The sequence below is a fragment of the Papio anubis genome, chromosome 9 (genome assembly GCF_008728515.1).
Source record: "Papio anubis isolate 15944 chromosome 9, Panubis1.0, whole genome shotgun sequence".
In the NCBI taxonomy this organism is placed as follows: Eukaryota; Metazoa; Chordata; class Mammalia; order Primates; family Cercopithecidae; genus Papio; species Papio anubis.
In genome coordinates this window covers 117,952,873-118,080,687 of record NC_044984.1, presented here as the reverse complement: position 1 = coordinate 118,080,687, position 127,815 = coordinate 117,952,873, and the positions used below count along the sequence as shown (strand labels likewise).

General features: G+C 45.5%; 4 protein-coding genes, 1 long non-coding RNA gene and 1 other non-coding gene across 16 annotated transcripts; 2 read left to right on the top strand and 4 right to left on the bottom strand.

Moving 5' to 3' along the window:
- Positions 1-9,081: 9,081 nt before the first annotated feature.
- On the bottom strand, positions 9,082-37,467 carry GTF2H3 (general transcription factor IIH subunit 3). Of its 7 annotated transcripts, none has more exons than XM_003907343.5 (13): positions 37,339-37,467; positions 31,068-31,147; positions 26,352-26,458; positions 23,839-24,002; positions 21,237-21,299; positions 19,718-19,747; positions 19,544-19,572; positions 16,177-16,251; positions 15,059-15,112; positions 10,828-10,896; positions 10,477-10,612; positions 10,324-10,360; positions 9,082-10,240 (listed from the first exon to the last, which is right to left on the bottom strand). In XM_003907343.5, the coding sequence occupies exons 1-13, from the start codon at positions 37,349-37,351 to the stop codon at positions 10,171-10,173; spliced, it is 927 nt and encodes a 308-aa protein (XP_003907392.1). In that variant the 5' UTR covers positions 37,352-37,467; the 3' UTR covers positions 9,082-10,170. The 7 variants fall into 7 exon arrangements, with proteins under 7 accessions (XP_003907392.1, XP_009180242.1, XP_003907393.1 ...); XM_009181978.2 differs by having other exon boundaries at positions 19,718-19,755; positions 37,339-37,389; XM_009181976.4 differs by having other exon boundaries at positions 10,091-10,240; positions 10,328-10,360.
- On the top strand, positions 37,442-49,353 carry EIF2B1 (eukaryotic translation initiation factor 2B subunit alpha). 2 transcript variants are annotated; one of them, XM_003907342.4, is made up of 9 exons: positions 37,442-37,678; positions 38,520-38,621; positions 40,126-40,262; positions 40,374-40,490; positions 43,188-43,300; positions 43,862-43,930; positions 45,793-45,868; positions 47,620-47,745; positions 48,455-49,353. In XM_003907342.4, exons 1-9 carry the CDS (start codon positions 37,498-37,500, stop codon positions 48,617-48,619), a joined length of 1,086 nt encoding a protein of 361 aa, XP_003907391.1. In that variant the 5' UTR covers positions 37,442-37,497; the 3' UTR covers positions 48,620-49,353. The 2 variants fall into 2 exon arrangements, with proteins under 2 accessions (XP_003907391.1, XP_009180243.1); XM_009181979.3 differs by lacking the exon at positions 43,862-43,930 and having other exon boundaries at positions 48,455-49,352.
- Positions 49,354-49,751: 398 nt separating this feature from the next.
- Positions 49,752-69,525, bottom strand: DDX55 (DEAD-box helicase 55). Of its 3 annotated transcripts, none has more exons than XM_021923123.2 (14): positions 68,513-69,525; positions 64,440-64,490; positions 64,262-64,348; positions 62,870-62,961; positions 62,732-62,794; positions 61,555-61,704; positions 60,250-60,439; positions 57,102-57,184; positions 55,055-55,186; positions 53,783-53,875; positions 52,190-52,304; positions 51,211-51,379; positions 50,624-50,916; positions 49,752-50,383 (listed from the first exon to the last, which is right to left on the bottom strand). In XM_021923123.2, exons 1-14 carry the CDS (start codon positions 68,618-68,620, stop codon positions 50,207-50,209), a joined length of 1,803 nt encoding a protein of 600 aa, XP_021778815.1. In that variant the 5' UTR covers positions 68,621-69,525; the 3' UTR covers positions 49,752-50,206. The 3 variants fall into 3 exon arrangements, 2 of the variants coding, with proteins under 2 accessions (XP_021778815.1, XP_021778816.1); XR_002515907.2 differs by having other exon boundaries at positions 50,316-50,383; positions 50,624-50,900; positions 68,513-69,522; XM_021923124.2 differs by lacking the exons at positions 64,262-64,348; positions 64,440-64,490; positions 68,513-69,525 and adding an exon at positions 64,076-64,255 and having other exon boundaries at positions 49,854-50,383.
- On the bottom strand, positions 53,229-53,361 carry LOC116269055. Its single transcript, XR_004176375.1, has one exon. It is a non-coding gene; the product is annotated as a small nucleolar RNA SNORA9 (small nucleolar RNA).
- A 2,949-nt stretch (positions 69,526-72,474) lies between the features above and the next one.
- Positions 72,475-86,515, bottom strand: TMED2 (transmembrane p24 trafficking protein 2). Of its 2 annotated transcripts, XM_009181974.3 has the most exons (5): positions 86,220-86,500; positions 84,027-84,219; positions 83,333-83,353; positions 80,555-80,662; positions 72,475-74,006 (listed from the first exon to the last, which is right to left on the bottom strand). In XM_009181974.3, the coding sequence occupies exons 1-5, from the start codon at positions 86,397-86,399 to the stop codon at positions 73,882-73,884; spliced, it is 627 nt and encodes a 208-aa protein (XP_009180238.1). In that variant the 5' UTR covers positions 86,400-86,500; the 3' UTR covers positions 72,475-73,881. The 2 variants fall into 2 exon arrangements, with proteins under 2 accessions (XP_009180238.1, XP_003907394.1); XM_003907345.5 differs by lacking the exon at positions 83,333-83,353 and having other exon boundaries at positions 86,220-86,515.
- A 6,744-nt stretch (positions 86,516-93,259) lies between these two features.
- On the top strand, positions 93,260-95,303 carry LOC110740778. Its single transcript, XR_002515905.2, has 2 exons — positions 93,260-93,439; positions 94,965-95,303. It is a non-coding gene; the product is annotated as an uncharacterized LOC110740778 (long non-coding RNA).
- The last annotated feature ends 32,512 nt before the right edge of the window (positions 95,304-127,815 follow it).

Here is a 127,815-nt window from a genome sequence, read left to right as displayed (position 1 = left end):
CTGGCATGGGATTCCACCTTCCCTCCACAGATATTCTCAGCTGTTAAGTGACTTTGGGCAAGTCAACCTCTCCAAGCTTCAGCTTCCTCATCTATAAAAAAGGGATGATGATAATCCTTCCCTGGGGATTGTGTGAGGATGAAATGAAGTAACATGTCTAATGAGGTTAAGCCAATGTCTGGCATATAGTAAGCACTCAGTTAATGATCACGTACTTGTTCAGTATCAGAGGGGTGGTGTGTACTTTAGCTGGGACAGTCATGGTGTTCAGCACTGTGACTGACTGATGGTAAATGCCAAATCAATGTTTGCCATTATTACTTTTTATTTATTTATTTTTATTTGATTTTTTTGAGACAGGGTCTCACTCTGTCTGTCACCCAGGCTGGAATGGTACAGTGGCATAATCATAGCTCACTGCATCCTCAAACTTCTGGGCTCGGCTGATCCTCCCACCTCAGCCTCCCAAGTAGCTGGGAATACACCACGACACCCGGATAATTTTTGTATTTTTTGTAGAGATGGGGTTTCACCATGTTGCCCAGGCTGGTCTCAAACTCCTGGGCTCAAGTGATTCTCCTGCCTTGGCCTCCAAAAGTGCTGGGATTACAGGTGTGGGCCACCGCACTTAGCCCCATTATTACTCTTTTTTTTTTTTTTTTTTTTTTTTGAGACGGCGTCTTGCTCTGTCGCCCAGACTGGAGTGCAGTGGCATGATCTCAGCTCACTGCAAGCTCTGCCTCATGGGTTCATGCCATTCTCCTCCTCAGCCTCCCAGGTAGTTGGGACTACAGGCACTCACTACAGTGAGCCACCGCCCATTATTACTCTTAATGTTCGGTTACATATTCATTAATCAGCAAATCTAACATGGTGAAAGGATTCTGAAAGTTGAGGCTTTAGAAGGGCCTCACACTGGGAGTTACCTTTTTCTTACACTCCTTGAAAAATTGTGGGTGGCTACAGTTGTAACATGAGCATGAAACTTTCCCCTGTACCTCAGCTCCTCTCTGGAAGACGCAAAATGCGTACCTCTCTTGACATCTTGGAATAAAGCCTAGGAGAACGTTACTAGGAGGAAGCTGTCAAACACTTAAATATTTCTGTTATTCCCCATCTGTCTTTGGGAGGAATTAATCTGCAAATTAAGTTGGCATGGCCAAGTGGTAAAAATTATGAGATAAATCCTCCCAAAAGAAAACATTTCTGGGCCAGGCTTGGTGGCTCACACCTGTAATCCCTGCACTTTGGGTGGTGAAGGCAGATGGATCACTTGGGGCCAGGAGTTCAAGACCAGCCTGGGCAACACAGAGAAACCCATCTCTACCAAAAAATACAAAAATTCGCTGGGCGTGGTGCCATGCACCTTTACTCCCAGCTACTCGGGAGGCGGAGGCAGGAGAATCGCTTGAACCCAGGGGGCAGATGTTGCAGTGAGCCGAGATCACACTAATACACTCCAGCCTGGGCAACAGAGTGAGACTCCATCCATCTCAAAAAAAGATAGAAAACACCTGAAGCTGGTCATCAGCAGCTTCCCGATAAGATCTCAGGAGTTGGGCAAACAGGCACATGCACACATAGTAAGAGGCAAGATGGCAGAGTTTAACTGGTATATAACCTTCCTCTGGGAACATTGGACTGATAAAGGAAAATGCCTCAAATGAGCATGCGTACAACTTCAGTGAACACATTGCACATGCGGCCCCTCCCAAGTGCTGGCAGGCCACTGACATGCAGACAGCCCACCTCAACGAAAAACCAAGGGAGGGCACAAACCTCAGAACCATGCTAATGTATAGAAACCCCAAGTGAAGGGTCAGACCAGGCACTTGAATCTCTCGAGTCGCCCGCTTGGCCCTCTTCCAAGTGTATTTTACTTCCTTTCGTTCCTGCTCTAAAACATTTTAATAAACGTTTACCCCTGCTCTAAACTTTGCCTTGGTCTCTCACTCTGCCTTATGCTGCTTGGCCAAATTCTTTCCTCTGAGGAGGCAAGAATCGATTGCTGCAGACCTGTACAGACTCGCACTGCTAACGGTGATCCAAGGAATTCTCCAAGATCTCACCCAAGATCACCAAGATGGTACCTCTACAAATATGTAAACTATTCATATCTTGAGTAGTAGACTAAAAGGCAAACCTATCAAAAATAATAGCTACAGCTTTTTAAGACATAGTATAATAAGATACAAATATTGTAGAAACAATACAAAGTTAAAAATCAGAGGGATGAAGTTAAAGTATAAAGTATTAGTTTTCTCTGCTTGTTTTTGCAATCAGAGTTATCATCAGTTTAAAATAATGGGTTATAAGATGGTATTCGCAAGCCTCATGCTAAACTCATATCAAAAAGCCTACAACAGATACAAAAAAATATAAAGCAAGAAATTAAAACATACCATCAGAGAAAATCACTTTCATAAAAAGGAAGATGGAAAGAAGGGAGGAAGGGGAGATCAGAAGACAAATAACAAAATGGCAGTAGTAAGTCCTTACTTATCAATAACATTGAATGTAAATGGACTAAACTCTCCAATCAAAAGACATAGAGTGGCTGAATGGATACACACACAAAAAAAGACCTAATGATTAGCTGCCTATAAGAAACTCTTCACCTATAAAGACACACATAGACTAAAAATAAAGGGATGGAAAAAGATATTCTAATGGAAACCAAAAAAGAGCAAAAGTAGCTATATACTTTTATCAGATAAAATAGATTTTAAGATTGGGTGTGGTGGCTCACACCTGTAATCCCAGCATTTTGGGAGGATGAGGTGGGCAGATCACGAGGTCAGGAGTTCGAGACCAGCTGGGCCAATATGGTGAAACCCCGTCTCTACTAAAAATACAAAAAAAAAATTTAGCTGGGTGTGGTGGTGCATACCTGTAGTCCCAGCTACTAGGGAAGCTGAGGCAGCAGAATGGCATGAACCCAGGAGGCAGAACTTGCAGTGAGCTGAGATCGCGCCACTGCACTCCAGCCTGGGTGACAGAGTGAGACTCCGTCTCAAAAAAAAAAAAAAAAAATTAGCCAGGTATGGTAGCACATGCCTGTAATCCCAGCTACTCGGGAGACTGAGGCGGGAGAATCACTAGAACCTGGGAGGTGGAGGTTGCAATGAGCCGAGATCATGCCACTGCACACCAGCCTAGGTGACAGAGTGAGACTCTGTCTCAAAAAAAAAAAAAAAAAAAGTGGTAACGAAGGTCATTATATAATGATAAAGGGCTCAGCAAGAGAATATAACTAGTGTAAACATATATGCACCCAATACTGAAGCACTCAGATATATAAAGCAAATATTATTAGGGCTAAAGAAAGAGAGAGACCCCAGTACGATAACAGTTGCAGACTTCAGCCTCTCACTTTCAGCATTGGACAGATTATCCAGACAGAAAATCAACAAGGAAATGTGAGACCTAATTTGCACTATAGACCAAATGGACCTAATAGATATTTATGGCACATTTCATCTAATGGCTATAGAATACACATTCTTCTAAGCACATGAATCATTGTCAAGAATAGATCGTATATCAGGTCACAAAACAAGTCTTTACAAAAAAAAAAAAAATCAGACCAAGCATCGTTTTGTTTTTTTTTTCCTTGAGATGGAGTCTCACTCTTGTCCCCCAAGCTGGCGTCCAATGGCGTGATCTTAGCTCACTGCAACCTCTGCCTCCCGGGTTCAAGTGATTCTCCTGCCTCAGCCTCCTGAGTAGCTAGGATTACAGGTGTGCACCACCACACCCAGCTAATTTTTATATTTTTTAGTAGAGACAGGGTTTCACCATGTTAGGCACGCTGGTCTTGAACTCCTAACCTTAGGTGATCCACCCACGTCGGTTTTCCAAAGTGCAGGGATCACAGGCATGAGCCACCACACCCAGCCCCAGATCAAGCATCTTTTCTGATCACAATGGAATAAAACCAGAAATCAATAACAAGAGGAACTTTGGAAAGTATACAAACACAAGGAAATTAAACAGTATGTTGCTGAATGATCAGTGGATCAATGAAGAAATTAAGAGGGTTTTTTTTTTTTTTTCTTGAGACAGAGTCTTGCTCTGTCACCGGGCTGGATTGCAGTGGAGCAATCTCAGCTCACTGCAACCTCCGCCTCCCAGGTTCAAACAATTCTCCTGCCTCAGCCTCCCAAGTAGCTGGGCCTACAGGCACATGCCACCACGCCCAGCTATTTTTTTGTATTTCTACTAGAGACAGTGTTTCACCATGTTGGCCAGGATGGTCTCGTTCTTTTGACCTCGTGATCCGCCCACCTCGACCTCCCAAAGTGTTGGGATTACAGGTGTGAGCCACTGGGCCCGGCCATTAAGAGGGAAAATTTAAAAACTCCTTGAAACATACAAAAATGGAAAAACAACATACCAAAACCGATGGAATACAGGAAAAGCAGTACTAAGAGGAGACCTTAGAGCAATAAGTACCTTTATCAAAAAAGTAGAAAAACTTCAAATAAACAACCAAATGATGCTTTTTGAAGAACTAGAAAAGAGCAAACCAAACCCAAAGTTAATATTAGAAAAGAAATAATAAGGTGGCTCACGCCTATAATCCTAGCACTTTGGGAGGCTGAGGCAGGTGGATCACCTGAGGTCAGGAGTTCATAACCAACCTGACCAACATGGTGAAACCCCATCTCTAATAAAAATACAAAAATTAGCCAGGCATGGTGGCGCATGCCTTTAGTTCCAGCTACTTGGGAGGCTGAGGCAGGAGAATCGCTTGAACCCGGGAGGCGGAGGTTGCAGTGAGCTGGGATTGTGCCACTGCACTCCAGCCTGGGCAATAGAGCAAGACTCCGTCTCAAAAAGAAAAGAAATAATAAAGAGCAAGAGCAGAAATAAATGAAATTGCAATTTAAAAAATTCAGAAGATCAACAAAATGAAAAGCTGGTTTTTTGAAAAGAACAAAATTGACAAACCTTTAGCCACACTAAGAAAAAAAAGACCCAAATAAGTAAAATCAGAGATGAAAAAGACCTTACAACTGATATCACAGAAATTCAAAGGATCATTAGAGACTACTATGAGCAACTATATGCCAATAAACTGGAAAACCAGCTGGGTGCAGTGGCTCATGCCTGTAATCCTGACACTTTGGGAGGTTGAGGCAGTGGACGCTTGAGGTCAGGAGTTCAGGACCAGCCTAGCCAACATGGTGAAACCCTCTCTACTAAAAATACAGAAATTAGCCGGGCATAGTGGCACATGCTTGTACTCCCAGCTACTTGGGAGGCTGAGGCGGGAGGACCACTTTGAACCCGGGAAGCAGAGGTTATAGTGAGCAGAGATCGTACCACTGTACTCCAGCCTGGGTAACAGAGTAAGACTCCATCTCAAAAAAAAAAAACCCAAAAAAACAAAACAAAAACAAAACTACAGGCTAATGTCTCCAATGAACATTGATGCAAAATCCTCAACAAAATACCAGCAAACAAAATTCAACAACACATTAAAAATATCATTCAGTCAGGGCATGGTGGCTCACACCTGTAACCCGAGCACTTTGGGAGGCTGAGGTGGGTGGATCACTTGAGGTCAGGAGTTCGAGACCATCCTGGCCAACATGGTGAAACCCCATCTCTACTAATAATACAAAAAAATTAGCCGGGCATGGTGGCGCACACCTGTAATCCCAGATACGCAGGAGGTTGAGGCAGGAGAATCGCTTTAATCCAGGTGGCAGAGGCTGCAGTGAACCGAGATCAGGCCACTGCACTCCAGCTTGAGTGACAGAGCGAGATTCTGTCTCAGTACAAAAAAAAAAAAAAAAATAGGTACTTCAGCCAGGTGTAGTGACTCACACCTGTAATCCCAGCACTTGTGGAGGCCAAGGCGGGTGGATCATCTGAAGTCAGGAGTTCAAGACCAGCCTGGCCAGCATGGTGAAACCCAGTCTCTATTAAAAATCCAAAAAAATTAGCTGGGCATGGTGGCAGGCCCCTGTAATCCCAGCTACTTGGGAGGCTTAGGCAGGAAAATCGCTTGAACCCGGGAGGCAGAGGTTGCAGTGAGCTGTTATCACACCATTGCACTCCAGCCTGGGCAACAAGAGCAAAACTCTGTCCCAAAAAAAAAAAAAAAAAAAAAAATTCATTCATCATGACCCAGTAGGATTCATTCCAGGGATGCAAGGATGGTTCAACAGGATGGTTCAACATAGGCAAATCAATCAATGTGATACATCATGTCAACCAAAGGAAGAACAAAAGTCATCGGATCATTTCAATGGATGCTCAAAAAGCATTTGATAAAATTCAACATCCTTTCATGATAAAAAAAAAAAAAACCCTCAAAAAAATGGGTATAGAAGGAACATACTTCAACACACACACAAAAAAGCCACATATAACAGACCCACAGCTAGTATCATACTGAACAGGGAAAAAACGGAAAACCTTTCCTCTGAATTCTGGAACATGATAAAGATGCCCACTTTCACCACTGGTATTCAACATAGTGCTGAAAGTCCTAGCTAGAGCAATCAGTCATGAGAAAGAGATAAAAGGTATTCAAATTAAAAAGGAAAAAGTAAAATTATCCTTGTTTGCAGACGATACAATCTTTTTTTTTTTTTTTTTTTTTTTGAGATGGAGTCTCGCTCTGTCGCCCAGGCTGGAGTGTAGTGGCTGGATCTCAGCTCACTGCAAGCTCCGCCTCCCGGATTCACGCCATTCTCCTGCCTCAGCCTCCCGAGTAGCTGGGACTACAGGCGCCTGCCACCTCACCCGGCTAGTTTTTTTGTATTTTTTAGTAGAGGCGGGGTTTCACCGTGTTAGCCAGGATGGTCTCGATCTCCTGACCTCGTGATCCACCCGTCTCGGCCTCCCAAAGTGCTGGGATTACAGGCTTGAGCCACCGCGCCCGGCCCGATACAATCTTATATCTGAAAAAACCTAGACGCCACCAAAAAACTATTAGAACTGATAAAATTAGTAAAGTAGCAGGATACAAAATCAACATACAAAAATCATTTGCATTTATTTATTTAGAGACAGGGTCTCACTCTGTCATCCAGGCTGGAGTTCAGTAGCATGATCATGGCTCATTGTAACCTGCGCCTCTTGGACTCAAGTGATCCTCCCACCTTAGCCACCAGAGTAGCTGGGACTACCGGCATGCACCACCACACCTGGCTAATTTTTATATTTTTTGTAGAGACGGGGTTTTGCCATGCTGCCCAGGCTGGTCTTGAACTCCTAGGCTTAAGTGATCCTCCCGCCTCAGCCTCCTAAAGTGTTGGGATTACAGGCGTGAGCCACTGCACGCAGACTAAGATTTGAAATTAAAGTTCTTCAGAGTTGAATAAAAAATTGTCTGGCATTTGACCAAATGCAGTTTAAAAGCACACATTTGAAGAAGAGTTGAATGAGCATGAGATAAATAATGAATGAAAGGAAATAATTCAACCAAATATGAAAATCAAATTATTTTATTGTAAAAATTTATATAAAATAACTCATAAGGGCAACAGTTAAAAACAAGTTAAACAGAACTAACCGAACGTATAAGACATTTCAAATAAAAAATAAAAGTCTTGCTAGCTTGCTTGAAAGTATATCTCTTTTAGATATATAATACTTTATATCCTAGACTTAAAATTGTGATTTCCATTACAGTTAATTAGTATATGAAATATTAAGTACTATTTTTAAAAGACAGGTTCTCAAACTCAAGGATTAACAAACATTTGCAAAGTGAGCACCAAAGTCTTTGTATATTTGTTAACAAAAACACAAATCCAGAATACAAAATCTATCTGAAATTAAGCAAATATCAAATTATTTAAATATGACTCCGCCTGTATAAAGAGAAAATTAAAATCTTAGTTACACACAAAGTTTTGCACACAATGGGTTTTGTCAGTACACATTTTTTTTTTTTTGAGACAGAGTTTCGTTCTTGTCGCCCAGGATAGAGTGCAATGGCGTGATCTTGATCTTGGTTCACTGCAACCTCTGCCTCCTGGGTTCAAGGGATTCTCCTGCCTCAGCCTCCCGAGTAGCTGGGATTACAGGCACCTGCCACCACACCCAGCTAATTTTTGTATTTTTAGTAGAGACAGGGTTTCACCATGTTGGGCAGGATGGTCTCAAACTCCTGACTTCAGGTGATCCGCCCGCCTTGGCCTCTCAAAGTGCTGGGATTACAGGCGTGAGCCAAGGCGCCTGGCTGTAAGTACACTTTTTTGTTTGTTTCTTTTGAGATGGAGTCTCCCTCTGTCGCCCAGGCTGGAGTGCAGTAGCTCGATCTCGGCTCACTGCAACCTCTGCCTCCAAGGTTCAAGCGATTCTCCTGCCTCAGTCTCCTGAGTAGCTGGGATTTGTACAGGCACGTGTCACCACGCCCGGCTAATTTTTGTATTTTTAGTAGAGAAGGGGTTTCATCATGTTAGTCAGGCGGGTTTTTTTTTTTTTTTTTTTGGTTGAGACGGAGTCTCCCTCTGTCGCCCAGGCTGGAGTGCAGTGGCGCAATCTCAGATCTCTGCAAGCTCCACCTCCCGGGTTCACGCCATTCTCCTGCCTCAGTCTCCAAGTAGCTGGGACTACAGGCGCCCACCACCACGCCCAGCTGATTTTTTTTTGTATTTTTAGTAGAGATGGGGTTTCACCGTGTTAGCCAGGATGGTCTCAATCTCCTGACCTCCTGATCCGCCCACCTCGGCCTCCCAGCTGGGATTACAGGTGTGAGCCACGGTGCCCAGCCTTTCTTTTTTGATACAAAGTCTCGCTCTGTCACCCAGGCTGGAGTGCAGAGGCACTATCTTGGCTCACTGCAACCTCTGCCTCCCGGGTTCAAGCAATTCTCCTGCCTCAGCCTCCCGAGTAGCTGGAACTACAGGTGGCTGCTACCTTGCCTGGCTAATTTTTGTATTTTTAGTAGAGACAGAGGTTCACCATACTGGCCAGGCTGGTCTCAAACACCTGACCTTGTGATCTGCCCGCCTTGGCCTCCCAAAGTGCTAGGATTACAGGGGTGAGCTACCATGCCCGGCCTTGTCAGTAAACATTTAAAAAAAAACAAAATAACTCAGCCACCATTCCTTAAAGTCTTTGTACAAATATGTGCTAGAAACTAAAAGGACTTTTAATAATTTCAAGATTACATAGAAAAATACATTTTTTGTTGTTGAAATTACAAATAGTTTTGCTTTTGAACTTATAAACATTTTCGGGATTCAGTCCAAAGTTTCTAGAGAACAGTTTCTATAAATATACTTAAACTTTTCATAGAGATGGGGTCTTCTCACTTTGTTGCCCAGGCTGCTCTCAAACTCCTGGGCTCAAGCAATCCTCTGGCCTCAGCCTCCCAAAGTGCTGGGATTACAGGTGCAGTTTCAATATTAATGTGGATTTTTCCCCCATTGAAAAAGGAAAGAATTCTATCTGAAAACCATACTTAACAGAGTCCATTTTCCCTAGTAAGTTCTCCCTCAAAACCAGTCATAAGCTTTCACATATAAGCTCTTCCCACAACTATTCTGAGGAAAATTTGCTACTTCACATGTTCTCCTTACTCATTTAAAATGAGATTTTGTAGTTATTTGGTGACAAACTATTGTTTAGACGACTTTGTCCAAATATGTACTGATATCAGACAAAAAGTAAATATCTGCAAATATCTGAGGCTATCTCAACTTAAACAACAAGAATTTTATTTACATGATGATCACAGGTAACTGTTGATTCAAATAAGACGTTCTGTGTTGATTAATGCCATTACTCTACAAATAGTCCTTTTACAAAGCTACGTTCAAATTTCCCATGCCATGCATTTCACAACGAGGACCTGGATTCAGGTAGTAGGTTAGAAAGCCTATGATCAATCATGACAAGCTGACTTTGACTAACAGTCATCCCGTTAAAAAAATGAAAGCCACAAACATGTGCTTTCTTGCCCCTTTCTGGACAGCAACCAGTCACAGAATATTTTAGGATATATTGCATAGAATGGCTCCCTCAAACAAATCAGTCCTCCGGAAGCACAGGATAAAAAGAATGTTTGGGAAATATTTTCTGTAAGGTCACTACATTAAAAATTATCCTATATCTATCTTTATTTTTTTTAGTCTTCCCAACAAAGAATCTGCTATGTAATTTCTATTAATAGCTCTAAAAGATGGGGAAAGTATTTTATCCTCAGGCAGACACTTTCAGTTTCTTTTTCTTGGCTTTCAGTACTGGAGGCAGAGAAATCTTAAAGGCTGTCCTGAAATTACAGAGAGGAAAACATGTTTCAATATTCTAGAGCTGTGAAGTATTAGCCACCCACACAATCTCAAAGATACTTACTCACACGTAGTGCAAATGGGGCTGAAATTGCAGAATACTGTAAATTAAAAAAAAAAAGAAACAATGGGGTGGCTGAAAAAACAACACAGTTGAGAAACTGTTTTCCTGCCCCCAAACATAGAAAAAAAAGAAAAACTAGGTACATGAACTTACTTGACAAACACACAGAACAGACATAACCAATTTCAATGAGATTTCGATGACAGAAGCAAGCAGCCCTGTAGTCAACATGAACTGGGGGTGGGAGGATTAACTGAGATCTCTGATCTTGATCGGGAAGAAACACCCACTGTAAAACAAACAAACAAACAAAAGAAACTTTTATTTAAAAAATGGGAAAAAAATAACGTGAAGCCCCACCCTTCTAGGCCTTGGAACTCCAACGCCTGCATTTATTGCTTTCTCCCGAGTACTAGCACCAGCCATCCTGCTTCCATTCCTTTCCCAGGACACAGAGGTCATCCTTCCCTACAGGCATCAGGGTCACCACTGCTGTCTCCTTACCAGCAAATACTGCAGAAGGGAGGGCATCTGAGGCACCTTCAGGTACAGTCCTCCCGTGATGTCACAAGCCTGCAAGACACAGAGGGCTTGCTGCCAAACTCACACTTACCTAGGGTTTCCAGAGGAATGGGATTCTCACCAGCAATGCCTCAGGTCTACAAAATCAGAGGAGGATATGACACCGCAAATTATTATTATTATTATTTATTTTTATTATTTTGACAGAGTCTTGCTCTGTTGCCCAGGCTGGAGTGCAGTGGCACAATCTCGGCTAACTCCAACCTCTGCTTCCGGGTTCAAGCGATTCTCCTGCCTTAGCCTCCCGAGTAGCTGGAATTACAGGCATGCACCACCACGCCCGGCTAATTTTTGTATTTTTAGTAGAGACGGGGTTTCGTCAGTCACATGGTAATTCTATGTTTAACTTTTCCAGGAAGTTGTGAACTGTTTCCTGAAGCGGCTATACCATTTTACATTTCCAGCAGCACTGTAGGAGGGATCCAACTTCTCTATATCCTCACTAACATTTATTATTAGCTGACTTTTGGATAACAGCTGTCCTAGTGGAGTGAAGTAATAGCTCACTGCGGTTTTGACTTACACTTCCCTGGTCAGTAACGATATTAAGCATCTTTTCATGTGCTGCTTGGCCATTTGCAGATCTTTGGAGAAATATCTGTTCAAATCCTTGACCTACTTTGAAGTGAGTTATTTGTCTTATTTTTGAATTTTAAGAGTTCTTTATATAATCAGAATACTAGTCCCTTTATCAGATACATCATTTGCAAATCTCTCTCCCAGTTGTCTTTTTACCTTGGAAGCACAAAAATTTTTATTTTTCGGCCGGGTGCGGTGGCTCAAGCCTGTAATCCCAGCACTTTGGGAGGCCGAGACGGGCAGATCACAAGGTCAGGAGATCGAGACCATCCTGGCTAACACGGTGAAACCCCGTCTCTACTAAAAAATACAAAAATCTAGCCGGGCGAGGTGGCGGGCGCCTGTAGTCCCAGCTACTCGGGAGGCTGAGGCAGGAGAATGGCATAACCCTGGGAGGCGGAGCTTGCAGTGAGCTGAGATCCGGCCACTGCACTCCAGCCTGGGCGACACAGTGAGACTCCGCCTCAAAAAAAAAAAAAAAAATTTTAATTTTCATGAGATTTGTTTTCATTGTATTTTGTTAATTGTATTATGTAAAAAGAAACTGTGAGATGGCTTTATTCTGTTCTCTTTAAGAAATAACACTTTTTGTCTAGGTGCAGCGGCTCATGCCTGTAACCCTATCACTTTGGGAGGCCAAGGCTTCAGGACTGTTTGAGCCCAGGAATTCAAGACCAGCCTGAGCAACATAATGAAACCCTGTCTCTACAACAAATTTAAAAAATTAGGCCGGGCGCGGTGGCTCATCCCTGTAATCTTAGCACTTTGGGAGGTCAAGGCAGCAGATCACTTGAGGTCAGCAGTTCAATACCAGCCTAGCCAACAGGGTAAAACCCCGTCTCTACTAAAAATATAAAAATTAGCTGGGCGTAGTGGCGGGCACCTGTAATCCCAGCTGTTTGGGAGGCTAAGGCAGGAGAATCGCTGGAACCCAGGAGTTGGGGTTTCAGTGAGCCAAGATCACACCACTGCACTCCAGCCTGGGCGACAAGAGCGAGGCTGAAAAACTACAAAATTAGCCAGGCAGTGTAGTGCATGCCAGTGATCCCAGCTACTCAGGAGACTGAGTGGGAGGATCACTTGAGCTGGGGAGGATGAGGCTGCAGTGAGCCATGATCACGCCACTGCATTCCAGCCGGAGCAAGGGCAAGACCCTGTCTCAAAATAAAATAAAATAAAAATAACACTCTTTTGAATTTGGTCCTCTTTTTCTAAGCTTTTGCTATCTTCAGAGTTTTCTAAAGACACAAAACACTCGTGCTCTCCTGGTTGCTGACACTAAGGTTTCCTGTCCATGTTCATGGTTTTTCTCAACAATCACTCATCTATTCATTTGATAAACACAGCTTTCTCGCTTTGACACGGCAGTGCTTCCGTTTACACTGAAAACCCTAGCTCTGATCCTAGGACCTTGAGGCTCCTCTGAAAGTACCATCCTGGTTCAGTTGGTCTGTTAGATTCATTTACACATTTAACAACTGTTTTAGAGCACCGTGCAGGGTTACAGCAATAAACATCACAGAGTCCATCCTCGTGAAGTTAACATTCTAGTGGAGAAGGCAGAGAGTAAATCAGGTAAGTAAATGCACAAATGATGTTACAGGTTATGATCATTTCTATGAAGAAAAATAAAGTAGGCTAAGGGGAGTGGGAGTAACACTAACAATGGTGGTCAGGGAAGGCTTCTCTGAGGAGGTGACACAGAAGTAGAGACCTGAAGGCAGGCAGGGAGTAGGCCATGCAAATACCTGCGGGAAGAGCTTGCAAGCAGAGAGAACAGCAAGTGCATCGCCTCTCTGGCCGAAGCAGGCCTGTTTCAGACAACAGCAACGGGGCAGGGCGGTGGGGCCAGACTGAACAGGGAGAGTGTGGAAGACACCAGGCAAAAGCTTCCCAGGAGCCTCAGCAAGCAGCATCTGGAAGGCCCTGGCAGGCCTTGACTCTGGGTTTTAGTTGACGTGTGATAATAGGCCATGGGGGGTTTTAAGCAAGTGAGCAACAGGTTCTAATTTATATTAGGTTGGTGCAAAAGTAATTGCGGTGTTTACTGCTTAAAAAAAAAAAGGCAAAAACCGCAATTACTTTTGCACCAACCTTGTATTTTGAAAGCTTCATTCTGACAGCTGTTCTGAGAACCAACTTTCAACATTTATTTTTTTTTTTTTAAAAAGGGAGACAGGGTTTCCCTGGAGTGCAGTGGCATGATCATAGCTGACTGCAGCTTCGAACTCCTGAGCTCAGCCAGGAGATATATATATACATATATATATATATATATATTTTTTTTTTTTTTTTTTTGAGATAGAGTCTTGCTCTGTCACCCAAGCTGGAGTGCAGTGGCGCAATCTCAGCTCATGTAAGCTCCGCCTCCTGGGTTTATGTCATTCTCCTGCCTCAGCCTCCTGAGTAGCTGGGACTACAGGCGCCTGCCACCACGCCCGGCTAATTTTTTGTATTGTTAGTAGAGACGGGGTTTCACCATGTTAGCCAGGATGGTCTCGATCTCCTGACCTCGTGATCCGCCTGCCTCGGCCTCCCAAAGTGCTGGGATTACAGGTGTGAGCCACCGTGCCGGGCCTCAGCCAGGATATATTTTAAAGGCGGAATCAACAGGATTTGCTCATGGTTATGAAAGGAGGGAAGAGAAGAGACAAGGAAGAGTTAGGTTTTTGCCCGAGCTGCTGAGTGAACTGCACTGCCACTTAGGGAGATGGGGCAGGAAGAGGCTGAGAGGACAAACCAAGAGCTCTCTGGTTTGGACACATGACGCTGAAGATGCCTGCCAGACGTCCAAGAGGAGGTGCTACATACACGGCCGATTCTGCAAGTCTGGAACTCAGGACAGTCTGGGACTGGACTAGAGAAATGAATGTGAGGGCCGAGGAGGTAGAGCTGGTATGTGAATTCATGGCAGAGACAAGATCGTCTTGGGGTTAACAGACAACGTGTAGACTGAAATGTGTTGCTAAGAAATGAATTCAAACTTTTTGAATTTTTACTACTGAAATACAATACGTACAAGAGTCTACATACACAATGTGTAAGTATGGTTTAAATAATCAAATGAACATCATATACCTATGATCAAGCTGAAGAAACAGTAGAGTCTCAGAACCTTTGAAGCCTGTTAATTTTCCCATTGGACCTCGCTCTCCCCATCCTTCATCCCCAGCAGTAACCTAAATTCAGGGTTTGTCACAGTTTTGTGCTTGTAACTGATCCTTTAGGAAACAACATTTGTGGCCAAAAAACATCTAACAATAACTCAGTAATTTCTTCAGACTTACTCTAGGGTTTTGTTTCCTTTGGGTTAAAGTAAAATTCGGTTTTTATCTTTTTCATTAAAAAGCAACGTCTGACAGTGCTGCCCAGTGGAAACAGAATGCAGGCAATATGTAATTTAAAATGTTCCAGCAGCTCCACACGCAAGGGGGAAATAAATAGATAAAATCAGGTTCAATAACATACTGTATTTAACCCAATATACCCAAAGCACTTTCATTTTAAATTGTAATCACTATAAAAATCACTAATTGTCATAATCACCCACACAAAGCATGGTTTTAAAACATACCTGTTGGAGGAGCCCTGAGTCGGAATCTAAAACACAGGCATCAATCAAAATATTCTGAAAGAAATGTTTTGAAAATATTACAGAAATAATAACAGTAATGATTACCCTATACTGAGAACCTACTACATGCCATACTCTATGCTTAAAATAGCTCCCTCAATACACAACATGACTCTGCACGGCAGATATTTGCATTTGGCAGCTGAAGCACCCAGGACATGGCTGGGCTGTGGTCACAGAGCCAGCGGGTGGGAAAGCTCTCACCCCACTCGGCCTGTCTCCAAAGTTCAGGCTCTTTTCACTACATCATGCTGTCACTCCACAACAGAGAACATTATGCATGGCTATAGCAGCATTTTATGTTAAGACTGAAGTTTTGCTTTGTTTTTTTGAGGCAGAGTCTAGCTCTGTTGCCCAGGCTGGAGGGCTATGGCGCGATCTCCACTCACTGCAAGCTCCGCCTCCCGGGTTCACATCATTCTCCTGCCTCAGCCTCCCGAGTAGCTGGGACTACAGGCGCCCACCACCACACCCAGCTACTTTTTGTATTTTTAGGAGAGACGGGGTTTCACCATGTTAGCCAGGGTGGTCTCGATCTCCTGACCTTGTGATCTGCCCGCCTCGGCCTCCCAAAGTGCTGGGATTAGAGGCATGAGCCACCTCGCCCGGCTAACACTGAATTTTTAAGAAGGTTTTCTTTCTTTATAAATACATCAAAGAAGAAAATGTATTATACTTCATCTGAACATTTCAACTCTTTGCAAAGTAAAAACATTGAATCTTTATAGATCTCACCACAGCAAAAAGAAAAAGAAATTGAGGCAAGGTTTATACAGCAAACTGTCAAACCAGAGTTTCTTGGCATAGGGTCCATGGATGGGCTAAAGGTTACCTGAATGCCATGAAACTCTATGCAAAACTGTGGTTGAGTGCACATTGTTCTGGGAATGCATCAGCTTCTCAAGTGGTCCAGGACCCAAAATAGAAAAAAGACCAGAACATTCCTTGCCCATTCATAAGGTTACGTAGTCAGAATACCTCAGAGCACAGTATTCAAAAAATGAAACTGACTCCTTCATTATGAAACAAATACTTTAAATGGCAGGCTCTCAGTTCACCTGTTTCTGTGCTGCAAAGATGACATTCATGAAGTTCATATACTGCAACGCACTGTCTTCTGCAGCCTTAATCACCTAAAAATCACAGTCATGTTAATTCTGCCCAGGCACATCCCAGTCCTCTCACACCAATGTCACATAATATATTGCGAACCACAACCAACATTACTCCAGTTTGTCTTCCCATTTATCATTGTTAAATGATACCTAAAGTATAAAGATGACAGTAACATTTCCCCCAAAATCCTACCACCCAAGGACAGTTCACGTAAGGGTTTGATGAACTCCTTCTGGGGAGCACCTACGTGGGCAGGTATATACATGCACACCCAAAACATGAACACAAACATACACAAAATACATATATACACACACACCCAAAACACACACACACCCAAAATACACACACACCCCCAAAATATACACATGCACACCCAAAATACACACACACTCCCAAATTACACACACCTACCCACCCAAAATATACACATGCACACCAAAATACACGCACACCCAAAATACACACAACTATCCACCCAAAATATACATATGCACACCCCAAATATACACATGAACCCCAGTCTGCACTTCAAGTACGCGATCACAAAGATGCCGCACTTCAGAACACGCACGCCGGATGCGCAGATGCGTACGCATGCGCCCAAGTTCGCGGATGGTAGCAAAGTCCAAGATCTTATGCCGCCAAGATGCCTGGATCTTTGCGCCGAATGCGTACGCATCCGGTCACGCTGAGGTGCCGCGCCCATCAGAGATGCCGCACGCCAGACGCATGACCGATGGAGCGCTTGCTATATCAAAAGCCCATACCCCCAAAATACACACCCCTCAAAATACACACACCCCAAATACACACATAAAATATACACAAACCCCAAAAAACACCCAAAACACACAAACATACCCCAAATACATACACACACCCAAAACACACACACATCCAAAATATACACACATACATACACCCAGAATACACACACATCCAAAATACACACACTCACATGTGTCAGGATGATTACTTGGCATTCTGCAACCTGCTTTTTGAGTCCACAATATATGTGGGAAAAAATATTCTTTTTTGTTTTTTGGTTTTTTTTTGAGACGGAGTCTCGCTCTGTCGCCCAGGCTGGAGTGCAGTGGCTGGATCTCAGCTCACTGCAAGCTCCGCCTCCCGGGTTTACACCATTCTCCTGCCTCAACCTCCCGAATAGCTGGGACTACAGGCACCCACCACCTCGCCAGGCTAGTTTTTTGTATTTTTTAGTAGAGATGGGGTTTCACCGTGTTAGCCAGGATGGTCTCAATCTCCTGACCTCGTGATCCACCTGTCTCGGCCTCCCAAAGTGCTGGGATTACAGGCTTGAGCCACCGCGCCCGGCGGGAAAAAATATTCTAATGTCCATGAATTAGAATATATACTTCTAGAATATATGCTTCTTGCAGACTTCATAAATTTCCACTATTTAAACAGTTTCCAATTCTCAGTTTTAAACAATGTTCTGATGACACCCTCATATACTCTCTACACAGCTCTCTAATTACCTCCGGAAAATAAGCAGTGATTACTGAAGTGTATGCACATTTAATTTTGATACAGATTACCAAAATGCACCCCAGAAAAATTTTTACCAATTTATCCTCCTATCAGCAATGCATGAGAATAACCAATCCCCAACATCACCATCAACCCCGGGAACTGCCAGCTTTTTCATTTGTGCTAAACAACCGTGATCCACCTGCCTCGGCCTCCCCAAGTGTTGGGATTACAGGCGTGAGCCACCACGCCCGGCCAATTACTTGACATTTCTTTGCTTACTAGTAAGACTGAACATATTTTCAAATGCTAAAACTGACCTTTTGCTTTTGCAGACTGCTCGTTTTCTACTTGTTTTTCTAAAGCTTGACTTTTAACAATGAATTTATGGCCGGGTGCGGTGGCGTGAGCTACTGCACCCAGCCTTCTTATAGTACTATTATGACTTGAACTTTTACACTGAAATGTTTGATCTTTACTGGAATATATTTAAGTGTAAGTGGTGAGACAAGGAACAAGCTCTGTTTTTCCCCAAATGGCCAATCAGTTGGGCCAGCGCCTTTTACTGAGCAACTCATTTTCTCCCCACTAATTTGAAGTGCTTCCTCTGTGACAAGTCCAGCTCTCCCATGTACATGGTTTGATTACTGGACTCTAGTCTTTCCTATTTTGTTTGTGTGCTCTGTGCTACTACCACACAGCGACTTGCTCTACATCGTGTTATAAGGACTAATGCAGCAAGCTCCTACTTACTACTCCTTTTCAGAAAGTTCCTGACTATTCTTTTAAATTTATTCTTCCAGATAAACTGTTGAATTTCTCTTTTTTTTTTTTGAGATGGAGTCTTGCTCTGTAGCCCAGGCAGGACTGCAGTGGTGCAATCTCGGCTCACTGCAACCTCCACCTCCCAGGTTCAAGCGATTTTCATGCCTCAGCCTCTTGAGTAGCTGGGACTACAGGTGCCCACCACCACACCCAGCTAATTTTTTGTATTTGTACTAGAGATGGCGTTTCACCATATTGGCCAGGATAGTCTCAAACTCCTGACCTCTTGATCTGTCCGCCTTGGCCTCCCAAAGTGGTGGGATTATAGGCGTGAGCCACTACACTCGCCTTGAATTTCTTTTTTAAATCTCCCCACCCTGCCAGGAAAAAAAAAACCTCCCTGATATTCTGACTGAGATTGTAAATTGAGTTTACAGTATGATTTTGGGAAAACTGACAACCAAGAACAAAATATGGCTCTCCATTTATTCTTCTATCTCTCTCAGAATTTTAGTTTTCCTTATCATCACTTTTACACACTGCTTGTTAAATGAATCCTGGATAGTTAATATTTTTTGCTCCTACTATAAATGGGTTTATTTCCCATCATGTTTTCTTTTTTTTTTTTTTTTTTTTTTTTGAGACTGAGTCTGGCTCTGTCCCCCAGGCTGGAGTGCAGTGGCCGGATCTCAGCTCACTGCAAGCTCCGCGAGTCTCACTCTGTCACCCAGGCTAGAGTGCAGTGGCACGATCTCAGCTCACTGCAACCTCCGCCTCCCAGGTTCAAGCGATTCTCCTGCCTCGGGCTCCTGAGCAGCTGGGACTATAGGCATGCACCACCACGTCCAGCTAATTTTTGTATTTTGAGTAGAGACGGGGTTTCACCATGTTGGCCAAGCTGGTCTCGAACTCCTGACCTCAAGTGATCTGCCTGCCACGGCCTCCCAAAGTGCTGGGATTACAGGTGTGAGCCACCACACCCGGCCTCCCATTATGTTTTCTAATTATCTATAGTTGTCATACAAAAAAGTAGTGATTTTTTAATCTTACCAATATCCTTGACTTCATTTCCTGATTATCTATAAAGAGAAAAAAGCAGAAAAAAATTTAACTAGATCTTATTAATCATATATGGTTTCCTAACCAATTTTTAAACAGTCCAGCAAAGAAATACTAGTAAAATAAGTAGGATTATAGTTCTCATAGGAAAATGCAGGCTCTTACCTTTAATTTCCTTGTTCATTCTGTGAATGTCTTAATTTCTTAACATTAAGGAATACAAAAATATTATTTTACTTCATAAATATTTATAGTAAAAAGAAATATAACCTCCAATTTTAAATAAACCCAGCATCTACCTAGCTAAGAAGGGAAATGCTCCACTTACCAAGATAAATACACGAGAGTGATTGGGGGTTTTCAGTTACTAACTCTGCAGTCAACTGGGCTTTGTAATCTAACCAAAATATAATCTCTGTCCCAGAAAATTAAAATTCCCAACACTTGACTGTCCTATTGTTATCTACCGTGTCCTAAATTTGAATCCTGGGACAAGAAGTATTGATTTACAAAGATGTTCAGGCAACTCACATCAAACTCTAGAACAAAATAATCACTCAATACTGCCCCTCCCCCAAAAATTAATGCCGTAAGACTGAGAAAACATCACACAGATAAAATGGAAAGGTATTGCCCTAAGCTACATGCAAAACCATCTGTTCACCTATGGAGAAGTGGCCACTCATTTATTAAGCTTCAGGGCTCCTAAACGGCTTTTAAAAATCAAACACTGTTCCCAAGTCAAGAAGAAAATGAAAACGTTTAAGAAGTCTGAATTTATCAAAATAAGAAACAAGAAAGCACCCTGAAGCAGTGCTTCTTGCAGGCAGAAAGACATAATGGAGAAGCTAGAGTTTTCTCAGTCTTCCCCATTTCCAGTTTTTACAGCTTGTCTTAAAAAACATTTCAAAGCCAGCCACGCACAGTGGCCTGTAATCCCAGCACTTTGGGAGGCCGAGGTTGGTGGATCACTTGAGGTCAGGAGTTCAAGACCAGCCTGGCTAACTTGGTGAAACTACATCTCTACTAAAAATACAAAAAAATTTAGCCGGGTGTGATGGCAGGCACCTGTCCCAACTACTTGGAAGGCTGAAGCAAGATAATTGCTTGAATCCAGGAGGCGAAGGTTGCAGTGAGCCAAGATTGTGTTACCGCACTCCAACTTGGGTTGACAGAGTAAGACTCTGTCTCAAAAAAAGAAAAATTCAAAACCAATATAAACTATTTTTAAAAAATTACCCTTCAGTTGAGAGTACTCACACCTCCCATTAATGGGCACCCAAGGTTCTAAGAAATATCACAAGTTAAGATATGTTTATTACAGAAGACACCTTTTTTTTTTTTTTCTTTTTTTTTTTTTGAGACGGAGTCTTGCGCTGTGTCACCCAGGCTGGAGTGCAGTGGCGCGATCTCGGCTCACTGCAAGCTCCGCCTCCCAGGTTCAGGCCATTCTCCTGCCTCAGCCTCCGAGTAGCTGGGACTACAGGCGCCCGCCACCACGCCCGGCTAGTTTTTTTTTGTATTTTTAGTAGAGACGGGGTTTCACCATGTTAGCCAGGATGGTCTCGATCTCCTGACCTCGTGATCCGCCCGCCTCGGCCTCCCAAAGTGCTGGGATTACAGGCTTGAGCCACCGCGCCCGGCCCAGAAGACACCTTTTAAATGACTCAGACACCAAGGATACAGCAAAGTGCTTTGGCCAGGGATCCTGCCAGCAAAGTTTCTGTATGTTGACCCTTTATGTCACCTGCAAATAACAGAAAATATTTAAAAGGGAATTTTTAAGTACTTTCTTGAACTAAAATAATTGGGTGCTTTCCTGAACTAAGTATGCTTTCAAACCAAAACACTCTTCATGAATGAAATCAAACAAGACATTTTCAAACTAGGTTTAAAAACATAGCAATGTGTTCTTGGTAATGGTTAACTAAGCAACTTTTTAACCTTTTCTCAATGTAAAACATCCTGGTGTTTGTTCAGGGGCTAGCGGGAGGGCAAGGGGGAACAGGGAGTTACTGTTCAACAGGTACGGAATTTCAGTTTGTAAAGATGAAAAAGTTCTGGCGATAGACGGCGGTGATGATTGCAAAACAAGGCGAATATACTCAACATTACTGAACTGTACACTTAAATATTGTCAAAATGGTAAATTTTATGGTAAGTTTTACATTAGAAATTCTAAAAATTGGTAAAATGGCAAATTTTGTTATTTGTACTTTACCATACACACACACAAGATCCTGTTTTTACTTGGAAAGGTTCCAGTTTATTCATAATCTATGTGGTACAAAATGTCACGCATAAGTCTAGCAGCCTGGACAGAGTACAAGGCTCTGAGGCCCCCTGCCCTCCCTCTCCCACCATCCCCTCCTTCCCTCTGCGCTCAGCCAGTGCAGGGAAGACTGGAGAAACTCTTTCCTCTAGCCATGAGAAGCAGGGAGGAGTTTTCCACTTGTTTGGTGCCCTGGGTGAAAAAAGTCACTCAAGATATCAAAATCCTAAAACTACAGTTCAAGAGGGCAAGGAGCCCAGATTGACACTCTGTGCAAGCCAGCTTAGAGCTGGTCCAGGAGAACTGACGCCCCATGGGTGAGGTCAGACCAGAAAAGGTCTTGAACACTATACTGTGAAGCTGAGCTGAGACTTAATCCTGGAGGCCAGTGACTCTCAAAGTGAGATTCTGGAACCAGCTATAGGGGCACCACCTGGGACTGTAATAGAAATATAAAGTCTCCGGACCTCCCTAGATCCAGTGAATCGGAAACTGAGTGGGGCCTGACACTGTTTTAACAAGACTTCCAGCTGATTTTTTAACAGGTTTATAATTTACAAACCATAAATTCTGGTCTAAAAGTACTTTTAGGGATGCAATTTAATTATTTTTAGTAAATTTACAATTATGCAATCATCATCACAATCCAATTTTAGAACAGTCTCCTATTACCCCAAAAGATCACTTGGGCCCATTTGCAATCACTCCCGAGTCTCCGCCCAGCCCTGGGCAACCACTAACCAACTTTCTGTCTCTATAGAATTGTCTTTTCCCTCAGGTGACTCCGATTCAGGCTAAGGTTTGGAAACCACCACCTGCAGGCAGAAGGGAGCCAGGAAAGGCCTATGGGCCCAGGAATAGCAGCTTTGATTTTTAAGATGATAACTCTGGAGGCTGAGTGCAAAGACTTGACTGGGAAGACAGGAGTCAGAAAACCAGTTAGAAGCTATAACAATCATCTAGAGCAGTGGCTCTAAACGTGGGGTGAATGTGCCCTACAGGGGGCATCTGCAATGTCTGAAGACATATCTGGTTGTCACAACTAGGGGATATTATGGTGTCTAATGGTCCAAGGCCAGAAATGCTGCTAAACATCCTACAACGCATAGGACAGCTGCCACAACAAAGAATTATCCAGCCCAAAATGTCAATAGTGCTGAGGTTGATCAAGATGACAATAAGGGATGAGGCCTGGGTGTGGTGGCTCACACCTGTAATCCCAGCACTTTGGGAGGCAGAGGCAGGAGGATAGCTTGAGCCCAGGAGTTCCAGACCAGCCTGGGCAACGTAGCAAGACCCCATCTCTATAAAAATTTTTAAAAATAAAAAATAAAAAGATGACAATAAGGAGTGGGATTCTGGAGACACTTCTGAGGCTAAACAACTAGGATTTTGTAGCTGATTAGATGTTGGATGTGAGGAGGAGTTAAAAATGAAAGCTTTAAGTTTAGAAAACTAGGTGGATGGGGGCTGACAGAAACAGAATGGAAATGGTGGTGTGATTGAGAGCAAAGATAATGAGACTAGCCGGGGCCATGACAAGAGACTGTGGGACGCTGAAATGGAGGCATTTGAGCGTGAAAGAAAGTCTGGGTTAGAGACAAAGTTGGAAAGTGTCCATATATAAAAGATAATTAAAGGCAAAAGTGGATAAGAACATACAGAGGGAGAAAAGATGAAAATCATGTGTCGAATTAAAAACGTATTTTAAGAGACAAGATGAAGGAAAAGCCAGAAATAGAGACTATGAAGTAATGTTTCAAGAAAAGAGGAAAAACAGGTCACAGGGCATTCTTAAAAGCCAAAAGACATGTTTCAAGAAGTAAAGGCTGGTCAGCAGTGTCAAATGCCGTAGAGGCTAGGCAAATAACGAACCGACTTTGATGAAAACGATTTTTAAAAAGAGAGAACGTGCAGGCATACAATATAAAGAACCCACATCTTTTAACTTAAAGCCTAAAGGACCTCCAAAATCAACCCTATTTGCAAAATAACAATTTTTAAAAGCTGTTACTTTTGGTCATTAGATCTTTAATCTCTTCAACAATAACTTCATTCGCTGAGGTTAAAAGTTCGTATTTTCCATCTTTACTCCCAGAGGGATTAAATTCAGGAGGGTTGCCAGGGTCTCCGAAGAAGTCTCCAAGTCTGCCATTCTTTCCAGGATATAAGAATCGGCTGAAACAGCAGGGAAAAAAAACCTGGTTACACCAGGCCTCACTGCCCATGCTCACTCATGATCAGAATGAAATTCAGCAGACAACAAACAAAATCACAATGTGGGATTCACAAAATTCTACAGTCAATTTCATTTTTTTAAAAATGTGTAAGATAAAATTTTTTTTTAAATGTGTAAGAAAAAGGGTATAAAAACAAAGTAAAAATGTATAAAATAGGCAAACTGGCCACAGAATGTTTTACTGGTTCCAGTGTTTTCTGAAAAGTGTGGGGAAATACAGAGGGTGTTGGGTTATCATCTCCAAAATGCTGCAGAGGGGTGCCTGTGCCTTCCTTTCTCAAATGACAACCACAACAGGTTCATACCAAATTCCAACTCACTACTAGTTCATTATTTGAGGTACACATCCATCCCAGTAATACAAATCTGGTCCAAAGGTCCCTGAAAGATTCTCCCAGTGATTCATGACTCTTTTTTTGTTTGAGACACAGTCCCGCTCTGTCACCCAGACTGGAGTGTAGTGGTGCAGTCTCAGCTCACTGCAACCTCCACCTCCCGGGCTCAAGTGATTCTCGTGCCTCAGCCTCCCAAGTAGCTGGAATTACAGGTGTGTACCACCAGGCCCCAGCTAATTTTTTGTATTTTTAGTAGAGATGGGGTTTCACTATATTGGCCGCTATGTATGGCTGGTCTCAAACTCCTGACCTCAAGTAATCTGTCCACCTCAGCCTCCAGAAGTGTTGGGATTACAGGCGTGAGCCACCGTGCCCAGCCTCATGACCTTTTTTTTTTTTGAGATTAAGTCTTTCTCTGTCACCCAGGCTGGAGTGCAGTGGCGTGATCTTAGCTCACTGCAAGCTCCGCCTCCCAGGTTCACGCCATTCTCCTGCCTCAGCCTCCCGAGTAGCTGGGACTACAGGTGCCCACCACCATGCCCGGCTAATTTTTTTTTTGTATTTTTAGTAAAGACGGGGTTTCACTGTGTTAGCCAGGATGGTCTTGATCTCCTGACCTCGTGGTCCGCCCGCCTTGGCCTCCCGAAGTGCTGCAATTACAAGCATGAGCCACCGCACTCGGCCATGGCCTCGTGACTTAAAAAAAAAAAAAAAAAAAACTTTGACAGGTATAGTTTTTACTGGTATTGTAACCAAACTAGCATCATATTTTCATCCAATTCTGAGAAAAAAACATGTAGTGAGGATGGGAGTAAGAATATGTGTTTGGTGGCCCATGGGCTCTTTCACCCACCAGAGGAAGCAGGCAGCCCTAAGAACCAAGAAAATCTGAGAGCTACCATAGAAATATGTTGGTAAGCAAGAGTCTTCTATTGTAATGTGGTGATTAAGACATAGAAGAGCCAGGCGTGGTGGCTGATCCCTGCAATCCCAGCACTTTGGGAGGCTGGGGTGAAAGGATTGCTTAAGCCTAGGAGAGCAAGACCAGCCTGGGCAACACAGTGAGAGCCTATCTCTATAAAAAATTCAAAAATTAGCAGAGTGTGGTTGTGAACACCTGCAGTCCCAGCTACTTGGGAGGCTGAGGCAGGAGGATCACTTATGCCCAGAAGTTCAGAGGCTACAGTGGCCCATGATAGTGCCACCATACTCCAGCCTGGGTGACAGAACAAGACCCTGTCTCAAAAAACAAAAAAAACAGATATCGAAGAGCTGTGTCTTACATGGGAATTCAACTCTTCTGTCAGTGCATAATGTGAGAAGTAAATATGGCCCAAATTATTCACAAAAACTTTGCTGTATCCACGGTCACATTTACACATCAGCTGCAGGCTATGCACCATCTTGCAGTGAGTCTAACACAGCCAGTTTCACACCAGTGTGAGAAACGACCACTGTTTCTTCTGCCAAGCACCAGATGGAGTAGTTGGCTTGGGTTTAGAAGCCAGTGTTATAAGAAAAATCCTTATTTCTAAGCACCAGGTTCACTCACAGAGCAGGGAAACAGGCCATGAGAACTATGCAGAGCCAAAAGTAAACAGAATCACATCTCCCATCTCACTTGCACTCTGGGGCAGACACAAAATGGGAAGACAGGTGAGGGAAAGTAGCTGCCCGACTGGATAGCTCTCTTCCCCTTTCTGCCTAAATAATATAGTTCAATCTGTGCAAATTACACGGGCCATTATGTAACTCTACTACCGACTAACGATGAGGTTTGCAAAATTCGTGGATATCACAATGAACACGTACTGGCTCTTGGTGCTGTGGCTGTTCACTGGCACAGAAAACATTTTCTTTTGCAATATGGAATAGGAACAAAACATGCCAACTGGCACAAAAAAATCATGAATGTTAAGCACTGAATAGGAAAAGCAATCACAACGGTCATACCTTTCTTGAATGTGACTCGCTATTACAGCAAGTTTGTTGGAACGATTCATGAATAAATGCGAATTTCCCAGCACCATCACAGCATCTATGCATTTGGATAAGGTAAACTGTTGAAAAAAAAGAAAGACATTAGAAAAACAAATTAGCTATCCAAATAACCATGTCAGGTCTTGACATAATTAAGATTTCGTTTAGATCGGGTGCAATGGCTCAAGCCTGTAATTCCAGCAGCCTGAGAGGCCAAGGTGGGAGGACTGCTTGAGTTCAGGAGTTTGAGACCAGCCTAGGCAACATAATGAAACCTTAGCTCTATAAATAAGAAACAAAACTAGCCAGCCATGGTGGTGTGCACCCATAGTCCTAGCTGCTCTGGAGGCTGAGGTGGCAGGATCGCTTCAGCCCTGGAGAGCCAGGCTGCAGTAAGCCAAGATTGTACCACTGTACTGCAGCCTGGACAACAGAGCTAGACCCTGTAACAAACAAACAAAAGACTTCATTTAAATTTTAGATAATTATTCACTGTTAAAAATTTGCTCAGGAGCTCCCCTCCTCCAAAGCCATAAACAAAAACACTTAAAAACTATAGTTTTCTAATTTTACTTATATGAGATCATTTCTACATTAGTACAATATTCCACAAATATTTGCAGCGTAAAATTTAAGGAATAACAAACATGTTCTGTGATAAAATTTCCAGCAAACTATTACTATATGTGGAGTAGATAATGAATACATACTGAAAACACTGGAGACCTGTAAAAATGTTTAATATATTTGTTCACTAAGTATACTGAGCCACTACTGTATGTCTGGTATATACTTAGTGAACAATATAGTGGTTGCTCAGTATACTTAGTGGGCAAATGAATTAAAAACTTTTTTTTTTTGAGATGGAGTCTCACGCTGTCGCCAGGCTGGAGTGCAGTGGCCCAATCTCGGCTTACTGCAACCTCCACCTCCCAGGTTCAAGCAGTTCTCCTGCCTCAGTCTCCCCAGTAGCTGGGACTAGAGGCCCATGCTACCACGCCCAGCTACTTTTTTGATTTTTAGTAGAGATGGGGTTTCACCATGTTGGCAAAGATGGTCTCGATCTCTTTACCTCATGATCCGCCCGCCTCAGCCTCCCAAATTGCTGGGATTACAGGCGTGAGCCACCATGCCCAGCCTAAAAACTTTTAAACTTTGAAAAAACAAATACAGAATATCACCTTCCCATAAGAACTAATATTATTAAGATACATAAGTCAGTATTTTTTTTTTTTGGTATTCAAAATGTTCAGAGAAATTTCTCTAGTAACAAACTAAACAAGTGATCCTTGAAGTTTTAGTCTTCATAAGTAGATATTTTCATAATCCTAGAATAAGGTCTGTTTCTCTTAAATAAATACTTCAGGTAGAAAACAGAACACTGGTGGCCAGGAGTGGTGGCTCACATCTCAGCACTTTGGGAGGCCGAGGCAGGCAGATCACCTGTGGTCAGGAGTTTAAGACCAGCCTGGCTTACATGGCAAAACCCCGTCTCTACTTAAAATACAAAAATTAGCTGGGTGTGTTGGCACATGCCTGTAGTCACAGCTTCTCGGGATGCTGAGGTGGGAGGACTGCTTGAGCACCGGAGGTGGTGGCTGCAGTGAGCTGAGATCGTGCTACTGCACTCCGGCCTGGGTGACAGAGTAAGACTCCATCTCAAAAAAAAGACCAAAACACGGTAAATTTCACCCTACTGGAAAAAAGAACCCTTAAATCTATTAAAATTTCTATTTTGCAAAAAGTGACAATATAAATAAAAGTGAAAGAAAACAAGTTACAAACTGGAAAAAAATAGTTGCAACGTATGACAAGTAATGGGTTAATCTTTTAATATAAAGAGTGTCCATAAATGATTAATTTTTAAAAAACCACATGCCATGAATATCTAAAGAAAGAAGTGGGTGATGTCCCAAGAGAGAAATACAAATGGCCACGAATACACTAAAAGCAAATTGAGATTACATTGTTTTTTGCTCCTCATATTGACAAAAGATGAAACAAGGAGAATGAACATCTTGTGTTGGTACAAGAAAAAAGGAACTCTCACACAGCACTGATGAGTGCAAACGCAGCCTTTTTGGAGTAACAGGGCAGCATGCAGTGATGTGCTGGCAGATGTTTAACCATTCACTCTCCAAAAACGAGGTACACATGTACACAAGTACACACAGATATTACTGACACAGTAGTCTGTAGCACACAATTTACAAATAACAGTGAAATGCACAATACTCTTTATGGTAAATTGCATACAGTCAATGGATTCTCACAGAATGCCTATGTTGATTTTTGCTGAATTCTTGTATCCATAGCCAATTGAAAAATGAGTATGGTTTGGCCGGGCACGGTGGCTCACACCTGTAATCCCAGCACTTTGGGAGGTTGAGGCAGGTGGTTTGCCTGAGTTCAGCAGTTTGCAACCAGCCTGGGCAACACAGTGAAACCCCAACTCTACTAAAATACACACACAAAAAATTAGCTGAGCGTGGCGGCATGTGCCTGTAGTCCCAGCTACTCAGGAGGCTGAGGCAGGAGAATTGCTTGAACCCGGGAGGCGGAGACTGCAGTGAGCCGAGATCGCACCACTGCACTCCAGCCTGGGCGACAGAGCAAGACTCCAACTCAAAAAAAGAAAAAAGTATGGTTTCAAGTGAAGAATGAGTATAGTTCTAACATGAATATTGTGTGATATTTTTATTTTTTGTTAACAAGCAAAAAGATGCTTATACTTGGTATGAGCAACTGTGTAAGTAACAATTGTAACACTGCATTGTCAGGTTTGTAACACGCAGGGGTGATGTGTATGACAGTAAGAACGCGACGAAGGGGTGGAAATGGATCTATACTGGAGCAAAGCCTCTATATTTTACTGGAATTAAATGAGTATTAACCTAAAGTAGACAATGGTAAGACACATACAGTAATCCCTAGAGCAACTGTTGTGGGTCAAATTATGTCCCCGCAAAAGACATGTTCAAGTCCTAACTTCTGGTACATGTGTATGGGATCTTTTTTGGAAATAGAATCACAAGTAAGAAGAGATCAACCAGGCGCAATGGCTCACGGCTGTAATCCCAACACTTTGGGAGGCTGAGGTGGGCAGATCACGAGGTCAAGCGATCGAGACCAGCCTGGCCAACATGTTGAAACCCCGTCTCTACCAAAAATACAAAAATTAGCTGGGTGTGGTGGTGCATGCCTGTAGTCCCAGCTACTCGGGAGGCTGAGGCAGGAAAATCACTTTAACCCAGGAGGCAGAGGTTTCAGTGAGCCAAGATCACACCATTGCACTCCAGCCTGGGCAACAAGAGCAAAACTCCATCTCAATTGCTTGAATTCGGGAGGCAGAGGCTGCAGTGAACCGAGATCATGCCATAGGACTCTAGCTCTGGGTGACAGAGTAAGACTCCATCTCAGGAAAAATAAATAAATAAATAAATTAATTAATTCAATGTTTGATAGCACAGTAGGGTGACTATACTTAAAAATTATGTAATGGGCTGGCATGGTGGCTCACACCTGTAATCCCTGCACTGTGGAAGGCCGAAGTGGTGGGATTATAGAACTAGTTGGGAGAACTGCTTGAAGCCAAGAGCTCAAGACCAGCCTGGGCAACATGGTGAGAACCTGTTTCAACAAAAAATACAAACATTAGCCAGACATGGTGGTGTGCACCTGTAGTACCAGCTACTCTGGAGGCTGAGGCCAGAGGACTGCTTTAGCCCAGGAATGTGAGGCTGCAATGGGCTATGGTGGCACCACTGCACTCCAGCCTGGGCAACAGAGTGAGACACTTGTCTCAAAAAAAAAAAGGAAAAATTACTGATACAGGCAGCAGCTTGGATGGATCTCAAGGGCATTATGTTGGGTAAACAAAAGCCAACCTCAAAGATTACCAACTGTATGATCTATATACAAAATAAAATTATAGAAATGGAGATCTGATTAGCATATTCGTGTTTACTAGCGGTTAGGGATGGGGACTAGGAAGGTTCTGTAACTACTACAGAAGGGGCTCCTTTGTAATAAAGCAACAGTTCCATATCCTGAGGGTGGAGCTGATGAACACACCCATCGATGAATGTGGTAAAACTGCACAGAACCACACACACACACACACGCACGCACGCACGCACGCATACACACAAATGAGCGCATGTAAAACTTGCAATCTGATTAGGTCTGTAGATTGCACTGACAGTTTCAAAACTGTACTATGGTTATATAAGATGTTACCACTGAAAGAACTTCAGTGATGGGCACACAGGATCTCTCTGTACCTTTTCTGGTTTCCTATGTCTATATTATTTAAAAATAAAATATTTCAAAATAGAAAGTATTTTTTAAGACCACATATTATATGGAATCAATACATGAAATGTCCAGAAAAGGGAATTTAGAGATAGAGGGCAGATCAGTGGTTGCTTGCAGCTTGGAGATAGAAGCAGGGATTGACTGCAAACAGGCACGACGGAACGTTATGCAGTAAAAGAAATGTTCTAAAGCAGAAGTGTGGGGCTGGTTACCCAACTTCGCAAATTTCCTTAAAAAAAAAAATCACTGAATTGTACAGTGGCTGAATATTACAATATGTAAATTATACTTTCATAAAGCCATTTTTTTAAAAAGCAATATAAACACTCAGTTAAATGAGAATTCTCCAAAGGCCTCCTCAAGCAGTCTTACCTGAGATTCCTTTAATGCTTGCTTTCCCCACCAAATTGGGTTGGCATCAACTACAATAACCAGAAGATTCAATTCATCTTCTGAAAATATTAACAAGAAATAAAATTTAAAACATCAGCTTCATAAAAATGAATCAAAGCTAACATTTTGAATTCATAAATTAAATCCAGAGCACCACTATAAGCCTTTAAATATTTATCACCTTCTAATTATGAGATTAACAGAAGACCCAGTTAAAGCTTTAAAGCTGGGCCAGGCACGGTGGCTCACACCTGTAATCCCAGCACTTTGGGAGGCCGAGGCAGTCAGATCACAAGGTCAGAAGATCGAGACCATCCTGGCTAACACGGTGAAACCCCATCTCTACTAAAAATACAAAAAATTAGCCAGGCGTGGTGGTGGGCGCCTGTAGTCCCAGCTACTCGGCAGGCTGAGGCAGGAGAATGGCGTGAACCCAGGAGGTGGAGCTTGCAGTGAGCCGAGGTCGTGCCACTGCACTCCAGCCTGGGCTGGGTGACAAAGCGAGACTCCATCTCAAAAAAAAAAAAAAAATGTTTTAAAGCACAGTGAGCCCTTAGCAAGCTCTTGTCTACGTCCTGAACCACTATATCTCTAACGCACTAAATGTAAACTCCATGAGGGTGGGAATTTTTGTCTTTTTGTTCACTGCTTATCCTCATTCCTACCACACTGCCTAGCACACTGCAGCTGCTCAATAAATACCTACTGAACGAGGGCCAGGTGTAGTGGCACAGGCCTGTAGTCCCAGCACTTTGAGAGGCCAAAACAGGCAGATGGCTTGAGCTCAGAAGTTCGAGACCAGCCTGGGCAACATGGCAAAACCCTTTCTCTACTAAAAATACAAAAATTAGAGCCGGGCACGGTGGCTCATGCCTGTAATCCCAGTACTTTGGGAGGCCGAGGTGGGCGGATCACTTGAGGTCATGAGTTCAAGACCAGCCTGGCCAACATGGTAAGAAACCCCATCTTTACTAAAAATACACACACACACAAAAAATTAGCTGGGCTTGGTGGCAAGCGCCTGTAACTCCAACTACTCGGGAGGCTGAGGCAGGAGAATCACTTGAACCTGGGAGGCGGAGGCTGCAGTGAGCCAAGATTGCACCACTGCACTCCAGCCTGGGTGACAGAGCAAGACTTCATCTTGGGGAGAAAAAAAAATAGCCAGGCGTGGTGGCACATGCCTGTAGTCCCAGCTACTCAGGAGGCTGAGGTGGGAGGATCGCTTGAGACCAGGAAGTCGAGGCTACAGTGAGCCATGTTCCTGCCAATGCACTCCAGCCTGGGAGACAGAATGAGACTCCGTCTGAAAAACAAAAAACAACAACAACAAAAAAACACCTGCTGCATTCTGAATGCCTGGTCAAGGACAGAAGGCACTGATTAACCAGTAGTAGGAATCCCAGTGGTAGAATTTCAGGAGCAAAAAATTAAAGGGAGGCTTAGATGTCAATTTGGCCCATACCCATCAAAGCATGTAGCAGCAAGGCCAATTGTAATTAAGAGTCACTTTTTAGGCCGGGCGCAGTGGCTCATGCCTGTAATCCCAGCACTTTGGAAGGCCAAGGTGGGCGGAACACAAGGTCAGGAGATCGAGACCATCCTGGTGAACACGGTGAAACCCCGTCTTTACTAAAAATACAAAAAAATTAGCCGGGCGTGGTGCTGGGCGCCTGTAGTCCCAGCTTCTCGGGAGGCTGAGGCAGGAGAATGGTGTGAACCCTGGAGGTGGCAGAGCTTGCAGTGAGCCGAGATCGCGCCACTGCACTCCAGCCTGGGGGACAGAGCGAGACTCCGTACAAAAAAAAAAAAAAAAAAGTCACTTTTTAAAAGGTAAAAAAAACCAGGCTGGGTGCAGTAGCTTAAGCCTGTAATCCCAGCACTTTGGGAGGCTGAGGTGGGCAGATCACCTGAGGTCAGGAGTTCAAGACCAGCCTGGCCAACATTGTGAAACCCCGTCTCTACTAAAAATACAAGTATTAGCCAGGCATGGTGGCACATGCCTATAATTCCTGCTACTCGGGAGGCTGAGGCAGGAGAATCGCTTGAACCTGGGAGGCAGAGGTTGCTGTGAGCCAAGAGTGCGCCACTGCACTTCAGCCTGGGCGACAGAGCGGGACTCTGTCTCAAAAAAAAAAAGTAAAACAACAGAGGGAAAAGCAATTCCTGCATCAAAATTTTACCGTTAAGAGGAATTCTATTCTCTAAACTAAACAGCCTACAACACATTCATCATTTGTTTGGATTTTTTCTTTTTTTTTTTTTTTGAGACAGTCTCACTCTGTCACCCAGGCTGGAGTACAGTGGCGTGATCTTGGCTCACTGCAAGCTCCGCCTCCCAGGTTCACACCATCCTCCCTGCCTCAGCTTCCCAAGTAGCTGGGACTCCAGGTTTAGCCCACCACCACACCTGGCTAATTTTTTGTATATTTTTTCTAGTAGAGAAGGGGTTTCACCATGTTAGCCAGGATGGTCTCGATCTTCTGACCTTGTGATCCGCCCGCCTCGGCCTCCCAAAGTGCTGGGATTACAGGCGTGAGCCACCGTGCCTGGCGTTTTTGAGTGTTTTTTTAAGAGATGGGGGTCTCGATAAACTGCCCAGGCTGGTTTTGAAATCCTGGGCTTGCGATCCTCCGGCGTCCGCCTCCCCAGTAGAGTAAGGACTACATGCATGCACCACCCCAAACACATTAGTCCTTCAACAACAGTGTTAAGATGTTGAGGATACTGGGTCCAATCCCTCAAAGAGACTATACTCTAATTGAGGTGACAGATAGACATACAAACCTGTGAGCACACACTGTTATGAAAGGCCCAGGACGCTCATTTATTTATTTATGTATTTTTAAACAAATTTTTGAGACAAGGTCTCAAGGTTGGAGTACAGTATCACAAATATAGCTCACTGCAGCCTTGACGTCCTGGGCTCAAGTGATCTTCCTGTCTCAGTCTCCCACATAACTGGGACAACAGGCGTGCACTACCACATCCAGCTAAATTTTTTTTTTCTTTCGAGGTGGAATTTTGCTCTTGTTGATCAGGATGGAGTGCAATGGCGCGATCTCGGCTCACCACAACCTCCGCCTCCTGAGTAGCCGGGATTACAGGCATGCGCCACCAAGCCTAGCTAATTTTGTATTTTTAGTAGAGATGGGGTTTCTCCATGTTGGTCAGGCTGGTCTCGAACTCTTTTTTTTTTTGAGACGGAGTCTCGGCTCACTGCTAGCTCCAGGCTCCTGGGTTCACGCCATTCTCCGGCCTCAACCTCCCGAGTAGCTGGGACTACAGGCGCCCGCCACCTCGCCCGGCTAGTTTTTTGTATTTCTTAGTAGAGACGAGGTTTCACCGTGTTATGGTCTCGATCTCCTGACCTCGTGATCCACCCGTCTCGGCCTCCCAAAGTGCTGGGATTACAGGCTTGAGCCACCGCGCCCGGCCTCGAACTCTTGACCTCAAGTGATCTGCCTGCCTTGGCCTCCCAAAGTGCTGGGATTACAGGTATGAGCTACCGCGCCCAGCCACCCAGCTAATTTTTAAATTTTTGTAGAGATGGGGTCTCATTTTGTTGGCTAGGCTGGTCTCGAACTCCTGGGCTCAAGTGATCCTCCTACCTCGGCCTCCTAAAGTGTTGGGATTACAGGCGTGAGCCGCCGTGCCTGGCTCCAGGATGCTCATTTAATAGCAAAGAGCAGTAATGCCTTTCCTCCCTCCATACTTTCCTTCCTGCAGTCCTGTCTTCTACATTAGGATAATCTCCACCCTATATTTGATTTCTGCTTATTCAAATCCCAATTACTCCTCAAGGCCCCAAACCAAAGCAAACTCTTTCTTCTTCGTGACTCCCCTACCTCAGAGCAGAAGGAATACCAGCCTCCTCTGCACTAAGCACCGGAATCTGCAATCCCAAAATCCCATTCCATCCTGACAACCACCCAGCAAAGGACATTTTCCTGCCATTTTTCATCAATTATAAGACCACCCCCACCCCATGATTTTTACAACGAATAGTTGTTGACATCTGGATGGTATCCTTATCATTAAGATTAGTGGCATTTTTTCTTTCTTAGTGGTATATTAAATAATGGTACATCTCATAATCAATATTAGATTAGCTGAAATATGAAATATGGTATTCCTATTCTGCAAATGAAAGTAACGTGTCCTAAGTCACATATGGCCTGCTAACAAGTGGCAAGGCCAAAGCCCTGTTCTAAAGACAGATCTGCTTGACTATAAAGACTGTGGCTCTTCACTGCCCCACTGCCCACCTCTGACAACCCACAGCTCTCTCTTCTAATGGCACTTAGCACTTACTACTTCATTTTACAGTTAGTTGTGCTTCTGATCTCTCTTCCCAGTCCTGCCCACTTAAGACTGTGGACTTCTTAAAAAAAGATGGAATTTGCTAATCCTAGGATAAAATAATGTGTGTAAAACAGGACTGGTGTAGTGGCTCACGCTTGTAATCCCAACACTTTGGGAGGTCGAGGAAGAAAGATCACTTCAGCCCAGGAGTTTGAGACTAGCCTGGGCAAAATAGTGAGATCTTGTCTCTTTTTTTTTTTTTTTTTTTGCGACGGAGTCTTGCTCTGTCGCCCAAGCTAGAGTGCAGTGACACGATCTCAGCTCACTGCAACCCCCGCCTCTTGAGTTCAAGCACTTTTCCTGCCTCAGCCTCCCAAGTAGCTGGGATTATAGGCGTGCACCACCTCGTCCAGCTAATTTTTTTGTATTTTTAGCAGAGACAGGGTTTCGCCATGTTGGCCAGGCTGGTCTCAAACTCCTGACCTCAAGTGATCCACCCACCTTGGCCTCCCAAAGTGCTGGGATTACAGGCGTGAGCCACTGTGCCCAGCCACCTTTTTTTTTTTTTAAATAGAAAAACCAAACAAAAAAATGTGTAAATCACACAACGAAGCACCTAGGACAGAAGCACTTAATACAACTGTGTCTGCCAGACAGAAAAAGTGTTGCCTGTAAAGAAAAGTGTGCATCTATACACCCACAATGTCCCTGTGAATTTCCTTCTTTAGTTCGCTACCTCATTTGTAGACAGAAGCAATGCCAGGCCTGCCTCCCTCACAGGGTTGTGGTACGGTTTCACATCAATTAAGAGAGGATGGACAATTATTACAGTTCCTGAAAGGGATCCCCTATCTCTATTCTTGCTCCCCACAGTCCATTTTCCACACAACAGCCACAGTGATCTTTTAAAATTGCAAACCAGATCATAACACTTCCTGGCTTAAAACTCTACAATGTCTTTGTCTTGCACCTAAAAATAAAGCCTAACTTCTCTATCACGGCCAATAAGGCCCTGCATGACCTGAAACTGGCTGGTTCTCTGATCTCATCCCTCTAGCCTCCTTTTTCTTCAAGACATCTGACTGTGTATGTGGCAGCTAATGTATGAATGGGTCTCCCCACCATCCTCTACCCGCAAGCTCTCCATTCCTCCCTTCTCGGTGTAACTTGTAACTCTGCCACAGGGCCCTTGCACTTAAAGTGCACTTTCCCAGAACTTCACACAATCATTTGAGTCGGTTTCAATATCCTGCATTTTTCCTTGGCCCCGATTAAAACAGCGCCTCCTCAAAGTCACAATGTACTATTGTAACTAGGACCGTATTATTACATGATCTTCATAGCTCTTTTCATCCTTTGAAAAATAATTTATTTTTTAATTTTTTATTGACGAGATCATGCCCTGTCACCCATGCTGGGAGCAGTGCTCCGATCATAGCTCACTGAAGCCTCGAACTCCTGGGCTCAAGTGATTCTCCCGCCTCACCCTCCCGAGTAGCTGGGACCACAGACATGCGCCCGGCTAATTATTTTATTTTTCTGTAGAGATGGGGTCTGGCTGTGTTGCCCAGGCAGGTCTCGAACTCCCGGCTTCAAGCGATTCTCCCGCCTCGGCCTCCCAAAGTGCTGGGATTACAGGCTTAATCCACCCGGGTGTGACCCGGCCGAAATTATTTTTATTTATTGTCGTCTGTTTCACCCAGTAGACTGTAACCTCCACTAAGGCCCCTGTCTGTCACGATCCCTGCTACAATCCAATAAATAATGCCTGCACACAGGAGGCGATCCAAAAATATTTACTGAATGAATGACTGAATGCCTTGGCTACTCCTCTAAAGACCAAACGGGTTCTATCCAGCCCAAAGGACACACTCCATCTGGCCGGTCATAGCCGGATCGAGCCCGCCGAGCCCCGGAGTCGAACTCCGCCCTGCAGGGTCCTCACCGTCTGAAACCATGGCTGTCCCAGCACCTCAGCGAAGAACAAGCGGTGGTCAGGCGAGCGTCTCAAACGCTGCGCAGCCCAACATCCGGCGCCGCCGAGTGACGCACAAAGTGCTTTGACTCATGCCAGCCCCCTAAGCTGCGGAAGTGGAGTGCGGAGATGCGCCGGTTGTGGGGTACGGAAGTGCGCCACGGCAGTGCGCCGGAAGTGTGGTGCGGAGGTGTGCGGTACGCTGTCAGACTGGCTGGGAGGCGGCGCGGCCGGCGGACCCGTTCAAGACAGCGCGGGCGGCTCGGGTGCCCTGGGGCTCCGCCGCAGGAGGACGCCATGGACGACAAGGGTAAATCAGGACAGGCCAGGGCTGCTAGGCTACAGCAGAGCCGTTCAGGGGTCCCCCCAACCTCTCACATCCAGGCTGAGCTCCCGAAGAGATGTCTTTTGAACTTCAGGCTGCTTCACTGGATGTGTTTCCTCGAGTCAGAACTAAATCCCCCGCGCTGCTCTTGTTTTCAGGGATGCGCCCTGACGGTATTTGCAGGCACCCCTCCCACACATACGCTCCTTCCCGGTGCCTGTCTCCAGAAGGGCCTTCGCAGTTTCGATTTCCTTATATGTGAAATAGGAGTAAGACTCCCTGCCTTGTTGGATCTGTCATTAAAATTAGAATGAATAAGGCATATTTGATGTGCTCATCTAGTATGCTTATTAAGTGAAACACAAGGGCAAACTAATATACTTTTCATGTAAAGAAATAAAGGGGAGTGGGTGGAACTCCATATGTATTTGTAACATATATGTGTATGTGAATAGACTTGTATTAGCATAGACTGTCTGGAGGGGTGCAGGAGAAATTGGCAAGGTGGTTGACTTTGGGATCCTCTCAGATCTTAGGGCCAAGAATGCTGAAGAGAGAATGACTTTTCATCATCATTTACTCGGACTTAATTTTTAGGCCTTGCACACCAGTAGCTTTTTCAAAATAATAAAGAGCTCTTGCAAACAGCAAAGTGGTGTTTTCTCTATTCCTATCAACGTTTATTGCATCCCTGAAACTAAATACCCTAAAAAGAAAGTATTTTTTAAATTATTTGCTTCTTAAAAAGTCAGCAGTCATTAACAAGCTCTCTTGCCTTACATGCTGCTAAATGAATTAGATGAATCGCTTTTTTCACTTTTTCCAGAGTTAATTGAATACTTTAAGTCTCAGATGAAAGAAGATCCTGACATGGCCTCAGCAGTGGCTGCCATCCGGACGTTGCTGGAGTTCTTGAAGCGAGATAAAGGTATAGAGAGTCATCTGTTAACATTCTGGGATTTAGGAAAGTCTTTTTTTTAAAAAACGAGACGGAGTCTCGCTCTGTCGCCCAGGCTGGAGTACACTGGTGCAATCTTGGCTTACTGCAACCTCCGCCTCCTGGGTTCAAGCAATTCTCCTGCCTCAGCCTCCTCAGTAGCTGGGACTACAGGCGCACGCTGCCATGCCTGGCTAATTTTTTTGTATTTTAGAGACAGGGTTTCACCATGTTACCCAGGCTGATCTCGAACTCCTGAGCTTAGGCAATCTGCCTGCCTTGGCCTCCCAAAGTGTTAGGATTACAGGCGTGAGCCACTGTGCTCGGCCCCTTTTTTTTTTTTTTTTTTTTTTTTTTGAGACAGGTTTGCTCTTGTCTCCCAGGCTGGAGTGCAGTGGCACGATCTTGGCTCACTGCAACTTCTGCCTCTCAAGTTCAAGTGATTCTCTTGCCTCAGCCTTCCGAGTAGCTGGGATTACAGGCATGCACTATCACACCTGGCAAATTTTTTTATTTTATTTTTAGTGGAGACGGGGTTTCACCATGTTGGCCACACTGGTCTTAAATCCTGACCTCAGGTGATCTGTCCGCCTCGCCCTCCCAAACTGCTGGGATTACAGGCATGAGCCTGTGTTCGGCCAGGAAATTCTTCTCATGACTTTTGGAAATGTAGAAAGTGAGAGATGCATGTTTGCCTGCATAAAGTAGTACAGCTCCAAGCTCAGTTTCTGCCTTCATTTCAGACTTTTCAATCTGGAGAGAGCCCTTACATTGTCATCAAAAGGATCCCTATCATAAGTGAAATATACTTTGAATCAAGAGTGACTATTTTATATTGTGTTAACCATGATGCTTAAATTACAGTAGCAATTCAGCTTTATAAGTGTTTATTAGGCCTCCACCTTGTGCCAGATTCTGTACAGATGTTACAGGGAATGTTCCAGAATAAATTCTGGTATTAGTATTATTTATTGTGATCCCCTAATTCAGCACCCTAAACGTTAGCATCTAGGTATAGCATGAAATCTTGTATAGGCAAAATAATAATAAGGCCTTTAATCTGAAGGGCAGGCCTAGAGACGCTTGTCTCTAAGGCAACCTCCAGTGTCTTCCCATTGTTCTTAAAATAACATCCAAACAACCTTAGCCTCACCCATACCACCTTGCAGAACTCATCTGCCGCTGCTACTCAATGTGTTTCCATGCCTCAGCCTCCCAAAGTGCTGGGATTACAGGCGTGAGCCACCATGCCTGGCCACCCGGCTTTATTTCCATGTGTGCTTGTTTACTATCCGCTTCCTCTATTAGAATCAAAACTCCATCAGATCATAACCCTAGGGGCCTGTCTTGTTCACTGATACATTCCTCTTATCTAGAACAGTGCCTGGTATAGAGTATGTACCTAATAAATGTTCATTGAATGAATGAATGAATTGAAGACACAGGTCGGGGCTGTGGTCCTAATGTGAACATCACATTCCTTGGATCATTTCAGGGGAGACAATCCAGGGCCTGAGGGCGAATCTCACCAGTGCCATAGAAACTCTGTGTGGTGTGGACTCCTCCGTGGCAGTGTCCTCTGGCGGGGAGCTCTTCCTCCGCTTCATCAGCCTTACCTCCCTGGAATACTCCGTAAGCACCTGCTCTCCCTGGGGTTACCTTTCTACTTCTCCATTCAGTGACAGACATTCTCAGCATTACCTGGATCTTCCCTGTCCCCTCATTTTGCTCTTTTCTTCCTAGGATTACTCCAAATGTAAAAAGATCATGATTGAGCGGGGAGAACTTTTTCTCAGAAGAATATCACTGTCAAGAAACAAAATTGCAGATCTGTGCCATACTTTCATCAAAGATGGAGCGGTGAGTGGATAACCATCATGCGTGCTAAGGAGGAGCAAGGGCTTCGAGTCTGACTGCCTGGGGTAAAATCCAGGCTTTGGCATTCATTTGCTGTGGAGCCTTGGACAGGTTACTTAACCTCTCTGCAAAGCTTTCTCATCTGTTCAATAAGGGTGAGAATAGTACCTACCTCCTAGGGTTGTTGTGAGGATTAAATGAGGCAGGACGTGTAAGGGGCAAAGGGTGTGAGGGCTTGGTATTGTGTCTGGCACTTAGTAAGTGCCACGTGAATGTAGATCTTGTTATTAGAGACGGTTGTCATTGTAAACAGAGAGGGACAGTGGGACAGCATGTGTGATTCTTGATTTAATACAGTGTTTTACTAAAGAAGTATTTTTATGATTGTGTATGTAGTAAATCTGAATTAACACAGAACAGCTCTTGTCACTGGTTAACACTGAGGACTTTCTTAGTGAAGGTTAGCAATAAAGGGAGATTGAGGGAAATTTTCTTTTTAACTTCATTTTAGATGCTATTACAGAGATGTAAAGCTGCTCAGTGTTTATAAGTGAGGAAAGACAGGAGGTGCAAGTTGAGCCATCTCCCAGCACAGGTGTAATGAAACTTTCATAATGCCCCTCCCACCAGCATACGTCCTTTTGCTACCTCGGCCTCCCCTGACCATAAAATTACTTACTTGCATTTTGACTCTTAAATCTTGTCCTCCATTTTATTAGCCCCTTCCCAACCTTTGACATTTGTTATTAAATAAATGGCATGATAGATGTGAGTGAAACTTGTTCAAAAGCCAGTTGCAAACAAAGCCTTTTTTGGGCAAGTGGAGGCAAGGTTGTGACTTCCTTTCACTAGGGCCTTCTCCTTCCACAGACCTGCTGTGCCATCAGTATTGTGCAGGTTTTGTTTGCTCTAGTGTAGTGTGATACATGTGTACTTCACCTGCAGTCACCTACTGAGGACTGATTTAGACAAAATTCATAGCAGAGCTGCTCAGATTTGAAAGTGCAGAGGAGTCAGGTGGGGTCTTATTAAATGCAGATTGGGATTCTGTGGGTTTGGGCTAGGGCCCAGGAAGCTGCCTTTCTAACAGGTTCTCAGGTGAGACCCAGAAAGGAGCTAGAGAGCTGGTTCTGCCCTCTTGTCTTACTCTGTCTTCTGCACTCTTCCACAGAAAAGAGGTTATGGAGGCTGGGCATGGTGGCTTATGCCTGTAATCCCAGCACTTTGGAAAGCCAAGACGGGCAGATTGCTTGAGTCCAGGAGTCCAAGACCAGCCCGGGCAACATGGCAAAACCTCATCTCTACTAAAAATACAAAAACTTAGCCAGGCGTGGTGGCACAATCCTGTGGTCCCAGCTACTCGGGGGCCTGAGGTGGGAGAATCACCTGAACCCAGGAAGTTGCGGCTGCAGTGAGCTATCATACCACTGCATTCCAGCCTGGGCAACAGGAGTGAGATCCTGTCTCACCAAGAAAAAAAAAAAAAAAAGAAAGAAAGAAAAGAGGTTATGGGCCCACTGCAGTGGCTTATGTGTGTAATCTTAGCCAGAGGTTCGCTTGAGGCCAGGAATTCAACACTAGCCTGAGCAATATAGGGAGAGAGGCCCTATTTCTACAAAAAATAAAATAAATTAGCTAGTCATAGTGCTGCACATCTGTAGTCCCAGCTACTGGGGTGGCTGAGGTGGGAGGATCACTTGAGCCCAGGATGTCAAGGCTACAGTGAGCCATGAACACTCCACTGCACTCCAGCCTAGGCATCAGAGCAAGACTTTGGCTCAAGAAAGAAAAGAAATTATGCATAAGTGTCTACACGTTGCATCCATGCCACAGATAGGTTGTGATTACCCCAAACAGTTTATAAATTCAAAAAAATTAGCCATCATTTCAAAATTGGATTTTTGGCCCCTGTAAGCAAAACTGTCACCTCGTCTGGCAATCATGGGGCCACATGACGACAGCTAGGGCTGAGGAGTCCTGGCCCTCCTTAGCCTTTTCTTTTTGAGACAGGGTCTCAATCTGTTGCCCAGACTAGAGTACACTGGCATGATTACGGCTCATTGCAGCCTCAACCTCCCAGGCTCGAGTGATCCCCCCACCTTAGCCTCCCAAGTAGCTGGGACTATAGGCACATGCCGCTGCATCCAGCTAATTTTTTTTGTTGTTATTTTTTGTAGAGATGGGGTATTGCCAAGTTGCCCATACTGGTTTTGAACTCCTGGGCTCAAGCAGTCCCCCAACCTTGGCCTCCCAAAATGCTGGGAGTACAGGTGTGAGCCAGCACACCCAGCCTTCCGTAGCCTTTTCGCTTTGCTGCTGACCCCACCCAACCTGCTGCAGTGACTTCTGCTACCTACCTGGTTCCCGTAGGCCTGAGTGTGCAAACCATGTCTTAGAAATAGGGAAACCAACCTAAGGGAACCTCATGGAGACTTCAGCTATCCAGGCTTTTGTATCCTTTGGGTAACACTGTGTGGGAGTTCCATTTCTGCACCTGCTATGGGATGTGAGACCTGGCAGAAACTTTTTCAGCTTGCAAATGGGATGGAAACTGTACCATCAGGTCTCCTTTCGGTTGTGGTTGATTTGTGAGAAAGTGTACAGAGACGCTTAGGGTGTCGGGAACACGCGCCGCAGTGCAGAGGGTGTGAGTGAGCAGCAAGGAGCCTGGCCCTTTGATGAAGCTTTCTTGGTCCACAGACAATATTGACTCACGCCTACTCCAGAGTGGTCCTGAGAGTCCTGGAAGCAGCCGTGGCGGCCAAGAAGCGATTTAGTGTATACGTCACAGAGTCACAGCCTGATTTGTCAGGGCAAGTACCTTTCTGTTCAGTTATGTGCCCAGCCATCATCGTACACAGCAAACTGCAGATTAGAGTCCAACAGAATCAGAACCAGAATGTGCCCCCAACTTGCCAGCAGTCAGCATTGCCTTTCATTGTACCTTTTCCTGCCTTTGGAATAAAAATCACTGAATTTGCAGCAGGTCACAGTATAGGATCTAGGGGTTTCACTTAAGTAGTTAACGCTGTGGTAGAGCAGAGATTTATTGATGAAAGATTTTTGTCAAGGAATAGGTAACTCACATCTCCCTCTCTCTAGACGATAATAAAAGCAAAACTTCCTCCTTTTTTCCTGAATTTACATCTCTTACCCAGAGTCTCTAAGAGTATAGTTTTCCAAAAATACTTCTTTCTAAAAAACCCAAATTCTTGTTTCCTTACTCCAAAGTCTTGGGATCTGCCCCTTAACCCATTAGTATTAATGTGAGTTTCAAGCAAACATCCACTGTCCACATTAAGTGATTCATCATACATCACTGTGGGACTGTCTTGTACTTCCTCTAACATTCTAAAAATGTATGTCATCTTCAGTAAGAAAATGGCTAAAGCCCTCTGCCACCTCAACGTCCCTGTCACTGTGGTGCTAGATGCTGCTGTCGGGTGAGTGCCCATCTTCCCCAGCCATAATCACCTCCCCCACCCCACACTGGCTCACAGCAGGGTTTTCAGATTGAAAGTTTGAGTCCCATTCATAAAACCACAGCAGGCAGCGTCCTGCTTCTTAATTAATAGCTGCCCTGAACCAGTAAGCTTGTTATGAGGCTGTGATAGCATACAAAGACGACAGAGCTGTAGGATGTTGGGGAGAGTGGGAGTTGTGTCTATAGCTTTATGGCTGTAAGTGTGAGTGCGTTTTTTTGTGTATTTGTTTTTGTTTTGTTTTTGGGGTTTTTTTTTTTTTTTTTTTTTTTGAGACGGAGTCTTGCTCTGTCACCCAGGCTGGAGTGCAGTGGCCGGATCTCAGCTCACTGCAAGCTCCGCCTCCCGGGTTTATGCCATTCTCCTGCCTCAGCCTCCCGAGTAGCTGGGATTACAGGCACCCACCACCATGTCCAGCTAATTTTTTAGTAGAGACGGGGTTTCGCCGTGTTAGCCAGGATGGTCTCGATCTCCTGACCTTGTGATCCGCCCGCCTTGGCCTCCCAAAGTGCTGGAATTACAGGCATGAGCCACCATGCCCGGCCTGTTTGTTTGTTGAGACAGAGTCTTGCCCTGTCGCCCAGGCTGGAGTGCAGTGGTGCGATCTTGGTTCACTGCAATCTCCGCCTCCCAGGTTCAAGTGATTCTCCTGTCTCAGCCTCCCAAGTAACTGGGATTACTGGTGCATGCCACCATGCCAGGTTAATTCTTTTGTATTTTTAGTAGAGGTGGGGTTTCACCACGTTGGCCAGGCTGGTCTCGAACTCCTTACCTCAGGTGATCTGCCCGCCTCAGCCTCCCAAAGTGCTGGGATTACAGGCATGAGCCACCACGCCCGGCCAGTGTGAATGCATTTATTTAAGAGCAAAGTACAAAGGTCAGTTGGGATCAGCAGAGGGTAATCAGGGCCTCTGTTTCTGTGAAGACCTGGCTGTCCTCAGTGGCATGCTGGGATGCTTTGTCTCACCTAGAAGATGCAGCTTCCGTGGCAAAGCCAAGGTCACATGTTCCTGGGATTGTCAGTGTATTTCACAAGAGAAAACAAGAGTAATGATCTCTTGGAATGAAAACAAAATAGATGATTAAGGAAATTAGGAATGTGTTCAAAAGTAAGCATTTTGAGGAATTCTTCTAATTGCTCATTTTAGAAACTAAATTGGCCTTCATCCTACCAGAAAGATTCTTAAGTTTGGGCACAGTGGCTCATACCTGAGGCAGGCGGATCGCTAGAGTGCAGGAGTTGGACACCAGCCTGGGCAATACCCATCTCTACAAAAAAAATACAGAAATTAGCTGGGCATGGTAGCGTATGCTGTGGTCCCAGCTACCTGGGAGGCTGAAATGGGAGGATCACTTGAGCCTAAGAGGTAGAAGTTTGGTCTGAGATCATGCCACTGCACTCTAGCGTGGGCAACAGAGTGAGACCTTGTCTCAAAAAAAAAAAAAAGAAAGATTTTTAAATTGCATCACATCAGATTTTAAAATTTTGTTTGGTTTGAACTGAAGTAGAACAGAAAGTAGAGGATACCACACTTGGAAAGATGACTGCTGTGTCAGGACATTCTTGCTTCAGTTACACACATATGTACGTGTGCATGCCCCGGGCGGCAGTGTGAAGTGTATGTCTCATTGTAGTGTCATGAACAAAAAACGCCCCTGGTAACAATGCCAGGGGTCTATCGTGTGTTAAGCGCTCTTTAAAAAAAAAAAGTAGTTATGGGAGGAACTTACCTTGATAGAAATGGAATATTGATCTTTGCAGATGATGATGCTACTCGTTAGAGACAAGAAAATAAAGCATGAAAAGCTTTTTTTCCCCTTAGCTACATCATGGAGAAGGCAGATCTTGTCATAGTTGGTGCCGAAGGAGTTGTTGAAAATGGAGGAATTATTAACAAGGTAAGAGCGTCAGTTCTCCCCAGTTCCCTGCTCAAGACTTGGAGGTGTCTTGCTGACCTAGGACACCACAGCAGTGTTGTTGATTACAGTTCCTTCTAACCCTCCTTCACTTCAGGACTTCATCATGGTGTATTGAGTTGTTGCCCAGTTCCCATAACTCATAGCAATGGTCAGTCCAGTTTTGGTCAAATCTTTCTTCTTTTTAGGTTGGTCTGCATAAATGAAGACAATGTAATTTGGTCAGGTGTGATGGCTGATACCTATAATCCTAGCAATTCAAGAGGCCAGGGTGGGAGGATCACTTGAGGCCTTGAGTTTAAGACCAGCCTGGGCAACATAGTGAAACCCTGTCTCTACAAAAAATTAGAAAAATTAGCTGGGCGTGGTGGTGCTTACCTGTAGTTCCACCTGCCGAGGAAGCTGAGGCAGGGGTATCACTGGAGTCCAGGAATTTGAGATTGCAGTAAGTTATGATTACACCACTGCATTCCAGCCTGGGCGATGGTGAGATCCTGTCTCAGAAAAAAAAAAAAAAAAGTGTAATTTATATTTAATTTATAGAAAATTGGCTTGAATTGGAATTGGGGTTTGGTTTTTATTTTTTAATTCTTTATGTGTACATTTTATTCTTTATCATATATATACACATAATAAAAACATACAAATATTTATTTTTAAAATACTATTTGTATATTTACATATAAAGTATGTATGTATAAAATATGTGTATTTATATGTAAATATTTTATATATTTTTAAATAGAGACACGTTCACTCTGTTGGCCAGGCTGTAGTGTAGTTCAGTGGTCATAACTTACTGCAGTCTTGAACTCCTAGCCTGAAGCAACCCTTCCACTTCTCAAAGTGCTAGGATTACAGGCGTGAGCCACTGTGGCCAGCCTGTCGTTTGTTTTCATTTTAATTGAGCACATTTGACCTCCATTTTTACAATTTCTCTCTCCATTATTTAATTTAGAAAGGCTTCATGAAAGCTTTTTTTAGTTAAAATATATATAACATAAGGCCGGGCGTGGTGGCTCACACCCATAATCCCAACACTTTGGGAGGCTGAGGCAGGCGGACCACCTGAGGTCAGGAATTTGACACCAGCCTAGCCAACATGGTGAAACCCCATGTCTACTAAAAATACAAAAAATTAGCTGGGCATGGTGGCGGGCACCTGTAATCCCAGCTACTTGGGAGGTTGAGGCAGGAGAATCGCTTGAACCTGGGAGGTGGAGGTCTGCAGTGTTGAGTCACATAACTGTATATTTGAGAAACTAATGATTTTCCACAGCAGCTGCACTACTTTACATTCCCACTAGCAAAGCAAAGGTTCCAGTTTCTCTACATCCTTGCCAACACTTGTTTTTTTAAATTTTTTTGTTTTGAGATGGAGTTTCACTCTTGTTGCTCAGGCTGGAGTGCAATGGCACAACCTTGGCTCACTGTAACCTCCGGCCCCCCGGGTTCAAGCGAGTCTCCTGCCTCAGCCTCCCTAGTAGCTGGGATTACAGGCGCCGCGCCCCCCACCCCACCACGCCCAGCTAATTTTTCATATTTTTAGTAGAGATGGGGTTTCCCTATGTTGGCCAGCTGGGTCTCAAACTCCTGACCTCAGGTGATCCACCTGCTTCGGCCTCCCAAAATGCTGGGATACAGGTGTGCGCCACTGAGCCCAGCCTGCTTTTCTGTGGCTTCTCCTTCGGATGCACTCTAGAGCTCATCCATTCCATTTCCTGCCTTCCCAGATTGGAACCAACCAGATGGCTGTGTGTGCCAAAGCACAGAATAAACCTTTCTATGCGGTTGCAGAAAGTTTCAAGTTTGTCCGACTCTTTCCACTAAACCAGCAAGACGTCCCAGATAAGTTTAAGGCAAGAGTTTTACATATTTGAAGGGGTACGAACATCTAAATGGAAACTTTTGGAAATTGTAGTCCTAAGAATGTTCCAGTAGTTTTTTCACTTCCTATTGCTACTTTCCGCAACACTTGGAATACAAAGATAAATTGGTGGCTGGACTCACACATTTGTCCCTAGCATTTCAGTCTTTCAGTCTCTTTAAGTAGCACCATAGATGGGTGGAGAGGAAGCCAGAAGCTGGTGGGTAAGTCCCAGCTTTGGACTCAACTGAGGTCAGCTCCCATCACCACAACTTACAAACTGTGCGAGTTGAGGCAAGTCCCTTCAACCTCTGAACCTGTTTCCTTGTCTGTCAAATGGCACAGCAGTATCTGACAGGGTCATGAGGATTCTAAGATAGTCTTAGCACAGTCCCTGGCACGCTGCAAGCTGTCTGTTGTGACTCTCAATCATACTTCGAGGGGTCTGGAGAAGTTAATCCAGCATGAGAATGAGGGGACATGTGATTTAAGTTTGTTACACTACAGCTCTTGGCCAGCACGCCGCCATGATCTGGCTTATGGCCACAACTCTGCCCTCCTCTCCAGTGTCCTGCATAGCTAGCTTCTCCCATTTTCAGAGAGCAGTCTCAGGAAGTAGCACACTGATCACTCACGCCAAGGCCCTACCAGTATGGAGCCCTAAACATTCAGTGCCGACTAATGTGTACTTCTCTCCTCAGTATAAGGCAGATACTCTCAAGGTCGCACAGACTGGACAAGACCTCAAAGAGGAGCATCCGTGGGTCGACTACACTGCCCCTTCCTTAATCACTCTGCTGTTTACAGACCTGGGCGTGCTGACACCCTCAGCAGTCAGCGATGAGCTCATCAAGCTCTATTTGTAACCTGTGGGCCCTTTCCTGCCAAGGTGCAGCTTCTGTAGTTGAGGCTGAGGCAGGGTGAGTAGCTGCTTGACACCCCAGTGAGCCAGGCCAAACCTGAGATGCATTTTAATGAAGATTTATGGAGTAAGGACTTAAAATCATACATCTTGGAGAACCTTTCGTATTCATTTCAGTCCCATCTAAAAATGTGTCAGTTATTCTAAATCCCAACCTAAATTGTTCTTATGGTTTCTAGAAACTTTCCTTTTTAGTTTCCAGAAATACAAGTTAGATAATTGACTACTTAACTGATGAAAGATGAGCCCAAGTCCATCTCTCCTCATCCTCCCCTGCACTCGACTGATCTGCCAAAAGCATGCGAGATGCAGGGGAAAAGCAGCCACACCCCTCTGCCACAAACGACCAACAGCTGGTCAGGACGTTACACGCCGTGCCTTGTAAGAGGCAAGAAACACTTGCCGAATCTGCGTCTGGCTTCCAGTGGTAAGCACATTCCTCAGCAGGATCAAGCCAAACAGGAAAAACTGTACCAAGAGAACATGAGGCGGGCAGAAACATTTAGCAACAGTATTCTGCATGGCTCACTGCTTAAGAAAATGCCTTCTGGAATATTTGTAAACTAAAGTTCTGTATGTGTAAGAGATGTTTAAATATGTTTGGGTCCTAAACAGCTTTTTAAAATTATACTTGGGAACAACTTCAGCATCTTTTCAAATAAACTCTATGATAAAGACTTTGATGTGTTGTGTCAATACTGCAAGCTGACCCAGGCCGTCTAGGGGAAAACACTGTCCAGCTACATTTACACACTTAAGACCCAGGCAATCAGGACACCATTCATTCAACAGAAGGCATAAAAACTGTAATTCTCTTTCCCGGAATATGACTTAATGCCTCTGTTTTTCAGCTGTTCACCAAAAAAAAAAAAAAAAATACTGGGACTATTCTTAACACAGAAAAACCCCCAGCACATTAGCCACCTCTGCAGGGCATCAAAGGATAACTGAAGCCCAGGGCCAGGGACATTCAGGAGGTCAGATGCCTAAAGATACTAAGGAATGGTTTTGAAAATCAGAAGTCAAGAATACTTCAGTACCTTTATGATTAAAAATAACTAAAATAGCCTCAGAAAAAAGAGCTCATATATATATAATATGTACATAGGTCTATATATGGGACCCATGACAAATAAATACATCTATTATTTACACTCAAATAATTGTACATTTTCTTCTGTTAGACTACTTCAAGACTGGAATTGTTTTGTTGTTTTTAATGAGAGGGTCTGGCTGTGTTGCCCAGGCTGGTCTTGAACTCCTGGGCTCAAGTGATCCTCCTGCCTCAGCCTCCCAAAGTACTGGGATTACAGGCAGGAGCCACTGCACCCGGCCAAGACTGGAATGTTTTTAGTAAAATATTCCCAAGTGTGAAATCCTGCATTTCTCCCTCGTCTGAAAGGACAGCTTTCAGAGACATGATTCTTCTCAGATGTCTCCTGAAGTTTTGATTTCCATTAAAAGCAAACTGGAGCCATCCACCAAGTTAGGGAACAGCTATGCCCTTGTGGGTTCATCTGTGGCAATGGAATCAGCAGTCATCTTCCAAATCTGAGATCCCTAAATCCACTGTCTTGATTGTTCTTTTGCCAGTTGTCAACAAGCCCTTCTCAAATTCTTCTTCAGTTATTTTGCCTTTCTTAAGTTTTTTCAAGAGTCTTGTGTCATTGAGAAGTTCTTCCATGTCCTCATCTTCAATATCAGAACCCTAAGTACAGAAAAAACCAATAAACTACTAAATTTTTCAGCAATAGTGTTCTAGTGAAACCAGCAGTTTTAACTCAGGAACTATAAGCTCTCAGATTGGCTTCCGTAAATACAGCAAATTCCCCGCCCTAGTCACCAAGGTAACAGAAATCTGAGAGCCCCACACAATTCCTATTTAAAGAACGACTACAATAATATTTGTTCAAGATTCTAAGTTAATGTAAGTAAAACTAAACTTTACCTCTTCCCTTTTCCTTTTCTCATTCATTTTTTTCTTCTTTTCTTTTTTGGCCTTCTGCTTCGACCAAGCTTTATTTTTTATGAATTTTCTTCTCCCTTCATTTTCTGTTTTCTCTCTTCTTTGTTGCTCCAGGAGTTTCTGCCTCTGCTTTTCTCTAATTTTATCTTTAAATGGAATCGTGTCTGTATTAACGTCCACAGGCACAAAATCTGGAAACTGCTTTCCTCTCAATTCTGGCATCTTGGGCATCCTCAGCAGGGCAAAACCTTGAGCAAGGCTGGCAAAATCAAGATCTAATTCAATCAGAAGATCAGAGTTAGCACACTCAACAGGATTAGAACAGTCAGTAATGTCTTACAATATAATTTTTTTCTAACCAAAGGGTTTAATGAATTCATTTAAATTAGAATGAAAATTACTACATTTTTACAAAGATAAAAGGAATACTCAGCAGCCAGAGGCCAGTTTATTCTGTGTCTACTCAAAGCCTGGGAACACTTCCTTTTATGAGACAAAGCAATCTCATACTTGTAAGATCACCACATGGTTAAGATGGAGACATTATCACATGAAGAAGTCCAACTTACCCTTTAATCTGAAAATCAGGTTGCATTCATGCTTTGCATAAGCCTGGACATACGACACAAAAGCTTTCATGCCCTTTTCAAACACAGCTCTGTCGGCCAGGGCCATGGACTTGAGTTTTGGTAGAAGGTCCACTGTGTTTCTCTGGAGCTTCATCTCCTGCAGGGGGCACTACACACACACCACATTCTCACCTTCCCTGGTTGGCATCACATCCCCAGGGCTCCCCCATCACAGCCAAGAAAACCAAAAGCAAAACAATTCCTTTTCACCTTTTGAGGTCTGAAGCCCAATTCCAACCCAAATATTTCACATGCTCTAAAAAAGTATGTTAAATTTTTAAAAGAAAATTTAAAAATCAGATTTCACATGACAATCCTAATCTAGTAGCAAAGTATAGCAACACTGGGTCTCTATTCACAAGTCTCTATTCACCCTTGCCTGGATCCCAGCAGGGCCTGCTACCACACAGGAGGCTTGGTCACTCCATGACCGAGGTGCCTCCACAGCCTTAAAGCCTACCAGGGTGGCCGGGCACAGTGGCTCACGCCTGTAATCCCAGCACTTTGGGAGGCCAAGGTGGGCAGATCACCAGAGGTCGGGAGTTTAAGACCAGCCTGACCAACATGGAGAAACCCCGTCTCTACTAAAAATACAAAATTATCTGGGGTGGTGGCGCACGCCTGTAATCCCAGCTACTTGGGAGGCTGAGGCAGGAGAATCCATTGAACCTGGGAGGCAGAGGTTGCAGTGAGCCGAGATAGCGCCATTGCACTCCAGCCTGGGCAACAAGAGCGAAACTCCGTCTCAAAAAAATAAAGAAAAAAAAAGCCCACTACCACAGGGCCCCGCAGTGCCACCACCAGCCCAGCCCCAGTGAGTTTGCAATTTGTAATTTCATTTGCTGACCACATGCTGGAGAAGAACTTTTCCAGCTATCCCGTCACTAGGCATTCTATCTGAAAAAGGATGGCAGCTTACTTTTTGGTTAATTGCAAGGAAATTGATGTATGACTCTTCCATGGGCAGGAGGAACACCAGAGCACTGCCCCCGTGGCCAATGCGAGCTGTGCGACCGCAGCGATGCACGAAGGCACTGTGAGAACACAGGATGGAAATGGGTACCCAGGTGAGGACAGCTGAACAGAGTTCAGGCTCCAGCCACATGGCTGATGCAGCTAAAATGCTATGGGGAGCCTCTAGCCTCCACAGCTCAGTGTGGACTTGGCCACTTACTAGTGTGAGAAACAGAAGAACTGGCAATTAAACCAGCACTGCAGACAGATATGATTCTGTAATAAACATTTAATGTGAACTCTAAGTAAAACTTGTATCTTTCTCTCTGATCAGACAGGTGGGACATGGTCCCCAGTGGAAAATCTGGGAGACAATGAAAAATACAAAGAATAAAATGAAAATGACCAATAATCTCAGGAGTAATCATCAACACTTCGGGGTTTACAGGCCTCTTCCTATGCGTGGATGCATGTCTTAGAAATATATGCTGACTTTGGAGAAAGTAGTTGTAATTTTCACATGTGGTGTTATGTACTGCTTTTTTCCATTTAGACATTCTATTGTGTGTTTCTGCAAGAACTGAAAATAATTGAAAATACTTTTAATTGCTGCCAATACAATATCACTATTTCACCACAAATGGGTTATTCATCCATTTGCCTATTTTTGCCTCTTAAAACAATGGGTTTTTGTTTTGAGACAGAGTCTCACACTGTTGCCCAGGCTGGAGTGCAGTGGCACAATCCATTGCCACCTCTGCCTCCTGCACTCAAGCCATTCTCCTGCCTCAGCCTCTCAAGGAGCTGGGACTAAAGGCACATACGCCTAGTTAATCTGTATATATATTTTTTGTAGAGATGGGGTTTTGCCATGTTGCCCAGGCTAGTGAATTCCTGGGCTCAAGCGATTCACCCGCCTAGGCCTCCCAAAGTGCTGGAATTACAGGCGTGAGTCACCGCGCCCGGCCTCAAATAATATTTTGTTGTTGCTTTATGTTTTCTCTCATTGTCTGAAATTTCTATAACCTTGCTCTACATGGAGCAGGGCAAGGCCTCAAACCATTTCAAAACTGTTCTGGCAAGCACTATAGGAATGCACGGGGTCACTGCAGACCCAAGCACGCTGGAGGCTTGCTATAAAATAATGTTTCTTTTTTTTTTTTTTTTTTTTGAGACGGAGTCTCGCTCTGTTGCCCAGGCTGGAGTGCAGTGGCCGGATCTCAGCTCACTGCAAGCTCTGCCTCCCGGGTTTACGCCATTCTCCTGCCTCAGCCTCCCGAGTAGCTGGGACTACAGGCGCCCGCCACCTCGCCCGGCTAAGTTTTTGTATTTTTTAGTAGAGACGGGGTTTCACCGTGTCAGCCAGGATAGTCTCGATCTCCTGACCTCGTGATCCGCCCGTCTCGGCCTCCCAAAGTGCTGGGATTACAGGCTTGAGCCACCGTGCCCGGCAAAATAATGTTTCAATGACCATCATTATCTGTTTATCTTCTTCAGGATTCCTACTTCATTAGGCTAACTTCCTCAACAGAGAGTGGGTGGCAGCCTCGTACCATACCTTGCATTGCTGGGAGGGTCATACTGCAAAACCCAGTTGACTTCAGGAATATCAATTCCCCGGGCCATCACATCAGTGCACACTAAAATCCCACTAGAAAATGAGAAAACAGCATTCTGAGTAAGGAGGCCACCATCTTCGTCACCATCAAACAGCCTACTGATCTTGATGACAGTGACACACAGGTGCTGGAGCTTCTCACAGAAGCACATGCTTAAGGTAATATTTTGATTTTTTCTTCTTTCTACAAATCTCTAGGACTTCATAAATTCCAATAAAAATTGGAGGGAGGTGAGAGACAGCAAAGGGATTTTAAAAATTACAAGATTTCCATTTGAAAACCGAAACTGTATGGGTCTAATCCTTTGTAGCCATCTGAAAAACAACAGACACTTCATTCTGTAACTGAGGCCTCGCAGTCAGGTATATCGCTTTGCCCAAAAGAGGACTTTTAATATAGCCACATGTTCAATGATTAAGAAAAACAGAAAACTGTTATTTGTCAGCACAAACAGAAACAAGTTATGGTCATTGGAAGACACAAGTTCCCTGCTGTGTAGTCACAAGCCTGATAAGCAGACAGTGTTTTGTTTTGTTTTGTTTTGTTTTTTGAGATGGAGTCTCGCTCTGTCACCCAGGCTGGAGTGCAGTGGCCGGATCTCAGCTCACTGCAAGCTCCACCTCCTGTGTTCACGCCATTCTCCCGCCTCAGCCTTCTGAGTTGCTGGGACTACAGGTGCCCGCCACCATGCCTGGCTAATTTGTTTTTAGTAGACACGGGGTTTCACCATGTTAGCCAGGATGGTCTTGATCTCCTGACCTTGTGATCCACCCGCCTTGGCCTCCCAAAGTGCTGGGATTACAGGCATGAGCCACCGTGCCCACCCTTAAGCCACAGACAGTTTCTACACCAACAGGACAAATGGACAAATGGTTGCTGCTTGACAGTCATCACAACGCTTCCCTGGGCCAGGCACAGAGCAATCTGGGAGTGAAGACAATGCACAGGGCTCCTGTGTCACAGAGCCTGCCGTCTAGCACAGAAGTTCAGTAACTAGGGAAACGACATAGCAAAAGGCAAAGCGATTAGAACAGGGCAGTGGAGGCTCTGGGCATTTACAGAGATGTGATAACCAGGTTACAGAGAGAAGAGGGTTCTAGGCAGGAAAAACAACACAAGCGGACAGCACAGGCTACTGGAGAATGGGGTGTTTGGGGACCTGAAAGAGCAGTGTGGCAGGAAAGCTGTTACCTCCAATGAAGCTTACCCACCTTTGCAATTTGCGGAACTCCATGAAGATCTTATTGCGTTTATATTTCATCTTTCCATGAATGCACATAATCTTCACGCCCTTCACCAGCGCCTCCAGAGCCTTTCCATAGTATTCCACACAGGCACAGGTACTGCAAGAGGGACAGAGGGCTTAGAGTCATTGACCACCTTGGTCCTTCTACAACCGGGAGAGGGGAACTGTGAGCAATAGCTGCAGCAGACACAACCTAACTACAAGCCCTCCCTAGGGGAACGACGAGAATGGCAGTGGAAATCATCCACAACTGAGTTCTCAATCTGTAATCCTCTCAGCCAATGAAAGGCCAATCTTTTGACAAAATACCTTAAACATGAGTTAAAACCCCCAAGGACGTATTCTACTGTCTAAAGATGTTCTAACAGGAAATCTCCCTGACCCCGAAAAAGGAATTGAAGTGAAACAGTCATTCAGAACAAAAGCAATGACATCTTAGCCACAAATAGTCTTACAAGATTTAAAAACATTCCTGCTATTCCTTTAGGGAACTGCTGCTTCCCCAATTAGCAGGATTCCCAAGGGCTCAGCAAATAACCCAAGCTAGACCAATCAGATAGATCCCTTCTCCCAGATATTTGGGACTTGGAGCTGAGTCATCCAAGGACAAAAAGGAGGTTGGCAGAGTCATCCCAATAAAGATATGCCCTAAACAGATGGCCCATGAACTCCTGCCAGGGAGCCTCCTTCCCTGGGAGGTGGACACTCAGCATTCTCTCAATCTGTGAGTTCCTTACCCAGCACCCTTCTAATACAGCTCACCCTGGACCCTTTTCCTTAACTAGAAGCATTCCCCAGTGATTTCCCATCCTTTTGCAGATGAGGGAACTGAAACTTACCAGAAACACAGAGTAAGTGGCAGCACCAGAACCCAAGTCAAATGCTCCTCCCACTATACCAGACTACTGCATTCCAGTTTGGGCTAACTCTTGTCTACTTCAGTTCCTCCACCTATGCTGTGACCGCCACCAGACTGGTCCGTCTTTCCACCTTGAGTCACATAGTATGTAACGAAGTGGTGTTTCACACATTAAGCCTCATCACCCACAGATCTGGTGGGTTCTGAAATCAATTTAGTGGGTCTCGACCAGCATTTTTAAAAAATTAACAGCTGGAGTAGAACAGAATAGAAAACATCCCACCTAGCAGAGTGTGGTTTCGTGAAAACCTTTGTTTTATTGTCTTGTTTGGGTGTGTACCGAATTGTACTTCTTACTGTGGGTCATGGTCAATATTGCATTTTATTTGTAGGATAACACATGGAAAAGTAATATAAAATTTTTTTATGTACTGCTAAAGATCAACACATTTATCTCTGGAGAAAAGGGGAAAAGAACCAACCAGTCCAAAGAACATATGCATCTGTTCCTATGCTGCCTTCTGACCACAGGACAAAACCGCACTGTGGCGGACTCCATGGATGGCTGATAAACACTATTCCCAACCACTTCTTGCTTCGCTGGCCACTACCACAGAGCCAGAAAAGCTGTGCGCTCATTTTCTCTGCTGCTCTTGAAGTGAGGGGCCACCACATGACCCACTTTTGGCCCCTAAGATGAATTCACAGCTGAAGTCAGCTAGGGCAGAGGGGTTTCTGAGGAAGCTCTTTGTTTTACTGATTAAAAGGCATGGATATAGCTAATATTGCCATACGCCCCCTCTGCCTTTCCCCTCTTATCTTTCTTCAGTGCAGACATGACAGGGTATAATAGTGGTCATCCAGAATCCATGAGGTGACACACAGGAAGAGAAGATCAATCACATCAACATTGATCTTGACATGAATGACACATGAAACCCCTGTGAGAAACTGCCTCTGCCTTTGGACTTATTTTTACAGGACAAAAATAAAGCCAACCTAGTTCGAACCACGAAAGTTGGGTTTTCAGTTATTTGCAGCCAAAAGCATTCCCGAGAGAACCATGCTAGATGGAATCCAAAACCCAAAGGCCGCATGCACCTGCACATTCTGCCTGAATCCCTGACGCTCCTACCAGAGACCAGAGGAGTACCTGAAGAAGACCAGGTGTTTCTCCTGCTTATGATTGCGAAGAAAATGGACCAGCTGATTAAATTTCTCATCTGCCTTGCATACCTGCACAAGAAAAAGGGAAACTAATAAAAAACATATTTGGCAATAATAATCCCCATGGCTATTTTCCGTTTCAGCATTAAATTTTAAGGAATGTCATTTTCCCCACGGGTAGGACAGACTTTAGTCAGAATGTTAACTGGTCTACCTAGCTCAGAGTAAACATCGACATGTGCTGCTGCCTCTAAAAGTTAATTTGTATGTCACAAAATCATACAGCTCAGAGAAACATAGTCATCCAACAGGCAACAGTTCCCAACTCCCAATCCCAATATACAGGAGAGCTGGTACACCATCTCCAGAGTAGATTTTTATTTATGTATTTATTTTACCTTTTCTTTTCCTTTTTTTTTTAAGAGACAGACTCTCAATATGTTGCCCAGACTGGTCTCAAACTCCTGGCCTGGCCTCCAGTGATCCTCCCACCTCAGTTCTAAAGTGCTGGGATTACAGGCATGAGCCCCCTAACCCAGCCAAAGGATATATATATTTTTTTTAAATGCAGATTCTTGGGTACGACATACAGATTCTGATTCAGTAGGTCTGAGATTGAACCTAAGAATCCATATTATTTAAGAGTTCCCCCAGGAAATTCTGATGCCAAGTTCAGAAGTCACTGCTCTAAGATGAATAATGATTTCCAGAAAGCAATGTACATCATTATTTAAAAGGCTTCCATGGACTCAGAACCCACTGCTTTTTTTTCATAATGCAATCAAGTCCTCCATTCAAACTCCCAAATTAGAGACATTAAATTTACCTGAACGCATTCATCCTATTTTTACCAAAACCAAATGCCCAGTTTGGAATTTTTTCTCATGTACTCAGCCATCTCTAAATGCAAAACGAATGCAAAACAACAGAACGCAACAGTAGCCACAGTGGGTGTCCAAAGCTAACATTAGTACGAGTATCCCTCATCCAAGGTCCCTGGGACTTGAAGTGTTTTTTGGCTTTTGAATTCTTTCAGATTTTGGAATAGCTGCACTATACTTACCAGTTGAGCATCCCTAATCTGGAAATCCGAAATCTAAAATACTCCAACAAGCATTTCCTTTCCGCATCATGCTGGCATTCAAAAAACTCCAGATTCTGGAGCATTCTGGATTTTGAAATTTCAAGTTAGGAATGCTCAACCCATACTTACTGTGTACTAAGCACTATCATGAACATTTTTGCATGGATTAATTAATTAATCCTCCAGCAACCCTACGAAGCTGTATACTACTGTGGCCCCCATTTGACAAGTGAGGACCTCTAAGTTCACCGGTTAATTTAGTAGGGGCCAAAGCCAAGATATGCACCAGGCAGTCCTGCTCTAGCTGCTCTAGCGCCCATGCTCTCCACACTACCCTATGCAGAGTCCTTCCCTCTGCTTGGGAAGAGCTAGCCTCCTCCCTCACCCAGCCTGGACTGTCAGAAACATCAATGGCAACTACAGCTCCCACTTCTGATGAGCCTATCTGATCTCGACAACACTCTCCAGTTATACTAGGTGCAGTTTCTCATTTGGAAACTCATTCTACCTTTAATCTGCCTACAAATTGACACAAACAGGAGAGCAGCCTCGACAACCTCACAGTCTACAGCAATGGGAACACTCTGGTTTCAAGACCAGCCTCCTTCATTTTGAACAGCAGACATGTTCAGGAGCTAGGGAACCCCTCCAGGCCTAAAGAAAAATTTAACCTGAAAAAGCTTATTGCAAAAGAGAAAGAAAAGTCCCAGCCCCAGGCTGGTGGGACAATGTACCATCAGCAGTGGCACTGGCTTGTAGGTTCCTCCGTGCCCTGATGGTGCTGCCTCCCCTGCAGCCTGTGCTCTCTGCAGTTGTGCCTCGTGGCCCATCCCAGCAATGGGACGGAACAGAACAGGGGTGGGGAGTGGCCTCATTACTAAACAATCAAATTGCCAAAAGCCCATCTACTTCCTTGTGAAGAAACTACAGAAGCTAGCAGCCAGTATTTACTACTAGAAATTCAGCATATTTGGGCCGGGCACAACGGCTTATGCCTGTAATCCCAGCACTTTGGGAAGCTGAGGCAGGCAATCATGAAGTCAGGAGTTCAAGACCAGCTTGGCCAACGTGGTGAAACCCCACCTCTACTAAAGATACAAAAAGTTAGCCGGGCACGGTGGCACACGCCTGTAATCCCAGCTACTCGGGAGGCTGAGGCAGGAGAATTGCTTGAACCCGGGAGGCAGAGGTTGCAATGAGCCGAGATCGTGCCACTGCACTCCAGCCTGGGTGAGACACTGTCTCAAAACAAAAAACAAACAAACAAAAAGGCTGGGCGCAGTGGCTCACGCCTGTAATCCCAGCACTTTGGGAGGCCGAGGTCGGCAGGTCACCAGGTCAGGAGATCGAGACCATCCTGGCTAACAGGGTGAAACCCCATCTCTACTAAAAAAATACAAAAAATTAGCCGGGCATGGTGGCGGGTGCCTGTAGTTGCAGCTACTCAGGAGGCTGAGGCAGGAGAATGGTGTGAACCCGGAAGGCGGAGCTTGCAGTGAGCTGAGATCATGCCACTGCACTCCAGCCTGGGTGACAGAGTGAGACTCCGTCACAAAAAAAAAAAAAAAAAGAAATTCAGCATATCTGATGCAGGTCAAAAATACACAACATTTACAGAGTAGAACATTTATTTCCACCCCACAAAGTCTCCTCAGGAGTGAGTCTGTCATTTGATTTTCTGTGTTCCACCTGCACATCTAACTATGCCCTTCTCTGTGACACAGGCTGTTCTGACAGGCCCAGGAACTACAGAGTTTAATCATGCCTGCACCCAGCACACCCCAAGCATGTAAAATAGAAACATTTTGTCACTTGAGGGTAGGAGTTTCAGAGACACTGTCCTTAGAGACTGTGCTTAAAATACATTTATGCCCAATTTAACTAACTTACTCATTCATGAGCAGGAACACCCAGACCATTTCTCCTAGCTCTGTCCCCAAATGCATCTCATATGTGCTACAGGGTCTCATATATTTATTCTACCAGTACAATTTCCATAAAATGAGCACTGGTCATTATCACTAAGTAAGAAGCAAGCCCAGGCACTCACCATGTAGTAGTTTTCCAGGCGGGAGGGGGTCTTCTGGGCGCTGCTGGCTGCCACGCCTTTCTCCTTCACGGAGACCCGGACAGGGTTCCGGAGGCCCGCTCTCACCAAGTTCTCCACTTCCTGCGTCTGAGTGGCTGAGAAAAGGCCTGTTCTCCTCTGCTTTGGCAAAAACTCCAGGATGGTGTTGATGCTGATAAAAAGAGGGCTCACACTTAACCGCTCACTTGCCAGCATAATCAACACACAGTGCTTCACGATACCAAACAGGTATTCAGAAAGACTGAAAGTGAAGCCATCAAAATATTTATAGCACATACACTGGGAGGTGAGATTATGGGTGATTCTTTGTTTCTTCTTTATACTTTCATTTTTCCAAGGTTCCTCAAATTTTAGCATATAATTATACAATTATAATGATATGTGAATTACATCCCATTAAACTGTTTATTAAAAAACAACAAAACTGCCAGGTGTGATGGCTCATGCCCGTAATCCCAGCACTTCGGGAGGCTGGGATGGGAGGATCTCTTGAGCCCAGGAATTTGAGACCAACCTGGGCAACATAAGGGGATCTTGTCTCTGCAAAAATTTAAAAAAAAAAAAAAAGGCGTGATGGCATGTGCCTGTAGTCCCAGATACTCAGGAGGCTGAGGTGGGAGGCTCACTTAAGCCCAGGAAGTAAAGGTCGCAATGACCCAAAATCATGCCACCGCATTCTAGCCCGGATGACAGAGTGAAACCCTGTCTCAAAAAAAAAAAAAAAAAAACTTGAAGGAAAGTGCATTTTAAGATCAAAGATAGAACGGGAATAAAAATCACGTGGTAGAATTTGAAAGCTCAAACTACTTAATGATTTGAAATTAAAATGTGGTTAATAAAAATACTTAGGCCAGGTATGGTGGCTGGCGCTTGTAATCCTAGCACTTTGGGAAGCCTAGGTGGGAGGATCATTTAAGCCCAGGAGTTTGAGAACAGCCTGGGCAACATGGCAAAACCCCAGCTGCAAAAAATAAAAAAAACAGGCATGGTGGTGTGCGCCTGTAGCCCCAGCTACTCAGAAGGCTGATGCAGGAGGATCACCTGAGCCCAAGAGGTTGAGGCTGCAGTGAACATAATCACGCCACTGCACTCTGGCCTCGGTTACAGCACAAGACCCTGTCTCTAAAAAATAAATTAATTAAAAATAAATTAAAATGAAAATAAAAAATAAAAATACCTAGTCATAAAGTGGTAAACTCCATTTTGCTTTCCTTTTGTATTAGTATCATCCACCCACTCAAGCCAGTGAAGTCCAAAGTCCAGTACCTTGCCTCAAACCCCATGTCCAGAAGTCTGTCTGCCTCATCCAACACCAGGACATCCAGGGATCGCACACAGCTGGCCAGATCCAAGCCTTCCGCCTTCCTTCGGAACATGTCCTCCAAGCGGCCTGGAGTGGCCACAATGATGTTCCCACTTTGGAAAGAAAGTTAACATTTACCAAGCTCTCTGGATCTTGGGAATGTGGTTAATGATTACCAAAATACCAAGCTTCATATCCCTCCAAAGTCATTTAAGCCCTAGTGAAGAGAACGAAGAGCATGAGAGTGGAAAAGAGTGCTGTAGGGTAGAAAATGTGAGCACTGCCGCGAAACAGGATCTGGGTTCTGGGCTATGACCCAGGCAAGGTTGGCAAACTCCAGCTCCCAGACCAAACCTGGGCTGCTGCCTGTCCTTGCCAAGTATTTTATTGGCAGACAACCACGCCCATTTATTCACATGTTGCCTATCGCTGCCTCCACACTGCAACAGCAGTTGAGTAACTGCGACGGAGACCATATGGTTCACAAAGCCGAAAACAGTTACCATCTGCTCATTTACAAAAAAAGCTTCCCAACCTCTGACCTACGCAAGTTAACTCAACCATTGTAAGCCCCAGGTAGCTCACATGTAAAATGGGAATGTTGACAGAATTAGAGAACCCTACGTAAAGATCACAAACTGGCAGACTCAGGGCCGGATGTGGCTCCCTCAGACTGGCTCACCTACAAGATGTGTTTTTCAAACGTGGATTACACGCCAACAGTTAAAAAATCAGGAGATTACACACACAAATCTGGAATTCCATCTTCTTTTTAAAAAATTCAAAACCTGGCACGACTGAGCCCAGTCCCGCCAGGCAGCTACCAGCTGGAGCTGAGTATTCCAGGCAGCTACTGGCCAGTTCCTCACCATCCCCCAGTCCCGCATTCATCTATCCTGACCACTCATTTATCCTCACGTCGTTCTCTTGACCTCTGTAGGAACCTGAGTTAAGTACTAATCAGGCCCTCATGGGAAGGAGCTAGCAAAGCGCCATAGGAAGCTGGCCTGGAGAAAACACCTTTTTGCAGGGGGAGGAGGCTGCTGAAAGGGGGACCCACAGTTAGGCTGAGATCACATATCAATTCTTAGGTTCAGTGCCAAGAGCAGCAAATAAATGAGCAGACATGAGCAAACTCACCCTTGTTGCTTAAACCTCTCAACATCTTCTCCAGGATTCCTGCCTCCAATCCAAAGAATCTGGCTAGAACAAGAAAACAGTCTTTAAGTTCGGCAAAACAACAGCCCGTGGCTAACAGGGACACTGCATCCAATTCACCTGAACTGGGGGAAGTGCTTCGTGAAATGCGACAGGACCTCGTCTATCTGAACGGCCAGCTCTCGGGTGGGGGTGATGATTATGGCTCCGACCTGCCCACATGGAAGGAAGGGACACAGTCAGCAGCGCAAGGGCCTCCTGGAGAGGAACTCATAGGCCCTCCGCCCTCCACCACACAGAGAACTTCCAGAGAAACCGCAGTTACTGGGCGTTCTCAGCAGCATCCCTGAGCACATATCAACTACTTTGAATTACGGTTACTTGTCATCATACACTGCAGTTATGCTCTTTAAAGTCACTAACACTAAGAACACTGAATTAGTGAACGCTGAACCACTGCTCACAGGGGAAACACAGGGTTAGGTTCCTGCCAGTCTCTGGACATGACATTTTTGTCAACCAATCAATACATAACTCTATTTTATGTCTGTTTGTGCTTAAAAGACTCTATTTAATATATACTGTTGATTCATTCCTATTGAACTCGTGGCCAACAGCACATTAACTCATGCCTGAGCTTGTGCTTCTCTAGTGCGGGGATTCTCTCTGCACGTCATAACCTTCTTGCGCCCAGCAACACTAGACTGCACTACACCACGGAGCCATTTCCAAAACCAAAATCACCAACATAAAGCAACAAATGTGCAAAATGGCTGGGAACACTGGCTCACACCTGTAATCCCAGCACTTTGGGAGGCCGAGGCGGAAAGATCACTTGAGCCCAGAAGTTTGAGACCAGCCTGGGTAACATGTCAAAACCCCTTCTCCTCAAAAAATACAAAAAATTATCCAGATGTGGTGGTCCACACCTGTAGTCCCATCTACTTGGGAGGCTGAGGCAGGAGGATAGCTTGAGCCTGGGAGGTGGAGGTTGCAGTGAACTGAGATCACACCACTGCACTCCAGCCTGGGTGACAGAGCAAGACCCTGTCTCAGGTAAAAAAGGAAAAAAAAAAGGTGAAAAACATAGCACTAAATAGATGACGAAAAGGACACTGTTTACACCTGAGCAGTAAAACAAAAGGCAGCTCTGCCCATGCCCATGACCACAGAAGCACCGAGGATCCACTGGGGTGTTGTAAGTTTCAACGAGCAGACAAATTAACAAATATAGAATCCACAAATAATGAGGATTGTCTTTTTTTTCTTCAAGTTTCTTTCATTCATTCATTCATTCATTCATTATTGCTAGAGATAAAGTCTCACTGTGTTGCCCAGGCTGGTCTCAAACTCCTGGACTCCAGTTATCCTCCAGACTCGGCCTCCCAAAGTGCTGGGATTACAGGTGTGAGCCATGGCTTCTGATCTATTTTTTCAAGTTTGTAGCCAGCTTCTTAATCCAATGTGAACTCTGATGACGAGGTGAAAATAAATCACTTTCACTGTCCTCACCTGACTCTTCTTTAACTTCTCTTCTCTTCTCAGAAGAATTTCCAGGATGGGGATGACAAAAGCGAGTGTTTTGCCACTACCTGTGACCTGCAAACAGAGAGTTTTGGTTTCCTTTTCTTCCTCAGAGTTCATGTGAGGGAAAACACAAGGACAGGCTGCACATACCCGAGGCACTCACCGCTTCTGCAGCGACATCTTTGTTTCGCATGAACAGAGGGATGGTTGCAGACTAAAGGGAGAGATTGCAAAGCACCGGTTAAAGGATGTCATCACTTCACAGGTAAGAACCGAAGCCCTAGGAACATAATGGGCGGCTAAGGCCACAGTGGACCCCACCACAAAAGGGGCTCTGAGTAACCAAGTCACTATAGAGAAGTTGAATCAAACGTGGCAACTGTGTCTACATGGACGACGTGTGGGGACAGTGAGCTGAGCTGGGAGGTGGGAGTCCTGAATTCTATTCCTGTCTCTCCAACTTCCCTCTCTGAACCAGGAAGGGGTTGAAGACATTGGGTTTTAGGGTCCCTTCCAGCTCTAATATCACAGAATCAAGATTCAAATAAACCTTCTCATTTTAAGCACTGTAGAGGTCTCCAGACTTTACAAGAAACCTGGTTTTAGCATCAAAAAAGCTAAACCTCAATTAGATTTAGGCCTTGGCCTCGCGGCTGCTCCCTCCACGGTTCAGCCCTGGTCCCCAGGGCCTGAGCTCACTTAAATCACAGCAGATGTAATATTATTCCAACTGCCTCTGCACAGTGATTTCTATCCTCCCTATCAACCCCCGAGGGAACATTCGCAATGTAAGGAGACATTTTTGGTTGTCCAAACCCAGGGTGGGCAAGGCATGGTGGCTCACATCTATAATTACAGCACTTTGGGAGGCCCTTAACTCCCTTAAGGCCAGGAGTTCCAGACCAGCCTTGGCAACACAGGGAGACTCTATCTCTACAAAGAAAATTTTTTAAATTATGTGGGTGTGGTGGTGCATGCCTGTGGTCCCAGCTACTCAGGAGGCTAAGGTAGGAGGATCACCTAGGCCCAGGGAGGTCGAGGCTGCAGTGAGTTGTGACTGTGCCACCACACTCCAGCCTGGATAACAGAGCAAGACCCTGCCTCAAAAAAATAAGTAACTAAATAAATTACAGCCAGAGTTGGGAGGTGATGTCCTCTGGTGGACAGATTCCAGTGATGCTGTTAAACATCCTACAATGCCCAGGACAGCCCACAACAAAAAATTTTCCAGCACAAAATGTCAATAGTGCCGAGAGTGAGGACGCTGCTCCAGGCCACTGCTGTCCAATAGAAATAAAATGTGAACCACATAAACAATGTTAAATTTTCTAGTAGCCATAGTAAGAAAAGTAAAAAGAAATAGGTGAAATAAATTTTAATATTTTATTTAACCCAATATATCAAAAATATTGTCCCTTCACATTTAATTAATATGTAAAAATCAACATTTTCCATTCTTTTTTCATACTAGGTCTTCAAAATATACTGTGTTATTTGATACTCAGAGTATACTTTGATTTGGACAAAGTGTATTTCAAGCACTCTATAGCCGTGTCTGGTGACTGTGTAGTGGATGACAGGTCTAGACAATGAGCTCTGAGGCTCTGAGGATCTGAGGCCAGGTTCCCTAGGCAGGGAACACAGCACTCCCAGTTTCCATCTCCAGCCCTGTCTGCTGGAAATAGATTCTCCACATTCCCAGGAATCTTATGGGCATCTCAAACTCAAGGCTTCATTTATTTTCAAAAATTTTTTGCTATTACAGGGCCTCCCTATGTTGCCCAGGCTGGTCTTGAACTCCTGGTCTCAAGTGATCCTCCCACCTTAGTCTCCAAAAGTGCTAGGATTACAGGCATGAGCCACCGTGCCCGGCCATTATTTATTTTAATTTCAGAGATGGGGGTCTCACTATGTTGCCCAGGCTGGTCTTGAACTCTTGGGCTCAAGGGATCCTCCCACCTCGGCCCTCCAAGTAAATGGTACTACAGGCGGGTGCCACTGTACCCAGCTCAATGTTTAAAAACAGGACTCTTGTGGCCAGGCACGGTGGCTCACACCTGTAATCCCAGCACTTTGGGAGGCCAAGGCGGGCATATCACCTGAGATCAGGAGTTTGAGACCAACCTGGCCAACATGGCAAAACCCTATCTCTACTAAAAACACAAAAATTAGCCAGGCGTGGTGATGCATGCCTGTAATCCCAGCTACTCGGAAGGCTAAAATGGAAGAATCATTTGAACACGGGAGGCAGAAGTTGCAGTGAGCTGAGATCATGCCATTGCACTCCAACCTGGGCAACAGAGCAAGATTCTGTCTCAAAAACATTTAAAAAAAAAAAAAAAAAACAAACCACCCACACACACAAAGAAAAAAAAACAAGAACTTTTGACTTTCCTTCTGAAACCTGCGACACCCTCCAGCCATTCTCGGGAAATGGTAACACCATTCACTCAGCTACTAAGAATAAAAATCGGTGGGGTGCGGTGGTTCAGCCTGTAATCCCAGCACTTTGGGAGGCTGAGGCAGGTGGACCACGAGGTCAGGAGTTCAAGACCAACCTGGCCAAGATGGTGAAACTCCATATCTACTAAAAATACAAAAAATTAGCCGGGCGTGGTGGCAGGCGCCTGTAATCTCAGCTACTGAGAAGGTTCAGGCAGAGAACTGCTTGAACCCGGGAGGTGGGAGACTGCAGTCAGCCGAGATCGCGCCACTGCACTCCAGCCTGGGCAACAGAGTGAGACTCGATCTCAAAATAAAAAAAAAAAAGAATAAAAACTTCAGCTCCCTCTAGAGCCTTTTCTTTCCTAACCTCCACTTCCGGTCCCTTAGCAACCTTAAAGTTATTCCAAATGTGACTTCTCAATATCCACTGGTTCCACCCTACTCCAAGCCACCATCATCTCTTACCTGACAATGGCCTCCTAAGCGACCTGCCTGCTCTTATGCCTCTTTTTTTTTTCTTTTTTTTTTTTTTTTTTGAGACGGAGTCTCGCTCTGTCACCCAGGCTGGAGTGCAGTGGCCGGATCTCTGCTCACTGCAAGCTCCGCCTCCCGGGTTTACGCCATTCTCCTGGCTCAGCCTCCCGAGTAGCTGGGACTACAGGCGCTCGCCACCTCGCCCGGCTAGTTTTTTGAACTTTTTAGTAGAGACGGGGTTTCACCGTGTTAGCCAGGATGGTCTCGATCTCCTGACCTTGTGATCCGCCCGTCTCGGCCTCCCAAAGTGCTAGGATTACAGGCTTGAGCCACCGCGCCCGGCCTCTTATGCCTCTTATGTCTCTTATGCCTGAAAAGGCCACTCTCTAAAGAGAAATCACAGCCCTTCCTTTCCTAAACATCTTCCCAGATAAGATGGCTTCCCACTACATTTAGAATGAAATCCAAGCTTCTACAAGACCCTACACAATCCATTTCTTGCACTACTCTTGATGTTCAGTCACAAAGGCCTCCTTTCTGCTGCTCAAACCATTTGCAGCCTGCCCCAGGGCATTTATGTGCACTGGTATTTCTCTCCGCTGGAATAATCTCCCCCTCGTCACCCGAGAGCCAGCTCCTTCTCAATCACTGAGGTCTCAGCTCAATGACACCTCCTCAGAGAGGCCTTCCTTAGCACCCTGTCTCACCTCCTCTCCAGTCCTCGAGTGACACTATCACAACAGTCTTAGTTCCTTCATAACATTTACTAGCAGCTGAAATTATCCTTTCTCTAGCTCCTGCGCTAGAAAGTAAGGCTATAGATGCCAATACTGCAAACTCCCCAGAGCCGAGAAGAGTTCCTGGCACATAGTAGGTCCTCAAGAAATACTTCTTGAAAAGATGCATAACAACAGGTAACCCTCACTGAGCTCCTATAGTGTGCCGACTGGTTTATTTAGTACCCACAGCAACCCCATAAGGAGGGTGTTATTTTTTCATCATTTCACAGAGAAGGAAAATGAAGCACGTTGAGGTTAAGCCATTTGCCCGAGGTCTCACAGCTACAGGGGGCAGGGCTAGGATGAGAACCAGGCTCGAGACCCCAGCACCCGAGGGCAGGGTGGGTCGCGGCCCCTCTGCCGGCTCGCTGGCCGAGCAGCTCCGCATCCCGCCAGTCTGGGCAGCCTGGAGACGAGGCAAGAGCCCCAGCTGGAGGGATGAGCGCCCAGGGCTCGGGTCTGTCCGATCACCTCCGCTGTGTCCGAAGCAGCGGGTGCCTGCCCCCCTCCCAGCCTCACTCCCCCCAGGAACCGATACCTGCACCGGCGTCATGTACGGGAAACCCAGCTCCCGCAGCGCGCCCAGCACCCGCGGGTGCAGTGACACTGGCAGAGACTCCCAGGAGCCCTCCGTCACATGCTCCATGGCGCTCTCCTTTGCCGCCTGGTCGCCGCTGCTCGAAGGCGCCCTGTGCACCCCCAACGAGCACTTCCGCTTCCGGAAGCTCCGGCGGCCGGCCGGGAACTTTGCTGCAGCAGCAGAGTTCCGGAGCGCTGCGAAGGCTCCAACGCCGCGGGAGCGAGGAAAGGCGCCCGCGGGACGGTGGAGGCAGGCGGCGGGGCAGACTCGGGGAGTTACACCCGCCCCGCACCCCTGGGCTCCGGGCGCCTCTCAGCACCGGGCAAGGGTTTTGGCGGGAGGGAGTCTGGCCCGGCTCTCCCACTTTCTTTGTCCCTCGGAGGCAGGTGGCAGCACAGGACCGCGTCCAGGCCGAAGGACCGCGGGGCTGGCTGCCGTGGGCAGAGAAACGTGTCGGGGCCCCGGGTTAGCAGCCCCGCAAAACAGGCACCCGCTGATGGCGGGGGTCCGATGGCCGGTACATCCTGAATGTTGGTTTACTTTCCCGGAAGTTAGGGTCAGAGTCCTAAGTAAGAACACTGTCCTATTCCACTGTTCACAGTTGGCCTGGGCCATTCATGTCCACATACACCTTCACTCAGCAAGCTTTTATTGACCACTCATTACGTGCCCTCTATGAGGGCCTATCTCCTCCAGCTATGTGCATGACTTGCTCCTGTTGAGGCTCTGAAAACCAAACCCCAAAATTAAGACCCCAGAGGCAGCCTCAGAAGCAAGTTTCTCTCTGACCTTCTGCCCCGTCTCTGATCTCTGATTCTGTGAGGCTGGCCATAGAAACTCAAGAATCCCTCTTGCCCGTCATGATGGAGCATAGAAACGGGAACCCTTTTTCTCCAAAGTCAGCCATAAAACCTAAAAATATTACTCTAACTCTCTCTCTCCACCTTTCTGTGAAAAAACTGGCCATAAAGAAATTATCGGCCGGACATGGTGGCTCACGCCTGTAATCCCAGCACTTTGGGAGGCCAAGGCGGGCAGATCACGAGGTGAGGAGTTCGAGACCAGCCTGGCCAATATGGTGAAACCCCGTCTCTACTAAAAATACAAAAATTAGCCGGGCGTGGTGGCGCATACCTGTAAGTCCCAGCTACTCGGGAGCCTGAAGCAGAAGAAGAATCGCTTGAACCAGGGAGGTGGAGGTTGCGCCACTGCACTCCAGCCTGGGCGACAGAGTGAGACTCAGTCTCAAAAAAAAGAAAAGAAAAGAAAAAAAGAAATTACCTGGGCTGGGCGCGTGGCTCACGCCTGTAATCCCAGCAGTTTGGGAGTCCGAGGCAGGTAGATCACCTAAGGTCAGGAGTTTAAGACCAGCCTGGCCAAAGTGGTGAAATCCCGTCTCTATTAAAAATACAAAAAAATTATGGCCGGGCGCGGTGGCTCAAGCCTGTAATCCCAGCACTTTGGGAGGCCGAGACGGGCGGATCACAAGGTCAGGAGATCGAGACCATCCTGGCTAACACGGTGAAACCCTGTCTCTACTAAAAAATACAAAAAATTAGCCGGGCGAGGTGGCGGGCGCCTGTAGTCCCAGCTACTCGGGAGGCTGAGGCAGGAGAATGGCGTGAACCTGAGAGGTGGAGGCTGCAGTGAGCCTAGATCGCACCACTGCATTCTAGCCTGGGCGACAGAGTGAAACTGTTTCAAAAAAAAAAAAAAAAAAAAACCAGGGCCAGACGCAGTGGCTCACGCCTGTAATCCTAGCACTTTCAGAGGCCGAGGTGGGCGGATTGCCTGAGCTCGAGTTCGAGACCAGCCTGGGCAACACGGTGAAACCCCGTCTCTACTAAAAATACCAAAAAAATTAGCCGGATTTGGCGGCGTGCACCTGTAGTCCCAGTTACTTGGGAGGCTGAGGCAGGAGAATTGCTTGAACCCAGGAGGCGGAGGCTGCAGTGAGCCAAGATGGCGCCACTGCACTCCAGCCGGGGCGACAGCGAGAGACTATGTCTCTAAAAAAAAAAAAAAAAAAAATTTCTGACCTCTTTTGTTTTGCTTGTAGGTTGTAAGACCCCATTACAGGAAGGGTTCTGTCCCCTACCCAGAAGGAAGGAATGCTGCACAGAGAGGCCGAAAAGAATCCAGACAGGCCTTGCTGGGCTTCCCCACTCAGTCTGTGAGCATTAGATCATGCCCTTCTTGTCCAGTCCTATTTCTACTCAGCTGTGCATATTTTGTTGAGCCTAAGCATAAAAATGAATATTTTTCCCTGTAACTTTGGGTCTTAATTCTGAAGGTTCCTTTGTTGTGCAAAACCATGACCAAATAAATTTGCATCACTTTCCTCCTATTAATCTGCCTTTTTTCAGTTGAATTTTTAGAGAAACCTGAGGACAAAGGGTAAGTTTTCCCTTACACTCCCTTACATTCCACTTGGACTTTTGAAATCACCTTCTCAGTGTTACCTTCCTTTCCGCATCACTGAAACTCCTACCCTCAATTTATTTTCCCTTCTTAGCATTTACCATTATCTTTCTTGCTACACACACACACACACACCTTACTAGGTTCATCTCTGCCACCAAAATGTAAAACCCACACTAATGGGGTCTTTTCTCTATCTTCTTTATCCCAGGGACTATCACTGTAGCACACAGCAATCACTCAAATATTTGTGGGATCAATAAATGGGAATACAACTCATGCAGACTGCAGTCATCTCAAATTAAGTAAAAGACAACAGCCTAAAGCCACATTTTCAATGAAATGATCATCACATTCTCAAAACTCTTCGACAACTTTTATAAAATGGGACTTCGGCCAGGCATGGTGGCTCATGTCTGCAATCACAACACTTTGGGAGGCTGAGGCAGGAGGATCACTTGAGCCCAGGAGAATGAGGCCAGCCTGGGCAAGGTACAGGAGACTCTGTCTCTATGAAAGTAATTTTTTAATTAGCTAGGCATGGTGGTGCATGCCTGTGGTCCCAACTACTCGGGAGGCTCAGATGAGAGGATCACTTGAGAGGTTAAGGCTGCAGTGAGCCATGTTTGTGCCACTGCACTCCAGTCCAGGTAACAGAGCAAGACCCTGCTTTTAAAAAACAAAAGATGTAGTCCCAGCTACTTGGAGAGCTGAGGTGGTAGGATCACTTGAGCCCGGGGGGTTGAGGTCAGTGAGCAGAGATCAAGCCAACGCACTTCAACCTGGGAATAGAGTGAGATCCTGTCTCCAAAAAAAGAAAAGGGGGGCATTTCACAGACAGTTCTGAAAGCAAAGGCACAGAGAAATTGCGTATCTGTGTGTGTCTTCTGGGCTCTACTACCTACTAGTTTTCTGACCTTAGGACCCATTCCAAGCCTGTTTTCCTCCTCACTTCCAAAATGATTTTACCCAAGGTAATGGCAGTTTTGAAGCATGAATAAGACAGACCAACTAAAGTGCTTAGTACTGGATCAAGACATTACACAGTACTCAATAAATCGTAGCTACTTTTATTACCAGCAGGCCGTTAGTTTCACAGAGGAAGGAGTTTCTACAGGTGGTGATCTAGTCTCTGGTTCCACCTTTCACTCTCTTACCTGTGGCCTTGGGCACATCATTTAATCTGTCTTTAAAGCTATTTCCCACATTCATAAACCACGTGGGTGAGTGAAAATAATTCAACCCTTTCTTTTTTCCCAAATAGAAAAATACTTGAGATTTTAGCACTGATCCATCAGAGAAGCCTCACTGGAAAACCTGTGCAGAAACGAAAACTTGGTACCGTTCACTATCCTCAAGCTTATAGAATTAAAAAGTAACAGACATAATAGGCATAAATACTCAGAAAACATGGACATGTCTCATGTCAAATAAGAACAGAAAGTTGGTGTGTAAAAAATGTGAATTAACTGTCAATATATAAAACACAGAATACTGACTGTTTTTAAAAAGAATTGTTTATTTACTGAACCTGGGGCATATTAGATACAACCAATTTTAAATTTACATATTTTAAGTCAATTTTGAAGTGTTTCACACACAAAAAAAAAACTGGTATGCAACAGTTGTCCTAAGGTGAAAGTCACCTCATTAATAAACTGTTGCAAGTGTTCTCACCCAAGGTGGAAAAATTGCTTATCCTGAACATGAAAACCTGTAACAAATTTAAATTAATTATATAAAACTCGTTACTTGTAGTCTTCCCCTTGCAAAGATCAAAAAAAAAAAAAATGTACAAGTAACTAATATATATCAGTCACAACATAATCCTGGATCATCCCCATACCGAAACCAGATGCTCTTTTAATTTTAAACCCATCATCAGAGAACAAGAGAAAGTCATTTCATTTTACACAAAACAAGATTCACATGTGCCAAAAAAGAAAGACCCAAGAAAAACAAAAACCCAAACCCTAATGCTGACACTGATGTTCAGTGCCCTAAACAGTGGCCCAAAGGCCACTGATCAAAAATAAAATAGTGGCTGTATATCACTGCAATGAAATCCAAGAGGCTTTAACCCTTTGGCATCAGAAATCTGGATTTTTCCAATTATGTAAATGTTTATTTCCTACATGCCAAGAGTGGGGGAAGTGAATGTGCCAGTGTGGAAAGAAAAAGAGCCACCACTCACTGGGACACCCAGAGAATTGGCTTTAACAGACAATTAGAAAGTTAGACAGAAACCCAAAAATGGTTATTAGCTGCTTGTGTCATCAATTTAAGTGGAGATGATTAAGTCCTAAGGTACAATGTAAAAATGTGTGCGGGAAAATGTATGCTGAGTCGTACTTTTAAAGCAAAAGAAGAAAACAAAGTATGAAAGTACCCAGCCTGGCGGCATACGCCCAAGTCAGAGAGCTCTGCCATTAGGATGGGCAGAAACCGTCAAGATTCATGCTGTTGTTTCTCATAAGGACTCAACAAAATGAATCTGTAGTGACTGGAACCACAGACTGAGGGAATCCAAAGAATGCAGTCATTTTAGTAAAGTACTATCAGGCTTTGTGCTGATTTCCTGAACAAACTGCATTATATTATGAAAACAAAAGTAAAAGAAGTAATAAAAACTATACTCCCATATTTCACTTACAGTGTTTGAGTTCCTGGAAGGACCTATATAATGGAGGCAGCATTCAAACAAGAAATTATGCCAATCAACTGTCAAATTTGCACTATAATTTTCCTAAAAAGGTGTTTTTCCCCCAATATCTATTCATCACAAAGAAACATAAATTGTGAATGTACAGTTCAGAAAATAAAAATAGAGAAACTAATGACATTATTATGACCAAGGTGTTTGGTAAACAGTGAATTCTGAGTTGGGATCATCAGGAAGAGGCTTTTTAAACAACCCTCCGGACTTCAAAAAATCTCTTCAGGTAGTAGATCTGTCCCAATGTCATGGCAACTAGAACAAGAGCTTCAAAGAAGGACCAAAGGACCACTCTGCTGTTTGTGTTGTCGTTGACTGTTGAGGACAAAACAAACAAACAAAATTTAACAATTCTCCCCCAAAAAACATAGGCATCATATTCTAGTCTTCACTCTGTGTGAAAGTAATATTGTGTACACCATTCATAGAATATATGTTCCTCAAATTAAGATGGGGTTACATCCCAACAAACCCAGCTTACGTTGAAAATACCTAAGTCAAAAATATATTTAATACACCTAACCTAGCAAACATCATAGCTTAGCCTAGCCTACCTAAAACATTATCAGAACACTTACATTAGCCTACAGTTGAGCAAAAACATCTAACAACACAAAGATTATTTTATAATAAAGTGTTGTATATCTCATATAAGTTAAACTGCATTTTATTATTATTTTATATTTTATTTATCAAGTTAGTGAACACTGCACCGAAAGTAAAAAACAGAATGGTTGTATGGGTACTTGATGCTCAGTTTCTTCTGAATGCACATCAGAATTTCTTCTTTTGCACCATCATAAAGATGAAAATTTCTAAGTGAAGTCATTGTAACCTATGGGTCACCTATACTGTAAATACTTTTGTCTCTGAGCAACTCAACATACTCAGAAGCAAATATTTTTTTGTTTGCTCTGTTGCCCAGGCTGGAATGCCATGACATAATCATAGTTCACTGCAACCTTGAACTGGACTCAAACAATCCTGCCACCTCAGCCTCCTGAGTAGCTGGGAGTACAGGTATGCACCAGTCCATCCGACTAATTTTTTCTGTTTTTGTACAGAAAGGGTCTTGCTATGTTGCCCAAGTTGGTCTTGAACTCCCGGCCTCAACTGATCCTCCTGCCTCAGCCTCCCAAAGTAGAAGCAAAGATTTTTAAAAGAAACCTTAAAGATTCACTGGGTACAGCCAAGTCCATTTGGCTTGTATACAGGGAGCAGAGAAGAAAAGGTGACTTGCCCAAGGTCATAATTCTAGGGTTAAAACCCAATCCAACCATCTTTCTCCCTCACCATTGAAACATCCTATATTAGTATCCATTTTGCTGAATCAGAAAACTGACTTCTAAAAAAATTAAGAAATTATTTCAAAATCACCGTTATCCAAAATGCAATTATTTACAACATCAAAATAGGGCAGTCTGAGTGTCTTTTTCCCCAAATATGTGACAAATATTTGTTCAGCACCTGTGTACTTGGCAATTGTTCTCAATGGAAGAGGTTACTCAGTTATATGGATCAATACTGACAGTTACTACCAGACCATCAAATACAAGACAAACTATTCTCATCTGTCCTGCTCTCAAACTAAGGATTTGATCCTTAAAGTAAAACACACATCTACTCTATATTTATTTATTATACTCAATTTGTTACATTCAAGTTTCTGATCAAATTATTTTTATTTATTTATTTATTTTGAGTCAGAGTCTCACTGTCGCCCAGACTGGAGGGCAGTGGCGTGATCTCAGCTCACTGCAACCTCCGCCTCCTGGGTTCAAGTGATTCTGCTGTCTCAGCCTCCTGAGTAGCTGGGATTACAGGTGCTCAACACCACGCCCAGCTAGTTTTTGTATTTTTAGTAGAGATAGGGCTTCACCATGTTGGCCAGGTTGGTTTTGAACTCTTAACCTTTGGTGATCCGCCTGCCTCGGCCTCCCAAAGTGCTGGGATTATAGGCATAAGCCACCACGCCTGGCCAAATTCCTTTTATTTACGCCTGGCCAAATTCCTTTTATTTTTAAATGTATTTTATTATTATTTTTTTTTATGTTTTATGTTTTGACACAGAGTTTCACTCTTGTTGCCTAGACTGGAGTGCAATGATGCGATCTCAGCTCACTGCAACCTCCACCTCCTGGGTTCAAGCGATTCTCCTGCCTCAGCCTCCCGAGTAGCTAGGATTACAGGCATGCACCACCACACCCGGCTAATTTTGTATTTTAGTAATGATGTGGTTTCTCCATGTTAGTCAGGCTGGTCTCGAACTCCCAACCTCAGGTGATCTGCCCGCCTCAGCCTCCCAAAATGCTGGGATTATAGGCATGAGCCACCATGCCTGGCCAATTCATTTTATTTTTTAAAAAAACAGGGTCTCGTGTTGCCCAGGTTGGTCTCAAGCTCCTGACCTCAAGCAATCCTCCTGCCTCAGCCTCTGAAGCAGCTAAGACTACAGGCACAAGCCATTGTGTCCAACTCTCCAGTCAAATGCTATAGCCTTAGCTTTTAAAAATTACTATGCAGGCCAGGCACAGTGGCTCATACCTGTAATCCCGGCACTTTGGGAGGTTGAGGTGGGCGGATCATGAGGTCAGAAGATTGAGACCATCCTGGATAACACTGTGAAACCCCGTCTCTACTAAAAATAGACATGGTGGCGGGCACCTGTAGTCCCACCTACTTGGGAGGCTGAGGCAGGAGAATGGCATGAACCTGGGAGGCGGAGCTTACAGTGAGCCAAGACTGTGCCACTGCACTCCAGCCTGGGCAACAGAGCGAGACTCCATCTCAAAAAAAAATTTCTATGTAGTATTTTATTTTTCTGCAAATGGCCAACATTAAAAACAATTACACTACAATCCCAACACTTTGGGAGGCCAAGAGGATTGCTTCAGCTCAGGAGTCAGAGGCCAACCCTGGGCAATACGGAGAAACCCAATCTCTACAATACCAAAAAAAAAAAAAAAAATAGCCAGGTGTAGTGGCACACGCCTGGACTTCCAGCTACTTGGTAGGCCGAGGTACTTCCAGCTACTTGGGAGGCTGAGGCGGGAGGATCACCTGAGCCCAGGAGGTTGAGGATGCAGTGAGCTATCTTGTCACCACAGCACTACAGGCTGGGCAACAGAGTAAGACACTGTGTCTCTAAAAAGGAAATAGGGCCGGGTGCAGTGGCTCACGTCTGTAATCCCAGCACTCTGGGAGGCCGAGGCAGGTGGATCACAAGGTGAAGAGATCGAAACCATCCCGGCCAACGTGGTGAAACCCTGTCTCTACTGAAAATACAAAAATAAGCTGAGCTTAAAGATTTACTGGGTACAGCCAAGTCCATTCTGCTTGTATACAGGGAGCAGAGAAGAAAAGGTGACTTGCCCAAGGTCATAATTCTAGGGTTAAAACCTAACCCAACCATCTTTCTCCCTCACCATTGAAACGTCCTATATTAGTATCCATTTTGCTGAATCAGAAAACTGACTTCTAAAACAATTAAGGAATTATTTCAAAATCACAGTTATCCAAAATGCAATTATTTACAACGTCAAAATATGGTGGTGGCGTGCGTCTGTAGTCCCAGCTACTCACGAGGCTGAGGCAGGAGAATTGCTTGAACTCAGGAGGCGGAGATTGCAGTGAGCCGAGATCGCACCACTGCACTCCAGCCTGGGCGACAGAGCAAGACTCCATCTTAAAAAAAAAAAAAAAAAAAAAAAAAGGAAAAAAAACAGAGTCTGATAAAAAGAAAATAGGCCAGGCACAGTGGCTCATGCCTGTAATCCCAACACTTTGAAAGGCAGAGGCGGGTGGATCACTCAAGCCCACGAGTTCAAGACCAGCCTAAGCAACTTCTGGGTTCAAGTGATTCTCCTGTCTCAGCCTCCCAAGCACCTGGGATTACATGTGCCCAGCTAATTTTTGTATTTTTAGTAGAGATGGGGTTTTACCATATTGGCCAGGCTGGTCTCTTGGCCAGGCTGGTCTCGAACTACTGACCTCGTGATTTGCCTGCCTCGGCCTCCCAAAGTGCTGGGATTACAGGCGTGAGCCACTGCGCCCGGCCTAATTTTTGTATTTTTAGTAGAGACGGGGTTTCACCATGTTGGCCAGGCTGGTCTCAAACTCCTGACCTCAGGTGATCCTCCCACCTCGACCTCCCAAAGAAAAATGCACCTTTAAGTTTAAATAGAACACACTGAAGCACAATAACATCAGAATGCAGTGACCTGGGACACTGTCCTCATGCCACTCATATATTAGCCTGATCTAGAAGCAACACGTTATTATTACAACACTGTAGTGAAAGGGTCTCATTATGTTCACTGCTGAGGAGTAGGTCCTATAGGAAGACTCAGAAAAACAAAACATTATGAGAACCATTTGCTTTGTAAATTTAAACTGAATACCTATAAATTAAATTCTAGAAACTGCTAACACTTTTTATTTTATTTTATTTTTTTTTGAGACGGAGTCTCGCTCTGTCGCCCAGGCTGGAGTGCAGTGGCCAGATCTCAGCTCACTGCAAGCTCCGCCTCCCGGGTTTACGCCATTCTCCTGCCTCAGCCTCCCGAGTAGCTGGGACTACAGGCGCCCACCACCTCGCCCTGCTAGTTTTTTTTTTGTATTTTTTAGTAGAGACGGGGTTTCACCGTGTTAGCCAGGATGGTCTCAATCTCCTAACCTCGTGATCCATCCGTCTCGGCCTCCCAAAGTGCTGGGATTACAGGCTTCAGCCACCGCGCCCAGCCTAACACTTCTAAATAAGAACACATAGCTCACTATTTGTGAAACAAATACAGGAGTATCTCCACTCAAATCATGGGTGAGAGAACAAGGTTGGACCCCCTAAAGACTGGAAGACATGTGCTTCCTCTGGCCACTGTGTTCCCAAGAACTTCTATAACTCGAAAGCCATCTGGTCTGAACCAGTTAAACTTGCAAAGTAGAGGAACTTGCCCTCTGACTTAGTTCAGTGCCCTTCCAACTCCAGACTGGGCTGGTCCCCATCTGGGAACAAGGTAACCAACACATGGGTCCCAACAAGGTAAGAGGGAAAAAGTGAAGATTCCAGCTGGTGAGATTAAGAGCGGAAGCAAGGAGAAAAAGTTGTGAGGCAAGAGGTTCGAGTGTTTGTAGACAAGCCTTGGTCCATAACATGCCCCACTCCAGTCCTAAAACAAGTGGGGATGAGGGGAGTTCTCCAGGCTATTACATTTACACACCTTCCTGCCAACACAACCTGATGTCTGTGCTCTAGATCCTGAAGATTTGTTTCCATAAGTAGCAAGAACAGATTTAAGGGTGGGAAAAACAGAAACCACATCTGGAAGAAATTCAAGCTGTGCTTATCTCTTTGAGTCACTCTTCACTCCCTACCCCAGTCTCAGAACAAAGATTCCTGACATAGAATCACTGCCCTTAAGACAAGAGCTTGCTCCCAAGCAATCCCCCGCCTCAGCCTCCTGAGTAGCTGGGACTACAGAGGTGCATCACTACGCCTTGCTCTCCTTTTTTCCTTTTTTTTTTTTTTTTTTTTTGAGAAGGAGTCTCGCTCTGTCGCCAGGCCGGAGTGCAATGGCATTATATCAGCTCACTGCAACCTTTGCCTCCCGGGTTCAAGCAAATTCTCCTGCCTCAGCCTCCTGAGTAGCTGGGACTACAGATGCATGCCACCACGCCCAGCTAATTTTTGTAGTTTTAGTAGAGACGGGATTTCACCATGTTGGCCAGGATGGTCTCAATCTCTGGACCTTGTGATCCGCCCACGTCAGCCTCCCAAAGTGCTGGGATTACAGGCGTGAGCCACTGCCCCTGGCCACTTTGCTCTTTTATCATCTCCCCAAGAACTACCTGAAGGATGAAAACACCGAACAATGGTGTGGCTCTGAACCTAATCAATGGAATTGGTCTGTCTGTCAATATAGTACCTCTTAATTTTAAATGCAAAAGCCTAATGTTTAATGCTCTATCCAGTTCTAAACAGACTTTTGCAACCTAACACAAGATTTCAATCATCACTGTTTCCACAGAAAATTACATTCCAAGTTCCCAACTTACAAACTTGAGGACCCAAGTTGATCTTCACCTGGTGACTTGCCTGTACTCATGTTTTGGTGTTTTCTATTCTAACTATAGTAAGCCTTCCATTGTAGTAAAAAGATTAAATCTCAGCATCTAATATTAATCCCACTGGCATGTAAGTTTCAGGTATGTGATTAAAAACCAATGCAATACCCATTTTACAACACTTTTACCTTCTGAGAAAACGATTAGCTTATTCCTTAGCTCACCATGCATTTTTAAAAACCCGAACTTTTTTTTTTTTTTTTTCCCCTGAGACAGAGTCTAGCTCTGTTGCCCAGGCTGGAGTGCAGTGGCCCAATCTCAGCTCACTGCAACCTCTGCCTCCTGGGTTCAAGTGATTCTCATGCCTCAGCCTCCCAAGTAGCTGGGACTATAGGTGTACGCCACCACAGCCAGCTAATTTTTTTATTTTTTGTAGAGACGGGGTTTTACTATGTTGGCCAGGCTGGTCTCGAACTCCCAAGCTCAGGTGATCCACCTGCCTCAGCCTCCCAAAGTGCTGAGATTACAGGTGTAAGCCACCACGCCCGGCCAGAAAACCAAACTCTTAAAAACTTGCACTAAATCTTAATAGCATTTTCTGGTTTAGAATGAATGTCCCAATAATAAACTACAAAGCTCCATACACGTGTATGCTCAAAAAATATCTCGTGTAGGTACACTTTTAAAGCCAATGCTTTCACACAAAATTTGCGAAGTTTCCAAATGAGGAAAATACACGCAAGCTGTTGAGTAAAACAATCTTCACTTTCAGACGCTGCTGCAAAGTGACGGCATTCACTTACTGGCTCTGTGTATCCTCTCCCGGACTTCCATGTATTCCTGTTCGTGCTTTACAGCTGTCATCGCCACTGCTAACTCATTGATCATTTCTTCTAGCTTGTTCTGGTGAGCTACAGAATAATTTGAAAACAACACACATTTGTCAATGTCTTTTTTTTTTTTTTTTTTGAGACAGAGTCTCGTTCTGTTGCCCAAGCTGAAGTGCACTTGCACTCAACCTCAGCTCACTGCAACCTCCGCCTCCCGGGTTGAAGCGGTTCTCCTGCCTCAGCCTCCAGAATAACAGACTACAGGCGCACACTGCCACACCCAGCTAATTTTTGTAGTTTTAGTAGAGACGGGGTTTCACCATGTTGGTCAGGCTGGTCTTGAACTCCTGACCTCAGGTGATCCACCTGCCTCAGCCTCCCAAAATAGTGGAATTACAGGCATGAGCCACTGCGTCCAGCCATCTTTTTTTTTTTCAAGACAGGATCTCACTCTATCACCCAGGCTCAAATACAGTGGTGTAATTATAGCTCACTGTAACCTCAAATTCCTGGGCTCAAGCAATCCCCGGCCTCAGCCTCCTGAGTAGCTGGGACTACAGGGGTGCATCACTACACCTGACTACCATTTTATTTTTATTTTTTAGAGACAGGGTCTCACTATGTTGCCTAGGCTGGGGCAATCTCTTTTTGAAAAATACTTATAAAATAACTTTTTAAAATCCTCAGAGAAGGCCTGCAAAAGAAGCTACTTTTGAAATGGTTCAAACATCAATTTGGACCACTGATATGAATCATGTCAATTTAATTCTCAAAGCATTTTTAAAAGTCCCTTCCCAGTAGAGAAACCTCTTTCAGGGTAGGAAACATACTATATAATGGTTACTAAGGAAAGGAAAACAACCCCAGAAAATTTCTTTTAATGAAATGTTGTTTCGTAAAGTTCACTATACTATTAACTATGGAAAAGTAGTAAAACAGTGAGGAGGGGGACTAAGAGCACAAATAAATACATGTATTTTAAAAATATAATCCTACAAATAACAAAATCTAAGGGTCATGTAACTCTAATATTAATTAAGGAACAGCACCAAAACAGACTTTTAATCTCTACGAAGCTGAGCAGAGAAAAACATCAAAACGCTCTTAGGAAAATCCACACCAACTCAAACATTCTTCTTTGACAAAGTAATGATTTCACTACAGTGGGGAACAGCAGGCAATGTAAGTAGAGAGACAAGTCCTTAGTGGCACAAGTTTTCAACCAGGTATCCTCTTGAACCAAAAATACACACAAGGTGCTGTTCTGAAGAGTAAGCATATGCTTTTAGGTAGTGCCACGTTATAAGAATGAACAGATAGGCAGGAGAAAAACAGCACCAGGAAACATTCCGGGGGGAAAGGGGGATCTCTTCATCCCTGCCCAAGACTGGGTCTCTTCTGGGATTCCAGATTCTCAAAGACAATCCCAAGTTTCTTAGGAGAAACCAAGGGCCTCTACCATTGAAGGTGGTTGAATTGGAATGTCAAACGGTCGCTCACTCGAAATTTCCCTTTGGAAGCCCCATGCACCACATGAAACCGATAGAGCAGGGTTCCTCAGCAGTGGCATTGTCGCCATTTTGGACCAAATGCTGTTCCACATTGTGGGACGCTGTCTGATGCACTGTAGGGTATTTAGCAGCCTCCATGGCCTCCAGCCCTAGATGCCTGTAGCACCTACCCCCGTCTTCCAATAAAAAATGCCTCCAGATATTGCCAAACATCCCCTGGGGCAAAAAGATCATCCTCACTTGAGAACCACTGCTTTGGAGGAAGGCTTGATTTGACAGCTGCCATTCATTGACATTAACAAGCAAAAGCAAGAATTTTGGATATATGTTAAAAAATCATCTAAGAAGTTCAATATTCACATTCATCAACCAACATTTTCAAACTAAGTAGGATCAATCTCCAGAAAATAAACCAAAAAAGCCTTTCAGAACTCCTCATTCTCCCTGAAAATTAGTCAAGTCCTACTCTGTAAGTGGCCGTGAAAAATGAGCACAGGAATTACTAAGTAGCAGGACTCTCTAAACTCTATAGATTTCAAAATCTAACCAAACAACTCAGCTTCTTGATGACGTTAGCACTCTACTAATACTGAATATCTGGGACAAGTGTTACCATGCTAATAGGATACTATGAAATGTGTGAAACAATGACGACTAGCTTCAAAAACTCTGGCATGCACTGTGGGGAAAAAAAAAACCCACCACCAAATGTACTGGCTCCCAGAAAGCAATTTATCCAAAACCACCAAGAACCAATCAGGGTTTATTACTGGTAACCTGGGCAATGAACAATCTAACTGCAACATACGGCTAAAAGAACTTTTGTCTTTGTATCAACATATGGCTCCTAGAACTGCATTTCATATCTAACCAAGCTTCAGGTTAGGAAGTCTACAAAATACTTTCTACAAAGTCAAAGCCACCATTTGCTATGAGCTATGTTTAATTGGGACTATTGTCCCCTTATCATTGAATTTCCACTCTTTAGCACTCTTCTTAAAGAACAAAGATGTTACTACTAAAATGTCAACAGTGTTTTCAGTGCTATTAGTTTAAAATAACCTAACCTATACTTCCTGTCAACCAAAGAAAAAACCACCAAAAAAATAATCAATCCAATTAGTTGTAGGGGTTTTTTAAGAGAAAAAACACTCTCATGCCAACAAACTGAGGTTAGAAAAAAGAAAGCAGAAATTAGACATTAGCAAACACGGATGCTGTCAAAAAGCAATCCACATACCGTCCCAGGTATCTCCACCACCTAAAGAAAAGTTAAGATATCTTAACACAAAAAGAACCAACAAAAAGTTTAGCTAAACTAGTCATGTATACAAATGAGCAAATAAAGTATATGCCAGGATTCGCAAATAAACAGAAAAAATAACCCAAGACACGAGGAATCTACATGCTCACAAGAGCACAAAATGACTAAGAAAACCTGTTAGAACAAATGTAAAGAACAAAAAAATCCCAGCACTTCAGGAGGCCGAGGCGGGTGGATCACCTTAAGTCAGGAGTTTGAGACCAGCCTGGCCAACATGGTGAAACCCCGTCTCTACTAAAAATACAAAAATTAGCCAGGCATGGTGCTGTACACCTGACACTACTTGGGAGGCTGAGGCAGGAGAATCACTTGAATCCAGGAGGCAGAGGTTGCAGTGAGCCAAGATCAAGCCATTGCACTCCAGCCTGGGCAAAAGAGCAAGACTCCATCTCAAAAAAAATAAATAAAAGAAAAATGAAGAACAAAAAAACAAACACTAGCCTCAAGAAACTTTTTTATTAATTAGGAGACTTGCAAAAAATAAAAAGCATATTTCACAAAAAGTTTTTGGTTAAGAAATTTTTTAAAATGCCACTCAGATGGGTAAAAATGTATAGAACTAAAATTAGCTCTTGGAACGTGATATCAATATTCTGAATGTTCATCTCACCTTCTGTTTCCATGTCTTGTCCTTTTGGAGCCTCCCCAATATCAATGGTGAACATTACTATTTTTGGAGTCATGGTGGACATCCGGTTACTAAAACAAAATTTGTATGTTCCGTCCATGTGAGCAGCAAATGTGTATTTCCCACTGGATTCTCTGTCTCCTTTGTAAATTCCTTTGTTATCTGGTCCTGTAATCTGGAGGCAAGAGAGAAATGCATAAAATGTCACAAAAGATTTAGTCATAGACTTTATAAGTAATGTCTAATGGCAGTAAGAAATTCACCAAGAATATGGCTGGGCATGGTGGCTCACGCCTGTAATCCCAGTACTTTGGGAGGCTGAGGCGGGCGGATCACTTGAGGTCAGGAGTTCAAGACCAGCCTGGCCAACATAGTAAAACTCCGTCCCTACTAAAAATACAGAATTAGTTGGGCGTGGTGGCGCCCACCTGTATTCCCAGCTACTCAGGAGGCTGAGGCAGGAGAACCGCTTGAACCTGGGAGACAGAGTTTGCAGTGAGTCAAGATCGCGCCATTGCACTCCAACATAAGCAACAGAGCAAGACTTTGTCCAAAAAAAAAAGAAAAGAAATTCACCAAGAATATGTAACTTTCACTTAGCTCCACTTCGGTAAGTGATAATAACCATTTGGTCTGCAATTCTCCCACTTTATAAAACAAGGGTTGACTTAATGGCTCTCTAAAACACCTTTCAGTTCTGACATTTATGTCTTATTTATCCTTACTAAACCCCTCAGACAGAAACCTCACCTGAAATGTGGTCTCTAACTGGCCTAATATCAGCAACAAACATGCAACCGTGACAACAAAACTCAAGATAAAACAAATATCTTTAAAATGAAGAATTTCTGCATCACCAACAAACATGCAACTGTGACTGACAGTAAAACTCAAGAAAAAAGAAATCTCTTTAAAATGAAGAATTTCTGCATCCCTGGTTGACGTCTTGATTGCAACCTCATGAGATATTCCAAGCCAGAACCACCCAGCTAAGCGTCTCCGTAATTCCTGGCCACAGAAACCACGAGATAATAAACGTTTGTTTTTTTAAAATATAAACAAAATGAATTTTTATCAAATTTCAAGGTTTTCCAGATTACTGCCGAACAGTGAAGGAATTCTGCTTTATCTGAGATGCCTGAAGGCTTAGGGGAAAGGACTAGCCTGGAAATGAGAAGACCCAAACTCTCATCCCAGTCTGCTACAAATCAGTTGTTAGGCTGTGGTCAAGCCAGTCGCTCTTTCAAAGTCCATGTCACTCGCATAACTTCGAGACTGGAATAGTTGATCGCTAAATTCCCAGCTAAGTCTAAGAGTTTCTCCTTTCCGTTATCCCCTTATTTTTGGATTTCACTTGTATTGTGTAACTTGTGCCCAGCCCTACTGAGTACACTGTCAAATAGAAACTTTTTAGACTCAATTAGTCATGCCAGCTGATGAATTAAAATAAAAATTAGCGACACCTCATTCTTTTGGTTTACAAAACATGGGTGCAGATTTAGGGACTGCTGGTTTCTTAATTTCCTGTTTTCTCCTGACACTTCACTGCACTGCTTACTCCTAAAACGCATGATCCAACTCCCCGTCTCTCTTAGGCAGAGGAGACTAAACGAGGTAGCTGGATATTTGTCTAAGAGTAGAACCTTAAGGTTGTTTCTATGAAAAATAAACACGACGCGAAAGTATGCCTAGCATTCAATAGCTTTTTAATCCTCAATCGATTTAAATCTATTTTTTGGAAAAGTTTCCGTGCCATGTTCCAGCATTAATCCGTAACACGAAGGAAAGCAGGTGCTAATTGGATCGAGACCCGCCACAAGCTAACAGCGACTGAGAAGCGCCTATGGGGCCCGGGCTGACACGCGGCGCCTGATTCACAAAGCTCGGCGAGAGGTTCCAACAGGAACCCGTCGTTCAAGGAGAGAAACCAAAGCAACCAAGCATGCCGAAGGAGCCCCCAGGGAATCCCGGAATCTGGGCAAGTCGCGGGAAAAGGGGCCGTTAGGAGGTCGCCGTGGCCGGGGCGGGGCGGGGGGGTGGCGGCCTGGGCTTCTCCAGGACTCGGACAGCGACTTCTAAGCCCGCTCCCCAAGCAGGCCCCGCGCCGGCCCCACGTGCCACCAATCCCCGAGCGGCCACGCGACCAAGCCTCGGCCGCGGGCATCTCGCCCGCACCTCCACGTCGATGTCCAGGAAGCCGCCCTCCGCCACCTCGAAGATGAGGCCCATTTTGGTGCCCGAGGTGACCCGCTCAAAGAAGCACTCCTCAGCATGCGCGTCGATGCTAACGAAATAGCCCGAGACCGTGGCCAGGAGAGCGGCCAGGAGCACCAGCAGTTCAGCAAGCGTCACCATGGTGGGGCTGAGGCCGAAGCCAGGACCCGGACTGCGGCCTCCAGAGCCGCCACCGCCGCCGCCCCGCTGCCTTCTCAGCCACCGCCGCCTAAGCTCCGCCCCTTCCGCCTGCGCCACTAGTGGGGGCTGATGCGGGCGCAGCGGATTGGCGGGCGCCGGCAGCTGCCACGTAAAGGACGCATGGCAGCCGCCGAGGGACAAGCGACTGTGAGCGGCCCGAGCCTGGACGGCGGCTCCGAAGGACCAAAATTTTTCCCTAGTCCTTTCGCGTCAAAGCTAAGTTCATGTGGACTTCTCAGGAAAACGACAGTGTCCAGAAGCCTCTGCAGTGCCCTCTTAGGATTGTCCAGGACGATGGCGAAAGATTTGCAGGCAGCAATAGGAGTTGAGGGAATGTGCGGGCTGAAACTAAGGTTTTTTTCTTCTGTTTCGTTTCGTTTCTGAGACGGAGTTCTCGCTCTGTCGCCCAGGCTGGAGTCCAGTGACGCGATCTCGGCTCACTGCAACTTCCGTCTCCCGGGTTCAAGAGAGTCTCTTGCCTCAGCCTCCCGAGTAGCTGGAATTACAGGCGTGAGCCACCACGCTTGGTTAATTTTTGTGTTTTTTGTTTGTTTGTTTTTTGAGACGGAGTCTCGTTCTGTCGCCCGGGCAGGCTGGAGTGCAGTGGCGCGTTCTCGGCTCACTGCAACCTCCACCTCCCGGGTTCAAGTGATTCTCCTGCCTCAGCCTCCTGAGTAGCTGGGATTACAGGCGCCCACCACCACGCCCGGCTAATTTTTGTATTTTTAGTAGAGACGGGGTTTCACCATGTTGGTCAGGCTGGTCTTGGTGTCCTGACCTCGTGATCCGCCCACCTGGGTCTCCCAAAGTGCTGGAATTATAGGTGCGAGCCACCGCGACCGGCCAATTTTTTTTTTTTTTATTTTTTAGTAGAGATGGAGTTTCTCCATGTTGGCCAGGCTGGTCTGGAACTCCTGACCTCAAGTGATCCGCCCTGCTCGACCTCCCAAAGTGCTGAGATTACAGGAGTGAGCTACCGCGCCAGAACCCATGGCTGTTTATTTGTTTGTTTGCTTAGAGACGGGGTCTTGATCTGTCGCCCAGACTGGAGTGCAGTGGCGCGATCATAGCTCACTGCAGCCTCCAACTCCTGGGCAAGTTATCCTCCTTGAGGCCTCCGCCAGCCCAATAGCTGTGGGATTACCGGTGCGAACCCCACTGGTTTTTAGGTTTCATGTTGCCTCTCCCACCCCTTCTCCTTCCCGGGGACTGGGGAGCAGTGGAGGCTCATACAGACCTGAAAGGGGCACCAAGGGATCCTCCCGGGTTGCTGGAATCTGTAGTATCTTTACCTACCTGGTAGATACGTGAATGTCTACTTTTTTAAAAAAAAATCGATTAGACTATTACATTTTTACTTTATTTTATTTTATTTTGAGACAGATTTTCATTCTTGTCACGCAGGCTGGAGTGCAATGGCATGATCTCAGCTCACTGCAACCTCCGCCTCCTGGGTTCAAGATATTCTCCTCCCTTAGCCTCCCAAGTAGCTGGGATTAGGGGCGCCCGCCACCACAGCCAGCTAATTTTTGTATTTTTAGTAGAGACGGGTTTTCACCATGTTGGTCAGGCCGGTCTCGAACTCCTGACCTTCAGATGATCCACCTGCCTCGGCCTCCCAAAGTGCTGGAATTATAGGTGTGAGCCACTGCTCCCGGCAACTATTGCATTTTATTTTACTGTATGTATGTAATATCTTAACCACGCACAAAAAATTAACCTTGTTCAGATTTTCCAAAGTTAGAATTCTACCACTTCCTCAAAGTCTTGCTGCTTCTCCATGCCCCTTAGCCCTTACCAGCTGCTGGATCGGTCTTTTCATCCTTTGTACCCTGGCATTCTCCTACTCATCCCTCAGAACCCAAATGTCACCTCTTACCTCTAAAATGTTCCTAGACATCCTTCTGCCAAATACTAGCCCCTTCCTCTGTGTTTACAATGCAGATTTGTTCCTAGTGGATTACACTTATTTTCTACTCTGCCTCACTCATGAAGGCACCAGACTGGATTTACGTATGCTGTCCTCCTCAGGCCCTGCCACAGGGCCACAGAAGGACCTCACACATTACATGTCAATTGAGGTCACGGGACTGACCTGAGAATGAGGAGCCTGGGTTGTTACTCCACTTTTGCACATAGCTGTGTGACCTTGGTTATTTTCCACCATGTCCCAGCCTCAGTTTCCTTATCTGTAAAAAGGGAATGACAGCACAGGCCTTGCAAAATTGAAGGGATTATTTCTTTGAAGACCAACAGGCAATAGGGGGCAGTAGTGTCCCAGGATCCAGTTTCCCACTTCAGGTTTCAAGAAACAGGGGCAGCTGCAGTGATGAAGGCTTCCTGACTATGACAGTGTACAGTTGACTTTAAACAACATGGGGGTTGGGGCACTGACCCCTGCACAGTCCAAAATCCTGGGGTCTTTTTTTTTTTTTTTTTTAACATGGAGTCTCCCTCTGTCGCCGAGACTGGAGTGCAGTGGCACAATCTCAGCTCACTGCAACCTCTGCCGCCCGGGTTCAAGCAATTCTCCTGCCTCAGCCTCCCAAGTAGCTGGGATTACGGGCGCCCGCCACCACGCCCAGCTAATTTTTGTATTTTTAGTAGAGACAGGGTTTCACGAGATTGGCCAAGCTGGTCTTGAACTCCTGACCTCAGGTGATCCACCCACCTCAGCTTCCCAAAGTGCTGGGATTACAGGCATGAGCCACTGTGCCTGGCCTCATTTTTGACCCCCCAAAAACTTTACTGTTTTTTTTTTTTTTTTTTTTGAGACGGAGTCTCGCTCTGTCACCCAGGCTGGAGTGCAGTGGCACAATCTCACAATCTCGGCTCACTGCAAGCTCCGCCTCCTGGGTTCACGCCATTCTCCTGCTTCACCCTCCCGAGTAGCTGGGACTACAGGCGCTTGCTGCCAATTTGTATTTTTAGTAGAGTTGGGGTTTCACCATGTTAGCCAGGATGGTCTCAAACTTCTAACCTCGTGATCCGCACGCCTCGGCCTCCCAAAGTGCTGGGATTACAGGTGTGAGCCACCGCGCCCTGCCGCCCAGCTAATTTTTGTATTTTTAGTAGAGACGGGGTTTTGCCATGTTGGCCAGGCTAGTCTCAACTCCTGACCTCAGGTAATCTACCCGCTTTGGCCTCCCAAAGTGCTGGGATTACAGGCGTGAGCCAACGCGCCCAGTCCGAAAACTTAACTATTAACAGCTTACTGCTGACCAGAAGCCTTAGCAATGACAGTTGATTAGCATTTTGTTTGTTTGTTTGTTTTTCGTTTTTGTTTTGAGATGGAATCTCGCTCTGTTGCCCGGGCTGGAGTGCAGTGCTGTGATCTCGGTTCACTGCAACCTCTGCCTCCTGGCCTCAAGTGATTCACCCACCCCGGCCTTCCAAAGGGCTGGGATTACAGGCATCAGCCACTGTGCCCAGCCAATGACAGTTGATTAGCATATTTTGTATGTTATATATATTACATGCCGTGTTCTTAAAGTAAACTAGAGAAAAGAAATTGTTATTAAGAAAACCATGGCCGGGCGCGGTGGCTCAAGCCTGTAATCCCAGCACTTTGGGAGGCCGAGACGGGCGGATCACGAGGTCAGGAGATCGAGACCATCCTGGCTAACACAGTGAAACCCCGTCTCTACTAAAAAAAATACAAAAAACTAGCCAGGGGGAGGTGGCGGGCACCTGTAGTCCCAGCTACTTGGGAGGCTGAGGCAGGAGAATGGCGTAAACCCAGGAGGCGGAGCTTGCAGTGAGCTGAGATCCGGCCACTGCACTCCAGCCTGGGCAACAGAGTGAGACTCCATCTCAAAAAAAAAAAAATCATAAGGACAAGAAAGTATTTACTCTTCATCCTTGTCATCTTTATGTTGAGCAGGCCGAAGAGGAGGGGAGGAGTCAGGGGTTGGTCTTGCTGTCTCAGGGGTGGCAGAAGTGGAAGAAGTGGTGGAGGTGGGAAGAGAGGCATGAGAGGCAGGCATACTTGGTGTAACCTTTGTTTGTTTGTTTGTTTATTTATTTATTTATTTATTTATATTGAGATGGAGTCTCGCTCTGTCGCCCTGGCTGGAGTACAGTGGCTCAACCTTGACTCACTGCAACCTCTGCCTGCCAGGCTCAAGAGACTCTTCTGCCTCAGCCTCCCAAGTGACTGGGATTACAGGCGCCGGCCACCACGCCTGGCTAATTTTTGAATTTTCTGTAGAGGTGGAGTTTCACCATGTTGGCCAGACTGGCCTCAACTGATCTGCCTGCCTCAGCCTCCCAAAGTGCCAGGATTACAGATGTGAGCCACGGTACCAGGCCAGGTGAAAAAAATCCATATATAAGTGGACCCATGCATTTCAAATCTGCGTTCTTCAAGGGTTAACTGTGTTGTTGAACTCAGGAGTTCTACTGGTGATCCCCTACCTCCCCATCTTCCAGACTGGCAGACATCCTGCCTTCCCTGGCAGGTCAGTTCTGTAATGTGGCTCCAGTGCCGTCACTGGAGGGAGACAGCCTAGAGCCTCTTCCTCCATTCTTACCAACACATTGATACACCTGTTTCCCACATGTCCCTTTCTACTGAATTTTTTTTTTTTTTTTTTTTTTTGAGATGGAGTCTCGCTCCGTCGCCCAGGCTGAAGTGCAGTGGCGCAATCTCCACTCGTTGCAAGCTCCGCCTCCTGGGTTCACGCCATTCTCCTGCCTCAGCCTCCCGAGTAGCTGCAACTACAGGCGCCGCCACCACGCCCGGCTAATTTTTTGTATTTTTAGTAGAGACGGGGTTTCACCGTGTTAGCCAAGATGGTCTTGATCTCCTGACCTCGTGATCCACCCGCCTTGGCCTCCCAAAGTGCTGGGATTACAGGCATGAGCCACCATGCCCAGGCTTTTTTTTTTTTTTTTTTTCCTCGAGATGGAGTCTCGCTCTGTCGCCCAGGCTGGAGTGCAGTGGCGCAATCTCAGCTCACTGCAACCTCCGCCTCCCGGGTTCAAGCGATTTCCTGCCTCAGCCTCCCAAGTAGCTGGGATTACAGGCGCATGCCACCATGCCCAGCTAATTTTGTTTTTGTATTTTTTAGTAGAGACGGGGTTTCACCATGTTGGCCAGGCTCATCTCGAACTCTTGCCCTCAGGTGATCTGCTCACCTCAGCCTCCCAGAGTCCTGGGATTATAGGCATAAACCACCGTGCCTGGCCTCTGCTGATGATATCTACAGAGATATTAAGGTATCCTCTTAAACCAATAGATACAGCCCCTTTTGTTTTCTATTTTTCTTTGTTTCCTTTGAGACAGAGTCTGGCTCTGTCACCCAAGCTGGAGTGCAGTGGCACAAACATGGCTCACTGCAGCTTCACATTCCTGGGCTCAAGCGATCCTCCCACCTCAGGCTCTCCAGTAGCTGGAACCACAGGCACATGCAGCCACACCTAGCTAGCTTTTTGTTTGTTTTTGTTTTTTGTTTGTTTTTGTTTTTTGTTTTTTTAACTATCCTTTTTAACTATTTTTAGAGATGGAATTCTCCCTATGTTACCCAGGCTGGTCTCAAATTCCTGGGCTCAAGTAATCCTCTCACCTTGGCCTCCCAAAGTGCTGGGATTACAGGTGTCAACCACCACTCCTGGCTTTTTTTTTTTTTTTTTTTTTTTTTTTTGATACAACCCTTTTTGACTTCCCAAGCAACCCAACCGTAGAAGAATGCCAAAAACAATTTCGATTTTATCTAGAAATTCAACGTTAATTTTCGGCTTTGAACTGATTAAATAATAGTTCTAAGTCCACCAGTCAAAGAATTTAAAAGTGGGGCTGGGCACAGTGCCTCATGCTTGTAATCTCAGCACTTTGGGAGACCAAAGAGGGCAGATTGCTTGAGTCCAAGAGTTCGAGACCAGCCAGGGCAGCATAGCAAGACCCCATCTCTACAAAAAATACCAAAAAATTAGCCAGATGTGGTGGCATATGCCTGTAGTCTCAGCTACTTGGGAGGCTGAGGTGGGAGGATCACCCAAGCCTGGGAGGTCAAGACTGCAGTGAGTCGAGCTGTGATAGTGCCACTGCACTCCAGCCTGGGTGACAGAATAAGACCCTGTCAGCAAGTGGACATTTTTAGGATCTCAGTGGAACATAGTGAATTGTATATTGTAGGGTTTTATTATATAAATCAGGGGACTCAAATTCAAATGCCTTCAGGGATCAGGCAGTTTATGTGAATCAGAGATGGCACTAGCATAGGCAGTAGGAGAGGGGAGGATTGTGGCAAACTGTATCATAGGATGTCATACCTAAATACGTTCAATTCCAGTGTCTGAAAACACAGGTCACCAAACCAAAGATGCAACCAGAAGTCACTATGTTTCTAGTTTACATTACAAATGTAATTGACTATGTTATCTGAAATCAGAAAAAAGACAAAGGTAACTGTAATCACAGTACTGTAAAATGATTACTATCAGCTGCTTGACATAGTTCTAGTTTTTTGTTGGTTGGTTTTTGGTTAGCATTGTTGTAGCCATATTTACTCATCAGGTGTTTTTCAACATTACTGTTTCAGGACCTGAAGTCAAATTCACCCAGAGGATCACAGGCTCTCAGGACTTGACAGGTCACCCACAGTAAAGGTGCCTTTTTTTTTTTTTTTTTTTTTTTTTTTTTGAGACAGAGTTCTACTCTGACACTCAGGCTGGAGTGCGGTGGCATGACCTTGGCTCACTGCAAGTAGCTGAGATTACAGGCGGCCACCACCACACCTGGCTAATGTTTTGTATTTTTAGTAGAGACGTGGTTTCACTCTGTTGGCCAGGCTGGTCTCAAACTCCTGACCTCGGGCAATCCACCCGCCTCAGCCTCCCAAAGTGCTGGGATTACAGGCGGGAGCCACCGCACCTGGCCAAATGTGCATTTTTAAGGTTATCAACACAGGTTGATTGGCATGAGCTCATGTGCCATCAGGTGCATGAATACATCCAACAGGACAAACAGCTGGCACATGGTGAGTACTCCATACATATCTGATGGATAATGAATGAACCTCTTAACAGCCATCTGGCCCAGAACTGACCAGGTGGTAATCAACGGTCAGTGAGGTGCAACATGAACTGGGCCCTCTCTCCTTCCCTCCCTTTTCATCCTGCCTTATTGAGATACAAATCATATACCATAAAATCCATCCTTTCATCCTTTTAAAGTGTTATACGGTGGGTGGTGCGGCGTGAGCCACCACGCCCGGCAAGGGTACAGGGTTTCTTTTGTGGGGCAATGAGATGTTTTGAAATTAGATAGTGGTGATGTTTGAACAACTCTGAGAATATACCAGAAACCACTGAAGTATAACACTTTATTTATTTTGAGACGGAGTCTTGCTCTATTGCCCAGGATGGAGTACAGTGGTGCAGTCTCAGCTCACTACCACCTCCACCTCCCGGGTTCAAGTGATTCTCCTTCCTCAGCTTCCTGAGTAGCTAGGCCAGTTTGTCCTTCCAAAGCATGCCCAGTTTGTCCTTCCAAACCAAGCACTTTGCAAGGCCAAGGCGGGTGGATCACGAGGTCAGGAGATGGAGACCATCCTGGCTAACATGGTGAAACCCCGTCTCTACTAAAAATACAAAAAATTAGCTGGACGTGGTGGCGAGCGCCTGTAGTCTCAGCTACTCAGGAGGCTGAGGCAGGAGAATGGCGTGAACCCGGGAGGCAGAGCTTGCAGTAAGCTGAGATCGCGCCACTGCACTCCAGCCTGGGCGACAGAGCGAGACTCTGCCTCAAAAAAAAAAAGAAAAGAAAAGAAAAGAAAAAGAAACCCCGTACCCATTAGCGGTCATTCCCCAATCCCTCCTCTGCCCAGCCCTGGCAACCACTACTTATCTACTTTCTGTTCTATGGATTTGGAGTGGAATCATACAATATGTGGCCTCTTGTGACTGGCTTCTTTCACTTGGCATGATGTTTCAAGGTTTATCTACATTGTAGTGTGTGTCAGGATTTCATTTCTTTTTGTGGCTGAATTGTATTCCATGGTATGCATGCACCACATTTTGTCTATGGATATTTGAGTTGTTTCCACATTTTGGCTATTATTAATGCTGCTATACACATTTGGCAGGGTGCAGTAGCTCACGCCTGTAATCCTAGCACTTTGGGAGGCTGAGGCAGACGGATCAGTTGAGGCCAGGAGTTTGAGACCAGCCTGGCCAAGATGGCAAAATTCCATCTCTACTAAAATATATATATAGCTGGGCATGGTGGTGCATGTAATCTCAGCTGTTCAGGAGGCTAAGGCATGAGAATCACTTGAATCCGAGAGGCAGAGCTTGCAGTGAGCCAAGATCATGCCACTGCTCTGACAGGGTTTCACCACGTTGGCCAGGCTGGTTTCAAACTCCTGACCTCAAGTGAGCCACCTGCCTTGTCCTCTCAAAGTGCTGAGATTACAGGCATGAGCCCCTGCACCCAGCCTGCCTCACTTTTTTTAAAAGACATTGTTGCCTTGTTCCTTTGAATCACTTTCTCTGGGAAACCAGCTATCATGTCATGAGGACACTCAAGTAGCTCTGGGAGAGATCCCACGTGGCAAGAAGCTGAGAATTCTCACCAACAGCCATGCAAGATTCCCCAGCCCCAGTCGAGCCTTCAGATGACCATAGCCCCAGCTGATATCTTGACTGCAATATCATGAAAAACCATGTATCAGAATTGCTCAGCCATGTTGCTCCCAAATTCTGGACCTGCAGAAACTATGAAAGACAATAAATGATTATTGTTGTTTTAAGTCACTATGTTTTGAGCTAACTTTTTATACAGCAATAGATACTAACACACATTTTAACCAGTTTCCTACATTAAAACGTTTCTGTTGGAAAGACCTGCAGTTTGTATCACAAAAAAAACATTACTGACCCGTGGTCTCCAGAATAACGTGAAACTTACTGTGGCATAGAAGATCAAATGTTGGTAGGGTGTGGTGGGTCACACCTATAATCCCAGCACTTTGGGAGGCGGAGGCAGGCGGATTCTGACTGATACAAACTCCTGTCCTGAGCTGTAAACCAAGAGCGAAAAAATAAGAAAAAAGAGTACAGAAGATGGAGTGTCTAAATACAGTCATGTGTTACTTGATGACAGCAATATATTCTGAGAAATGTATGGTTGGGCAATTTTGTGGTTGTGCGAACATCACAGCATCTACTTACACAAAACTAGATGGTATAGTCTACTGCACACCTAGGCTATGGGGTACAGCCTATCGCTCCTAGGCTGCAAACCTGCACAGCATGTGACTGTACTGAATACTGTAGGCAATTGTGACACACAGGCATTTGTGTGGGAGTGGATCACGAGGTCAGGAGATCGAGACCATCCTGGCTAACACAGTGAAACCCCGCCTCTACTAAAAATACAAAAAAATTAGCCGGGCATAGTGGCGGGCGCCTGTAGTCCCAGCTACTTGGGAGGCTGAGGCAGGAGAATGGCATGAACCAGGGAGGCGGAGCTTGCAGTGAGCCGAGGTCACGCCACTGCACTTCAGCCTGGGCAACACAGCGAGACTCCGTCTCAAAAAAAAAAGGAAAAGGTACCGTAAAAATATGGTGTTATCATTTCAAGAGACCACTGTTGTATATGCAGTCCATCATTAACTGAAACATTGTCATGCAGTGCACGACAGTATTATAAGGATTACTTGTAAGTGAATGTTGGAGAATGTGGCTTATAGATGTAGCCAAATATGGTTGCACAGAATACGGAAGCACAGAATTAAACATACTGGGCCGGTTTGGTGATATACCCTTACAGATACTTCAGGATGAGAGTGGGCTTCTGCGTGGGCAGAGCTGATCATATAAAACTATGGTAGAAGGGAGCAGAAGAGCTGGTTCCCAAGAGAAAGGGGAGGAGAAGTGGCTCGGTAAAGCATGCCCAGTTTGTCCTTCCAAACTGAGCATTGAGATTAAGCTAATTCTGCTTCCAAAGGAGGAATGAGCAAGGCCATGGGAAGACACCATGAGAGTTATCCTAGGAGAGCTCAGCCTGGCTTCAGCTAAAAAGGGGTAGATGTTCAGGTATGGCTGAATCCAGAGACTTAAAGGATGTTATGGGGCTCGGTGCGGTGGCTCACACCTGTAATACCAGCACTTTGGGAGGCCAAGTCGGGCGGATCACCTGAGGTCAGGAGTTGGAGACTGGCCTGGCCAACATAGTGAAACCCTGGCTCTACTAAACAAAAAATTAGCCAGGCATGGTGGCCTGCCTTTAATCCCAGCTACTTGGGAAGCTGAGGCAGGAGAATCGCTTGAACTGGGGAGGCAGAAGTTGCAGTGAGCGAAGATCACACCACTGCACTCCAGCATGGATGACAGAATAAGACTCCATCTCAAAAAAAAAAAAAAAGATATTATGATCTCTCTCTCTCTCTCTCCCCCTCCTCTCTCGACTTCATTCTCAGGAAGCAATTTTCCCTGCAGTGGCAGGATGGATGACAATGACTTATTTATTTATTTATTTATTTATTTATTTTTTTTTTTTTTTATACAGAGTCTTGTTCTGTCGCCAGGCTGGAGTGCAGTGGCATGATCTTGGCTCACTGCAACCTCCACCTCCCAGGTTCAAGAGATTCTTCTGCCTCAGTCTCCTGAGTAGCTGGGACTACAGGTGCGCACCACCATGCCCAGCTAATTTTTGTATTTTTAGTAGAGACGGGGGTTTTACCATGTTGGCCAGGATGGTCTTGATCTCTTGACCTTGTGATCCACCCACCTCGGCCTCCCAAAGTGCTGGGATTACAGGTGTGAGCCACCGCGCCCAGCCAACGATTTACGTCTTATGCCTTATGCCCCAGCAGCCTAGTAATCCCAGTTGAAAGACAGCATATTTTTCCTAATATTTCTCACAAAAAGTCCTGGGATTGGCCTCCTTGGGCCAGTTTGGGTCACATGCCACCCCTAATCACTGTGTCCAGAGGAGAAATATGCCAACCCCTGCAGTTCTGGGGACAGGTTTGCAGATGGCAAGAGTACCCAAAGAAGAAGGCTCGAGTGGGAGAGAGGTGACTCTGCAAAGCAAAGTCAGGATGCAATTAACATCTGGAAAGCAACAAAAATACAATGTGCACTACAGGTGGCAATGAGCTGGCGCTGAAAGATAATTGGATTTCAGCGAACAATGACAGATGATGGAGAGGGATTTGCAGTCAGGAGGCACAGTGCAAGCAAAAGCAAGGGAACAGGCAGTTCAGGAGTGATTGGGGAAGGCAGGGCATTCCAAGGTACTGGAGCACAGAGTGCCCAGGAGGAGGGAAGTAGAGTAAAATGTACAATTAGAAAAATTGCATAGCCAAGCAAGGTGACCGGAGCCTGTAATCCCAGCTACTCGGGAAGCTGAAGCAGAATTGCTTGAACCCAGGAGGTAGAGGTTGCAGTGAGCCGAGATCGCACTGTTGCACTGCAGCCTGGGTGACAGAGCAAGACTCCGTCTCAAAAAAAAAAAAAAGAAAATAAAAGAAAAATTGCAGGCAGACGTAAGATCTTCTTTTTGTTGTTGTTTTGTTTTTTTTGAGATGGAATCTCACTCCGTCACCCAGACTGGAGTGCAGTGGTTCAATCTCAGCTCACTGCTACCCCTGCCTTCAGGCTCAAGGGATCCTCCCTGCCTCAGCCTCCTGAGTAGCTGGGACTACAGGCATACACCACCACACCCGGATAATTTTTGTGTTTTTAAGTAGAGACAAGGTTTTGCTATGTTGGCCAGGATGGTCTCGAACTACTGACCTCAGGTAATCCGCCCGCCTCGGCCTCCCAAAGTGCTGGGATTATAGGTGTGACCCACCACACCCTACCGACATTTGATCTTCTATGCCACAGTAAGTTTCACGTTATTCTGGAGACCACGGGTCAGCAATGGCTTTTTTGTAAATGAAGTTTTATTGCAATACAGCCATATCCATGTGTCTACCTATTGACTGTGGCTGCTTTCATGATACAATAGCAGAGTTAGTAACCATCAGAGACCACACAAAACATAAAATATTTACTATCTGACCCCTTACAGAAAATGTTTACTGACTCCAGCTACAGACAACAGGAAGCCATCAAGAGATTTTTAGCAAAAAAGTGACATGATCAGAACTCTGACTTAGAACATTTTTGCTAACAATGCTTATGAGGTATTGATAGGCTTCTCTGACTGCAAGCAACAGAAATCAACTCTGGCTAAATAAGGAAAATAAATACTATTCTAAAAGGTAATTCTGCTCACAGGTCAAAGGAAAGTTGACCAACCCAACCTGGGATAGGGGAGGAAGGAGGTGATGAGTTGAAACTCTGGAAGGTGTAGACACGAGGTAATGTTCAGTCTCCTGGGTTTGGCAAATTCGCTCCAAATAACATTCCCATCCTTGATCAACCTGCTCAAGTCCCAAACTCCCATAAGAGAATCTGATTAGTCAATTGCAAGTCATGTGCCTACTTCTTTTTTTTTTTTTTTTTTTTTTTTTTTGAGACGGAGTCTTGCTCTGTCGCCCAGGCTGGAGTGCAGTGGCCGGATCTCAGCTCACTGCAAGCTCCGCCTCCCGGATTCACGCCATTCTCCTGCCTCAGCCTCCCGAGTAGCTGGGACTACAGGCGTCTGCCACATCGCCCGGCTAGTTTTTTTTTGTTATTTTTTAGTAGAGACAGGGTTTCACCATGTTAGCCAGGATGGTCTCGATCTCCTGACCTCGTGATCCACCCGTCTCGGCCTCCCAAAGTGCTGGGATTACAGGCTTGAGCCACCACGCCCGGCCTCATGTGCCTACTTCTAAGACATCAATGTGCAGGCACATTGATTGACAGCAACTAAGGCAGTAAGGGAGGAATATTTCTCCCAAGGAAAACTGAGGTGCTTTTCCCAGAGGAAGGGGAAATGGATGCTGGGCTGGCCAAAATAGCCAACATCTGTTGCAGGGAGGAAGAAGAGAGGCTGCTCCAGTAGAAGTAACACCTGCTTGAGGGACCATTTATCAGGACAGTCAAAGCTTCTCAATGGTTCCTCATCTCCTTCCAAACACAAGGGAATCAGAACTTCCAGATTCAATAGGACCGTGTGATGAGATCTTGTCAGTCTGTTGTGCATGGAAGTAATATGTGTCACTCCTAGGACAAAGCATTTAATTTCCAGTGTTTTACTCTAACTTTTCTCCTTTCCACACTTGATGGGTTCTGTTTTGTTTTGTTTTTAACTGAGACAGAGTGTTGCTGTGTCACTCAAGCTGCAGTGCAGTGGTGCAATCTCCACTCACTACAACCTCCGCCTCCCAGATTCGAGTAGTTCTCCTGCCTCAGCCTCCTGAGTAGCTGGGATTACAGGCGCCTGCCACCATGCCCAGCTAATTTTTTGTATTTTTAGTGGAGATGAGGGTCTCACCATGTTGCCCAGGCTGGTCTCAAACTCCTGACCTCAAGTGATCTGCCCACTTCGGCCTCCCAAAGTGCTGGGATAACAGGCGTGAGCAACCACACCCAGCCCCCAACTTGATGGCTTTGAAGCATGTGTCAAAATAGAGCCTCACTCAGCCTGGGTCCCTGAATGACCGGAAACAACACAGACAAAATGGAGCAGTAAATCTTTATTGTTTTCAGGTTTTGAGGGTAGGCTGTTACTGAAGCATATTCTAGCCTTAGCCTGACTAACACTTAGGTGAGCTGCTATAACCATGACCTCAGCATTTCAATGGCTCAGCACAGTAAAAGCCCATTTCTGGCTTGCATCATAGTCCCGTGCACAGTCCACCTTAAGCCTTTCTCACAGTGATTCAGTAGCTCCACCATTCCCTAAGGGAGAATTTCAGTGTTCTCCACTACAGCCATTGCATCCATCTGGTAAGTGAGGAATGAAAGAGAGTAGAAGAAGATCATATGAGAGTTTTTTTGGGTGGCCAGGCCTAGAAGTGGTGAGTATTCCATCTGCCCACATTCCACTGATCAGAACTCAGTCACATGACTGTCTGTAGCAGCAAAGGAGGCTGGGAAATGGAGTCCAGCATGAGCTTAGAAGGAAAGAGCTATAGTTTGGGGGAACAGAACTACTGAAGATGTATAAGAAGGGGAATAGAGTCTCTTAAAATGGAAGATGGTAGCTGGGAGCAGTGGCTCATGCCTATAATCCCAGCGCTTTGGGAAGCTAAGGTGGGAGAATCAATTGAGCCCAGGAGTCTGAAACAAGCCTGGGCAACATAGTGAAACCCCATCTCTACAAAAAATACAAAAGTTAGCTGGGCGTGGTGGCGAGTGTCTGTGATCCCAGCTACTCAGGAGGCTGAGTATGGGGGCCTCTGAGCCACTGAGGTAGGGGAATCGCTTGAGCCCAGGAGGTTGAGGCTGCAGTGAGCTGTGTTTTTGCCACTGCACTCCAGCCTGGGCCACAGAATGAGACCCTGTCTCAAAAAAAGGAGAAAAAAAAAGTACAGGCATAGTGGCTCACACCTGTAATCCCAGCACTTTGGGAGGCCAAGACAGGTGGATTGCTTGAGCACAGGAGTTTGAGACCAGCCTGGGCAACATGACGAGTCTTTGTCTCTGGAAAAACACAGATTGGCGAGATGTAGTGGCATGTGTCTATATTCCCAGCTACTAGGGAGGCTGAGGAGGGAGGATCGCTTGAGCTGGGGAGCTCAAGGCTGCAGTGACCCGTGATTGTACCACTGCACTCCAGCCTGGGTGACAGAATGAGACCCTGTCTCAAAAAAAAAAAAAAAAGAAAAAGAAAGAACGAAAAGAAAAAAGAAGAAAAAAATTAGATCCAGTTATACATACATATAATGTGAAATTAAGATGTGTGAATGTGCGACACATCAAAGAAATGACTTTCTGTTAAAACTATGCAGGTGACAGGAAACATCAGCATTGGCTGGGAGCAGTGACTCCTGCCTGTAATCCTGGCACTTTGGGAGGCCAAGGCAGGCAGATTGCTTGAGTCCCAGAGTTCGTGATCAGCCTCGACAACACAGTGAAACCCTGTCTCTATGAAAAGAAGAAAGAAGAAAAAAAGAAAAGAAGAAGGGGGAGGAGGAGGAGAAGAAGAAGGAAAAGAAATCACATTTCTTCACCCATGTAACTGGCAGGAACTTAAACCTCTAATAATATCCAGTGATGGGAGCGGGGGAAACAGGTACTTTCATACCCAATCAGTGGGCGAATGCATTAGAAATCGTTTTGAAAGCTTTTAGGTAATATCTATCAAGATTTTAACCAGCAAATTCCATTATTCTAGGAATTTATTACAAAGAAATACAGTAAAATGTGCCCAAAGGTATATGGGCAGGAAGGTTCATAGTAGCACTTTTTTTTTTTTTTTTTCCGAGACGGAGTTTCACTCTTGTCACCCAGACTGGAGTGCAATGGCGTGATCTCAGCTCACCACAACGTCTGCCTCCCGGGTTCAAGCGATTCTCCTGCCTCAGCCTCCAGAGTAGCTGGGATTACAGGCGTGCACCACCATGCCCAGCTAATTTTTGTATTATTAGTAGAGATGGGGTTTTACCACGTTGGTCAGGCTGGTCTCCAACTCCTGACCTCAGGTGATCCACCTGCCTTGGCCCTTGGCATCCCAAAGTGTTGGGATTACAGGCGTGAGCCACTGGCCCTGACAGCATTTTTTTTTTTTTTTTTTGAGACTGAGTCTGGCTCTGTCGCCCAGGCTGGAGTGCAGTGGCGCGATCTCGGCTCACTGCAAGCTCCGCCTCCAAGGTTCACGCCATTCTCCTGCCTCAGCCTCCCGAGTAGCTGGGGCCACAGGCGCCTGCCACCACGCCCGGCTAATGTGTTTTTTTTGTTGTTGTTGTTGTTTTGTTTTTTTTGAGACGGAGTCTCACTCTGTCGCCCAGGCTGGAGTGCAGTGGCGCGATCTCGGCTCACTGCAAGCTCCGCCTCCCGGGTTTACGCCATTCTCCTGCCTCAGCCTCCCGAGTAGCTGAGACTACAGGCGCCCGCCACCTCGCCCGGCTAGTTTTTTGTATTTTTTAGTTGAGACTGGGTTTCACCGTGTTAGCCAGGATGGTCTCCATCTCCTGACCTGGTGATCCGCCCGTCTTGGCCTCCCAAAGTGCTGGGATTACAGACTTGAGCCACCGCGCCCGACTTTTTTTTTTTTTTTTTTTTTTTTACTTTAAGAGACAGAGTTTCACTCTGTTACCCCGGCTGGAGTGCAGTGGTGAAATCATAGTCCACTGCAACCTCGAAATCCTGGGCTCAAACAATCCTCCACCCTGGCTTCCCAAAGTGCTAGTATTACAGGCATGAGCTACTTATGCTTGGTCCATAGCAGTATTTTTTATGACAACTAAAAAATGGAAACAATTAAATTACCATCTATTGGGGTCTGATTAAATTAACTTATTTTATTTTATTTTATTTTATTTTATTTTATTTTATTTTATTTTATTTTACTGAGACAAGGTTTTGCCATGTTGCCCAGACTTGAACTCCTGAGTTCAAGCAAACCACCTACTTCAGCCTCCCAAAGTGCTAGGACTACAGGTATGAGCCATACTCAGCCTAAATTACCACTTTTTTTGTTGTTTTTTTTTGTTTTTTGTTTTTTGTTTTTTTTTTTTTGAGACAGAGTGTTGCTCTGTCACCCAGGCTGGAGTGCAGTGGCACCATCTCTGCTCACTGCAAGCTCCGCCTCCCAGGCTCACGCCATTCTCCTGCCTCATCCTCCCGGGTAGCTGGGACTACAGGCGCCCGCCACCACGCCCAGCTAGTTTTTTGTATTTTTAGTGGAGACGGGGTTTCACCGTGTTAGCCGGGATGGTCTCGATCTCCTGACGTGATCTGCCCACCTCGGCCTCCCAAAGTGCTGGGATTACAGGTGTGAGCCACCGCACCCGACCCAACATTTTTAACACTAAAATGCAATACAGTGTAACCGTGCTGGTCACAAGATAATTATGGGATTTCTGAAAAATGTTAATTCATGGGCAGTATGGTCTGGTGAGGGAACACAGATTTAAAGGTGACATCACCATTTTCTTTCAATATCAACAGTGGGGAGTCTGTTACTATCTGTAACAGTTGAAAGGTATAAATGTGAGGCATTTACTGAAGATGAAGGCAGATTCGCAGGATCCCCAGGCCCCTGGGATGGACTCTGAGCCGGGAAGTAATGAACACAGACTGAATGGTGTAATCCAGATAGAAATGCTACAGGTGGGTGGGGCCCGGCGGCTCACGCCTGTAATCCCGGCACTTTGGGAGGCCAAGGCAGGCGAATCACCTGAGGTCGGGAGTTCAAGACCAGCCTGGTAGCCAGGCATGGTGCGTGTGCCTGTCATCCCAGCTACTCGGGAGGCTGAGGCACGAGAATCACTTGAACTCAGGAGACAGAGCTTGCAGTGAGCCGAGATGGCGCCACTGCACTGCAGCCTAGGCTACAGAGCAAGACAGCGTCTCAGAAAAAAAAAAAAGAGAGAGAGAGAGAGAGAAAAAAAAAATGCTACAGGAATATTGAAGGGAAGACATTCTTTATTATTATTATTATATATTTTTTATTTTTTGGAGACAGCGTCTCACTATGCTGTCCAGGCTGGAGTTCAGTGCCATGATCACAGCTCACTACAGCTTCAACCTCCCAGGCTCAAGCTATCCTCCCACCTCAGCCTCCTAAGTAGCTGGGATTATGGGTGCAAGCCATCATGCCTGGATAATTTTCTATTTTTGTGTGTGGAGATAGGATCTCCCTGTGTTGCCTAAGCTGGTCTTGACCTCCTGGGATCAAGTGATCCTCCTGCCTACATCTCCCAAAGTGTTAAGATTACAGGTGCAAGCCACTTCGCCCAGCCAAGGGGGGCATTCTCTTTTTTTTTTTTTTTTTTTTTTTGAGACGGAATCTCGCTCTGTCACCGAGGCTGGCATGCAAGGGCTCCAGTGATCTCGGCTCACCATAACCTCCGCCTCCTGGGTTCAAGCAATCCTCCTGCCTCAGCCTCCCGAGGAGCTGGAATTACAGGCATGTGCCACCACGCCCGGCTAATTTTTGTATTTTTAGTAGAGATGGGGTTTCATGATATTGGCCAGGCTGGTCCCGAACTCCTGACCTTGTGATCCACCTGCCTTGGCCTCCCAAAGTGCTGGGATTACAGGTCTGAGCCACCACACCCAGACTGTTTTGTTTGTTTGTTTGTTTGTTTGCTTGTTTTTTGAGACAGTCTCCCTCTGTTGTCCAGGCTGAAGTGCAGTGGCGCGATCTTGGCTCACTGCAACCTCTGAAAGGGGGCATTCTTGATTATTGGACCCGTGGGAGAGAATATTAGTGAAGAGGGAGAAAGAATACGTAAAGAAAGATTTAGGAAATTGAAGTGAAAAAAGAGGATAGTCCAGAACACGAAGATAAAATTGAAGTATAATAAGAAAAGGTTTCTTTTTCTTTTTCTTTCTTTTTCTGAGACAGAGTCTGTCACCGAGACTGGAGTGCAGTGGCACCATCTCAGCTCCCTGCAACCTCCGCCTCCCAGGTTCAAGCAATTCTCCTGCCTCAGCCTCCCCAGTAGCTGAGATTATAGGCATGCGACAACATGTCCAGCTAATTTTTTTGTATTTTTAGTAGAGATGGGGTTTCACCATGTTGACCAGTCTGGTCTCAAACTCCTGACCTCAAGTGATCCACCCACCTTGGCCTCCTAAAGTGCTGTGATTATAGGTGTGAGCCACTGCACCCAGCATCTAAGAAAAGTTTTTAATGTTGGGTTGATTACATGTCCACCTTTCTTCAATGTGAGCAAACACTACAAACTTCCTGGTCTAAAACTAAATATTGATTTAATTAACTTATTTATTTTGTATCTGATCAACATCCATTCTCCCCTCTGGGAGAGCACTCTGATTTCCTGTTGAGAATCCACCTCCCTTCTACCTTATCCCGTGTCATTCAGGTGGATGGCCCCCATCAACTGACTCAAAGCCTGGCCAATCAGTAACTTCCATCTCCCCAAGCCCCATGACTGATCCAGGGGTGGGCACATGTCCCCAGCTGAGCAAATGGCATGCAATGAAAGTTCACTGAATTTGGCCAGGCATGGTGGTTCACGCCTGTAATCCCAGTACTTTGGGAGGCCGAGGCAGGCAGATCACCTGATGTCAGGAGTTTGAGACCAGCCTGACCAACATGGAGAAACATCATCTCTATGAAAAATACAAAATTAGCTGGGCATGGTGGCACATGCCTATAATCCCAACTATTCACAAGGCTGAGGCAGGAGAATCGCTTGAACCCAGGAGGCGGAGGTTGAGGTAAGCCGAGATTGTGCCGTTGCACTCCAGTCTGGGCAACAAGACCAAAACTCTGTCTCAAAAAAAAAAAATTAAGTTCACTGAATTTTCTCAAGTTATTGAACTGGTAAAATATAACCCTAGAGGTCCTGAAGGCCACCTTTGCCACTATATCAAGACAGCCTGCTTGAGACTGACATAAACATTGTGAAAACTGGGAGCTGAGGGGCATAGAATAACAAAAGTCAGATGATGTCACTGAGCTCCTGGATCCAGCTGTGCCTGAAGTCCATAACCTGGATTTTCTTTTCTTTTTCTTTTTCTTTTACTTTTTTTTTTTTTTTTTTTTAAATGTATGTAGCTTTTAAGTCAGTTTGAGTGTGGAGGAGTTTTGGTAAATTGTGGAAATCCAGGTTGGGCTCGGTGGCTCATGCCTGTCATCCTAGAACTGGGAGGCCAAAGCGGGTGGATCACCTGAAGTCAGGAGTTCGAGACCAGTCTGGCCAACATGGCAAAACCCCATCTCAACTAAAAATACAAAAATTAGCCAGACGTGGTGGCAGGTGACTATAATCACAGCTACTCAGGAGGCTGAGGCAGGAGAATTGCTTGAACCCCGGGGCAGAGGTTGCAGTGAGCCAAGATCATACCACTTCACTCCAGCCTGGGTGAAAGAGCGAAACTCTGTCTCAAAAATAAATAAATAAATAAATAAATAAATAAATATTACCAAAAAAGTATGGAAATCCAAAACAAAAGGTGTTACAACTACAGAGATGTTCCCCGTGTCTGGAGATGCTCATGACTACAGAAGCTCGGCCAGGCAAGGAGATAAGCAGGGTTCATGCTATATATGCTTTAAAATAATTTAGATCAATTAATTGGTGGCGTGGTTTAGACATGTTCACAGGGCATGAGAGACTGTGTTTTCAAAGACTAGATCTTGGCTAGAAAGTACTAGTCACTGCTGGGCATGGTGGCTCATGTCTGTAATCCCAGCACTTTGGAAGGCCAAAACAGGAAGACTGATTGAGCCCAGGAGTTCGAGACCAGCCTGGGAAACATAATGAGAACCCATCTCTACAAAAACATTTTTTAATTAGCCAGGTGTGGTGGTGTGTGCCTGTAGTCCCAACTACTCCAGAGGCTGAAATGGGAGGATCCCTTAAGCCCAGGAGATTGGGGCTGCAGTAAGTCATGATCCCTGCCCTCCAGCCTGGGCAACAGAGCAAGACCCTGTCTCTCTAAAGCAAAAAAAAAAAAACATTGGGAGGCCGAGACGGGCGGATCACGAGGTCAGGAGATTGAGACCATCCTGGCCAACCCGGTGAAACCCTGTCTCTACTAAAAAATACAAAAAACTAGCCGGGCGAGGTGGCGGGCGCCTGTAGTCCCAGCTACTCGGGAGGCTGAGGCAGGAGAATGGCGTAAACCCTGGAGACGGAGCTTGCAGTGAGCTGAGATCCAGCCACTGCACTCCAGCCTGGGCGACAGAGCGAGACTCCGTCTCAAAAAAAAAAAAAAAAACAAAAGAAAACCCTATTCTCATGCTTTAAGCAGATTTCTGCTCAGATGTTACCTCCTGTATGGCAAGTTCCCCAATTCTATCCCCCTCTATGCCAATGTTTCTCAAACTTGGGTAAGTAGCGGAATCACCCGGAGACATTGCTGAAAATACAAATACAAAGGCCCGGGCCTATTCTACTTCATCACTGCTAGAGGAATGTAAAACAGCAAATGGCACAATCACTTTGGAAAACAGTTTGGCAGCTGCTTCTTCTTCTTCTTTTTTTTTTTTTTGAGATGCAGTCTTACTCTGTCCCCCAGGCTGGAGTGCAGTAGCCCGATCTCGGCTCACTGCAACCTCCACCTCCCAGGTTCAAGCGATTCTCCTGTCTCAGCCTCCCGAGTAACTGGCATTACAGGAACATGCTGCCATGCCTGGCTAATTTTTTGTGTTTTAGTTCAGACGGAGTTTCACCATGTTGCCCAGACTGGTCTTGAACTCTTGAGCTCAGGCGATCTACCTACCTCAGCCTCCCAAAGTGCTGGGATTACAGGCATGACCCACTGCACCCGGCTGTAGTTACTGAGCCAGGCCTGGCAACTTCTTATAAAGTTAAACATGTGGCCGGGTGTAGTGGCTCATGCCTGTAATCCCAGCATATGGGGAGGCTGAGGCAGACGGATCCCCTGAGGTCAGGAGTTTGAGACCAGCCTGACCAACATGAAGAAACCCTGTCTCTACTAAAAAAACACAAAATCTGTCAGGTATGGTGGCACATGCCTGTAATCCCAGCTACTCAGGAGGCTGAGGCAGGAGAATCACTTGAACCCAGGAGGCAGAGGTTGCGGTGAGCTGAGATCACATCATTACACTCCAGCCTGGGCAACAAGAGAAAAACTCCATCTTAAAAAGTTAAACATACATAATCCTAGCACTTTGGGAGGCCGAGGCGGGCAGATCACAAGGTCAGGGGTTCGAGACCTGCCTGGCCAATATGGTGAAACCCTGTTTCTACTAAAAATACAAAAATTAGCCGGGCATGGTGGCAGGCGCCTGTAGTCCCAGCTATTCGGGAGGCTGAGGCGGGAGAATCACTTGAACACGGGAGGCAGAGGTTGCCATGAGCCAAGATGGCGCCATTGCACTCCAGCCTGGGCAACAGAAGGAGACTCCATCTCAAAAAGAACTTAAACATACAATTACTGTGTAACCCAGACATTCCACTCCTAGGTATTTACCCAAAAGAAGGGAGAGCACAAGCCCATACAAAGACGTATATGTGAATATTCACAGCACTTGGGGAGACCAGACAAAAACTGGAAATGACACAAATATTCAACAACAGGTGAATAGATGAAACAATTGTGATATATCCATACAACGGAATACTGCTCAGCAATAAAAAAGAATGAGTGGCCGGGCACGGTGGCTCATGTCTATAATCCCAACACTCTGGCAGGCCAGGGAGGGAGGATCACTTGAACCCAGGAGCTGGAGATCAGCCTGGGCAACATGGCGAGACCCTCTCTTTACAAAAACATAAAAAAATTAGCTGGGCATGGTGGCACAGTGCCTGCAGTCCCAGCTACTCAGGAGGCCAAGGCAGGAGGATCACTTGAGCCCAGGAGGTTGAGGCTGCAGTGAACCATGACCAGGCCAGTGTACTCCAAGTTAGGTGACAGAGCGAGACACTGTCTCAAAAAACAAAAAAAAAAAGAGCTATTTATACACATAACAATTTGAATAAATTTTAAAATTATTATGCTGAGACCGAGTGTGGTGGCCCACACTTGTAATCCTAGCACTTTGGGAGGCTGAGGCGAGCGGATCACTTGAGGTTAGGCATTCGAGACCAGCCTGGCCAACATGGGGAAACCCTGTTTTACTTAAAATACAAAAATTAATTAGCCGGGCATGGTGGCAAGTGCCTGTAATCCGAGCTACTCAGGAGGCTGAGGCAGGAGAGTCGCTTGAACCCGGGAGGCAGAGGTTGCAGTGAGCAGCATTCGCACCACTGCACTCTAGCCTGGGAAATAGAGCGAGACTCCATCTCAAAAAAAGAAAAAAGAAAAGAAAAGAAAAGAAAAAATCATTATGCTGAGTGAAAGAAGCAGGACCAGAAAAAGTACAACCTTTTTCTGATTGACTCCATTTATTAAAAAATTCTAGAAAACACGACTAATCTATAGTGACAGAAAGGAGATCAGTGGTTGCCCGGGTGTGCTATGGCAGGGAGGGGTTGGAGGGAGGCACGAGGAAATTTTGGGGCATGATGGAAATGTTTGCTATCTTGATTGTGGTGATAGTTTCACAGGTGTGTACATGCTCAATGTTAATGAATCAACAACATATATTAAACAAGGTGTCTTTAAACAGAGACACACATAAAACAAGGTTATGTATTGATCAGTTGATAAGAATATTGTGACCAGAGGCTCCCAGGCTCCCTGTATATTCCCTAGAAGCCATGGTTCCATATTTGATAATTCAATGTTTACAGTGTCTTTTGTTTTTTTTTTTTTTTTTTTTTTGAGGCGGAGTCTTGCTCGGTAGCCCGGGCTGGAGTGCAGTGGCCGGATCTCAGCTCACTGCAAGCTCCGCCTCCCGGGTTTACGCCATTCTTCTGCCTCAGCCTCCCAAGTAGCTGGGACTACAGGCGCCCGCCACCTCGCCCGGCTAGTTTTTTTGTATTTTTAGTAGAGACGGGGTTTCACGGTGTTAGCCAGGATGGTCTCGATCTCCTGACCTCGTGATCCGCCCGTCTCGGCCTCCCAAAGTGCTGGGATTACAAGCTTGAGCCACCGCGCCCGGCCCATACAGTGTCTTTTAAAACATAACTACTACAAATAATTAAGATAGACCCTCACATATATGTGTGTGTATACACACACACACCACATAGAGGGAGACATTACACAAGAGCGAATGAGTCCAGTTTCAACCCTCCTGAATAAAAATTATTCAAGGACAGAGACTATATTTCCAGTACCCAGAACAATGTCTGACATTTGAGAGGTCATCAGAAAATATTTGTTTAATGAATGACTGGTACCCACCTTTCAGGGTTGTTGTGAGAATTGATAGCTCATGAAAAGCTATCAGTTCTCACAAATGAAAAGCATTTAGCATAGTGCCCGGCCCATAGTAACGGTTTGTTTGTTTATTTATTTATTTATTTATTTTTGAGATGGAGTCTTGCTCTGTTGCCCAGGCTGGAGTGTAATGGCGTGATCTCAGCTCATTGCAACCTTTGCCTCCTGGATTCAAGCAATTCTCATACCTCAGCCTCCCAAATAGCTGGAATTACAGGCCTGCACCACCAGGCCTGGCTAATCTTTGTATTTTTAGCAGAGGTAGTTTCGCCATGTTGCCCAGGCTGGTCTCAATCTCCTGATCTCAGGTGATCAGCCCACCTCGGCCTCCCAAAGTGTTGGGATTATAGGCATGAGCCACCAGGCCCAGCCCCATAATAACTGCCTAGTAAATGTTAGCTGATACTAACTAACTGTCTTGTAGTACTTAATATATGCTAGGTACTATGAATGCAGGTGCTACATATATTCATTAATTTTTATTTTTATTTTTGAGACGGCTTTTTACTCTTGTCTCCCAGGTTGGCGTGCAATGGCTGATCTCGACTCACTGCAACCTCTGCCTCCCAGGTTCAAACGATTCGCCTATCTCAGCCTTCTGAGTAGCTGGGATTACAGGCGCACGCGAACACACCCAACTCATTTTTTGTTTTTTAAGTAGAGACAGGGTTTCACCACGTTGGCCAGGTTGTTCTCAAACTCCTGACTTCAGGTGATCCGCTGCCTCCGCCTCCCAAAGTGCTGGGATTACAGGCGTGAGCCACTGAGCCCAGCCATATTCATTGATTTAAACTGCACAATAGCCTGTGACACTAGTACTATCACAGTCCCCATTTTACAGATGAGGAAATGAGGCATAGAGAATTCAGTGAGGTGAGGGCAATTTGAATCCAGAGTCTAGCTCCAAATTCCACAGGTTGCGGTTGAGTTCAGTCACTCCCCTACCTCTTTCTCAACTCCTATTAGCAGTATTCTTCATGACCTCGACTTGTTAACTGTTAGTAGTTTCTGCTAGAATCACAGCTGCTTATTATAGCTAAGTCTGTAAGACTACTCAAACTTAGGGATCCTGAGGGTAATTCCAAGAGTATTAATATAGAGTTCCCCATGATGTATTTACCAGTAAGCCAAATACAACTTGAATTAGCTGACTCAATGAGTGATATGCATCTGCTGGAAGAAATATTTAAAGTAATAAAATTCTTCACCAGACCCTGTTCTAGATGGGGAAAGATACAGCAGCAAACGAGACAAAGAGCCCACCATTGAGCTAACAGTGTTAGCTTTGGGAGGCCAAGGCGGGTGGATCACTTGGGATCAGGAGTTCGAGAGCAGCCTGGCCAACATGGAGAAACTCTGTCTCTACTAAAAATACAAAAATTAACCGGGTGTGGTGGCAGGCACCTGTAATCCCAGCCACTCGGGAGGCTGAGGCAGGAGAATCACTTGAACCCGGGAGGTGGAGGCTGCAGTGAGCTGAGATCGCACCACTGCACTCCAGCCTGGGAGACAGAGCGAGACTCCATCTCAAAACAACAACAAAAACAAAAAATACAGATGTGTAACCACAATTTCAATCAAGATATAATCATTTCCTTCACTCTGGAAAAGCTTCCTTGTGCCTCCTTGCAGTCAGTCCCCGCTCCCACTTCTGCACCAGGCAACCACTACTGTGCTTTCAATCCCTTGAACTTAGTTTTGCCTGTTCAGAAATTTCATACAGAAGGAGCCATAGAGTGTGGACTCCTTTGTGCCTGATTAATTTCTCACAACATTATAGCTGTGAGAGTCCTTGCTACTGTTGCATCCGGGAATCGCTTGTTACTTTTCATTGCTGCATGCCATTTCGCTGTATGAATTTATTTATCCATTCTATTGCTGATGGACATTCCCCTTATTTCCTGTTTTGGATGATTTTGAGCAAAGTTGTTGTGGGCATTATTTTCTGATTTCTGCTGGGTTTAAGCCTAGCAATAGAATTGCAGGGTGATAGGGGAGGTGTACGCTTAAACTTAGTAGATACTGCCAGTGTCAGCCTAAGTAACAGAGAGTCTTTCTTTTTTTTTTTTTTTTTTTTTTTTTTTGAGACGGAGTCTCACTGTGTCTCCCAGGCTGGAGTGCAGTGGCGCAATCTTCGGCTCACTGCAAGCTCCGCCCCCCGGGTTCACGCCATTCTCCCGCCTCAGCCTCCCAAGTAGCTGGGACTACAGGCGCCCGCTACCGCGCCCGGCTAGTTTTTTTTTTTGTATTTTTAGTAGAGACGGGGTTTCACCATGTTAGCCAGGATAGTCTCGATCTCCTGACCTTGTGATCCACCCGCCTCGGCCTCCCAAAGTGCTGGGATTACAGGCTTGAGCCACCGCGCCCGGCCAGTAACAGAGAGTCTTTCTAAAAGAAGATGATGTTTATTCAGGAATAGGGCGTTGCAATGGGAATACGTATGTCATACTAAAGTGTATGTGTATTCAAGGAAATAAAGGAAGACAAAGGTTTTTAAAGGGAAAATGAGAAGTACATAATTGTTTTGAGACAATTATCTTTGGCTACAGAGCTCAATAACAAAAGCGGCACCAGTCCAAGTTTAGATAGGCAGTTGCTGGGCAGATGTCTTCGGACAAGCATTTTTAAAGAAAGATTGTGATGGCTTTTGTGCAAGGTTGTGGGTTTTGCAGTCTTTTGTGATAGTTTTTGTTATCCGGCATTCATGCATGAGAATCCTCCATTGATCGGCTTCCCTGGCTCTACTTGTCAAGGTGTTTTTGTTTTTTGTTTTGTAACACAGATGACTCCATTTTGATTCTGACAACTTTCACACCAGTTTTCCAAAGTGGTTTTACCAATTGCACTCCTACTAGCACTGTATGAGGGTACTGACATTGACAAGTTGGAAAACTGAAAAAGGGCTAGTGTGAGGCTGGGCGCGGTGGCTCACGCCTATAATCCCAGCATCTTGGGAGGTCAAGGTGGGCTAATCACCTGAGGTCAGGAGTTCAAGACCAGCCTGGCCAACATGGCAAAACCCCGTCTCTATTAAAAATACAAAAATTGGCCGGGTGTGGTGGCACATGCCTGTAATCGCAGCTACTCGGGAGGCTGAGGCAGGAGAATCACTTGAACCTGAGAGGTGGAGGTTGCAGCAAGCAGAGATCACGCCACTGCACTCCAGCATGGGAGACAGAGCAAGAGTCCATCTCAAAAAAAAAATTTTTTTTTTTTTTTTTTTTTGAGACGGAGTCTCGCTGTGCTCCCAGGCTGGAGTGCAGTGGCGTGATCTCGGCTCACTGCAAGCTCCGCCTCCTGGGTTCACGCCATTCTCCCGCCTCAGCCTCCCAAGTAGCTGAGACTACAGGCGCCCACCACCACGCCCGGCTAGTTTTTTGTATTTTTAGTAGAGACGGGGTTTCACCATGTTAGCCAGGATAGTCTCGATCTCCTGACCTCGTGATCCACCCGCCTCGGCCTCCCAAAGTGCTGGGATTACAGGCTTGAGCCACCGCGCCCGGCCAAAAAAAATTTTTTTTAAACAAAGATGCATGGCTACAGGGTGGGGCCCCCAGCATGCTCTGGGCTTTCAGCAGTGGTGAGCTGTTGCCTTTAGCCTTTCTCCTCTGTGGCCAATTTATAGGCAGGAACCAAGGCCCTGGGCAGATGAGTATGTAACATGTTTTGGCCACTTTTCATGAAGTTGAGAGGACCAAAAATTTAGTGTAAACTTGCATTTCAACATCGTTTAAAATAGTCCAAACCAGAAAACAGAGTGAATGACCACCAAGGGAACAATGATCAAGCAAATTGCAGTACACCATAAAATGAAAGACTGCACAATCATTTAAAAGAATGATGAGGTGGGCAGATAACCCGAGGTCAAGAGTTTGAGACCAGCCTGGACAACACGGTGAAACCCCGTCTCTAATAAAATACAAAATTAGGCTGGGCATGGTGGCTCATGCCTGTAATTCCAGCACTTTGGGAGGCCGAGGCAGGTGGATCACCTGAGACTGGGAGTTCGAGACCAGCCTGGACAACATGGTGAAACCCCGTTAGCTGGTGTGGTGGCAGGAGCCTGTAATCCCAGCTACTTGGGAGGCTGAGGCAGGGGAATCACTTGAACCCGGGAGACAGAGATTGCAGTGAGCCAAGATCGCGCCACTGCACTCCAGCCTGGGTGACAGAGCAAGACTCCATCTCAAAAAATATATATATGCACATATATAAATATATAAATATGTGTGTATATATTTTTAATATATATATATTTTTATATATATACTGCATGTGGTGGCACCTGCCTGTAATCCCAGCTACTCAGGCCACCTACTCAGGAGGCTCAGGCACGAGAATCACTTGAACCTGTGAAGCAGAGGTTGCAGTGAGCCGAGATTGCACCACTGCACTCCAGCCTGGACAACAAGAGTGAAACTCCGGCTCAAAACAAACAAATAATTAAATAAATAAAAGAATGAAACAAGAACTATCTATTTTTAAAAAACAAGGTAGGTCTATATGTACTGAGCTGGAAAAATGATTATAGGCTATTATGAAGTGAAAAAAGCAAATAGCTTTTTTTGTATGTTTGTATGTCATGTTTCCATTTTAAAACTAAGTATATGTTTAGACATACAGTATGTACAGGTAGGTAAATATTTATATTATCAGGAAAAGCATGGACCAAACTGTCAACAGCAGTTACCTGGGAACAGAAATTAGATGGGAGGGATTTCTTTTAAATACATTATTTTTTCTCTATTTTCTCTCCAGCCTGTGTCTTCCAAGCTGGAGTGCAATAGCACAATCACGGCTCACTGCAGTCTCGACTTCCTGGGCTCAAGCGATCCTCCTGCCTCAGCCTCCCAAGTAGCTGGGATGACAGGTGCACACCACCATGCCCAGCTAATTTTTGTATCTTTTGTAGAGACGGGGTCTCACAGTGTTGCTCAGGCTGGTCTCAAACCCCTGGGCTCAAGTGATTCTCCCACCTTGGCCTCCCAAAGTGCTGGAATTACAGGCGTGAGCTACCATGCCTACTTTCTGCTTTTTTTTATTTGTTTGTTTTTAGACACGGTCTCCCTCTGTCTCCCAGGCTGGAGTGCAGTGGTCTGATCACAGCCCACTGCAGCCTCAGACTCCTGGGTTCAAGTGTTCCTCTCACCTCAGCCTCTAGAGTAGCTGGGACTACTGGTGTGCACCACCATGCCCAGCTGAAATACATAATTTTTCTCATGTTGGATTATGGAAATGGCAAACCCGAATCCATTCATCCCACCTGCGCCCCCACCCCCAGAAATCACATACTTACCTTTCTCTCTGGCACAGACAGCATCAGCAATGGCTCACACTGTTCCATGGCTGTAAAGCTCTGCCCAGTGCCACAGTCATTTCAGCTCCTAACATTTCCAGTTGTCTCTGAAGGTCGGGGCACTCTGCACCCAAGACCAACACCCTCCAAGAGGGGCTCCACCTGCAAATGGGGGAAGGCTAATGCCCCAGGGAGAGGACAAATGAGGACATGAAGGAGCTGGTGGATAAATTGTTCACCTCCCTCCTCATACCCACCACACATTTCCCATGCCACACTCTGCACTAACAGAACATTCTGAGATTCACTGCTTTCCTACATCCTCTCCAGAGACACCCCAGAAGACCAGCAGCTGGCTGAGTGCTGGTGTGAAGTTGGGGCCGCCTCCGCGATGCTCTGTCATGAACTTGCTCTATCTCCTTTTCTTTTCTTTTCTTTTTTTTTTTTTTGAGACAGAGTCTCAGTCTGTTGGTCAGGCTGGAGCGCAGTGGTGAGATCTCAACTCACTGCAACCTCTGTATCCCAGGTTCAAGCGATTCTCCTGCCTCAGCCTCCTAAGTAACTGGGACTACAGGCGTGTGCCACCATACCGGCTAATTGTTTGTATTTTTAGTAGAGAAGGGGTTTCACCATGTTGGTCAGGATGGTCTCGATCTCCTGACCTCGTGATCCACCTGCCTCAGCCTCCCAAAGTGCTGGATTTACAGGCATGAGCCACTGCACCCGGCCTGCTCTCCCTCCTTTTGTGCCTCCTTCCCTTTCTCCCTCACCCTCACCTCCCTGGTATTCTCCTCTTCAATAAAGCATTAGCTCCTAATGTTCACCTCAGGCCCTGTTTTCTAGGAAAACAAAATGAAGACATGGGTGATTTCTACTTTTTAAATATTTCTCTTTAAATGTTTTTCTTGGCTGGGTGCAATGGTTCACACCTGTAATCCCAACACTTTGGGAGGCCAAAACAGGCAAATCACTTCAGGTCTGGAGGTCGAGACCAGCCTGGCCAACATGGTGAAACCCCATTTCTACGAAAAATACAAAAATTAACCAGGCGTGATGGTGGGTGCCTGTAATCCCAGCTAATCGGGAGGCTGAGGCAGGAATATCAGTTGAACCTGGGAGGCAGAAGTTGTAGTGAGCCGAGATTGTACCACTGCACTCCAGCCTGGGCAACAGAGTAAGACTCTGTCTCAAAAAATAAGTAAGTAAATAAATAAATAATCTTTTTTCTTTTTTTGAGACGGAGTCTTGCTCTGTTGCATAGGCTAGAGTGCAGTGACTCAAACTCGACTCACTGCATCCTCTGCCTTCAGGGTTCAAGCAATTCTCCTGCTTCAGCCTTCCCGAGTAGCTGGGATTACAGGTGCCCTCTACCACGCCCGGCTAACTTTTGTATCTTTAGTAGAGATGGGGTTTCACCATGTTGGCCAGGCTGGTCTTGAACTCCTGACCTCAAGTGATCTGCCCATCTTGGCCTCCCAAAATGTTGGGATTACAGGCGCGAGTCACTGCCCCTGGCCAATATTTGTTTAAATTAAGAGCTCAACTACTGGCCTGCCACAGTGGCTCACACCTGTAATCCCCGCAGTTTGGGAGGTTGAGGCGATGGCTCACTTGAACTCAAAAGTTTGAGACCAGCCTGGACAACATGGTGAAACCCCGTCTCTACTAGAAATACAAAATTTATCTGGGTGTGGTGGCAGGCGCCTGTAGTCCCAGCTGCTTGGGAGGCTGAGGTGAGGAGGATGGATTGAGCCCAAGAAGTGGTTGCAGTGAGCAAAAATCACATCACTGCACTCCAGCCTGAGTGACAGAGCGAGACTCCGTCTCAAAAAAAAAAAAAAAAAAAAAAAAAAAGCGCTCAACCATTAACCAATGAGATTCTTTTTTTTTTTTTTTTTTTTTTTTTTGAGACGGAGTCGCCCAGGCTGGAGTGCAGTGGCCGGATCTCAGCTCACTGCAAGCTCCACCTCCCGGGTTTACGACATTCTCCTGCCTCAGCCTCCCGAGTAGCTGGGACTACAGGCGCCCGCCACCTCGCCCGGCTAAGTTTTCGTATTTTTTAGTAGAGACGGGGTTTCACCGTGTCAGCCAGGATGGTCTCGATCTCCTGACCTCGTGATCCGCCCGTCTCAGCCTCCCAAAGTGCTGGGATTACAGGCTTGAGCCACCGCGCCCGTCCCCAATGAGATTCTTAAAGCACAGAAGCACAGATGTGGTACCAGGTTAATGCAACTCTGATGGAAAAATCTACACAAACATAGCATTTACTGGTAACCTCTCTTCAGAAAGAAGCAGACATTGAAATTCAGAAAGTGTGCCCAATGCAGGTAACATCTGGTTGCTAAGGTTCTTGTTTCCCAAGATGGATTTTGGGGAGTCTGATCATATCTCTCACACAGTGTCCTTGGGGATGAGCTCTGGCAACTAAGCAGAAGGCAGTGCAGAACAGACCGTGAGTGCTAAATGACATTTCTGGTGTTTAAAGATGACGTGATGGCCGGGCGTCATTGCTCATGCCTGTAATCCCAGCACTTTGGGAGGCTAAGGCACACATAGTGAGACCCTGTCCCTGTGAAAATTTTTTAAAAATTAAAAAACAATGCAGCAAGGTATGGTGTCTCACGCCTGAATCCCAGCAACTTGGGAGGCCGAGGTGGGCAGATCACTTGAAGTTAGGAGTTCGAGACCAGCCTGGCCAACATGGTGAAACCCCATCTCTACTGAAAATACAAAATTAGCCGGGTGTGGTGGTGGGTGCCTATAATCCCAGCTACTTGGGAGGCTGAGGCAGAAGAAGCACTTGAACCTGGGAAGTGGAGGTTGCAGTGAGCTGAGATTGTGCCACTGCACTCCAGCCTAGGTGACAGAGTCTGAAAAAAACACAAAAAAACACAATGCAATGAGGACATCAAAATTATCCATGACCTCCCCACCCCCCCACCACCGCCAAGACTGTCAAAGTGAAGGAGGAAGAGGAGGAGGAGATGGAAGAGAATAAATGAAGAGCCACAGCAGCAACTATGGAAAGTCATGAAGAAGTGTGTGGGTGAGCAGCTATTTCAGATTGCCAGGCCTTGTAATCTAGCCCTGGGAAAGGACAGGTAAGGCAGGTGGCCTGATGACTGCTCAGACTCCTGAGAAATGTTGGCGCTCATGAGAGTCCCCTGGCCGGGCACCGTGGCTTCCGCCGGTAATCCCAGCACTTTGGGAGGCTGAAGCGGGAGGATTGCTTGAGCCCAGGAGCTTGAAACCAACCTGGGCAACAAAGCAAGACCCTATCTCTACAAAAAATCTAAAAATTAGTTGGGTGTGGAGCACATGCCTATAGTCCCAGCTACTCAGGAGGCTGAAGTGGGAGGATCGTTTGAACCCAGGACTTTGAAGCTGCAGAGTCATGATTGCCACCACACTCCAGCCTGGAAGACAGAGCAAGACCCTGTCTTAAATAAATAAATAAATAAATTTTAAACAAAAAAAGAGGCTAGGCGCAGTGGCTCATGCCTGTAATTCCAGCACTTTGGGAGGCCGAGGCGGGCAGATCACTTAAGACCAGGAGTTCGAGATCAGCCCGGCCAACATGGTGCGAACCCATCTCTACCAAAAACACAAAAATTAGGCAGGCATGGTGCCACATACCTGTAGTCCCAGCTACTCAGGAGGCTGAGGCAGGAGAATCACTTGAACCTGGGTGGTGGAGGCTACAGTGAGTCGAGATCGTGTCACTGCACTCCAACCAGGGCAACAGAGCGAGACTCCATCTCAAAAAAATAAAAATAAAACAACAGGAAGAAAGAGGCCACTGGCCACAGCACAGGCAAGCACTCAAGTACCCGCCATCGTCTTTCTATTCCTAATGTGGTTTCTCAGGCCCCTGTGGTCTGATTTTCCAGGAAGTAGTGACTTCTCCTTCCACAGAATCACTGCTTCTCTCTGCCACATGCCCTGCCCCAGTGCCTCACAGAGGGAGGAACCATCTGTCCTCTGCCCACAGCTCTTCTTCCTGCCCCTAACCATGGTGGTCCCCTGCATCCAACCCTGAGAACCCCAGTGAGGTCTCTTAGAGCTCATTTTTTTTCTCCAAATCTGTTGGTGGCATCAAATCTATATAGCTCTGTACTCACATCAGTTGGGAGATTACTTCCTTTATTTGTTTTTCTCTTGCCTGATCTTGAACTCCACCCCCATCAGACATACACGTATGGGTGAAGTAAGTCCAACAGACGGTGGCTCCAAGCCCTCCAGGACAACTAGGATTAATTATTTTCCCTGTCCAATAATGAGTATTTGCATGCATGCAAAGAGTGGCAGAGTTATAGCAGTTGCGGGGCATATGGGTGTGGGCGGTGAAAGTGGGGTTTCCTTTAGAAAAAATCCTATACGATGGGGCATCAATATGTCCGGGAAGCGGCATTCTCCATAGAAGCTCTTGGTAAGGGGAGCTACTGGTAGTACAGCAGCATGGACGAGGTGCAGTGAGAGTGAAAGAGGGTAAGAGAATGCTAAAGAGAAAAATATGACAAGGGAGGGCCAGTTACTTTCCTCATGATTGTCACTTGAAGAGAAGGCCTAGATCCTCTAGAGGTTCACAGGAATAGCTAGCGTTGTCTCCTGGATTTTCGGGTTCCTTTAGCAGTATCCACAGTTTGACTCGAGTGTGATGTACCCAAGACTCTACTCCAGCCTGTTTAACCGTGGTTGGGGTAGATAAAATGACTGGGTAGGGTCCTTCCCAGGATGTGTCTAGGGACGGGGACTTAGAGGGAAGGGACTTGACTAATCCCATGTCTCCAGGGTGGAATAGTTCCTTTCCCTCCTCTTGGGGACAGGCTCCCTGTAATGCTTTAAGACCTTGTTGATATTTGGCTAAGGAGGTAATGTCTGCAACTAAGTTGGCTGTCTCTTGGCTAAGCACAAGGTCATTGGTTAGGAAGGGCCGTCCATACAGCACCTCGAATGGGCTAAGTCCTGCTTTTTGAGGAGGGCTTTGGATTCTTAGTGTAGCTACAGGCAACAGAGCAGGCCATGTGAGGTGGGTTTCCTGGGTTAGCTTTTTTAGGTGTCCTTTGAGTGCTTCGTTCATTTTCTCGACTTTTCCTGAGGATTGTGACCTCCAGGCGCTGCGTAAGTGATATTGTATGCCTAACGCCTGGGATACTCCCTGGGTTACTACAGCCTTGAAAGTGGGCCATTGTCACTCTGTAAACCTTAGGGAAGTCTGAATCTGAGAATTATTTCATGAATTAGTGCCTTTATTACCTCTTGGGCCTTTTCTATCCTACAGGGGAAGGCCCCCGCCCAACCAGTGAAAGTATCCTCCCAAACTAGTAGATACTGAAATCCCTGAGATTTGGGCATGTGGGTAAAATCTAGTTGCCAGTCTTCTCCTGGGTAATGGCCTGTTCTTTGTTCTCCTGAAGGAGCTTGGTGATAAGGCAGGGGATTATTTCTTTGGCACACTTCACAGGCCCTGACTATCTGATTGATAGTTTTGAAAAGGCCTGGTCCAGTAAATAATGATTTGGCCATCTGATGGGTGCTATCAATGTTTAAGTGAAAGGTCTGGCGAAGGGTTTTAAATAATTTCCATTGGTTAGCTGCACGCAGAAGTATTCTTCCTTCTTCTGTGGCTAGCCATCCTGAAGGGAGGAAACTATGTCCTCGTGAGATTCCCCATTCTATTTCTCCTGCTGAGTGCTGGGGCTTGGTTTCCTGGAGGGGATTACTCCATTCTAGGGGTCCTTGTATAAGCATTTCTAATGGAGGGTCCTGCCTGGTGGATCTTTTGGCTTCAATATCCGCTGGCGGTTCCCTTCTGTTTCCCTTCCCTTTCCTTTCTGATGACCCCGGCAGTGTAAGGCTCTGCCTCTTTAGGTTTCTGTGCAGCCAGTAGTAATCTCCTAATGGCTTCCTGATATTTGATAGGTGCTCCCTTCTCTTTCTCTCCATATTGCTGCGTGGGCATGGTTTTACTAGGCCTTGGGCTTTTAGGTCCTTAACAATCCTTTGGAGTCCTTGTGGGGCCTCGGGTCTAAGGGGGTACTGCCTTTGGTAGGGAAAGGAGGCGGAATCCTTTAGTTTAACTTGAACGGGACAGGCATTCTTCACTCGTCCATATTGTCCTTCTGTTGCCCAGACTTCAGGATTAATTCCTTCCTCAAGCAGGAGACAAAAAACGGGTGTTCCTTCTCCTATGTTCGGGTGTATAATGGCCCCTGCTTTTGCTAGAATGTCTCTCCCCAACAAAGGAGTGGGGCTTTCAGGCATAATTAGAAAGGCATGTGAAAAAAGTTCCCCAGTCACAGCTTAGTGACTGGGAAAAGTATCTAGTGACTGGCTGTCCTAGGACCCTTGGATAGTGACACATCTGGAGGACAGTTTTCTGGGACAGGAGAGTAAGACTGAGAAGGCCGCACCAGTGTCCAGGAGACAGTTAACCTCCCGGCCCTCGATGGTCAAGCATACCCGGGGCTGTGTGAGGGTGATGGCATGGGCTGGCGATTGCCCTGGGCACCCTCAGTCCTGCTGTTGGATCATCTGGTGAGTGGCTTCTGACTCACAGGACCTTCATCCCCTGGGGCAGTGGGCCTTCCAGTGATTCTCTTGACATAAGGGGCATGGATGAGGGGGCGGCTTATTTCTATTCAGACAATCGTTTTTAAAGTGTCCTTGTAGATCGCACTGGAAGCAAGCCCTAATAGGCATTCGATTTGCCCAGCCTTTCCTTTTTCCAGAGCCTCCAAAGTCCACTTGCCCGACAGCCATGACTAAAGTGGTGGCTTTTTTTTTAATCCCGTTTGTCCCGTTCCACCTGCTCCTCCTGATCTCTATTATAAAAAACCAAGGCTGCCAAGTCCAATAGGGTTTCTAAGTTTTGCTCCAGGCCTAAGGCGGACTTTTGAAGTTTTTTTCTAATGTCTGCAGCTGACTGAGCGATAAACCTATCCTTTTTTTTTTTTTTTTTTTTTTTTGAGACGGAGTCTCACGCTGTCGCCCAGGCTGGAGTGCAGTGGCGCGATCTCGGCTCACTGCAAGCTCCGCCTCCCGGGTTCACGCCATTCTCCTGCCTCAGCCTCCTGAGTAGCTGGGACTACAGGTGCCCACCACCGCACCCGGCTAATTTTTTGTATTTTTAGTAGAGACGGGGTTTCACTGTGGTCTCGATCTCCTGACCTTGTGATCCGCCCGCCTCGGCCTCCCAAAGTGCTGGGATTACAGGCGTGAGCCACCGCGCCCGGCCTAAACCTATCCTTTAAGATTAGTTGGCCTTCAAGAGAGTCAGGTGACAGAGAGGTATGCTTCCCCAGTGCCTCCCTTAGTCTCTCCAGAAAGCCAGTAGGATTTTCTTCCTTTCCCTGTGTTATAGTGGACACCATTGAATAATTCACAGGCTTCTTCCTAGTTTCCCTTAGTCCTTCTAGCACACAAGTTAGTAAATGTCTGCGGCACCAATCTCCACGTTCTGATTCTGCGTCCCAGTGAGGGTCTACACTGGGAACTGCCTGCTGGCCTGTGGGGAATCGTTCTCTTCCCTCTGTTGTCATCCTATCATTGACCTGACAGAGATACCAGAGATCGCCAAACTCTTGGGCTGCAGTTATGGCGGCACTTCTCTCATTTGGGGTTAGTGTCTGATCTAGCAGTAACATTGTATCTCTCCATGTCAGGTCAAAGGATTGTCCTAACCCATGTAAAGCATCAATATAGCCATCAGGGTTATCTGAGAATTTACCTAGGTCTGTTTTAGTTTGTTTCAAGTGTGAGAGGGAAAAAGGTACATGCACTCTGACTGGGCCGAATTCTCCTCCTCCCACCGCTTGGAGGGGGCATAATTGGGGAATATTGGCACTCTGGTTCATTGTTTACCCCTTTGTCTATCTCCTTTTGGACCATTTAGGTTGAAGGGGGGTCCTTATTAGTTGGGGAAGGAGCCAGGGAAATGTTTCCCATCTGAAATAAGAATGTAGGGATGCCAGCACCCCTAGTCATTTTCCGATGAGCAGTAGTCCTAGAGTGTCCTCTATGGTCCTAATGCTTATTCCTTTCCAGGGTGCGTAACCACCCATGGACCTCTGCTTATCGGATTAGTTATGCTCACCGATGTAGCAGTCCTGCACCTGTTTTCCTGACTTTCTTGACCACAAAGAAAGGGGTCCGGGCTGCTGGATTCTAGTGGTCCTTTATCAGCGTGCCCAACATTGCCTTTGTGCTCAAGGGTGAGTTCTAGAGCTGGGCTGGGTTCCTGAGTATTTCATAACAACCCAGTCGCCCCCTCAAGGTGCATTCCCATAAGCAACAGTTCCTATGCAAATTCATTTCAGAGAGGGTGTAGGGACCTTTTCGAGTCAGGATTTAGATAGAGTTTTTCCCCACTAAGGCCTTTGTCCTTCTTTTCCTTTGTAGGAATATGCCCTAATTATCGGTCTTAAACTTCTTTTTGCCCCAGATTAAGTCATTTTGGATATGAAATATGAGAGATGGGCCAGGCGTGGTGGCTTACGCCTGTAATCCCAGCACTTTGGGAGGTTGAAACGGGCGGATCACAAGGTCAGGAGATTGAGACCATCCTGGCTAACACGGTGAAACCCCGTCTCTACTAAAAAATACAAAAAACTAGCTGGGCAAGGTGGCGGCCACCTGTAGTCCCAGCTACTTGGGAGGCTGAGGCAGGAGAATGGTGTAAACCCGGGAGGCAGAGCTTGCAGTGAGCTGAGATCCGGCCACTGCGCTCCAGCCTGGGCAACAGAGCGAGACTCTGTCTCAAAAAAAAAAAGAAAGAAAGAAATATGAGCGATGGATCCTGTTTATCCTATGTGCCTTTTTCCTATGAGAAGGACAGTGAGGAGAAAACGATGGGCTTCCTGGTTTTTATGTGCTAAAGTCCAGTTAATAAACTTCTGGATACTATGTTGTCCTTCCAGTAGTATTGACTTACATAGGATCACCAGGCAAAGCTGTGAGAGAGATAATTCCTCTCTTGGTAGAGGGATTTTGGGAACACAGCGGAAGGACATTCGCTCGTTGCCCTCATTTGCCACTATAGGAATATGTGCCTCCCTTTAATTTACTCAATTCGCTTTCATCCTGATCTATTATGTTGTCTTAGACCCAGTTCCAGTTATTCAAGTCCTGGGTCATCAGTTCTAAGGCCCTGGCCAAGGAGCCAAGGCTTGGAGATTGTACTGCAGGGGGCTAAGCTGAGTAGAAATTGGGGGAGAAGAGCATCTTACACAATGGAAGATTAATCCTCCTAGTCATTTACAAACTTGGGGCCACAGCTCATAATAGAACCTGGGGCCCTGGCTAATGTGGTGGGGAACGGGTCCCACATAACTGCCCATGTTGAGAGCTGTATACCTAAATTGGGAGAGACACCAGGGGCAAGATTCTCTGTGTTCATAGCCTAGGTGCCTAAGGATATAGTGTAGAGCTTCCTTAGATCCCTTTGGAGATACAACTTGCTCTAATACTTGGGAGAGGAAGTGAAAGTCTGAAGTATTAGTACCTAGGAGACAGGGACTGGAGGAAGTAGATTCAAAGGTCATGAGAATGTTGGGGCTACACTTTCAAGAAAGTCATGGTCGGGACCCAGGAGGTATGGGTCAGAAGGAGAGGTAGGGGCGCATACCTGGGTGACTGTTGAGTAGAGTCTTCTGGCTGCACCATGATCTCAACTGGCCAATGCCGGGAGTTCAGGATGACAGCTTTCTGCCTCTAGTCAGCCCTCAGCTTCCCTTAGGAATATTGTGAAAGTGGAAGCTGGTTCCAGGCAGACCAATGCTCCCAACAGAGAAGGGTTGGGGGTTGTTAGAAAGCCTTTTCCCAGAAAGCCTCATACCTGAGTCTCAAGTCTGGCGGCCACGCTAATCATTTTTAACCAGCCGACAGGTGCCCTGTATTTTCCTCTGATTCTAAGGAAGGATAGGACAGAATAGCAAGCAAAAATGGTCCAGTATTACTCATCACTTTGGAGAATCCCCGTATGGGCCACCAAATGCTAGCAGCAGGTCTTCATTCTTAGAGCTCCCAAGATGGTGGCGGGCCACTCCCAAGATGGCAGCAAGCCTTTTGTTCTCTGACCTGGGGTTCTTGGCCTCATGGATTCCAAGGAATGGAACCTTGGACCACGCAGTGAGTGTTATAGCTCTATTAGAAGCCATGGGTCATGGAAGAGAACTGTGGAACCCAGTAACTAGTGTTCAGCTCAATTAGGATAAACCCAGGCACTTAGCCACGCAGGAACAATGGCAAGCCTCTAGCCCAATCAGGCACAGCAATGGGTGCCTCACTGGATCAGAAGTGCAGCAGACACCCCGGATCCAGAGGGGTGGAAGTCAGCGGCAGGTCTATGATGGTGGTGATCAGCAGTGGTGGATGGCAAGCAAAAGCTCAGTTTGAGCCAGAACAAACACGGACCAGAAGAGTGTGCAGTTGCAAGATTTAATAGAGTGAAAACAGAGCTCCCATACAATGGGAGGGGACCCAAAGGAGGTTGCCACTGCCAGCTTGAATGTCTGGTTTATGTCCTGATCATTGTCCTTCCACTATGCTCTCAGGCAATAGATGATTGACTATTTCTTTACCTCCTGCTTTTAGCCTAATTGATATTTTAGTGACTCTCTTTACTACCTGATTGGTTGGGTGTGAGTTGAGTTACAAGCCCCATGTTTAAAGGTGGGTGTGGTCACCTTTCACAGCTAGGTTTAGGAATTCTTAGTTGGCCTAGGAAATCCAGCTAGTCCTGTCTCTCGCTAGTAATCTGTGTGGAATTAATGGAGAAAGTTGTTCTCCTGTGGAGCAACCTTGAATCTCCTTTCTATTGTCCCCAGCAATTCTGCTCTGGCCCAAACTTGCATGCTGTCCTCAACAAGTCACATGTTGTTTCCTGCTCAGCACCTGAATACCCTTCCTAATTGGGAGTGGTGTGTGTCTTGGTGAAAACAGGGTTCTGTTCCTTCTACAGGTGATCAGAAGGTTAAATTTCTGCTTTCCCTTATCCTCATGCCCAGTGCACAGCTTACGACCCAAGCTCAGCCATTTGGACGCTTTACCAAAATTCCAATTTTGGAACAGACAAGTCATGGTTCAGCTGGGCATGGTGATACATGCCTATAGTTCCAGCTACTCAGGAGGCTGAGGCAGGAGGATCATTTGAGCCCAGGTTGAGGCTGCAGAGAGCTATGATCACACCACTGCACTCCAGCCTAGGTAACAGAGCAAGACTCTGTCTAAAAAAAGAAAAAAATCTGGGCATGATGGCTCACACCTGTAATGCCAGCATTTTGGGAGGCTGAAGCAGGTAGATTGTTTGAACTCTGGAGCTTGAGACCAGCCTGGGTAACATGGCAAACCCCATTTCTACCAAAAATACCAAAAAAAAAAAAAAATAGCTAGGTAAGGTGGCCCTTGCCTGGGGTCCCAGCTACTCAGGAGGCTGAGGTTGGAGGATCACTTGAGCAGGGAGGCAGAGATTGCAGTGAGCTCAGATCAAGCCACCGCACTCCAGCCTGGGCAACAGAGTGAGACCCTGTCTCAAAAAAAAAAAAAAAGACAAAGAGAAAAGATAAATCATGAATCACAGATGATGGCTGGTGCTTAAAGAGTGTGGAGATAGGTGTGATATGAAGATGGTGAAGTAGACACAGAAAGTTCATGTTGGCCACGGTAAGGACCTGGGGTTTCATTGTAAATTGGCATGGACACCTTGTGTGATGAAATTTATGTTTTTTAAAATCAAGATTACTAGTTCTGTGTAGAAAACAGATGATGAGAGGCCAGGCATGGTGGCTCACGCCTGTAATCCCAGCACTTTGGGAGGCTGAAGCTGGTGGATTGCTTTAGCTCAAGAGTTTAAGGCCAGCCTGGGCAACATAATGAGAGCACATCTCTACAAAAAATACAAAAATTAGCTAGGCGTGGTGACATACACCTGTAATTCCAACTACTCGGGAGGCTGAGGCAGGAGCATCACTTGAACCTGGGAGGTGGAGTAACCAGTGAGCCAAGATCACGCCACTGCACTCTAGCCTGGGTGATAGAGTGAGATCCTGTCTCAAAAAAAAAAAAAAAAAAAAAAAAGGAAAAGGAAAAAGCAAAAGAAAAAAGAAAACAGATGATGAAGACAAAGAGATGAAGCAGGTCATCAGTCAGAAGCCTACTGTAGCCTTTCAGGAAGTGAAATAATAGTAAACTGGGACAGCGTAGTAGCAAAGAGGTGGAGAATAGTGGATGGATTTGAGAGATATT

Coding starts and splice junctions, on each gene's coding strand:
- EIF2B1 (XM_003907342.4), top strand. CDS start 37,498: ATGCGCCGGTTGTGGGGTACGGAAGTGCGCCACGGCAGTGCGCCGGAA. Junction 38,622..40,125: donor GTTCTTGAAGCGAGATAAAG/GTATAGAGAGTC, acceptor GGATCATTTCAG/GGGAGACAATCCAGGGCCTG. Junction 45,869..47,619: donor ATGGAGGAATTATTAACAAG/GTAAGAGCGTCA, acceptor CTGCCTTCCCAG/ATTGGAACCAACCAGATGGC.
- TMED2 (XM_009181974.3), bottom strand. CDS start 86,399: ATGGTGACGCTTGCTGAACTGCTGGTGCTCCTGGCCGCTCTCCTGGCC. Junction 84,220..86,219: donor TCCTGGACATCGACGTGGAG/GTGCGGGCGAGA, acceptor TCTTGCCTCCAG/ATTACAGGACCAGATAACAA. Junction 80,663..83,332: donor TGGTGGAGATACCTGGGACG/GTATGTGGATTG, acceptor ATTATTCTGTAG/CTCACCAGAACAAGCTAGAA.
- DDX55 (XM_021923123.2), bottom strand. CDS start 68,620: ATGGAGCATGTGACGGAGGGCTCCTGGGAGTCTCTGCCAGTGTCACTG. Junction 60,440..61,554: donor GACATGGGGTTTGAGGCAAG/GTACTGGACTTT, acceptor TCTTTTTATCAG/CATCAACACCATCCTGGAGT. Junction 50,384..50,623: donor AGAAAAGGAAAAGGGAAGAG/GTAAAGTTTAGT, acceptor TTCTGTACTTAG/GGTTCTGATATTGAAGATGA.
- GTF2H3 (XM_003907343.5), bottom strand. Junction 26,459..31,067: donor AAGCATTAAAGGAATCTCAG/GTAAGACTGCTT, acceptor TTTTTTCAACAG/TTTACCTTATCCAAATGCAT. Junction 19,573..19,717: donor AATGAACAAGGAAATTAAAG/GTAAGAGCCTGC, acceptor TTCTCTTTATAG/ATAATCAGGAAATGAAGTCA.